The sequence below is a fragment of the Malus domestica genome, chromosome 09, assembly GCF_042453785.1.
Source record: "Malus domestica chromosome 09, GDT2T_hap1".
Classification (NCBI taxonomy): Eukaryota; Viridiplantae; Streptophyta; class Magnoliopsida; order Rosales; family Rosaceae; genus Malus; species Malus domestica.
The window spans coordinates 12,216,941-12,331,730 of NC_091669.1; the positions used below are offsets into that span (position 1 = coordinate 12,216,941).

Sequence of the window (114,790 nt, forward strand, 5' to 3'; positions counted from 1 at the left end):
AAATTAGGTTCTTATCCTTCCTTTTGTTACTCTATTGATTAAAATCCTATTCCTTTTCAATTTTTGATCAAGGTTCTTGGGTATTAATAACATCATTAATTATTTCAATAATAAAATATTTTTATTTCTAAATATATTCATTTAATGTTAAAAATGTTACAATTAGTATATTTATATTTATGACTAAATTTTTTATCATATATTTTTAGTTTTAGTTTGTACCCATTTTTAATTTTTACCAATTTTCTTTTCAGTTTTAATTTGTACCCATATATTAATTTCTTTTTCTGCCCATATTTTTTAAAGTTTTATTTGTATTTGTACCCATATTTTAAAAAAAATTTATTTGTACCTATTTTTTATTTTACCAAATGTACCCATTCATTTAATTTTTCTCAAAATTTTAATCTTAAAATGTACTCATTCTTAAATATACCAATTTGTTATACGTAAAATGTACCATTTTTTTTATATAAAATCTATTCAATTTTTTTCTAATCCATTTTTAAACTTATATGGGTACATTAATTTTTATTTGATTTTAAAATGTATCAATGTCAAGTTTAATTGAAGAAATTTACTAATGTTATTAAGCCTAATATCTTTTTTTTTTTTTTGTGATTTTGAAGAATGTACCCATGTTTTGATACAATAATTTTTTGGTTAATTTTGATGAATGTACTCATGTTAATACACACACACACACAATAGTATATTTATATTTTAATATTTTTAATCCCACAAATTATGGTTTTTTATTTAAAATATCATTTATATAAACAACTAAAAAATTTAGTTTTTAATTTTAAAAATATAGTAACGTACATAGAAATAAATTAGCACATTAATTTCAGGAACTTCAATAAAAAAATGAAAACCAACAAGATTTCAATCAAATAATATTTATAGATAGGGACCACATTCAAAGTCTCCCATAATAAAATGTCTACAAAGCTTTGCTTCCCCCTGTTGTCATAGTACTCAGCTCGTTGCTGTTTTGATTCCATTCAAGATCGACGCCTAAATTGGTACGATAGTTGTAACATAGGAAACCTACAAAAAACACAACTTATATGAATAACCGAGGACTAGCCTGCTTTTCATTTCCCATTACTCAAGGGAAATTGTTCTCATGTGGAATCATTTTTTTTTAAATTGTAACCTTTCACTTATAAACTCTACGCCTATTCACTCATGATTATCCTTGACAATTCATCTATTCTAGAGCAGTCTAGTAATTAGCCTATCACACACTACTCGAAGCCTTCGTAAACTCATTGTTGAGATCTATCGCAGTGGGGCATACAAAATTTGGACCATTTGTCAAATGCAGAATGTTAAATGTTTGAGTTGGATCTACTTTTTAATCTTCGTAATAATTAATAAACCCACAAGCATGTGTTATGTTCATTTTTTAATGTTAAATGCTGAGGATTTATAGATCGTGTTTCCCAAACCCAACCGATATTTTTCTCTAGGAGCACTCTGATCTAGCAAAGAAAATTTCAGATTCTCCTTAAATATAGTATACACGAAAGTAATAGAATAAAGTTATAACCATGTCCTTAAGGATCCTGATAAATGTACGATATGCGCTCAAACAGATAAAAATGGCTTACATGCAATTAAAAAGGAAATTACGAGGAGTCCCTTATTTTCTCTCTAAACTTTAGAACACCATAAATGATATTGAATGAATTCTTGAATGTAAACTCGTATTTCATTTTGGTCATTTTAACTTAGTTTATTTAAAAAAAAAATTAGTATCTGATCCCTAGTTACTATTGTTCATTGACTGAAATTTTATTAGTTTTCAGATTTTGATCCAAGTCTCTAGCATTAATGTAATAATGAATTTACATGTCAGTTACATAATTTTTTAAAATAAAAATTAATAATTGATTTAGAATTTTAATAATCAAACCTTTATTAAACTCCTAACTAATTTTAGAATAAGTTTGTACCCATTAGTTTTTTTTTTTTTAAGAAATGTTTTCTATTTTTTAATCTTATATTTACCATTTATGTAATTTTTTCAAAATTTTAATCTTAAAATGTACTCGTTCTTAAATATATCAATTTGTTATATATAAAATGTACCTTTTTTTATATAAAATCTATTCAATTTTTTTAATCCATTTTTAAACTTATATGGGTAGATTCTTTTTTCTTTGATTTGAGAATGTATCTATGTCAAGTTTAATCGAAGAAATTTACTAATGTTACCAAGCCTAATTTTTTTTTTTTGTGGTTTTGAAGAATGTACCCATGTTTTGGTACAATAATTTTTTGGTTAATTTTGATGAATGTACCCATGTTTATACACACACACACACACACAATAGTATAATTTTTAATCTAATATTTTTAATCCCACAAATTATGGGGTTTTTTTTTAAATTTAAAATCTCATTAATATAAACAACTATAAATTTCAATTTTAATTTAAAAAATATAGTAACATACATAGAAATAAATTATTGCATTAATTTCAGAGACTTTGATCAAAAATTAAAAACCAACAAAGGTTTTAGTAAAAAAATAGGAAAAATTAGTATCAGGTCCCTAGTTACTAATATTGACACACCCCGACCGAGATCGAGGCATGCTGGCTGTCACATGAGGGTGACGTAGCCATGTGCACAGTGCAGAAGCAATAATGATAATAGAGAATACGAATAAATGAAAACCAACTCATAATAGTACTAGTTAAGACAAGTGCTAGAATATGTGTGAATACACAATCAGAGCGTAAGTAGCCTAAGTTCAGTCTAGAAGACAAATACTAATTAAACGACACCCAAAGATGCCCTACATTTGTGATAGTCTGTCAGAACCTCTAATAAATCCTCGTGAGCCACCAACGAACAAGCTTATCCAAAACTTGGAGAGGCGCAAAACAGAAAGTGTGAATGGGCAAAAACAAAGCTTTTCAAAACCATTTCATTTATCAAATGCTCTAACCCCTCGCCGTAAAACATGTATAACTTTCCCATAAATAGAGTATATATATATATATATATATATATATATATATATATATATATCAATTCATGCTTCACATATCCATAATCATAAGTATGCCATGCCAAATATATAATAGAATAAGTAACTCTGTTGAAAATAAGTTCATGGGAAATAACATATTAGCCGAAACCATTGCAGGGGTCTGTACGGCTGAATTCATAGCGCATTAGTCAATCTAGCCGGAGTCACTGTAAGTGACCTATACAGCACTACACTGCACACGAGTTGGAACCATTGTAATGGTCTATACGATAGGATTGGGTGTAATATAATTATGCTCATTGCCACGTTCTCATTATAGCTGTGCGATAAAACGCTAGTCACCTACGAGTCGGAACCACCTATAGTGGTCTGTATGACAAGATTGTGCACCTAAATTGGATCCAATGTGAGTATATGGTGCGGGAGGTGACATCATAAATAGGCATGTGCCATATCTCTGGCTAAATCACAATCACCCGGGGTGCAGGTTTATGAGCTCTCAATCACGTCTCACATTATCAATATCTCATATAACAAAACATAACTCACCTGGTACTTACCTGAGCGTCCACAACACCAATTCATCTTATGCATCATATACTAATTCATATGCTGAATAGAAATTTATATGCATGGCATTTCAAAGCATACTTTCATTTAAACACATTTTCTGGGAAAATATCAAGTATATAAATATATACTAAAAACCAAAAGCCCACTCACTGGTATGTCAAAGGATCGTAGCCCCCGAGTCGCCCTTGACTATGCTCGTCCTCGGGATAAGTCTCCCCTATATACGAAACAACTATAAAAACGTTAATTTAAAGCACATAACCAATACTAGCTAATAACTTTTCATACATTGCTCAAATAGGGTGTTTAAATATACCAATGTGATCTACACAACCTCACGAACATCCCCATATTTTTAGAAAAATTTTCCGACGTCCCACACGCCGCCACACTCCAGCCAAGGCATGGCCAGACGCGCCCCCACGCGCGGCCAACCCTGACGGAATCCTTAACCGTCGTTAAGGAATATTCCGCTAAAAATTAGAATATTCCATTAAAACTAACCTGACGCCGTTAGGAATATTCCATCAACTCTGACGAAATATTCTTCTTTATTCTCCAGTGAACCTCGCCGGTCACCGTCGTCGCCGGAAAACTGGAAAATGTTTAAACCTTCATTTCTCTTCCATTTCTCAACCAAATTTCATGAAATCTTAACCAAAATGAAGCTGAGGACTAGAAGAACACAATCTTACCAATTTCAAGCTCCAAAAATCACGGGATCTCGCCAGAGAAAGCACGATAATTCCGATCAAATTTCAAACTCGCCAAACTCGACTTCCCAACGTCCAAAACACCTCATTTTTCTTCTCCGAGCTTCGTGAAGACGTTCTAAAGCTTCCTAGAGGCTTAAAATCTTATAAAAACTTTACATTCACGTGTGCATGAACAGTACCTCAAATATGGGTTCTCGGTTTCTCGAGAAAACGAGGGTTTCACGTCTAAAAAAAGGTATGGTTGTGATCCTTAGCTTGGCCAAGAACTCAAAGACACTAATTTTAGCCTCAATTCGTGAGTGATCAAGGGGTTTTAAAACTAGTCCGTACGTTGTACGGAAAATGGAAAGAAACCCGAGAGGAAGGAGAGAGAGAAAGAGTGTCAACATGAGAGAAAGAGAGAGTGTGTGTGTCCACGTGGGTCACCAACCAAAACCAACAAAATCTTACTTCTAATTGGGTCCAATTAATTAGGAATAGAACTAATTGGTCCTCAAGCTTAAGTCTAACTCACACTCCACAATAAAACTCAACATCTAAGGGTATATAAGTAATTTCACGCCATAGAAAAAATAAATATTTCGGGACGGGCTGTCACAAATATTCATTGACTGAAACCTTATTAGTTTTCAGATTTTGACCAAAGTTCCTAACATTAATGTAATAATGAATTTACATGTCAGTTACATAAATTTTTAAAATAAAAATTAATAATTGATTTAGAATTTTAATACTCACACCTTTATTAAACTCCTAACTAATTTTCAATTCAAAACATTTCCAAAATAAATAAATAAATTAGAATAAGTTTGTACCCATTAGCTTTTTTTTTAAAATGTTTTCAATTTTTTAATCTTATATGTACCCATTCATGTAATTTTTTTCAAATTTTTAATCTTAAAATGTACTCATTCTTAAATTTGTTATATGTTTTTTTATATATAAAATCTATTCAATTTGTTTCTAATCCATTTTTAAACTTACATGGGTACATTCTTTTTTTCTTTGATTTGAGAATGTATTCATCTCGAAGAAATTTACTAATGTTATTAAGCCTAATATCTTCTTTTTTTTTTTTTTTAATTTCGAAGAATGTACCCATGTTTTGGTACAATAATTTTTTGGTTAATTTTTTATGAATGTACCCATGTTTTTATATATATACACACACAATAGTATATTTATATTTTAATATTTTTAATCCCACAAATTATGATTTTTTATTTAAAATCTCATTAATATAAACAACTATAAATTTCAATTTTTAATTTAAAAAATATAGTAACATATAAAGAAATAAATTATCATATTAATTTCAGGGACTTCGATCAAAAATTGAAAATCAACAAAGTTTCAACCAAAGAATATTTATAGCTAGGGACCGCATCCAAAGTTTTCATTTTTTTAATTACATAAACCTCTAATGCATTATGTGTTTCAATTTAGTCATTCTATAACATTTTTGTCCATTTAACCATCTATTAGAACAGTAAAATGATCTGTTCATGTGACATTTACATGATGAAAACAAACGGAAAAGTACCTTTTTTTTTTACAACAAAAACTTCATTACGACTCAAAATTCATTAAAATGTCTTATTGTATGGTATCAATGAATGATGTACACCTCCAATTAAATTGTGGCAAAAGGGATTCCACACCTCCAATTAAAAATTGAAGCACTTAAACTTTAGGAAATGGGAAGGACCCATGAAAAGACAAAGTTGAATGCTTGGGTCCCCACCGATAAAGAGGTTCCAAGACATGATGTGTTCTTCCTTTTTGAGAGAGATATTGTAAATTTGTAGTGGGATTGAAATTATAATAGTCCCAGTTGACATATTATAATATTCTCAGTGTAATTTCGATTGCATTGACGGTAAACATAAATAACGACTCGTGATTAATTTATTGAAATGATAAACTCAATACTTCAACGACTCCAACTGCGTTTGCAATAATTTGCAATAATTTAACGGCTAAAACTGCGTTTGCATGCAATCAGAATTCACATCGAAAAAAAATCCCATGTTATTGATCAAACCATCAATTCTGCTTGAATATGTAGTATGTACAATTAATCTCAGACAAAAGTTAATTTTCATATAGCTCTTCGTTACGTGAAACTTGGAAGTAGTGATTCGTGGCTATACTTGATTGGAAAGAAACAAAGAGTCGGTGCTTGTCTATTTTAGCTGACCAATCATGGGATCTATATTTGGATAGATTTTTTAGTGTGCCGGAAATACGATCCAGTAAACAAGTGTCATAATAGTGGTTGGATACTTGAAAAAAAAAATTTCAATGACTTGTTCTATAACACTTGATGTAATGGGTCGTATTCCATCACACTGAAAATTTTCTCATATATGACCAAACTCATTTTTGGGTAGGGAAATGAAGCCTTATTTGTTAAAGAGATTTGGTTAAAGTAGAGAAACGAAGCCTAAACAATATGGGAAAACTTGAAGCCTCTACGACAACCAAAGATCCTAAAAGCCTAGGGTTGCAATTCATTTGTCAACTTTGTACCTAAAAGTTCAGAAAATATGGAAACAGAGACCGTGATTAGGACGAAGGATCGTTGATTAAAAAGGAATGCCTAATGCGTCCATGCAAATTAACCTCTAGTAATGAACAAGTATGCGATGAGCAGATGAACAAATCTTAATTTTTGAATGCCCTGGACGCAAAACACTCTTCTAAGTTTATACTTACGGACTTTTACAACGAGGGATTGAGTCGTGGAAGTCATGAAAATCTCATATTCGTCGCAAAAAATCAAAGAATATGGTATGCCATGACTTTTTGTGTTCTTAAAGTTCTTTGCTAATGACCATTTGGTTTAATAACATATGTCTATATTCGGTTGGAAGATATTTTCACTTTGAATCTCATAAACGAGAGTATGTTACGATTCCTATAGCATAAAAGAAAAGAAAGCTTTTTAGCTAAAATAGTTATTGAGACTGACATAACTCCTCACTTTGGTTCTTGAAATTTGAAATCGATGGTCCCTGAGTTCATCAATTGTTAATTATTTTGGTCATTCTGTGAAAAATCTCTGTTAAATAAGAATCAAAATGACAAAAATACAAATTGAGGAACTGTGTCTATCGATTTTAAATCTCAAAAACTAATGTAAAAAGTTATAACAATCTACCATTTTAGTTAAAAAAGCCGAAAAGATTACTTTTACGTGTTGCTCTCTAAATTCACTTGTGCAACTAGAACCCATGGTTTTAGAGGACAAACACTGCAGTGGCTGTAATCAAAAGTAAAAAATTCAATCTCCAAAACTTGTCTATTCTTAGTTACGTCCTCTCCTTTTCAACTAACCATGCTTACCTAATTAGAAGCTAAAAACTTTAAAAAAAATTACCCCAAATTGGGTTTAATTACAAACACTTCTTTAAGATCCCAACGACTTTAAAAAAACAAGACACCAGCCCACAATCACACAGATTCCCAAAAACACAGGAAAAAAAAGAGTACAAAACGCTTCCTAGCTTCCATGGCTTCCTCCTCCATCAAGGCCATCTCCTCCTCCGCCTTGACCGCCTCACCGAAGCTGTCTCAAGTCCCTCCACCACCATCCAAACCCTACCTCCTTTCCTTCCTCCACACCACCTTCAACCCCATATCCTTAAAACTCTCCCATTCCCATAATTTGCGTTCCCATTCTTTTCTCATAACCAACGTTCTAAAAACAGCTGAGTCATCATCCGACACATACGTTTCAAAGTCCTCCCAGCTTCCCAAGCAACCGTCTTCAGATTCAACTCCGACCATCCTGGTCTCCGAAAAACTCGGAGAAGCCGGTCTTCATGTCCTAGGTGGCTTTGGCAACTTGGAGTGCGCGTATGACCTCTCCCATGAGGAGCTTTGCGCCAAGATCTCGACATGCGACGCTTTGATCGTTCGGAGCGGAACGAAGGTGACCAGGCAGGTGTTTGAGGCCGCCAAAGGGAGGTTGAAGGTGGTGGGGAGAGCTGGTGTGGGGATAGACAATGTGGATCTGCAGGCGGCCACGGAATATGGATGCCTGGTCGTTAATGCGCCCACGGCAAACACCGTGGCCGCAGCAGAGCACGGGATTGCGCTGCTCACTGCCATGTCACGAAATGTTGCGCAAGCTGATGCTTCCATCAAAGCTGGTAATTAACACTTATTTAATTTGTTGTTTTATTAATATTTTTAGTTTTCTAAGAAAATTCTCACGACCCATGCACTTCCTAGTTTCGGATGAAATCAAATTTTAATATGTGCAATTATTTGCAAATTACATGTTTTAGGTAAGCATAGATTTTTCTTTTGGGATGTGAAATTTCAAACTTATGTTTAAGTTTACAGCTCGCTTAGTACTTATTTTTTTATATTTGTTAGGCCAACCATTTTGGTTTATTATTGAATTTGAGAAGTTATTTATGCACTTCAATATATCTCTCTCCATTCGTTACCTAATGTCAAAGGACAAATGAAAAGGATCTAAAAGGAGAGAACGGACATGTAAAAATCACTTGAGTTTTAAATTTTTAAGCAAAAATATCGATGTACTAAAAAAAATAAAAATTTAAGCAAAAGGGAAACTTTAAAATTTTTAGTTTTAACTTTCAATTAACATAATATAAATTAGTAGTATACTTTGGTTGTTGATAATAATTGGCTTTTTAGCCAAAACAGTCTCTATAAGAGTGGCATAACTCATCACTTTGGTTCTAACAATGAAAATTGATAGAAGCAGTTCCTAAGTTTATTCATTGTAAATTGTTTTGGTTATTTCGTCAAAATCCTTGTTAAGTGGAGGGGTTTGATAAAAATGCTCTCAAAAGATGGTTATGTGGTCTTCACATGACAATTTAACGATGAGTTAACAAATTTGTCACGAAATGACCAAAATGATTTGAAGTTGACAAATTCAGGGACCAGTTCTATAGATGTTCATTGTCAGGAATCAAAGTAAGGAGTTATGTTAATCTTAAGAACTATTTTAACTAAAAAGCCATAATAATTTGCCGTTGAGATTAAAGATTTAAGCTTTTTTTCCTATGCAATACAAAGCTATATTGAGAGGTAAGGACTCAAATTTGCTATTTTAGACGTAATGGCAAATGCTCTTACTTGTAATCCCGTTGCAGGATCAAAGACCTAAGCTAAAGATACACTCGATGGGTTTATTTTCTCTCTCGAGCAAAACAATTGTTATGGAATTATTGCGAAGTAAATAGTTTTTGTCTTGCTTGATGTCGCGACTCACAGTCGCACACAGTACGCCGGGGTCGGATTTCCGCTTTTGTACCTTCACAATTCATTGAATTTTAGTGGGTGTGCGTTGAATTTATATGGATCTGTCGCTTTCTGGGTAGAAAAATGATTGTCCAAGCAACAAGTGAACAAAAGCGTCTAGGGATCTATGTATTCAAAAACACATATTTTGATGCATGTTTTTGTTGAGCTCATTTTGTAATGTATTTCAACGATTTAACAATTTATTTTTATGTCTTATCTCAAAAATCATTTCTACCAAAAATACTCAATTCCGAAATCACATGATCGTTGATTAAATGTGACCTACAAATAAGTGTCAAAATGTGTGTCAAAAACGTGTGTCTCCATGTCCTAACCCTTTATGTACATATAATTTGAATGGATGCTGTTGAACCGACACATTCCACAGGTGGATGCACATGTGTGAGCATGTGAGCATGGCATGCAGGAACAATTTTATTCCCAAGTTGAACAGGAATCAAATTCTGTCAGATATATTTTATCTACTAATAGCTAGGAATTAAGGGTCCTCTTGATTATCAAAGACAAATATGATTGACTGAGGGTTTTCTAACCGGGAAATGATTTCCACACTCCACTCTTCTCCCAGTACACTCCACAATTTTTCCGACGATTAACTATTGAAAAGAGAAATACGAGTCAGAAACAAAGGAATGAATGTAGAAGTAAAAATGAATACTACCAAACTTTGAGTTTGATTGTTTCTGAAGTAAACATGTGTTGGTTCTACTAAGTGAATGAAAGGGCTGCAATTTCCATAATTTTCGAGATCAATAAATTCGAAATTTTGTTCATTACATCGACCGTAAAAAATTTTGGTTGACACGTTATTGTTTTAGTTTTGAGCCCTTGAAGAACATGTTGACACATTTTCTTTGTGTGTGTGTGTGTGTAAGGATGGACTGCATTTTCCTTTGAAGTTCTACTGCTAACCTGCACATAATGCTAACTTTGATGCCGGACTTTTGCAGGAAAGTGGCAACGAAACAAGTACATTGGCGTCTCTCTGGTTGGGAAAACATTGGCAGTTATGGGACTTGGAAAAGTTGGATCCGAAGTTGCTAGACGTGCGAAAGGCTTGGGAATGCATGTTATTTCGCATGATCCTTATGCACCGGCTGATAGAGCGCGCGCAATTGGTGTGGATTTGGTCTCTTTTGAGCAGGCAATTGGCACTGCAGATTTCATATCACTGCACATGCCTCTCACCCCTACTACATCAAAGGTGTTCAACGATAAAACATTCGCAATGATGAAGAAGGGAGTCCGAATCATTAATGTTGCCCGAGGCGGAGTCATTGATGAAGATGCACTAGTGAGAGCTCTTGACAGTGGAATTGTTGCTCAGGTATGATTCTCTAATTTATGTCAAAGCTGACGGTGTTGAAGATACAACTGTATATAGCATGTTTTTAAGGAAGAAAGTGATTTCCACACACCTATTTTTTTCTTCTGCGCTCTTCTGTTGGAGGGAGAAACATCATTTGTATATTCCATCACCCACATTTTCTCCATTTTTTTCTGCAGACTTTAGTATTGTTTTGATCTATGCTAACATACGGTTATGTTTGTTACATTGTTTCGTAACAGGCCGCACTTGATGTGTTTGAAGAGGAGCCTCCATCCAAAGATAGCAAGCTCGTGCAACATGAGAATGTAACAGTCACACCTCATCTAGGGGCTAGCACAAAGGAAGCTCAGGCACGTTTAATTTCTCCGACACTGATCAAAACTTTCGAAAGATATATCGTACATCCTTTAACTCATCAAATTCTGCACAAAACATAATATTTTCAGGAAGGTGTTGCCATTGAAATAGCAGAAGCTGTTGTTGGAGCATTGAAAGGTGAACTTTCTGCAACCGCTGTCAACGCTCCCATGGTCTCTCCTGAGGTATGTTGCTATATTAGTAGAAGAGGAATAGGCAAGATTCGTGGAAGATTAACTACGCTCACAAATTTTCATGTTCTCAGGTTCTGGCTGAGTTGTCTCCATATGTTGTGCTAGCCGAGAAGCTGGGAAAGTTGGCTGTACAATTAGTAGCAGGAGGAAGTGGGATTAAATCTGTGAGGGTGGTTTACAAATCAGCTCGCCACCCCGATGACTTGGATACCAGACTTCTCAGGGCCATGATCACTAAAGGCATCATCGAACCGATATCTGCCTCATTTATCAATCTAGTCAATGCAGATTTCATTGCGAAGGATAAAGGTCTGCGCATAAGCGAGGAAAGGGTAGCTGTCGACACATCCCCAGAGTGCCCTGTCGCTTCAATCCAAGTACACATTTCCAATGTGGAGTCCAAATTCGCAAGTTGTGTTTCCGAAAATGGAAACATAAGCATTGAGGGGAAAGTGAAATATGGAAAGCCCCATCTGACATTGTTAGGATCGTTTGGCGTGGACGTGAGCCTCGAGGGAAATCTCATTCTGTGCCGGCAGGTGGATCATCCAGGCATGATTGGGAAGGTGGGGAACATACTTGGGACTGAGAATGTGAATGTGAACTTTATGAGTGTGGGAAGAACTGTCCAGAAGAAGGCCATAATGGCGATTGGAGTGGATGAGGAACCGAAAGAGGAGTTACTCAATAAAATCGGGAAGGTACCTGATATCGAAGAGTTTGTGTTCCTTAAGCTATAGTAAAAACCTAATGAGAAGGCTTCTGGTGCAGAAAAAAAAAAATCAGTTGGTTTAAGTAGTGTTCTTCTTCTTCTTCAGCAGTAAACAAAGAGGCCGGCCAGCTCTGCATGTCCCTGGTTGGGCCATGAATTTAGTCTAGATAGTAATGTATTTCATGCCAACATGATAAGCCAGAAGCCGGTGGTATTAGGATTGATGTTTTAGTTAGTTTTGGTAGTTCTTTATCCGCATTCTGAAATTCTCATCGATGTTGTTGTTCGATTATTGTCAGTGCTGGTGTAGTAACAGAAGTACTTCTTCTGCTATTGTGTGGACTTATTTGTATGGTAATTCTGTTGAAGTTTTCCAATTTTCTTTTGGTAAATGCAGACATTAATGCTGTTTGGGATAAAATCTGAACTTTGGGCCAGAGAGAAAGTCGGCCCAAACCCAAGGCCCAGAGGAAAACTTAGGAGGTAGGAAAGAGGCTTTCGGCTGGGCACAAATTACAAAGGCCACATGCTTACCTGCTCAAAAACCACAGGGGGTAGGTTATTCAATCACTGCACAGCCCAATAAAGTACTTTATTGGTGGCATTCATGTAAAAAAGCTAGTGAGTCATCACCAAACCGCATTCGGGCAACCGCCATTGCTACAGGAACCCAAGCTGAATCCGTCTATAAAAGGAGGAAGAGAAGACAGAATTAAGGACACTCAAACAAACAAACAAAAGCCAAAACTCTGCTCAAGCCAGATTTGCCTTCAACAAAGCTGTAGTCAGCACAAGCCTTCATCCCGCTCGGGATAAACCTTCCCAAACCCCTGTAATAGCTCTGCTACCTTGTTCTTGGTGGTATCGATTCATTTTGTATCCTCTTCTCCCCATCAACCCCTTCTGAAAGCTTTCAGACCTTTGATAGAGCCACAAAGATAGATTTTGTAAGAAGTTCAGCCTTGGCCGATAAGGTTCAAACTTGCCCGACTATCTTTGCTCTGTCTTTGTCTTTTCTTTCTTTTAAAAGCACAATAACATGTTATATATTCTCAGTTATATACAAGTTATTTCTGGCAAAGTCACAATGAAAATGAGTCTTCAGCACTTGAATCCGATCTGAATCACGTCAGAGTTTAGATCAGATCTGAGGCTTAAGCCCGCGGGCATGTAATTTAAAGATCAGTTTAAAAGTCCTTGGCCTCAAGGCATAAAAAAGAACTCTATGTGGACTCAACCCATCCACGACGATCCTTGATAAGCGAGAAGTCCGAAGTTACTTGGGGCGCAAGTAATCAATCTATTTCTCCGTTTTGTTACTATTATATCTTGATTCGTAGAAAAGGCTTAAGCATAGAGTGAATTCTGATAGAAAGCCTCAAGGCCTACACCTAAGGCCCCACGAAGGCATCTATTTAGCTTCATTTTATGTTGCGGTATAGTTGGTCCGAGTATAAGGATTAACTCTGATGGGAAGCCTCAAGACCTATACCTAAGGCCCTACAAAGGCATTCATTTGGGTTCGTCCTACCTCTTGGATTCAGATAATCAAAGGTATAATAGTGATAAAACTCTGGCAATCATAAAAGGTCAAATATGATACATCCAAGCGCTGGTTTAGTTTGAGAGGAAGCCTCAAGGCCTACACCTAAGGCCTCACAAAGGCACCTGTTATATCTAACTCGGTTTCTCGGGCGTATACATATTCAATCAAAGCTTAAACACCCATTCAACATCTGCCATACTGAAGATGGCAGTGGCACGCCTGAGCACGATAAAGTTAATCTTGATTGTGAGCCTCAAGGCCTACACCTAAGGCTCCACAAAGGCACCCTTTCAAATTAACTCTGTCCTTCTCTTTCAGAACTGCCCGACGAGCCTTGCCCGAAGTGTGTCTTGCCCGACCAAGATCTGCCCGACGAAGGCTTGCCCGAGCAAGCCCGAGAAGAAAGCAGGAGTACGACAGATACCCTCAACCGACGCCATTCTCCCAGGGGAGCTGTGTGCTCGACCGCCAGGAGATTCCTGCGACGAACATAGTTTTGGCACGCCCGGTGGGATCAGAAAAAGCTACACTTCTAAGATCTTACATGTCCAAAAAGAGAAGCTATAAACTTGCCAAAAAAGAAGCCAAGAAGGATCTTTTCCAGATGACAGAGCAATCAGAAAATCCTTTATCCCCGTCTGGACAGGTGGTCTCAGATAGTTCGACTGCATCTGAGAAATCACAGGGGAAATGGATTAATGAAGAACTGCAAGCTACAATGATCCAAGTGTTGAAAAGCATGGAAAGAATTTCCTTGGAGACTAAGGGAGAAGTGAGCAGACTCTGCATGCTTACAGGAAATCTACAAATGAGGCTGGATTTGGAGTTCTCCACTCCAAAGGGTGCTCAAAGAAGTGGAATAAGTCCAGTTGTTATAAGAAGTGAGCCAATCATTCCTTTGTTTCCACTACTAGAAGAAGAAAAGGATAGGGGAAAGAAGAAGGTGATACCTGAAGGAAGTCAAGCAGTGATGGAGTCAGCTTTAGAAAAGGAGTTTCCCAGCTTCCCATTATTATCATTTAATGATACGAGGCAGAGCGAACAAGAAAGAATGAAGTTTGGACTGCCAGCCACGGCTGGAGAAACTAGCGGGAAAGAAACAACCACTACTACGTCAGATAAACCTCTACCTTATAGACCACCCCCGATGGTCAACAAAGGTGGAGGATCTAACTGGAGAAAATCTGAAACCAGGAGGGAAGCAAACGCGGGCAATGACCGGAGTCCGAAGGTTGAGTCCGCTATCCATGGCCAGAATGGTAATTTAGCTACCCAGCAACTAAGAGAAGAATTGGCCGAGTTAAGAAGAACGGTGATTCAAAACGCCCAGCCTCGAGTTCGTCCAGTATTCAGGGTTACCTACCAGAAGCCATATCCTGAATATATCGATGAGTTAAATCCATTCCCTCTTAATTTCAAGATGCCCGCATTCCCGACTTTCACAGGGGAAGATAGCAGTGTGTCCTCTAGGGATCATATTTTCAAATTTTCTAATCATTGCGTGGCGTATGAGGACAATCCAAACTACAAATTGAGGTTGTTTGGAAATTCACTAGCAGGATTGGCATCTCAATGGTATTCTCTATTACCCCCCAATTCCATTGCTAACTGGGGGCAAATGGAGATGGCTTTCCATGAACAGTTCTACAGGATAGAGCCAGAGCTCACCATTAATGATCTGGTAGAAGTGAAACAATATGATCATGAGTCCACCGAAGATTTTATGATGAGGTTCAGGAGGACAAGGATGAGATGTCAGTTCCCTGTCAACCAGGCACAGCTCATATCCATTGCTCAAAGGGCTTTAAAATTACCTTTGAGAAAAAGGTTCTATGATGCACAGTTTAATGAGCTACAAGAGTTGGTGATTGCTGCCACTAAGTATGAGAGGCTGTTACAGGAGGAACAGCAGGTAAAACATACTTCCAAAACTCCTCCGTTCTACAAAAATAAAGCTACTATTCACCATGTAGAGGTTGGGGAGGTTGGACCCGAATGCAAAGATGATCATGGGGAGAAGAGTATAGATGTGTGTGCTGCTGAGATGATCACACCCTTCAAGCCATTGACGATCAAAGGGTTAGTCCAACCAGTCAAGGACCAGAAAATCGTGATGAATGATGGTGGGTTCGTACCCATGAAACCCCCAAAGTATCAAAGTTATTCTTTCGATCTAACCAAGGCGCCAGAAATCTATGAAGAGCTTGTGCGAGCAAGAGTCATTTTGCCCGACAGCACCAAAAAGATGCCCAAGCCCGAGGAACTCAGGGGGAAGAAGTATTGCAAGTTACATTATACCTTCAACCACTCTATAGTCAATTGTGTCCAATTTAGGGACTGGGTACAAGATCTTATAGTGAAGGGGAAGTTACTACTCGATTCACCTCAGGCTAGTATGATGGTGGATACTAACCCTTTCCCCGAAGTTCCTATTAGCATGATCGACCTCGTTTTCAAAGAATCGGGGTTATCAACAGAATAAAATGCCATTGAAAGAACCCGGGGGCAGGGGCTAAGATTGCCAACCATAAAGATGGAGGAGGAGGAAAGCAGGTAGGCAGGGGGGCATAGAGTTGCCTGAGGCCTATTCAAATGAAGCAGAACAGGAGGAATGTTACATATCCATTCTAAACAAAAAAAGATTACAAAGTAATTCTATTCCAAAAACTTTACATCTTCACATAAGGTGATTATTCTAGAATGATATGTTCGCATGATGGTAAAAATCCTATTTGGTTCAGCCAAGACAGTATGGCTGTTTACAAGTTCAGACTTGGTTTGCTCTAACTCTGAAGTCGCTTTTTCCACCCCTTCGATCTGTTGCTCAAGGTTATCCAGAAGAGTTGTTTGCTCCGCCCTAAGGATCATCAGTTGTCTCTCCAACTTCTGAATTTCAGAAGAAACAACTTCAATCCGTTCTTTGGTCTGCATACTCTCTTCCATCAACCGACTAACTCGGGTAGAGGAGCTCGATTCTCTCTCTATGAAGCATTTTGCCCGGTTAGCCAGCCGGTCTGCTCTCTGATGTTGCTCCCTGAGGGCCCTCAAGTTTTCAAAGAAAGAAAGGAAAGAATCATACTGAGGCTTGGATAAGCGATCGTTTTTAAAGAACTCAGTAATGACTCTCTCAAGGTCACAGAGAGCCTTGAGGCTAAATGATGCAGTGAATTCTTTCTTTGCCCAGGTTTGAAAGATTTGTTGCTGTTCCGAAGACATAGATTTTGTTGAAGCCTGCTTTGAAGACTTCAACCGCGTCTCAAGTCGCCCGAGTGCTTCGAAGAGTTTGGGCAACTTGGCAGGATCAGAGGAGGAAGGAGAAGGGTCCGGCATAACAGTTTCTTCTGGTGATATAATGCCTATGGAACGGGCAATTTCTGTTTGTTCAATCAGTTCATCTCTAGACAGGGAGGTGTCAACATCTCCAGAGGAAGAAGGAGGTTGAAAGCACCTTGGGTTACGGGCCATTGGAGGAAGGGAAGTTTCTTTTGGGGAAGCCCGCTACAAAATTTCAGGATCAGGACAAGATAAACTATACACAAGTCAAAACAAATGAGGCTTTGGAAAGAAGAAAGTTACCTGACTTAACCCCGAGGTTTCACCAGAGAATGCACTAACTCCTTGTCGAAGTGAAGATTTTTCACCACCAGCGACAGATGGGAGAGTTGTGCCTGAACCTGTGCCTACATCCTGGTTGTATCCGAAGAAAGTAGTGATGATCAGCAAAAGGTCACCAGAAGAAGAAACAAGAAGAAAATATTCTAGCACCTGAGGTTGATCTTGAGGAGAAGGAGGTTCATTGACCAACTGGCGAGTAAGCGCTTGCGAAATAGTTGTGTTTGAAGCTACAGGGATCTCAGGAACTATGGGTTCTTTATCCAAGGCCACTGACGAGGAAAGGGGTTCATATCCCGAAGATGGCTGCAAAGAACATGGATAGGAGTTACTTGGGTAGCAATGTGCAAAGTTGAAGTGAAAAGAAAGAGTAACTCACCAAAGTATCATCCTCATCCACAAAATGCAATATGATTCCTGTGGAAGGATCAAATTGAGAAGAAGGGGTTGCATCTAGGGCAGGTTGCGGAGAAAGACTTTCTTTCCTTGTAGCCTAAGCCAAATTATTCGAAAGTCAGAAAGGTTTGAAAATAAGGAAGTATAAAGATAGAAGTCATACCTCTTTAAGTGTAGCAGCCCTTCGTGATTCCTTCTTAGAAGCAAGGGTTGACCTTTTAGAAGCTTGAGGTCCTGTTTAAGTGATAAAGGGATAATCAGATAAGGGAGAAAGGTAGCCATTTGATCCGGAAGAGGAGATACTCACTGGAAGATTGTTCTGTCTCTTTACTCGCTTCAAAAACAGGAGCAGATGGGACTGCTGGCTTAAGAGGAACGGTGACTCTTGCCTGCTTACTCTTTCGGGTAAGAATTGGTCGTGTGATTGCTGAAGGAAGTGCTGGATCAGAGATTGTGGTTTTAGTTGTGTCCACCCTCTTTCGTTTAGATGCTTTGGTCGTATCTTTGGCTATTCCTTTAATTGTTTCTTCAACTCCTGAATCCCCAAGAGATTCTGAGACGTCTGTCCCCTCCCCGACTTCTCGCCTTTCAGCTTCTGCTGCAGCACCATGAAGAACTGCGGCATCAGCAGAATCATTTTCTGATTCGACGGCTTCGGATTCAGTATCGACTAAAGCTGCAGAAACAAGTAAGAGTGAGGAAAATAAACAACAAGGAAAGCAAAATCGATTGGGAAGAAAGTCACATATTAGGAGTAATCGGTTTTTCTCTTGGATCATATCTTTCCAATTTGCAAGCTCGCCCGAGCTAGGATATGATTTAAGAGAAAGCTGGCTGAAAATACGATCGTGGTTCACTTTCAAATCTCCTCCGTATTTTCTAGTCCACCTTTCCTCCCACCAAGAGGAAAACAGCGAGGTACATTCGAAATTAAGAACAACGGAATGTCGGGCTGCTTGGTTCATCACGTCCAAACTACGGCGGGCAGCTCGAAATATTGCTTCAGAAGGAGTCTATAACCGAAATGAAGTGTCACAATGGATGGAGTCGAAGAATGGGACAGGTATGGATTGCCTAAATCCTAACTGCCTGCTGCAGAAGTTAGGATGATACACCTCCAAGCCTCGATCATACCGATTTCCCCGGACCCCCCAGGCCAAGTCTCTTGGCTGAATACAGCTGATAAACTTTTCCCTGCAGAAAGGAGCAGCATCCTCACCAGGGGCATCTTGGAAGGCTTGGTCAGAAAACCAAGGATATCTCCTCAAGACCGATGCACCCCATTCCAAGTCTGACCGAGTCCTGCAGACTCGAAAAAAGTAGAAGCATGCAAAGGTGGAATGATCTACAGGAGGAGCTTCAGCCAGGATTCGGGCAGGAGCCACACCCTCTGGAAACTCTAGATTGATAGCCCGAAATTCTGGAAAATACCATTGTAACCAAATCTGTATCATCCAGAAGGGGCCGTTCAAATTGGTCTCAAAGGGCTCATCCCGGGTCATGTCAAAAAAAAGGTGATAGAGATGGGAGAGAAGGAATGGACCCGTGGCAACGTCATCAAAATTGTGAAGAACCTCTACCAAGGGGATCCATTCTACCCGTACCCCCTTGGATTTGTTGGGGAAGACGTGCTTGTTAAGCCAATAAAGAAGAAAGTACATATGTTCCTGATCTTTGTCGGCTTGAGGAGAGCCTGCCCCGAAGTTCTTCTTGACAAAAGGGATGAATCCTTTAAAGGAGGTTCCATAACTTTTGAAAGTAACTGAGTTATAGCTGAGAGGAAGGAAGTAGGTGGAAGAACTTGAGCCCCCGGTGGTAGAGGATGGAATCCAATCTTGAGTAACATCTATCACCCTGCCCGATGGCCTCAAACCGAAGACTTGGGCCATATCAAGAATGGTGGGAGACATGGGACCCATACGGAAATCGAAGGTGTTTGTGCCCGTATTCCAAAAGAGGAGGGCAGAAGCAAGCAATTCGGGCTTAGGGGTAATTGAAATCTTCGAAAGCATAATCAGTTCGTAGATGCCATTACTCATCCATTTTTGCTTGAAGGAAGGTTCCAACTCGTCAATCCACTGGGCCCAGGTAAGATCATTCATCAAGGGAAAGCCTCGACGATGAAAAGACCACTTAGAAGAAGAAATGCCCGAGTCGGCCAAATAAGGATTTGGGGTAAACCAGTTTCCCCTAGGCATATTACTTTCTATTACTGAGGGAACCCGAGAAATCCAGGCAGGACCCAAAGATTGAACCCCATGCATCTCAAAGAAGAGTTCAGAATGCAGGCCTGCCCGCGGACGATGCAGCCCGTTGAGCAGACGGCGTAGAGTGGCAATTCCTTCACCAGACTCGTAGGATGGTAGGGTTTGGCCGGATCCTGAGGCCATTTGATGAGGGCCGTGGGGAAGAAGAACAAGGAAAACGGTAAAGATGCAACCTCGTCGGACAACGAGAAAGAAATGATGAAAGAATTGGGGAAGTTTTGTTGTATCAGAGAAGGTTTTCTTTTTTTTACGAAACACAGAGAACGGAGAAGTTCACTCACATGGGTTCTAAGAATTCTAAAGGTTTAAAACAGGGGTCTCTTTCAATTAATGTTGGCGCTTGGGATCCCAACCTTAACATCAATTGAAGGGGGCACTGTTTGGGATAAAATCTGAACTTTGGGCCAGAGAGAAAGTCGGCCCAAACCCAAGGCCTAGAGGAAAACTTAGGAGGTAGGAAATAGGCTTTCGGCTGGGCACAAATTACAAAGGCCACATGCTTACCTGCTCAAAAACCACAGGGGGTAGGTTATTCAATCACTGCACAGCCCAATAAAGTACTTTATTGGTGGCATTCATGTAAAAAAGCTAGTGAGTCATCACCAAACCGCATTCGGGCAACCGCCATTGCTACAGGAACCCAAGCTGAATCCGTCTATAAAAGGAGGAAGAGAAGACAGAATTAAGGACACTCAAACAAACAAACAAAAGCCAAAACTCTGCTCAAGCCAGATTTGCCTTCAACAAAGCTGTAGTCAGCACAAGCCTTCATCCCGCTCGGGATAAACCTTCCCAAACCCCTGTAATAGCTCTGCTACCTTGTTCTTGGTGGTATCGATTCATTTTGTATCCTCTTCTCCCCATCAACCCCTTCTGAAAGCTTTCAGACCTTTGATAGAGCCACAAAGATAGATTTTGTAAGAAGTTCAGCCTTGGCCGATAAGGTTCAAACTTGCCCGACTATCTTTGCTCTGTCTTTGTCTTTTCTTTCTTTTAAAAGCACAATAACATGTTATATATTCTCAGTTATATACAAGTTATTTCTGGCAAAGTCACAATGAAAATGAGTCTTCAGCACTTGAATCCGATCTGAATCACGTCAGAGTTTAGATCAGATCTGAGGCTTAAGCCCGCGGGCATGTAATTTAAAGATCAGTTTAAAAGTCCTTGGCCTCAAGGCATAAAAAAGAACTCTATGTGGACTCAACCCATCCACGACGATCCTTGATAAGCGAGAAGTCCGAAGTTACTTGGGGCGCAAGTAATCAATCTATTTCTCCGTTTTGTTACTATTATATCTTGATTCGTAGAAAAGGCTTAAGCATAGAGTGAATTCTGATAGAAAGCCTCAAGGCCTACACCTAAGGCCCCACGAAGGCATCTATTTAGCTTCATTTTATGTTGCGGTATAGTTGGTCCGAGTATAAGGATTAACTCTGATGGGAAGCCTCAAGACCTATACCTAAGGCCCTACAAAGGCATTCATTTGGGTTCGTCCTACCTCTTGGATTCAGATAATCAAAGGTATAATAGTGATAAAACTCTGGCAATCATAAAAGGTCAAATATGATACATCCAAGCGCTGGTTTAGTTTGAGAGGAAGCCTCAAGGCCTACACCTAAGGCCTCACAAAGGCACCTGTTATATCTAACTCGGTTTCTCGGGCGTATACATATTCAATCAAAGCTTAAACACCCATTCAACATCTGCCATACTGAAGATGGCAGTGGCACGCCTGAGCACGATAAAGTTAATCTTGATTGTGAGCCTCAAGGCCTACACCTAAGGCTCCACAAAGGCACCCTTTCAAATTAACTCTGTCCTTCTCTTTCAGAACTGCCCGACGAGCCTTGCCCGAAGTGTGTCTTGCCCGACCAAGATCTGCCCGACGAAGGCTTGCCCGAGCAAGCCCGAGAAGAAAGCAGGAGTACGACAGATACCCTCAACCGACGCCATTCTCCCAGGGGAGCTGTGTGCTCGACCGCCAGGAGATTCCTGCGACGAACAAATGCTAGAAGTTTTTCAGTAATAAGCACCAGTAGAATTCTTTTATGCTTGGTATTCATTGGGTAATGTCTTGGGAGGCAAGCAAGCTATATGCTGAATTAGGTTGGGTTTCCAAGCTTTGGTAGAGGCAAAATCTTGACGAATTGGTGTTACTACAATATATATTTATACCTTGCTAAATTTCCTTGTTGATATTATGTTTCAACTTTCAAATCTCACCACCTAAAAGTTGACAGGTCGATCGTGCATAACATGATGAACATGACGATTATCTTGCATTGAAGATTTACCTTGAAAAGATTTTCACAAGATTATGAGCAACTCGATTAAACTTTTCATTGGTTTTAGGCTTGATCAATTATGTCTTATTTATATTATAACTCCAGCAATCAGGAAGGAGCTGATGAGAAGTTTTTTAGTGCGGTACATTCAAAGTCTTTGACAAATCAATGTCATTTATATTATAATATGTATACATAAGGGGTGCATTCAATTTTTTAGAGATTTTAATTCCTTTTACAAATTCAAGGATATTCAATCAAGATTTTAAGTGATTCTTTTAGTTTATGTGTATTAAATTAGGATTTTAAAGGAATTTTCAATATTCTTGAGGCATTAAATTAGAAAATGATTTTAAAGGATTTTACAAAGTTAGAGAATTCGAGAAAATTCGAGAGATTTTGTAGTGTTTTTAACCATTCTCAATGTCACCTCTCCCTTTGAAAATTTAAGGGTATTTACTAAATGTTATAAACTTTCATAGTTTATGTGTGATTGTGTAAATCCTATATTAGATTTGATTCTAGTTATTCTTTCCTATATGGACTTGTATTCCTTGGGGATGAAGGATTTCTTCTCCTTCTTATTACTATAAATAAAGGCACTGTGTAGGGGGAATAACAACATCCTCTACATACATTCCTCTACACAATTCTACAAACACATCTCTCTTCTCTTTATCTTTGCCGCCAGCCCCCTTCCCCTTGTCAGATAAAATAGGCTACAACACGTTATCAACACGCTCATACCGATGCGCTTAGGAATCTGACGTTGAAGCTTTTTCTACATCAAACTAGTTCATCCATATCATCATGCAATCATGTTCTTCCAAAACAACAGTTTTTATCTCGATATTTTTGCAGCCCTGATATCATGAACATTCATCATAATGCATGACCTAACTTTACGTTTTTCAAATTTTAGATTCTACATAAATTGTATATGCATTATATTCATAATTGTAGAATTATGTGAATTTGATATTGCATCAAATAACTGCTCATGCATTAAATTATGTATTATATATGTTTGAAACCCATAGGCTTCTGGTTTGAAACCCAGAACACACTTGACGCCATCCATGGCGTCTCATTCCCTCGTAGATGGGCCTGCAGCCCAATCATGATCTTGGGTCCTTGTCCCGACGACTTGCAAATCGTCTTTCCCCCTTTCTCGATGATTTTTTGGCCGAGATTCGTTTTGAATCTCTTTGGTTTTTCTTCGAAATTCCGATTAATTTTCCTAGAGTTTTTAACACAAATGTTGAGAGTTTCCATTCTCCGTATACTTTTATAGGTAGTTGTCGAACCCATGGTTCTTTACCGTGATTTTTGCACCTAGACACGACCGCTTGAAGCGATGGCGCCGGTTGTCTTCGCCGACGAAGTTCACCCAGCGCATGCTGGGGTGTCTGGTTCAAACCCAAGCCTACATGGGCTTGGCCCGTTCTCGGTGAGCACTAGCCCGTTGGACTTTGGAGCTCTCCTTGGCCCAAAACATTGACCTTCATAAGCCACAGTGTTCTTCTATCTCGCACCGCAGATGATCATAGCCTGCATGGCTGTTATGGCTCCCATGTACTGCAATGTATAGGATTGCGTCCTCTCGGGTACATGTGTCCGCGAAGCATCAGATCAGAGCCCATTTGGGCCTCTATTTTTGGGCTTGCACCTACAGCTCATTTTCTGTGATGCTGAGCTCATCTGCTTGCTAGGCCCGTGCCAAACCCAGCCCAGTTCCTGGGCTTGGACCTCACGACACCATTTTTACTCAGCCAACTTGTGGGCTTTGGTCCAAGTTTTTGGGCCCGAGTTTAATTGCCTAATTATTTTAGGCCCAATGGTTTTTATAATTTTTTTCTCCCACACTTTAAATTTGGCCAGAGTCCAAATAAGTAATTCACTTATAATTATAAACCTGAAGTTCTATTTGCATATTTTCTTATTGCATATTTTTGTGTATATATTTGCGTTTGTCTGCAGGAACATATAAACTTGAAGTTCATAATTATTTCGAAACATGAAGTTTCTAAAAACATGCCTTATTTGAAAACCTGAAGTTTCCTTAAAAACATCACCCATGAAAACCCGAAGCTTTTTCATGTGAATTTTAACCAATACATGTCTATTAAAACCTGAATGTTCTACTCTTATGTGAATGGATTAATTTTTTTCTCCATTACACTAACCACATCTTGTCCATCTATTTTGTGATAGGAACATGTCAAATTTGAACAAACTCGACTTCACCGCTTTAGAGGTCTCTAGAATGAACTACCTTAAGTGGGTCGAAGATGTGAAGCTCCACCTCATTGCAAAGAATTTGCGTCTCGCCATTGAAGATGAGATGGACAACCCAGTTGGCGAAGCTGAGAAAGCCATTGCCATGATCTTCATCTGAAGACATATTCATGACGCAATGCAAACCGAGTACCTTGCTGATGAGGATCCACGAGCACTATAGGTCGTTTTGGCTGATCGCTTTGATCACCAAAATGACATTTTCTTGTCTTAAGCAAGACATGACTGGCAGCATTTGCGCTTCCAAAACTTTAAGTCTGTGAATGAATATAATTATGAAGTTTATCGAATCCGATCATTTCTCAAGTTTTGTAATGAAACTTTGACCGAAGAAGATCTCCTGAAGAATACCTATTTGACCTTCTCTGTTTTATTTATCGCTGAAAAACAGAATCAGCTGTTGATGAAAAATCATCAATCTCGACCTACTAAGGCGACTGTTGTGCCTGAAGCATACTATAGCATGAACCAACGCCCAAAACGCCAAAAGAGGCATGGTAGGGGCGGCCAAAAGTCACCTCGTTAAGGTCAACAGAGCCAAGGCCCATCTAAGGGAGGAAACAAAGCCTATAAGCCCCCTAACCTCGCTCACAAGGCCCCAAACTTCAAGAATAAAGGCAAAGCACCTGAAACCATGGATGCGGATATGTGTTATCGATGTGGTTCAAAGGACCATTGGTCCAGTCTTTGCCGTATTCCCCAGAAGGTTGTAGCTGAATATCAATCTCGTTATAAGAAGTTTGAATCAAATTTTGTGCAAGTGGATGACCGAAGAGTACCAAGATGGAAGTTTCTGACTTTCACGAGGTCATTACCCCTATGGAAGTTTAGAATCTTAAACATAAACTATTTTTCTAGTTGAAATTTAGACAATGGGGCCAAATTCCACCTATTAGCCGAATCACCCTTGTGTTTTTAGTTAATTTTGAACAATTTTCCTTTATGTTTGGATTATTTGTTGGTGATTTGTTTTTGGATATTAAGTTTTTAATTAATTACCATCCTTGAATACTTAAAATGATTTTGAATGAATATTTGTTTTTAGAACTTTTACGCATATGACCAATTCAAATTAATTTTTCATTCTAGGTATGACTAGTAGGGAAATTAGTTGTCTGGTAGATAGTGCAACCATGGACACTGTTTTATGTGGATGCATCTATTTCACTAACCTCATACCTAAGAATGCACCTCTGACAACATGATCGAAGAATACGGTAAGACACATATATTGTTGTCCAATAGTACAATTTTAACCATTGATGAGACACTTTATTCTCCGCGTTCCGAAAGAACGTTGTTGAGTTTTAAGGACATTAGAGATAATAATTACCACGCTGAAACCTATGTAGAAAACGGAATTGAATTTCTATGCATAACTTTTTACGAAAATGGCCAGAAGCGTATTCTAGAGAAGATGAAGCGTATCCCGAGTGGTTTGTTTACTACAACCATACGCTCCATAGAAAGTCACTATGTGGCTTGCCCTACCTCTGGGACCGTGCACGAAATTACACTTTGGCATGATTGTTTGGGACACCTTGGACGAATAGCAATGTGTTGTATCCTCATATCATCACATGGGTATCCACTAACTCGACGTTTAGGTTCAATTCAAGGAATTGCATGTCAAACATGTTCAATGGGAAAGCTTATTACTAAGTCTTCTTATGACAAGATTCGTTCGAATCCTCCTATTTTTCTATAAGAATTCAGGGGGACATTTGTGGACCTATTCACCCTCAATGCGGACCATTTAGATATTTTATGGTTTTGGTTGACGTTTCCACATATTGGTCACACGTGTGCTTGTTGTCCACAAGGAACGTTGTATTCTTCAAACTGTTGGCTCATGTTATCAAGCTTAGGGCTCACCATCTTGATTATCCGATAAAATCTATTTGATTGGATAATGCTGGAGAATTCACATATAAAACTTTTGATGACTATTGCATGTCGGTTGGGGTTGAAGTTGAACATCATGTACCCCATGTTCACACCTAGAAAGGCCTGGCAGAGACATTCATTAAGCGCTTACAAATGATTGCTCGATCGTTGGTCATAAGTACCAAGCTCCCAATCACTGCTTGGGGCCATGCAATATTGCACGCAGCCATGTTGGTATGCCTGAGGCCTATTGCTACCCAACCATATAGTGTCTTTCAGTTGGTTACCGGATATAAATCCAACATATCTCATCTGCGCATTTTTGGTTGTGCGATCTATATGCCTATTTCGCCGCCCTTACGTACAAAAATAGGGCCTCAACAAATGATGGGAATTTATGTCGAATATGATTCTCATTCGATCATTCGTTACTTAGAACCTTTGACAGACGATCTGTTTACCGCTTATTTCGCGGATTATCACTTCTATAAGACAGTCTTCCCATCGTTAGGGGAAGATAAGAACATCAACGTTCCTGAAGAATGACGCGATTTATCGTGGACGACTCCTACTTTGTCTCATTTAGATCCCCGCACCGCTCAATCTGAAACTGAAGTGCAATGCATATTAGATCTTCAGAGCATGCCAGATGCTTTCACCATTCTAGCGCGAGTGACAAGGTCACATATTATAGCTACGCATATGCCTGCAAAGATGAATGTACCAAATGTACAACGGACTTCCCTTATGGAGGCCCGGGATACCAACTTTGGTGATCCACGTACATTAGCGGCTAGCCAATCATCTGCCCCTACACAAAAGTGTGAAATACCACTTGGTTTAAAGGATTCACACCCTCGAAAAAGGAAACCCACGGCACATGCACCTAAAGAACCTATCGTGAATCCGACCGTCTCTTACTCATTCTATCTAACTCATGAAGAAATTCTAGATTACGGAAGCATCCTTGAAAAGACGAATCCACCTCTTAAGAATCGTGATATTTTGGTCTATTATGCTAGCTTAAATGATGATGTGTGGTGTAGAAATGAGATGATCGTTGATGATGCATTAACATATGCAGTAGCTACTAAGATCATGTTAAGCGATGACTTTGAACCTCGTTCCGTTGATGAATGTCGACGTAGAACCGATTAATCAAACTGGAAACAAGCAATCCAAGTCAAACTCGATTCGTTTACGAAATGTAAAGTGTTTAGACTTGTAGCTCATACTCTTTCACATGTGAAGCTCGTTGGCTACACGTGAGTTTTCGTTCGGAAGCTTAATGAGAAGAACGAAATTGTGCGTTACAAAGCTTGTCTTATTATGTAAGGCTTCTCACAACGCACGAAACTTATTCACCTGTTATGGATGTGACTACTATTCGCTACCTTATCAGTTTGGTTGTTTCCGAAAAATTGAGTATACAACTGATGGACGTAGTAACTGTGTATCTCTATGGGGATCTTGATACAGAAATTTATATGAAAGTTCCCGAAGAACTTACATTGACTGGATCAAATATTTCCAAATCCCGGAACACGCTTTCAATTCGGCTGAGGCGTTCACTCTACGATTTGAAGCAATCTGGAAGAATGTGGTATAATCGTCTGAGTGAATATTTGACTAGTCAGGGATATGTGAACAAGGAATAATGCCCTTGTGTGTTCATTAAGAAGTCACAGTCCGGTTTTGTGATAGTTCCAGTTTATGTCGATGACATGAACCTTATTAGAACTCATCAAGAGCTCGCGAGAACTGTTGCACACCTGAAGTTGGAATTTGAGATAAAAGATCTAGGAAAGACTCGATACTGTCTTGGTCTTAAGATAGAGCACTGTTCGGATAGAATCTTAGTACATTAAACGAACTACACCCAGAAGGTGGTGCGTTGCTTTAATAAGTATAAAGCGAAGCCTTCGAGTACTCCTATGGTCGTTCAATCGCTAGATACAAAACGAGATCCCTTCCGTCTGAAGGAGGATGGTGAAGAGATTTTGGAGTGGAAGTTCCTTATCTAAGTGTGATAAGAGCTTTATTGTACTTAGCTCAATGCACTAAACCCGACATTTCCTTTGTTGTTAATCTTTTGGCAAGATACAGTAATGCACCAACGCGCACACACTAGACTGGTGTTAAAGACATTTTCCGCTACCTTAAAGGTACCATGGATTTGAGCTTGTTCTATCCTTACGAATCCTTGAGTGATGCTGCACCCCCCGCTTCTCAAGTCGATTCTCGCTTTGTTGGTTATATCGACGTAGCATACTTATCTGATCCACACAAGGCGTGCTCTTAAACGGGTTATGTCTTTACCATTTAAGACACTGCAATCTCTTGGAAGTCAATTAAACAAACCTTCGTTGCCGCTTCGTCTAACCATGCTGAAATTCTCGCCTTACATAAAGCAACTCAGGAATGCTTTTGGTTAAGAGCAGTTGTGAGCCATATTTGAAGCTCACGTGATCTTTACCCCGTCGTTGATGTCTCGATGATGATCTATGAAGACAACGCAACATGCATCGAACAACTCAAGAAGGGTTACATCAAAGGAGACAACACCAAGCACAATGCGCTGAAGTTCTTCTTCTCACATCTACAACAAAAGCATTAGAAAATTGAAGTCATGCAAATCTGTTCACAAGACAATCTGGCCAACCTCTTCACCAAATCACTACTGAATGCGACGTTTTAGGAAGCTTGTTCATGGAATTTGTATGCGTAAACTTTCTGAGTTGTAACATTGCTAGTTCTCTTTAGAATCGTGTCAAACTTAGGAGGAATATCCTGAAGTATACTTGCTTGATCCTCTTTTTCCCTACGATTATGAGCATTTTTCCAACTGGGTTTTTGCTACCTAACTGGGTTTTAACGAGGCACCCACCTTGGGTTGATCATATCATTGATGACGTCCCATAGACGTTTTATTTAACTTTGCATTTCTCACGTGTTTTTCCTTAGACTATGCATTTCTCACACATTCATCTAGACAATTCTACAAACGCGTATGTCTTCTTTCTCTCTACCGCTGCCTCCCTTCTCCTTGTCAGATAAAATAGGCTACAACACTAAATTTTTTTTTATAAAATCTCTAAAACTCAAATAAAATATCTCAAATTCTATGAAAAATTATTAATTTATAAATCGGTGTCATAAATATCACAAAAACTTTCTCCGGTGGACGCCAGAAGAAGAAATAAAACAAACTCAAAAATACGGAAAATGTTATAAACCTCACGATCTTGCTTTATGCACGTGTCAACACACGATGGGTAAGTGAATCAGAGGGTCGGCACCCTATACAGTTGCAGTTTTCTACAACTCGATTCGGCAAATTCCCAATCGCTCGCAGCAAAATCCCATTCCAAACACTCAACTTTTACCTCCGACAAATCTCAACTCTCTCTCCCCTCCCTCCCTCCCTCTCTTTCTCTCTCTAGGGTTTTGCGTACAAATCGGATATGGCCGGCACTGGGATCCACCCGTACCACCAGCAATGGCAGCCCGCAGCCGCCGCTCCTCCGCCTCCCCCTCCGGCTGTTGGCTCTATAGCTCCTCCTCCTCCTCACCACCTCGTCGACAACCCCAACCGACCCCTTACCGATGAGGTTCGCACCATATTCATCACTGGTCTTCCTGAGGATGTGAAGGAGAGAGAGATACAGAACCTCCTGAGATGGTTGCCAGGATACGAGGCCTCGCAGGTCAACAACAAGGGCGAGAAGCCTATGAGTTTCGCGCTCTTTTCCACTGCTCATCAAGCCATTGCTGCCAAAGACGCCCTTCAGGTTAGCTTTGAATAATTTCTTACGTTGAATTTTAATTTTGATGTTTATGATGAAATTTTGAGTTTTTGTTGGATTTTGGGGTTTAGGGTATGATTTTCGATTCGGAGTCGAAGGCTGTGCTGCACACGGAGATGGCAAAGAAGAATCTTTTTGTTAAAAGAGGTTAGGATGGTGATCAATTTGTTACTTTTTGAGTTGAATTGGAGAGTTTTATTGTTTTCGGTATTTTGTTAGGGATCTAGTTCATAGAGTTTTATCTACATTGTGTAGTACTCAATGTATTTGGTTTAAAGTTCAATTTTGTTAGCGGAATAGGAGATAATTTCCTGTTTCCGGTAATGTGCAAGTATCGGTTCTGTTGCTTATGTTTATCACTACCGCATTATGTTGGTTCGAATCGTAATAACAATGGTTTTTGGTTAGCTTAGAGAGTTTGATTGAATATTTTGTGACTATCTAATTTGAGTTCAAAACTGTAGGAATTGTAGGCGATACAAGCCCTTATGATCAGAGTAAACGTTTGCGAACTGGTGGTGACTACTCACAGGCTGGCTATAGCAGTCCATCTCCTTTTCATCCTCCTCCTCCACCTGTTTGGGGGCCACACGGGTAATCAAACATTGCTCATCTAATTTCGAAAAAAATTGTTTCTGCTGCTCAATAGAGCATATGTTTTCCTTTCCAGATATTTCACATTTTCTCATGTGAATGTTGCTCGTGTGGCCCAGGTATATGGCTCCACCACCTCCTACGTATGATCCATATGGTGGTTATCCTGTTCCTCCAGTACAAATGCATCCTCCTCCTCCTGTACCAGCACCGAGTAGTTATGTACCTGTTCTGGTAATCCACTATGCTTTGTGTGCGTAAAATGTTGGGTAAAGAGTTTGTGTTTGCATGAACCTCACAAATTTCCTTTTTTTTATTCTTTGGATTGGGGTGTGTGTGTGGGGAGTTGAGATATTGATATTTATCAAGAGATATAGTTTGTCTAGCCATCACTTAGTCAAACAACCACTGTGCCCCTTCTTCTCTTGTTTATATAAATGAATGTATATTATATCGAAGAGGAAAAAAACTGAAGTGCAGCCTTAAAATGATATTTAAACTAACTAAGCAGATTAGCTATTCATTTTTACTTGTTTGACTCACAGTTCAAAGATTTATTTTCTTCCCTTTATCTAGCTTATTTTGTTTGTGTATTCCCCACTTTCTTTCTTCCTGTTTGCTGTACTTTTGTTGTTTCGCAGTGGCCAATTTTTTCATAACTGTTGGCTGTCCATGATGTAGGAATCCGATAAATATAATTTGTTCTTCTTTATAATGGTTCATGTTTCCTGCAGAACACTAAAGATAACCCACCGTGCAATACCTTATTTATTGGAAATCTGGGAGAGACAATTAATGAGGAAGAACTGAGGGGCCTTTTCAGCTCGTATGAATGTTTCATCCCTTACCTTAGGATGTGTTTCATTTCTTTGTTTCATAAGAAAGGTGTCAAGCTAAATATAAATTTTTGGTAATGCAGACAACCTGGATTTAAGCAAATGAAGATCTTAAGACAAGAAAGGCATACTGTTTGTTTCATTGAGTTTGAAGTAAGTAATATTTAGCAATTAAATGCTGTTCATTGACGCTTTCATATTGGGATAAATATTCTGATTGCCTGCCCTTTTCTGTATTTACTAAACAGATTTTCTGTATAACCCATGCAGGATGTGAACAGTGCCACCAATGTACACCATGCTTTGCAGGGTGCTGTTATCCCCAGTTCTGGTTCTGTAGGCATGAGAATACAATATCCTTTTTGAATTTTCTTATGGCTGATATTTTGTTTGTTGTTTATGCAAGTTAATATTAATTGGACTGCAAGTATAAATAAGCATAGGTCAAAATTCGTGCTCACATGTACCTGGTTGCTGGACTGTCTTACATGTATGACTGTGACTAGTTTCTACTTTCTCAAGTCACCTGTAACATTCATGTTTCCAAACTCTGTTTTCTAGGATGGATTTTTGTTTTGTGGGTTATACGATCCAATGCTGAGTCAGATCGATCAGGTTCTTGCTCTATTTTTTAATCTAGGTTTCCAGATGTATAGTTTGTTGGTGCTCTACATAATCACGAAACTTGTCTTAAATTAGTATATGGAGTTTAGCAAATCCTATTTAGTGACGTGCACAAGTCATCTGTTGATGTGCCTTTTCTGTGTGCGTCAGTGTGACTGATTAATGTTACATGAATAAAAGGTTTGAATACCCTTTTGTGGTTGGTATATCATAGTGATACCAGAGTTTAGATTACCAAATGGCATTTGCAGCAAGATTTTTATTTTACAGAATAATTTTAATTCCAATATTCCTTAAAATAACTTCTATATATATATTCTGAATTCTGATCCACCTCACCACAGATATATATGTTACTCGTGACTTGTCTATGTTCCTTTTGTGATTGGCAATATATGTTTTCTTCTTGACTTATAAATACATATTCAAAGAACCCATTTGGGAAAAGGAAGGATGGAAACCACCCTGGTGCTGTCCCTGCTGCCAATGGAGCTCCACCGGCTATGACATACCAGTAGCTTGAAGGGGATGTACTCTGTTCCTTATGCTAGAGACAATCACAACCACATGATAGGATGCATCTTGCAGCTGTTGCATGCATCTATTTCATAGTCACGTCATCAGCATTAGCATCTCCCCTCATGTGAATGAATGCGCTTAGTGGCATCTTGAACATACCATTTGGCCATGTTATAACGTACTTGTGACATGCATTTCAGCAGTATGTGTTAATGCCTGGATGTTAGGGGCTCAAATTGTTATCATCTTATAGCGTATTTGTGACATGCATATTTCAGCAGTATGTGTTAATGCAATATTAGGGGCAAAAATATTGTTATCATCTGTAGGGTGGTGGGTCGTGCATTTGTCTACAGATTAAATTGTTGTATGTCGAAATTAGGAATGACCATCCATATAGACATCTTGCTACCTTACATTATTTTTGAACTTAGGTTTGAGTGATTAACTTATCTCAACCAATCATCTGAAGGTGGTCCTCAGTTCTATTTGATGGCATAACTTCCATTCCGTTGTGAATACTTAGGAAAACACACCATTAGTTATCATGTTTTCCGTTTCCATCACGTTTTTCATTTCCATCCCCACGACATACTAATAACTTAGACTAGTCATAGATCATCGTTTAAGCGAGGAGCTAGACATGCAGTTTTACCATTCAAGATGTTCGAAGCATGACTTTTCAGAAAGATGTTGGGTATTATATACATGCTATGTGGTTTATATACAGGATATTCCAATACCAAATGACAATGCACTATTCATTTGAGGAGGTCAGGTGTCTTCAGCTGCTCGTTTGTTTCAGGTAATATTACTTCACTAGGCAACCATCAAGCAATTTTCTTGTACCTCTGGCCTCGAGATTAGTAGGTATCTTGATGTTCATCGGCGAGAGGAAACACATTTTTTCCATAACTAGTTTGAAGCAAATATGATGGAACTATGCGTTGGTCCTCGCGTGCCATTGATTACTTGTAAGTGAACTGAATTCATAGGTTGTGAAGACTTACTGGAAAGTGAAGAAAAATAGGAAGTGGGTAGTTTGCAGTTCTTGCTTCACTTTATGCAAGCCCTACTTGACCTTATTGGGTGCGGGTGCTCTTGATTTTGACCATACCCACTGATTTTCTATACGTGCTTTCGCAACTAGAATGGATTGACCCATAGCATGGACCGATATTCATAGCCGTCGGGTCGTTGGCTAAAAATCTAGAGACTAAAGATGTAACGGTTCATGGATCAATGGTCATGGTCCATGTTTCCGATATTTTTTCCTCCGACCACATTTGTCAAAGGGGATGTGGAATGTGAGAAAAGCTAAGGAGACTCACTGACTTTCTATGTACTTTCTGTCATTTTATATTTTTTATTTTATACAATAGGTACGATAATTAACGTTAAATTGTAAGATGATAGATAGTATATGATTAGGAATAAAACTAATTGAGAGGTGTTTTTTTTTTTTTTTCTTCACAATAGTTTACTATGTATTTATTTTATTCCCACCCACAATTTCATTGTCAAAACCCTGAATTTACCCGCACACCCAAGTATTAGGCTTAATTATATTTTTGATAAGTAAAATAATATGTTTATTTTGCAGAAAGTCAGAAGTCACAATTGGTGGTGGTTAAGTAAGTAGGGCCTCCCTCCCTTAAAATAGTTGGAGGAATCCTTTTCTTGTCCCCAGTATTGACGTGGCTGTGTGCAGTCAGCTCCACCTTTGGACGAGACTTCCGCAAATCCATGCCTTGTTTTCACATTGCGTAATGTCATTGTCCATTCTGAAGGATTTGCCTTTTTTATTGACAGTTTAACAAACCAAAAACAATAAATAATTGATGCTTTAGTGTAGTTGAGGAGTGGTTAAATATGGCATATACAATACATTAATAATCCATGGACAACTTATATAATACGAATGAGAGATTATATTCACACATCTTAAAATGCTTCTTCCACATCTTTTTAATTTTTTAATATTTTCTACACACAACTACCACTTGATAGAAAAATATTAAAAAATTAAAAAGATGTGAGAGAAGTAATATAGGGTGTGAATATAATCCTCCAATACGAATATATTGCAATCGTGGTATTTTATATTAATTATATAATTTTGTATGTGTATATTGACAATTAAATTAACGCGTGCGCATAAACAATTATCAGTCCATGTTTATCTTGTAACAAATGGGGTTGGGGATTGATATATATGGTTGGTATTATTTTTTTTTAAATTATTATTATTTAAGAGAAGGAAAGAGTTTAAAATTATTACATCCTATTGAGAAACCAAACGCTCCAAAATATTTAGAAATGTCAATTCTCATTTTCGACAATATATAATGTACTATAAGCCCCACTTTTTTATTAATAAAATCAGAACACAAATATTTTATAATTTTTTTCAATAATATATAGTAGGTAAGAAAAACGAATAGATAAAATATATTAATTATAAAAATTAAATATAACTGCTTAAACACGCGTAATATTGAATTAAAATAAATAAATAAAATCTATTAATTATAAAAATTAAATATAACCGCTAAAAGCCTAAAACACACATTATATTGGATTCATACGTTGTGGTCAAAATGTGAAATCACCCTGCAGGCATGTTTGTGTGAACACAAGCACCCACCCACCCTGATTTCATCACACAATTTCACTAGAAGGTATTTATCCTTATGCTTTGTTCACACACACAAAAAACAAATTTTAGTTTTTATTATTTTAGTTGTCAAATAACACACATAAAACACACAGGAAAATAGTCTTTATCGTTTCTTGGTTCTGTCAGGTTATAAAAGTATGACTAAGGTCCACACTGGTCTCCAACCAGAAGTACGCGTAAAAACACTCCATATTCTACTCAATTCTACGCTATTTAACAGCCTCAACCGCCATGCCAAAAACCCCAACACAATCCTCTCCTTTTCCACTCAGTTTCCAACTCAATTCAATCTAAATGCTGCCGGGTTTTACTGTGAGCTCAAATAAGCGTGCTTACCACTAAAGCTCAAATCTTTACCAAAATCCCAACATCGTCCTCTCTCTCTCTCTCTCTCTCTCTCTCTCTCTCTCTCTCTCTCAAAAATCTACATGCAGTAGCTAAAGCTCATATCTTTACCAAATATTTTTCTTTTTTCTTTTCATCTAATTAGACACCAAAGCATGCAGCTTTCTCTCTCAAATTTCTTCTTCTTATTGTTGTTCTTCTTTTCTGTGCCCATACCTCTTGTATCTAGCTTGAGCTCTGATGGGGTGGCACTGTTGTCCCTCCTCAAGCACTGGACTATAGTCCCAACCCCAATATCCTCCACCTGGAATGCCTCTGATTCCAATCCTTGCCAATGGGTTGGAATCCAGTGTGATAAATCCCACAATGTGGTTGCCTTAAACCTCACCGGGTTAGGAATTTCTGGCCAATTGGGTCCTGAAGTTGCCAGCTTTAGGTTTTTGCAGACTCTTTCTTTGGGTTCCAACAACTTTAGTGGCAAAATCCCAACCGGCTTGGCCAATTGTACTTTACTTGAGTACTTGGACTTGTCGGTAAATGGTTTTTCTGGTGAAATCCCTGAACCCTTGTTTTCGATTTCCGGCTTGGTCTATATTTATCTGTATGAGAATAGTTTGAATGGTTCCATCCCTGCAAATGTTGGGAATTTAAGTAAATTGGAGGAGTTGTATCTGGGTGATAACCAGTTGAGTGGAGTCCTGCCTAAGAGTCTGAACAATCTTGGGAACCTAGTGTATCTTGAAGTTAGTGGGAACCATCTCGAGGGTAGGATTGATTTGGGTTCTGGGGATTGCAAGAATTTGTTTTTCTTGGATTTGTCACGCAATCAGTTTAGTGGAGGTCTTCCATCAAGCCTGGGAAATTGTGGTAATTTAGCACAGTTTGCTGCTGTGAGTAGCAACTTAGTGGGGACTATCCCGTCGTCCTTCGGCCAACTAGAGAAGCTTGAACTTCTGTACCTTCCTGATAACCGTTTGTCTGGGAAAATACCTCCTGAACTTAGTAAGTGTACGTCCTTGACCGGACTACACTTGTATACGAACCAACTAGAGGGAGAAATTCCTAGTGAATTGGGGATGCTGACCAAATTGCAGGATCTTGAATTGTTCGAGAACAGGTTAACTGGTGAAATCCCAATTAGCATTTGGAAGATTCAGAGTCTTCAGCACATCCTTCTGTACAATAATAGCCTCACGGGGGAGCTGCCTGTAGAGATGACTGAGCTGAAGCAGCTGCAGAATATTTCGTTGTTTAACAACCTGTTTTCTGGAGTTATACCTCAAGGTCTGGGGATTAACAGCAGTCTAGTGCAGTTAGATTTTCTGAATAATAACTTCACTGGTACAATCCCTCCAAATCTTTGCCATGGAAAGCGATTAAGGGTGTTGACTATGGCTTCCAATCGACTTCAAGGCTCCATACCTTCTGATGTTGGAAATTGCTCCACTCTTTGGAGGTTGAAGCTTGAACAGAATAACCTCAGTGGAGCTCTCCCGGAATTTGCAGAAAATCCAAACTTCGATTACATGGACATCAGCAGCAATGAGATTAGTGGAGCTATTCCATCAAGCTTGGGAAACTGTGGCAACCTCACAACTATCAATTTGTCCGCAAACAAGTTAACTGGAGCTATACCGCCGGAGCTGGGGATCTTGCAGAGCTCCGTACATTGGTTCTTTTCCAGAACAATTTGGTTGGTTCTCTGCCTCCTCAACTATCTAAGTGTACCAAAATGGATAAGTTTGATGTGCGGTCCAACTTGTTGAATGGCTCCATTCCGTCAATTCTGAGAAGTTGGACAGGTTTATCAACACTGATTTTAAGCGACAACAGCTTCACTGGTGGCATCCCAACTTTCTTGTCAGACTTCGAAAAGCTTTCAGAGCTACAACTTGGTGGAAATCTTTTCGGAGGTGTGATTCCACCATCAATTGGAGCATTGCAGAGTATCTTTTATGCATTAAATCTTAGCAACAATGGATTGACAGGTCCGATTCCTCCGGAGCTAGGGAAGCTGATAAGGCTACAACAATTAGATCTTTCTCATAACAATTTGACAGGGACTTTAAAAGTGCTCGACGGTATGAGTTCACTAACTGAGGTTAATATTTCAGACAACAACTTCACAGGCCCCGTACCAGAGACGTTGATGAAGCTGTTGAACTCATCCCCATCGTCATTTTTGGGCAATCCCTACATATGTGTCAATAACCTTCCATCATGTGGCTCAACGTGCGCAGGAAACAGCAGTTTTAAGCCTTGCAACGGCCCACCAAGCAACCGGAAAGGCCTTAGTAAAGTGCAACTTGCATTTATAGCTCTAGGATCCTCGATATTTGTTGTTTTTGTGCTTTATGGGCTGATTTATCTGTTCCTCTGGCGCAAAAAGGCCAAGCACGATCTTGAGATCTCAGCTCAAGAGGGGCCATCTGCCTTGCTGAACAAGGTACTGGAGGCTACAGAAAACCTGAATGGTCACTATATCATTGGGAGAGGAGCCCATGGAACAGTCTATAAGGCCTCCTTGGCGACAGACAAAGATTATGCAGTCAAGAAGCTTCAATTTGCAGGGCACGAAGGAACGCGTTTGAGCATGGTTCGAGAAATTCAAACCCTTGGGTCAATTAGGCACCGGAATCTGGTTAGATTGGAAGACTTCTGGTTAAGAAAAGACCACGGTTTAATCTTGTATAGGTACATGCAAAATGGGAGCCTTCATGATGTTTTACATGAAATTGAACCCCCACCAACTCTTGAGTGGAGTGTTCGCTACAGGATAGCGCTTGGAACTGCATACGGGTTGGAATATCTCCATTATGATTGTGATCCCCCGATAGTGCATCGAGACATCAAACCTATGAACATCCTCTTGGACTCTGATATGGAGCCCCATATTGCTGATTTTGGCATTGCTAAACTTCTGGATCACCAATCTTCTGCACCAACGACATCCATTGCGGTTGTGGGTACAACCGGATATATTGCACCAGGTAATTATTCTAGTTTATTTTGTATTCAGAAATGTTTGTACATTTCATGCACTCAATGAACTGAGTTGTTATTTTTTCATGGCTTTCGACAGAAAATGCATTTAGAACGGCAAAGGGCGTGGAATCTGATGTGTACAGTTACGGGATTGTTTTACTTGAGCTGATAACTAGAAAGAAGGCATTGGATCCATCATTTATGGAGCAAACTGACATTGCAGGATGGGCCAAGTCAGTGTGGAGCAGCACGCAACAAATTGATCAGATCGTCGATTCAAGCCTTAAGGAGGAACTTCTGGATTCAACGACCATGGATCAAGTTATCGAGGTGCTTATGGTGGCTTTCAGATGTACTGAGAAAGATCCGAAAAGGAGGCCCACGATGAGAGCTGTTATCAAGCAATTGTTAGATGCAGATTCCCAAGTGAGAAGCACAAAAGGCTAGCCTTTGAATTTTTCCAAATCGGTTGCCTTGGTGCGATGGCAAGTGCCTTCGCCCATGAGCGGTAGGTCTCGGGTTCGAGACTTGGGAGCAGCCTCTCCATAAATGGGGGTAAGGCTAGCCGACATTCACCTCTCCCAGACCCTGCGTAAAGCGGGAGCCTTGTGCACTGGGTACGACCTTTTTTTTTTGGTTGCTGTGACCGGCGTACTTTTAGTGCTGTTTAATGCTACTGGATAGTGATGCATCTGTGAACATGTGCAATGTAGGTTCGATATGCAATTTTAAGGGAAATGACTTCAAGCATTCTAAATATATAACTAACATGTAGGTATTGGCACCTCGATGATAAGCTTCTTATGATGTTAACCATATGAATGACCGAGTCGAGTGAGGACGAGGAAGAGAACTTGAGTCGACTGAGTCGAAAAAGGAAGACACGAGTGATCAAAATCTTGGATTTTTCTTCAATACTACGTAGCACTGACTGCACGCGAGGAATTAACAGTTGAGATTGGAAATTGAAGATCTAAACTAAACAGTTAGATCTAATGTCTAAAATAGCAACGAAGTCGAAGATACAACCTTTCCAAGCTAATCCGGAAGTGTGGATGTCAAATTAGGCAGGTTTAAATGAGACCCGGATCTCGATACACTGACTTTTCCCAGAAAGCATGTACCGGCAAATGTTTAGTGTGATCGTCACACCGACACATGACAGATTATACTACTGGTGGGTCAAAATGAACGATATTTCACGAACGTAGAGTATTTTAAACATTTCTCTTTGCACAAGCTGCTAATTCTAAACGGAACGCAGTATACTGTACCATGCATTATATTTATACACATTGAAATGTCTTCTTTTATCAATGGAAGGAAATATTCACATGAATTCGGGGTAACGGCAATATCAATACGGATTATGCGACTCTGCCCGAACTTGTGAAAGAATTATACAAACTTGTATTCCGATCAAACAACTGCAATCAACAACTTTACAAACTCAAATCATTCAAAAAGAATTCCTAGCCTTGTGAGACGAAACGTCGTCCTCCAGAGAAAAAAATGAGGGAAAAGGATGATGGTGACCAAAATTATACTGGAGGGGTTCTAAAGGATACAAGGATAGTTTTCTATTTAATTTACAGAGAGATGAAACTTGGTGTGCCTCAGGAACTCCCATGAGATCTAACAGATGAGATTGATTGTGCTGAAACAGAGGCGGTCGGGCTATTAAGATCCCGATCCCCGTTCACGGCTTTTGGTTTCCCACTTAATCTTTCAATTGCATCTTGACAGACTTCATTGAACCAGTCATCTTCCGGAAGGACACTGAAACAAGATTACAACCCGGCATACAGTAAACCAACTGCTCAAACGCCATACGTCTTGTAATCACAACAAAATAAGAACTCGGAATACAGTAAATTACAAAGAATATAATAAATATAGAAAAAGATCGATCAAGATAATATCAAATCCCTTTAGATTGTTCTCGTATAAATGACAAAATTAAAAATAAATAAAACAAAACAGATAAAAGCGTCCAGCATAAAAAAGATGGAAGTGTCGTACTGGAAGGTTTTACCCAACTTTTTTACAACGGGTGATTTGTTTTTTTACCGGGTCCAGGATAATTTTTGCTTAAAAATAGAATAAGTTGCAATTACGACTCAATATATGTGCATTTATGTTATGCATCTACATGTATATGTGTGCGTATATTATTGATGATGATCAAAGCATACCTATTGGGATCCATGCCTGTTGCAGAAAATGCTGCCATGGCTTTAGATATGATCTCGTTAATAGCTCGATTCAAATTTCGAGATAGGTAACGACCTTGAGAAGCAAAGCATATGACAAACTTCATATCCAGATAGAACTGCACACAGATGAAAAAAGTTACATAAAATTGGGTGTTCAGTGAGGAGATCCCCAAAATTAAGACAGGAGAAGACAGCTATCATGAGTATGAGTCCTCTAATCTGCATTATTTCCTCACATAGCTTTAGATTTGATTTCTAATTTACATCAATATCATCACAGAGTTGCGGGTACCAAATGTTAGGTTGTCTAAATTATTAGTAACCTGGGAAGAAATATCAGGCAAAAAAAAAGGAAAAAACTGGGAATCAGCATATCATTCCAAAAGGCCAGGTTACAAAATACTTAGTATCCTCGTATATGAGGAAGTTCTTTTCATGTTCGATACATTGGGATTCAGTTAGCATGGAAAGAGAGTTTCATAGAAAAAATAGAGCGATCACAGTTGCAGGCCTTTTACTCTAACTCCCTCACTCAAAATATACCAATCCTATATTTTTTCCTTCCATCCTCGTTTCTTTGTTCTCTATATGTTAGATCTTCAATTATTTCCTTGTATGCTATAGTTCCTTCTCTTGTTACTAAAATAGGAACATCCCTTCACATGATAATGGCTATGTGCTTCTTATTGCTTGTACATATAAGTTTTGAGTTGTTATACCGGATTCAAGACAGATTATCAAAATAAACCACCACGGAGTAAATCAGATGGTGTGACCAGAAATTACATACTTGTTGTAAGCCAAGAGGACCTAAAGGTGGCCCATCCTCAATATCATCCCAAAAGCTCTGGTCTTCCGAGAGCCACAATATGACAGTTTCCGTTAGTCTCATTAGAAGCAATGTAGCAAATCTTTCCCTGCCTACAAACATTTCTGCTGCTATGTTGGCCATTCTGTTTAGTTTTACAAAAAGTTCCTGAATTGGGACAAAAATGACAAAAGAAACTTAGGAGTTAACAAAAGTCAATAATAAAAACATGTAAATAGTAAAAACAAAAAAACTCAGATCACATACACCACAAATAAGTTGAATATGCATACACAAAAAGGGGAATATCATATGCCCCCACCCACAAGAACTTTTTGGTCAATTCTCAAGTCCTTGCTTTTAAAATGATCAATGTCCCTTTCAAATTTTAGATTGTCTCTGTCATTAGTTCGGACCATCAATAACCAACAAAAAGTATAATTATGGATCATGTAAAGACAGCATTTCACACCTGATAATCTTCAGTTGACCATAACATTCAAGGTAGTTAGTCCAATTTCAAGGTATCATGCAAGGAGACATATCTACATGTGTTCAGAAATATTTTGACATAAGACATTTGTTTTATAGCCACTTTGGCATCCTCCAACAAGAAGTTAGACGACAGAAGTCAGAGGAGGAGGTCCTCAAAAATTTTCTTAACCCTTTCTTAAGCATAGAGGACATCAACAAGGGTATGAAACATGCAAAGCAAACTAGCAGAGGAATATTTTGAACTGAGTAGCACCAACTATGAATAGCATGACAGCTCAAAAGAAGGAAGAGAAAAGAGTTCAAACAGAAATGACACCAGAGAAAATCATTACTCAGCATACCTGGAATATTAAGGATGGGAACCAATCAACCTCGTCTGCATTCCCATCCATGTTTATGTACATGTCAGCAGTAAGATGGCTATCACCATCCTCTGTAAAAATGAGATCTAGAGCATGCTGACGACAGAAACTATCTTTTAATCTATCAACCGAGCTGGCAAGCCGCCTCTTCCACTCCCTTTGCTCAGGATGCCGGTTTTGCCTATCTGATGATCTTCTACGTAGATCATCCTTGTAAGCAACCTGATTCAGTGGAGACAGCTTCATGGCTGCACGTGGAAGTAGTTCTTCTGCTAAAAAGGATGCATTTGCCAGCAAAGCAATTTGTTGGGGTTCATTCTCGGCTATGCTAACAATTTTATTCCCAGAACCTTCAAAGTTTGCTTCTTCCTCCATTGAACCCGGTAATGCTTTTATGAGCATGCTCACATATGAATTAAATACTTGGAACAAACCCTCCAATGTCTGACCGCCCATCTGCATACTGAGCAATGGTCCTACATCCTCAAAGAAATCCTGCATGATCAGGTAATCGATGAGGCCACAATAAAATAAGGAATCACACACGCCCACACAGAAAGTTGATTAATTGATTATATGTGGGAGAAAAATGATTTACCTGGACCATGAAATTGAACCGATGTGCACTACTTGTAAGTTTATGTTGGAATGCTGTCATATTACCGAGGGATGTAGTTGAAGGCCTGCCAGGTTGCCGTGTAGCGGTTGGAGGATATGTAAGTACCCAGCCATCAGCAGCAGCTAAGGCCGCGGTGCTTTCCTCAATTCTTTTTAAATTAGCATCTAGTGCTTGTTCAACACTAGGCCTAAAGAGTTTCAAAAGCACAGGACAAAGTGCCAAACCACGAGCTTCCAACAAGGAACAATGGCCTAATGCTATTTGAACACACTCTGCGGCAGCTCTTAACCCCCCAGCAGCAGCTGATGAAGCTAATGCATGTCTTTTAATAAGAGAGGCAAAAGCCTCAGTTTGCTTTATTGCCCACATCACAAGCTCAGAAGTATAATTTGGTTCCTTGCCAAATATCGCCGAAGAATCACCAGCAGCTTGAGCAATAGCAGAGAACACCAACTGTGAGAGTGCAGCAGTATAAGCTCCTCCATATGAAGTGCTCGATGGACGAAGGCTTTGCATATTATACTGATATCTTTGGAAATGTGCATTGAGCAGCAAACTGTGTGCCCGAGGGCCATCCCCAAGCCTTTTCAGTGCTGAGATAGCTGCACGAAGTTCACCACCTCGGGTAGAAGGCTGGCAAGCAGCCTCAGCAAGCTGATCAGCTAACTTTTGCCTGCGTTCAACAATAGAAGTCTGCAGAGACACAAGCAAAGCTTGATCCAGCGTCTTCAGTTGTTTTGCTTCAGCGGCCACGCGTTCACCTTCATCCAGGGCATCTAAAGCTTCATCCACTCTCCTTTCGGCCAACAGAACATCCAAGAGATCGGGAAATTCTACTAACCATTTCTCCAGGTCAGTAGGATCTCTATATTCAGAAATTGATAAACCATTTTTACTAGAACCTTCAGGGACAGATTTAGAAAGGGAATCGATTTTTACTCCCTCAGCTAGACCATGAATCAAAGCAGCTTGAGTGGATAGCAGGTTTCTGATAGAAGATAGCTCCCCCTCCAAATCTGATATCTCTTTGGAGGTGCTGTGAGTAAGAAATGCAGTTTACATGAAATCAAAATTAATGTGTATCAAAAGGAATGAGTCAAATGACTCCATAACTGAAGAATTAACTGGCTAAACCTTCCAATAGAATTTGAAAACTACAATCAAGTAAACTAAATACCAAAAAGTTACCCCAACAAGTTCACCATACTAATAGGTAGACAAGAATAGAAATTTCTAATAACAAAGCCGAAACATAAAAAAATAAATGCTAGTTTAAGGAGATAAATAATCACTTTGACTGTGACTATAATGGAACTAAACTACCTCGATACCAAATATTATCAATCATATAATCTGAAGAAACAAGAACGGAAATTCTAGTACAAAAACAAAAATATCAAAAAATAAATACAAGTTTAAGGAGATATACAATCATTTGATTGTCACTATATCAGCACTAAAACTGCCATGAATACCAACTTTTAAACAATTGCATAAAGCAACAAGAAACAAACAAGTACAAAACCGAAAACGTTTTAACTCTTACTTAAAGAAAAAATTACAATCATAGTATGCTCTGCACCAAGTACAAGTAACATTTTGTATCTCAAGTTTAATTGGTTCTGAACTCTGAAAAGTTCAAAGTATAGACCAGGATAAGCTGGAACACTACGTAATAAACACAGCAGCGAAATCCAAACTACTAAGAGAAGAATGGCCATCCAACCACTCTAAACAAGTGAAATTTATATTGTGTGAACATGGTCTAAGAGAACCAAAGAGGTTTTCTTTTACTTTCTACCTAGAGCTGGAGGTGGTGGGAATATTTTACATAGTACATTTTAAAACTAAAGAATCTCACCAACCAAATCTTGCGTAAAATCAAGTGTATCAAGCTAGGCCACCCAAATACCCAACCATATACTAAGCATATCAACAAGCAAAGGCAGTGCTGTTATTGCGAAGCACCTCAGCAACATAAACCGGTAAAATTGCACATACATTATGAACTCATTAACTTGTCACTTTAACCATTTAACTAAAACTCACCGTATGAATGCCGAATAGTTAGCATAGACACTTCTATGCATTTCCTCGGCGGAAGCTCTCTTTAAGTCCAAAAGATACGAACATAATTGTCTTATTTCCTACAAGAAAATTCAAATACATACATTTAACATTGGCCCCTCATATGATTCCGCAATTTTGAAAAATCGAACTTTATAGCATATCCCAAAATTGTTTCAAGAAACCAAATTCTACAACTAAACAAAGATAGCATTCCATTCCATCAACAATTCAAGAATTCTGAAAGTTCGTTCTTTCACTTTCCCGTGGTTTCTCAGCAACCAAACAGCAGAAAATATACAACACTGAACACAAAAAACATGTATGCATATTACATACACATATATAGGGGTATGTATATGTACAGGAATAGAAAAAAGTGACCTTCTCGTTGAGGGAGCATCGTGACTGGACGTAGCCCTGGGTATCGAACTTGTCAGACTTGAAGACATTGAGGCCTTCCTGGAGCTTGACGCCGTTCTCTTTGACCGGCGTGCCTCTCGACCGGGCCGTCTTCGCCGAAGCCATCAATCGCGGGACAGATCAGATCAATGAACTGAACCAGCAGCTCCGAAATTAGGGCTGCGAGGAGCAAACGGGCGAACGATCCGGTGAGGACGAAAAGGTAATTTCCAAATTATCCGCCGGTGGAAATTAGGACGTGGAACGGTGGAAGTTGAGCTGCCGAGCCCAGCGAAGAGAGAGAAAGAGAGGAGAGAGAAAGGAGACGAGTGCTAAAGAAGCGTGTTTTGGTGGAAGAGATGGGAAACGGGAATGTGATGGAAGACGGTTTGGTTTGACTCTCTGATTTACTAGATTTTGACAGCGGTTAATTATAGAAGATAATGAGGTCTGGCTAGGATTTACGGCTCCTAATTTTGTGCAATTAAATCAAAAGCGTTAATCCGGCTACCGGCTAATGATAGTTATCTATGTAAGTAGAAAGTTTTTAAATTTGATTCTCGCCTATTGGGATATCGAATTACAACTAATTCATTGTTTGATCCAGCACATTGTTGCTGTATTGAAAAGGCAAAAAAGAGTTTAACATTGATTAAGTACACTATCAATGTGATTAACGTTTTACATATCAGTTAAGTTGTAATGTATACGATTTCTTGGACTAAAGAAATTACATCAAGCAATACGTTATTACTGTTTTATAGGGTATATGATTTATAAGGTATCGTATTTTTCTACGTTACATGTGGAATGACCAACTTCGGCTTTAATTTCTTAATTCTTTTTGGTCAAACATTTTAGTCTTTTTTTAATTCATTTAGGTTTGTTAATCCGCTGTTAAGTACAAGCGATATTATTGTTCTAATTTACAGAAGAGAAAAATCGTTTAAAGCCAAAACACAGTCGATTGAACTCGATCCTAATCACCATATAACCCACAATATACCAATTCTCCAGTGATATTTTTGTGTATTTTATTTTAATTTTTTTTTATCACTAGAGAATTGGTAGCTGGCTCAACCAACGATTCTTCTAATAACCACAACAGCCGCCAGCTTACTATTCTTATCACCTTTTGGACCAATTATCATACTTGAATCATTTTCATATTAAACTGTGACAATATTAATTTGATTATTTTTAAATTATTGACTTTATAATTGTATCGTATGTATTATTAGTCTGTATATGGCATGGCAAGAGAGATTAATTAATTCTAAGAGGCAGGGCCATCTCTGAGATTTTGAGGGTGCTGTGCGAAATTAATAAAAGGATCCCTATTTAAGATAGTTTTTTAAAAAATGTAGGATAATGTATTGACGCTAGAAAGTAATCACTTAAATCAAAATAAAGTTTAGCACTCACTAATTGTAAGTTTAAAAATGTCATTAATAATAAATAAAAAGAGCTACAAACATAATGTTCACTAAATAATCAAAAGCAGTTCAATCTTAAATAACCAAACAAGAAAAAAAAAACTTCAAAAACTCCAACTTTAAAGTTTCACTTGAATATATAACATTATTATATAATAAATTGAAAAAAAAAAACCCTTTTGTAAGGTATTATTATTGCCATTAAAAGTATCTCATTGTACTCCAAATTTTTATATTTAGAAAGGAAAAAAAATTAAAGCTTATAAAGAATGCACGATGAGATTTTAAAGTGCTAACAAAAATATTTTTTAAATATAGAACATTATTACATATAAATATTAGGTGATAAAAATTTTAGGAGCTCCTTCAAATTTGGGATCCTATGTGACTGCACCTTTCGCTCTCCCTTAACGCCCCCTGCTAAGAGGATAGGGATAGTTGAGGTGATGATTATGATGCTAATTAAGGTTTCACAACTTGTAGGAGCTGATCATCTAGGCCTTCCCTCTTTAGTCTCTTACCTTTAGACATAACGACTCCAATTAGTTAACGGTGGCAAGTGGTGTTCTTGGCTTTAGAACTAGGCTTGTTACACACTCAAGTTGGGTAGTCTGTGTTCCGTGATCTCGCTTTAAGCGAGGTCTTGCCATAGGCGAGTTTGAGTATATACGTTGGAATTTTGCAACGTCATTAGCATTCAGGAAACTGTCACATTTGTTGTAAATGTTGGCACATTCAGGTGATGTAAATATCGTATACAAAGTGATACATTAGGTTTTTCGAAAAAAACCAAGGGACAAGAACAGTATCTGTATTTCGAAACAATGGCGTAATGCGAGAAATGAAATTTAAATATTTGGTCACAAGCACTAAGGTCTAAAATATCGATATTATCCTGATATTTCCATCGAAATTTTCGTATTTTTGGATTATCGATATTTCCGATATCATCGATATTTTAAACATTGATAGAAACTCTATGTGGTACTAAGTCACTCATGTATCTTACCATGCAATGTATAAAGTGTAAAATATTGTACTGATTCATTATGTATAAATGATTATGGTGTGTTTAAACTTCTTTTATTAATTACTACATATTTTCTATACTCACAATATTTGCCAGTTCGCTATATAATCAACTTAAATCAGTTAAATCCATTATGCAATGCATTTCCTTCCAATTTTTGTGATAAACTAATAGATAATTTACTAAATAAACATCATGCAAAGTTTCAATGAAAATTTCCAAGTTTTTCTTACAATTTCCATGGTTTTTATTCAATTTTTATCGATATCGATAATATCCCAATATTTCCATCGAAATTTCCGTGTTTTTGAACTAACGATATTTCCGATATGATCGATATTTTAGACCTTGATAAGGACATTACACTACTCAATAATCAAGCACTTCATCAGTGTCAATTACATTATTATAACAGAAAGATCATGCAGAAACACAGATTAGACTCCATGTCTGAAAGTTTTGGGCATAAAAACCCCCGTTATAATCACATCGATCAAATGGACGAAGAAAACATCTGCGTAACACAAGCGCATGAGCAGTCCAACATCGCTCTCAACTCATGCTTCAGGTGTATCCGTACGAATAGCTGTTGGAAAGAACAAAAAACATACATAAGAATATATAAGAATACGGGCTTGGCAGAATAAGAATTCGATTAACAAAGTTCAAAAATAAAACTAGGGTGCAATCACATTCATGTCGTTCAAATCCTACACTCTCAAAGATAACGAAAATTTAAAACAAAATGAATATTAAGAACTCATAGTCATTCTGCAGAGTGCCTTGTATTTCCTTCATCGGTTAGCAGATCATGAAAAAATCAACACTCAGGAATAAAGACAACATTGAAAATAACAAGTTCAATTATCTATAATTTGAATTCAAAACCAGCCTTAAAATTGCATTATCTGGGATATTTTCTTCACTAGTTACCAGCTCCAAAAACGGCACCTCTTCGAATTAAGAAACAGTTTGGAGGACATTGAGAAAACACAGGACATCAACAAATAAAATCTAAATCCAAAATTTCCTATTTCAGCCCACCAACTGTTCACAGTGGACATTTGATAACATACAACCAAATCATAACCAGCACACCAACTTACAACGAACATGTACAACATCCACAACAGAAATCCTAGAATACAAGAAATTACAGCCGGCAAGACAAAGTGACTAGAGAAACAAGTAGTTTCTTGATTGTTATCAACGTCCCCCAAAACACAGAAATGAAGTTTAAAAAGCCTTGTTTCAATCACATTCCAAGAAATATAAATAAGAAGCCACACTGCCTGAAAGTGCCTTCAGATTTTACATGTTGTAAAAGAATGCCTGAAAGTGTTTCAGATTTTACATGTTGTAAAAGAATGCCTGAAAGTGTTTCAGATTTTACATGTTGTAAAAGAATTTACAAACGCATGCAACTATAGGAAACAATATTCTGTGAAAGAGTTCCTTCCAATCATGAGCTGTAGCCCAATGATAACCGTCCCTCTTCTGAGGGAGTTGTCATGGGTTTAACTACTTGGATGTAGGTAGCTGAACACCAAGAGGACTGGAGGAGTTCCTGAAGTACGACTAACTTAAAGCAACACAGTTAAGCGGACAATACCAAAGCATTGCAAGTTATTTTCCAACATATGCTGAGATCACAAACTAAAGTCACTTTTATTTCCTCTTGGACCAAAAGGTGAACTGCTCAAAGATGCATTTAGATATCACCACTCTACACAAGAATATATCATCTATAAACTAGAAATGAGAAAACAAAATGTGGCAACCAATAAGATAAATCTGTTAATTAATTTCATCACGTTCCCTGTTTTTATCCTACTCTTTTGCTTCACAAGTTATACAGGCCTCTTAGAGCATACGATTATCCCCCAGCGATTGCAGTCCCTGTGTTCCATTCTCCACACCCCCAAAAGAAAGCAACAACCATAAAAAAAAATAAAAAAATAAAAAAATCAGAAGCTACTAACAAATGATCCCAAATATCTTTAAAAATTGCAGAAATGGGAGAATTGCCTCCGCACCCATTTAGGCTAACCATAAGGTGCAAAGTTCAGAGACACATTCTCATTTCACAAACACAATATGATCACAACATGTTTTCTTTGACATGGGTGGTTCTATTTATAACAGCCCATATTAATCTAAATGTTAACACCTTTGACAATTTCAAAAAATCTTAAATTTGACGAAAACTCACGACTCCAACAACAACAACAACAACAAAGCCTTTTCCCACTAAGTGGGGTCGGCTATATGAATCCTAGAACGCCATTGCGCTCGGTTTTGTGTCATGTCCTCCGTTAGATCCAAGTACTCAAGTCTTTTCTTAGGGTCTCTTCCAAAGTTTTCCTAGGTCTTCCTCTACCCCTTCGGCCCTGAACCTCTGTCCCGTAGTCACATTTTTGAACCGAAACGTCAGTAGGCCTTCTTTGCACATGTCCAAACCACCGGAACCGATTTTCTCTCATCTTTCCTTCAATTTTGGCTACTCCTACTTTACCTCGGATAACCTCATTCCCAATCTTATCCTTTCTCGTGTGCCCATACATCCCACGAAGCATCCTCATCTCCGCTACACCCATTTTGTGTACGTTGATGCTTCACTGCCCAACATTCTGTGTCATACAACATCGCTGGCCTTATTGCCGTCCTATAAAATTTTCCCTTGAGTTTCAGTGACCTACGACGGTCACACAACACGCCGGATGCACTCTTACACTTCATCCATCCAGCTTGTATTCTATGGTTGAGATCTCCATCTAATTCTCCGTTCTCTTGCAAGATAGATCCTAGGTAGCGAAAACGGTCACTTTTTGTGATCTTCGCTAGATTGCTCCGGTCATTAGTGTGGATAAGTATATAAATGGATAGAGATAGGAAAGCAAACACAAGATGTACGTGGTTCACCCAGATTGGCTACGTCCACGGAATAGAGGAGTTCTCATTAATTGTGAAGGGTTTACACAAAAGCAAACACAAGATGTACGTGGTTCACCCAGATTGGCTACGTCCACGGAATAGAGGAGTTCTCATTAATAGTGAAGGGTTTACACAAGTACATAGGTTCAAGCTCTCCTTTAGTGAGTACAAGTGAATGATTTAGTACAAATGACATTAGGAAATATTGTGGGAGAATGATCTCGTAGCCACGAAACTTCTAAGTACCGGAGTGTGGTATCGTCTTGACTTGCCTTATCTGTCTCATAGGTAGATGTGGCATCTTCTCTGGAAGTACTCTTCCTCCATCCAGGGGTGGTATCTGTAACTGGTGGAGATGCACTATCAATTTCACTTGAAGCTTACTTGTAGTTTCATGCTTGGTCAAACGCGATACAAACCATGTAGTAGGAGTCCCCCAAGTCGCCGAGCTAGGGGATCTGCTGAAAGAGGTGACAGACAAGGTAAATAATCAGAGCTCCGGCTGATTGTTCACATTCTCCCTATCTTGCAGGCAGCATGAAGGATAAAGAGAAGAAAAATGAGGAGAGATGATATGGGATACTTTTGCTTTTGAAGAAGTAACTTTCCACAGGCTTATTCTTGAACTGGGCTGGAGGGTTTTCTGGTTTCCTCCAGAGTATAAGGCCGACTGAAGAATTTGAGGGTCAAAACAAGTCCATCAAATCTAGAGTACGTTCGACCCTGCTGATATGGGATACTTTTGCTTTTGACAAAGTAGTGGATGTATCGGCACGTGTGCTGTTACGCTTGTCTCCACATGCTTCCTTGTATCCTTCTCACTTGCCCTATTTGTTCCTCAGGCAGATGCGGTATCTTCCCTGGAAGCATAAGATGTTGAAGATGAGTACTCGAGAGCAATGCCAGGTAAGTAATCAGGTAAGGGGTTCCAGGCAGTCAGTTCCTGGCTGGAAGCTTGATTTCAAGTGCTGACTGATTGCTCTCTTTCTCCTTGTCTTGCAGGTAAGAACAAGGCCAAAGGAAAAGACAGGGAAAAAGCATGATATGGGATACTCTTGCTTTTAACCCTGATGATATGAGATATTCTTGCTCTAGTATAGGTTGTTTACAGAGGTATTATCGGGGGGAAAGAAAGCTGAATATTTCGAAAGGCTTCGTTGGGAGTGCCCTCTCAGATAAGAGAAAGGGTTGAGCATTTTTGCAGGTCTGCCTGTCCGTTAGGGATGGAGGTCGACATATATAGGAGTCTCCCTAACATCAAGTAATAATGCTATTCCTTTACCCTGCTTGGTTATAGCACGGTAGTGGGAGCTGCCAGCTTCACATGTTTTAACTCTGTCAAAGCACTTTGAAAAAGTGGTCTGTGGTATCTGGAAAGCTGATGTTGCGTGTGAAGATTACAGACAAGCTTTATCCAAGGAGATCCCGCTCTTGAAGTTGGGAAAGTGGTGCCTCTTCGATTTTCGAACAAGCAATCCTATCGGGGATCTGGCTCTTGAGATTCGGAGAACGATGCCTCTTCGATTTTTGAGAAAGCAATCCTGCTGGGGGTCTGGCTCTCGAGATTCGGAGAGCGGTGTCTCTTCGATTTTTGAGAAAGTAATCATGTTGGGAGTCTGGCTCTCGAGATTCGGAGGGCGGTGCCTCCTCGATTTTGGAGCAAGCAATCTTGTTGGGAGTGTTTTCTCGAATGTGAGTAAAGGTTGGACGTGTTTGCTAATCTACCTTGCCACGAAGCACAGAGGTTGACACACAGGGACTTTCCAATTATCCAGCAGTGGTACTGTTCCTTTACCCTCTCTTCGATTTTTGAGAAAGTAATCATGTAATCATGTTGGGAGTCTGGCTCTCGAGATTCGGAAGGCGGTGCCTCTTCGATTTTGGAGCAAGCAATCTTGTTGGGAGTGTTTTCTCGAATGTGAGTAAAGGTTGGGCATGTTTGCTAGTCTACCTTGCCACGAAGCACAAAGGTTGACACACAGGGACTTTCCAATTATCCAGCAGTGGTACTGTTCCTTTACCCTCTCTTCGATTTTTGAGAAAGTAATCATGTTGGGAGTCTGGCTCTCGAGATTCGGAGGGCGGTGGCTCTTCAATTTTGGAGCAAGCAATCTTGTTGGGAGTGTTTTCTCGAATGTGAGTACAGTTTGGGCATGTTTGCTAGTCTACCTTGCCACAAAGCACAGAGGTTGACACACCGGGACTTTCCAATTATCCAGCAGTGGTACTGTTCCTTTACCCTTGTGGGTAATAATATGGTAGCTAGACCTTCAAAATTTATGTGTTTAAACTTTGTTAGTGTTGTTTCTTTGCAATTCTTTTACCCTTCTTGGTCAGAGCGATGTAGTGGGAGCTGCAAGCTTCACGTATCTCAACTTTGTCAGAGAACTTTGGCAAAGTTATTTGTGGTACCCATGAGCTACTGTTGCGTGTGGGAAGTGGGTGATTGAACAGTACGATTCATGTGCTTTCTACTTCGTCAGAAATCTTCGACAGAATGCCCATAATTTCCGCAAAGCTGAGTGTGCGTGTGACAGGTGCTGACAAGGCTGGAAAAGTAGGTGCCTCTTCGATTTCTGAGAGCGGCCCTCGTGGTCTCTGATCATCCCAGCTTTTGAGAAAGCAAGCCTCTTCGATTTCTGAGATCGGCCTTCGTGGTCTTTGAGCAGCCCAGCTTTTGAGAAAGCAAACGCCTCTTCGATTTCTGAGATCGACCCTCGTGGTCTCTGAGCAGCCCAGTTTTTGAGAAAGCAAACGCCTCTTCGATTTCTGAGCAGGCGCCTCTTCGATTTCTGAAGCTTCGTCGAGTGCAGATTTTTATAGGGGCTGACATTAAGTTCCAAAGCACACTTGAATATCCACCAGTAGAAGCTCCATTCTTGCACTTCTAAGATCTTGATTTGTCCGACCTCTTCTCTCTTCAACACCTTTGAAAATGTCTGGCCCCTCCGACCGTCGTTTTGACTTGAACCTTGTTGAAGAGACAGCCCCGCCTTCTCCAGACAACATATGGCGCCCATCCTTCGTCTCCCCTACTGGTCCTCTTACCGTTGGGGATTCCGTGATGAAGAATGATATGACCGCTGCGGTAGTGGCCAGGAACCTTCTCACTCTCAAAGATAACAGACTACTTTCCAAACGGTCTGATGAGTTGGCCGTTAAGGATTCTCTGGCTCTCAGTGTTCAGTGTGCAGGTTCTGTGTCTAATATGGCCCAACGCCTATTTGCTCGAACCCGCCAAGTTGAATCATTGGCGGCTGAAGTGATGAGTCTCAAACAGGAGATTAGAGGGCTCAAGCATGAGAATAAACAGTTGCACCGGCTCGCACATGACTATGCTACAAACATGAAGAGGAAGCTTGACCAGATGAAGGAATCTGATGGTCAGGTTTTACTTGATCATCAGAGATTTGTGGGTTTGTTCCAAAGGCATTTATTGCCTTCGTCTTCTGGGGCTATACCGCGTAATGAAGCTCCAAATGATCAACCTCTGATGCCTCCTCCTTCTAGGGTTTTGTCCAGTACTGAGGCTCCGAATGATCCTCCTCCGGTGCCTTCTCTTTCTGGGGCTCTACCGACTGCTGAGACTTCTCCTAAGCAACCTTTGTGAAGGCTCCCTCTTGTTTGTTTATTTTGACTCAAGTATATGTACATATTTGTAACTTATCGGGGATATCAATAAATAAGCTTTCCTTCATTTCAACGTATTGTGTTAAATACACCAAAGCCTTCTTCGCTAAGTTCTTTGAATTTTCTTTTGTTGAAGCTTGTATGTTGAAGCTTTGTGAGTGGAGCATATAGGTTGAGGTAGTGTTCCCTTAATTTCCCGAGTGAGGAAAACTTCTTGGTTGGAGACTTGGAAAATCCAAGTCACTGAGTGGGATCGGCTATATGAATCTTAGAACGCCATTGTGTTCTATCCTGTGTCATGTCCTCCGTTAGATCCAAGTACTCTAAGTCTTTTCTTAGGGTCTCTTCCAAAGTTTTCCTAGGTCTTCCTCTGCCCCTTCGGCCCTGAACCTCTGTCCCATAGTCGCATCTTCTAATCGGAGCGTCAGTAGGCCTTCTTTGCACATGTCCAAACCACCGTAACCGATTTTCTCTCATCTTTCCTTCAATTTCGGCTACTCCTACTTTACCCCGGATATCCTCATTCCTAATCTTATCCTTTCTCGTGTGCCCACACATCCAACGAAGCATCCTCATCTCCGCTACACCCATTTTGTGTACGTGTTGATGCTTCACCGCCCAACATTCTGTGCCATACAGCATCGCCGGCCTTATTGCCGTCCTATAAAATTTTCCCTTGAGCTTCAGTGGCATACGGCGGTCACACAACACGCCGGATGCACTCTTCCACTTCATCCATCCAGCTTGTATTCTATGGTTGAGATCTCCATCTAATTCTCCGTTCTTTTGCAAGATAGATCCTAGGTAACGAAAACGGTCACTCTTTGGTATTTCTTGATCTCCGATCCTCACCCCTAACTCGTTTTGGCCTCCATTTGCACTGAACTTACACTCCATATATTCTGTCTTTGATCGGCTTAGGCGAAGACCTTTAGATTCCAACACTTCTCTCCAAAGGTTAAGCTTTGCATTTACCCCTTCCTGAGTTTCATCTATCAACACTATATCGTCTGCGAAAAGCATACACCAAGGAATATCACCTTGAATATGTCCTGTTAACTCATCCATTACCAACGCAAAAAGGTAAGGACTTAAAGATGAGCCTTGATGTAATCCTACAGTTATGGGAAAGCTTTCGGTTTGTCCTTCATGAGTTCTTACGGCAGTCTTTGCTCCTTCATACATATCCTGTATAGCTTGGATATATGCTACTCGTACTCCTTTCTTCTCTAAAATCCTCCAAAGAATGTCTCTTGGGACCCTATCATACGCTTTTTCCAAATCTATAAAGACCATGTGTAAATCCTTTTTCCCATCTCTATATCTTTCCATCAATCTTCGTAAGAGATAGATTGCCTCCATGGTTGAGCGCCCTGGCATGAACCCGAATTGATTGTCCGAAACCCGTGTCTCTTGCCTCAATCTATGCTCAATGACTCTCTCCCAGAGCTTCATTGTATGACTCATTAGCTTAATACCCCTATAGTTCATGCAATTTTGTACATCGCCCTTATTCTTGTAGATAGGCACCAAAGTGCTCATTCGCCACTCATTCGGCATCTTCTTCGTTTTCAAAATCTTATTGAAAAGGTTAGTGAGCCATGTTATACCTGTCTCTCCCAAAACTTTCCACACTTCGATTGGTATATCGTCTGGGCCTACTGCTTTTCTATGCTTCATCTTCTTCAAAGCTACACCCACTTCTTCCTTCCGGATTCTACGATAAAAAGAGTAGTTTCTACACTCTTCTGAGTTACTTAACTCCCCTAAAGAAGCACTCCTTTCATGTCCTTCATTGAAAAGATTATGAAAATAACTTTTCCATCTGTCTTTAACCGCGTTCTCTGTAGCAAGAACCTTTCCATCCTCATCCTTGATGCACCTCACTTGGTTTAGGTCCCTTGTCTTCTTGTCCCTTGCTCTAGCTAGTTTATAGATATCCAACTCTCCTTCTTTGGTATCTAGTCGCTTATACATATCGTCATAAGCCGCTAACTTAGCTTCTCTCACAGCTTTCTTCGCCTCTTGCTTCGCTTTTCTATACCTTTCACCATTTTCATCGGTCCTATCCTTGTATAAGGCTTTACAACATTCCTTCTTAGCCTTCACCTTTGCTTGTACATTTTAACCATCATTTGTCACACCGAAAGAAAAAAAAATTCCAAAATATCCATCATCTGAGCCACTCATTTCACATCAAACTAACTACACAACCCAACATTGTATTGAATTCAATCATCCCATCACGAGATTAAGTCTCATTTGACCAAAAAGACCAAAATTTCACTCATCTAAAATAATCCCCAAATCCTAAACGGCACACGATAATGCCCCACAAGTTATACAGGCATCTTGCTTGGGTTTTACTACAACTTAAGTTATACGGCCCTCTTGCAGCACAGGATAATGCCCCATCATGTGCAGTTCTAGCATTTCCCGACTAATATCATATACATTCTCTCCGTAACCAAAAGAAAACAATAGGAAGAAAGATCTGCAGCTACTGACAAATGTTCCCAAATGTCTTCAAAATACACACAGAGAATTGCCTCAGTACCCAGTTGCGCTAACCACAAGATGCAAAGTTCAAAGACACATTCTCGTTTCATAAACACAAACTAAGTGATCGCAATGTGCATTACTTGACGCCGGTGGTTTTAACTATAACAACCCAGATTTATCTAAAAGTTAACACCTTTGAAAATTTCAAGAAATCTTAAATTCGACGAAAACTCAATATTCCAAATAATCTTAATTCAATCAAACGCATTTTCCCCAGTTTCTGTCACACCCAAAAGAACAAAACTTTATAAAAAAATCCAACATCTGAGCCACTCATTTCACCTCAAACCAATTACACAACCCAACATTGCAAATTGAATTCTATCAACCCTTCACAAAATTAAATCTCATTTCACCAGAAAAACCCCAAATTATAATCGCACAGATTGAGATCAACGACTAACAACGATCAAAGATGCGATTTTTAACATCCTAATCAACAAAAAATCACGGAAATTAAAACCCAAGATCTGAAATCCGAAAGAGAAATGAACGGAAGAGCTTACTGGGCTTTTCGGGCTTGCCTTCAGCCCACTTGGAGACGGCGAAGTGGACCCTCTCGCGAGAAATGGCTTCGGTCTTGTAAGGCTCCTTGAGGCAATTCCGTACCAGATTCGCACAGATGTTGGAGTAGGTGATGTAGGTCATACCGGCTGCGCGCCAAAACGGTGCCGCTGCGTTCGATGACATTGTCTTTCTCTGGTTTTCGTTCGCTCTCTCTCTCTCTCTCTCTGCGTCAGTCAACGTGACCTAGACGAAGCGCCCCTTTAACTTGCAGTGGTAGTTCCCGCAAGGGCTTTGTCTATGGGCCAGATCGAGTTTTATTTTTCGTGAGGCCTTTAGAGAAGGCCCAATAATCTGTCAAAGGCCCAGTGATCTGTCAATTCTAGTAAGGGTGGTCGGGGTCGGATTTGGTTCGATTTAGTCCTCAAACTACTAGCATACAGTGGCGAAGCCACGTGGGAGCGAGGAGTGGCGGCCACCACTCCCCTTGCCGGGAAACACCACTGGACCCCAGGTCTTCGCCACTCCCCTCGCGCGCCTCGCCAGAAAATAATGGTTCACGGCGCCCTCTGTTTTTCTGGGTTTTCTGGGCAATCTGCAATGCAGATTGCGTTCTAATTTTTTTTAAAAAAAACCAGGCCAAAACGACGCCGTTTTGGACCTGGTAAAAAAAATTAAAAAAGCTAAATCAAAACGACGCCGTTTTGGACCTGGTAAAAAAAATTAAAAAAGCTAAATCAAAACGGCGCCGTTTTGATAGTTGAATTAAAAAAAAAATTATAATGGGGTGGGGGACCGCTTCCGTGTGTCGCCCCAATGAAACCCTAGTTTCTGTCTGTCCCCCCCACACACGACCCCATCCGCACCACACCCTTTACTTTTTCTATCCTTTTCTTCAGTCTTCTTCACCAATAATCAACACTTTCACAGAGAGCGGGGCCATCCATCTCAGCCAAGCTGCTCCCCAAACTCCAGCAGCCAAGCCAAAGCCACTAAGTCCTCTTTAATTTCTGTTCCACAAGCCAGTGAGCCACTCTCCTCTCCTCTGAGCTTGAGCCGGCTCCAATCACTATTTAAAGGTAAATTTTTTAATTCTTAAATGTATAATCCCTACCTTAATTATTTAATACAAATTTCATTTAATTAGTATAGAATTATATGGTAATGCATTAATATGGTTATTGGTTATTGATTATTGATGTGAATCATATTGTTATTTAATACAAGATTGGGGATTGGTATTTAATACAAATTATGAAATTATTTTTTAGGGTGAAATTATTTATGTGAATCAAATGATATGGTTATTGATTATTCATGTCATGGTTATTTAATACAAATTATGAAATTATTTTTAGGGTGAAATTATTGATACGAATTGGGAATTAGAAGAATTGTGTGTATGTATAATTGTACATATAGATAAATTGGCATGTCAAAAGTCATCTTTAACTAAACTTATTGGTAATAAGCCACATTTTGAATGAAATTATGAAATTATTTTTTAGGATGAAAATTAAAATTTGAATTCTTGAATCTTGATGGATGATTAGTTGAATTGCTTAGTTGTATTCATATGAATATGATTAGTTAAATTACTTAGTTGTATTCATATGAATATGATTAGTTGAATTGCTTAGTTGTATTCATAGAGTCTAAGAATTTTTATTTCTTTTCATTTTACAGTTACGTAATGGAACGATACTATAAGAAACAATGCTTAAATCATCCTTCAAACATTTTGGGTAGTCCTCCTCCTTCAAATATTCCGAGTAGTCCTCCTCCTCCTTCAAATATTCCAAGAAGTCCTCCTTCAAATATTCCAAGTAGGTCACAACAAAGTGAGGCCACTGAGTTAGATGAAATATTGGCTAATCTTCCTGCAGACCCTGCACATAGACGTCGAATGCTTGATTATCCACCTAATTATCGTGAAGCAATTCGTAGACACTATCTCCAAAATGATCCTTGTCAACCTAGAGACCACATCATGCCAAGAAAGGTTAGCGACAATCGATGTTTTATCATTGGTTGGTTTGATAAGTTTAAGTGGTTGGAGTATAGTATATCAAAAAATGCTGCATTTTGCCGTTATTGTTATCTTTTCAAATGTGATTTTGATCAAATGGGTAGCACTGGAAGTGATGTCTTCACTGAGATAGGGTTTACAAATTGGAAGAAAGGACCCAAAAATCTTCGAGTCCATGAGGGAGGTGTTGGAAGTCTTCATAATAAAGCTGTACAACAAGCTAGAGATTTGATGACACAAAAACAACACATTGAAACATTTGTGATTAAGCAAACCGATGAAGCTCGCATTAATTATCATACTTTATTGAGTGCCTCACTTGAGTGCACAAGATGGTTGTTGGGACAAGGTTTGCCTTTTCGTGGCCATGATGAGACTTATATTGGGAATTACAAATGTGTTATCACAAGCATTGCAAAAGAAAGATCAAGATATTGTGAATGCAATGGCATTAGTGGAAGTATGCAAGCAAAGACTACAATCCTTGAGAGATGATGACTTTGGGGACTTGCTTCATGATGTAGAAAAGTTTTGTGAGGAGCATGATATTATCGTTCCTAAAATGGAGGATTTGCATTTCGTACCTGGAAAATCAAGGCGTAAAGCTCCAAAAATCACAAACTTCCATTACTATCGTGTGGACCTCTATTTTCAAGTCCTTGATATGCAACTAAAGGAGTTGAATGATCGCTTCAATGAGGTAAACACCGAGTTACTTCTTTGTATGGCATGTTTGAGTTCGGTGAATAATTTTGCATCTTTTGACAAAGTAAAAATTGTTCGTTTAGCCCAACTTTATTCTCAAGATTTTGATCGGATGGACCTCATGAATCTTCCAATTCAACTTGACAATTACATTCATGATATGAAGATGCATAGTGAGTTTTCATCATTGAGAGGAATGAGTGATCTTGCACAGGAGTTAGTGAAGACCGGGAGGTGTGAAAGTTATATGTTAGTGTATAAACTTCTTACATTGGCTTTGGTGTTACCGGTTGCAACCGCTTCGGTGGAGAGAGCTTTTTCTGCTATGAAGATTGTGAAAACACCATTGCGTAACAAAATGGGAGATCAATGGTTGAGTGATAGCATGCTTGTTTACATTGAGAAATATGTATTTGCTTTTATTGATAATGAGCCTATTAGGCGACGTTTTCATGACATGAAACCTCGCCGGCAACAATTGTAATTTGTTTGTATTGATTAATTATGGAAGACATTACTATATACAAATATTTAGTTGTTGCCATTTTTCTTTAACCTTGCATTCTTTTAAGTTCGCCCCTCCCCCCGACAAATCCTGGCTTCGCCACTGCTAGCATAGATGAACCAAACCAATCAGTTTGGTGATCACTTTGGTTCGATTATTTCATTTCATGTAATCGATCAAAGTTTATATTATGAAATGGGATTTTGTAGACGGCGATTTACCGCAATAGTGAAAAGTAATTATGTTTATACACTATAGTGTGAATTCAATCCCCACCTATCTCTCTCCCTCCTAACAACCAACAATTCAACTTACTAACGCTATTGTTTGTCAAAAAGAAAAACAAAACAAAAAAAGCAATAAGTAGACTTCAAGCACTCATCGGGAACAAGATTACACAAGTTCATAAAATCGTTAAACCATGTGTTACATGAAGATCATGTGAGAACAAAATCCGCAAATCATATTGGGACAAATAGTACGATGCCAATGAGTCTAATCGCATCACCTAATCATCGACATGATCCTATAACACCAAGTGAAATAGATCTAGCAAATCAAATGACTCCACCCTTCACACGTAGATCCAAAAGAGATGTAGCACGCCAAAGAGAAATCAAACTAGAAAACTCTCCAAAAGAGAGAAATCAAAACTGAACTCCAAGAACCTTTATGAAAATTATTAAACTTAAACAAAATAAAAGGATAAAACCATGTCACCGCTCCACATCCTCCAGACATCCGAGAGCCATAACACTGCACCGACTAAACCCATAACATCGTACTAGCTAAACCTAATCCCAACGCAATCCGACATCTTCCCTGACTTCCAACTTCAACTCCATATCAAAAGTGATAACTCGATCTAAAATTTTATGTTTACTGTGTGCTTGGGCCAAAGTATGACAACTATCATGATGACAATTCTACACCAAAATAAAGCAAACAGAAAATAAGAGAAGGAAGAGATCCATAATGATTATCAAGAAGATTGCCTCCAACCTTAAAACCAAAGGCAGGAGCCAACAACAAAAATTGCTTTACACTAAAGATAGAGAAATCGTGAGAGAGAGATGTCAATAAATTGATGATTAAGTTTTGTTTTGTTTTGTTATTAAATGATTGATGTCAATGTAAGAGTTGACCATTCATAGATTTTCATTCATGTACCAAAACAAATAAAATAATTTAGGTGGTATGGTTCAGTTTACAATCCATTAGTCATAGACCAAGGTCTCTTGAGTTAAAATCTCACATCTAGAGGTTTATTGAGATCTACGTAGGGATAATATTAGTGTATGCCACTCTTTTATTTAGCATTATTGTCTAATGATATTTTCATCTACTTGTAAGAGGTTCACAAGCAATACCAATTTAATATAAGAATATTTGGTGAGTTGAACTTGATACCTAGTTATGGTTGTTCCACGTATTAAGTAAGAGGTATAATAAGGAAAAATCACACCTTAAGAGGTTTGGAATAAATTTTTTACACTACCAATAATTAGTTAATTCTAGATGAATTCTTTAAGATTATCTTCTAATTCTTTCCTTTTCGTTTTACATATTGCCTACATTTGGTGACCGAAGTGACATTGCGAAGATCACACCTTGATATTTTACGTTGTTCCAAAGTCAATATGATTTTGCGCATTAAAGATTGAATTCATAGCTGTAACAAAAAAAAAGAAAAAGGCTGTGATCATAATTTCTTTTGCAAAGTTTTATTCGTTAAAGATTTGGGTACAACTCAATTAAAAGATAAATGGGAATGAAACTAGGGTTTGCCGCATCTCTCTGTTTATTCATGGTGGCCATAGAGCAGGTTTACATGTTTGTAGAGGGATGCGGGGGGAAATTTACACTCATTATTTGGATCACAGTAACACATGTTTTTTCCATCTTTGTTCAGGTGGCAAAATCCACAATAGATTGCGCCAGTCATATGTTTCTTGCAGTAAGCGTCGCAAGGTGAAAATCTTTCACATGGCCCGATTTCATATGGGGGGATTTTTGCTAAGACGTAGCCTACAAGTTCAATACCAATGATTTATGTTATGACCAACGTTATCTGCACTACATGTACCGATTATATTGATCAGAAGATATCGTTGATAAAAGTAGTATTGATCGCAAGAAAATTCCTTTACGTACCTGAGCTCAAAAGAAAGAAGGTAATGCAAAATAGCACCGAAAAACGTCCCACAAAGCTGACGGAAGCCATATTATCGAACGGATTCGTTAATATTGTTTGTTTTCTCGGTCTTTTTGCTCTGTTAGCAGAATGTGATTGATGACTGAATCATGTAGTGAGAGCCTTGTATTTGTAGTACATTAGATTTTCAAGTTGCAAGACTACTTTTGGAAATGAAAATCTTGTTCTAATTTATGAAGGTAATAAATTAAAATTTGCATCTCCACTAAATCTTTGCATTAAATGTAGGATTATATAAAATCCTCTGTATACGTAATATATGGAGATTAATAAGAATTCCTCCTTATTAGTGTTGATTAGTAAATGGGATTTTAGATTTTAGGACTTAAATAAGATTCTTTTTAGATTTTAAGGTGAACTGTTTTCTAAATTTAATTAAAATTTTTATTTTCAAAACTTACCATATTTAAGAATTGTAATACATTTATTATTTATAAACTTACCATCCGAAGTTCTCTACCCATGCATAATGTTTTTTTTTTTTGTGCCCTAATCATATTAATAGATAAAAGGGTGATTTTGTATAAAATCAATACAAAGTTAAATATTAACAATATACTATCAATATTTATGTTAATTATAAATATATCAATCATGTATTGTAATACTTAAATGCATCTAAAATAAACAAAAATTACAAAATATGCCACTATAGCTAGCTAGCACCCACTTGAACTTATATTTTTATATTTTGATTAATTTTTCAACCAACAATATTGTGTACACAAACATGGGTTATCCATCCAAATTGAGATTTGATTTTATCTTTCTTCTTCTGGGTTGTGCTCCTATTTACCGCATTTTTGCGAATATTCACTCTTATGAGACAATTTTTCCCAAAGGAAGAAATGATCCGCTCTTATCTCATAAGTGAAGTATGTGAATATGTTGCATGCCTCAAGCATAACAAATATATGGGTTCCAAACTTTGAAATCCCGAGATGTGGAGATTATAGAGTTCAAGCACGATTTAAATGACTATCCATAGTAATTTATAATTCAATTCTCTAAGTAATTCATCTTTGTTTGTTTGTCATGACAATAGACTTCTCGAAGAGGCACTTGTACCCAAGCATTGAGAATACTTATAAATAAGCAGGCGCATGAAAATGAGAATTGTTGGATCACAAACTGATGATACTCAATTATTATGATTATGGGCTCGTTTGGAAATGTTTTTAAAATTACTGAAATCGCTTTTAGAGAAAATGATTTTGGATTCCAAAAGTACTTGAAGTGCTTTCTAGAATAAGCACCAGTTATGCGCTTCTTTCAAGAAGCATTTCAAGTATTTTTCTAGGATTCACTTGTGTTTTTACTAGGGATTGGTTACAAAAACATTTTCACTAAAAACGCTTTCAGTCATTTTAAAAACATTTCCAAACAAGCCCTATAGTAGCCATTTATATCATCAAGGGCTATTCAACCAAGTTTTGCTATTAATGTCGACAAAGTAAAAAGTTCACCAAATTGAAAAGATACAAATTCCATTTTTAAGAGTAATTGAAAAACTTGGAATAGGGGCCTATAGTTTATACCCCAAATGTCATTTTTTGGTGTTTATAATGAGTGAATAAACTCACTAATACGGCATGATGCTTCATAGTAGAGACATGAGTATATTTGTCATCATATATGTAACCACATTTATATAAATACAATGTTTCTTTAGACAGAAACTTGTGGCATGTGGAGACTGCATACTAACCACTTGAGAATTTATTGTTGAAGAAATTTCTTAAAGAATGAAAATGCCGTGAAATCTTTATCAAAGATTTCAAAGAAATATCCTAAAGCTCAAAGTATGTACTCAGTAGTTGGTACCAATACATTGTACTCTATATAAGTTTGGTATAAATTGCATCAATGAGTACTTTTGTTAGTTCAAACTAAATTTACATTGATGCAATATACTGTTAAAGAATTCACATAATTGTATAGTAATATTGAAAGCCTTATGAGGCTATTTTTATACATGGCTTATATTCGCCATGAGACTTAGTGAAGTGTTTATTTTTTCTTCAGCTTGTATATTTTGAAGTATATTTTTTCTTTTAGGATTTCTCTAACCTTTACAGGTATACAAAAAACTCATGCGCTTCTTAGGATCAAGTTCTACCTAAGTTCAATTTCTTGAAAACAAAAGTCACATTACTTCAAACTTGACAAAGATGGCCAGTCGAATGAGGGCTTACTATCATTAGGGATAGGCACTTATCCAGCGAAGCTATTCATTAGGGGGAGTCTCAACTATATGCTGCAACAAAAATATATAAGCGATGTGCTCATTTCTCTTCGACTATAATTTTATCCCATTGAGTTTTTCCTAGCAAGGTTTTAGTGAGGTAGCATTATCGGCGTCCAACACCTTACTAGGGTTGGGTTCGGTTGGCTAAACGTGCCAAATTTCTTTTGCCACATGCCAGCTACATATACACAATTACCGAAAATCAGTAACCTTTAGCCAACCTATCTTTTTGCGATTGCAAAAAATCGGTTCAGCCAAAATTATTGGCTGGTTCGATTGGTAGATGGCACAACTGATGGTTTTCAAATAATCTACAAAAACAATAGCTCATGACCATGCACCAACCCATGATCAACAAAGTAAAGAGAAAAAGAAGTTGCTGCTACAATTTTTCAATTGATGATAAGCCAACATAATCATGACTTAACAAATTAAAATGAAAATCAAATCAAAACTTAATAAGCCAAGAACAATGTCAACAAACATAATTCAAATAGTTATAAGTTCACAAACTCAAAAGTCTAACTAATATAATTGTCTAAATTCAATTGTAGCAACTAATGCATAAACAAAAAACTTAAAATTCAAAAATATGGTTCTAGTTATAAGATTCCCTTATTATAATTCCAAAACAAATAACTTGTTTTGATAATGCAACATCATTGAAGTAGCAGCAACCAATGCATGTGAAATCTTCCATGAATCAATTCTTCGAAGCACTTGGAATTGATGTTCCTGCTTGAGATGTAGAACCAGCAACTATTTCAATTCAAATGTTACATAAAAATGCATCTACACTATTATTAAGAAAACCCTCATTGTCAACTTTTTTCCTATGTTGCCCTCACTTTTGATACACACTATTGACAAAATGAGGGCAAAATAATAATTTTGTACCTTTTGACAAAATGACAATCATATCCCTATTTTTCCTATTATACCCTCTTTTTTGAGATAATGACAATCATATTTTTTCAATTTTACCCTCACTTTTAATACACAATATTTACATAAGGAGAACAAAACAGTAATTATGTAATATTAAAAAAAATGCACTGATTAAGAGAAATTGTTCACACACACACAAAGTGTGTACTCTCTGCTAGTGATTAGAATAAGAAGTAATATTGAATAATAAATTAAAAATATCAATAAACATTAGATTGAAGTACTATAATTAGAATTAGAAAACAAATTAGCAATACTTACATGTTTCCAGTTAGCATGTAAAAAACACATAAAATATCTAAATAGAAAAAAAAAATTATATATATATATATATATATTTGTAGGTATGGCATACCGACGGTATACAAAATCCAATACCAAAGCCATACCATTAATTGTCGGTTCGGTATAATGTCAACCGATTATGAAAAAATGCCAAAACTATACCATACCATTATGAACCGACTGGTATGATTCGGTCAGTAAATCGATTTATGGCAAAAAAATTCACCCCTACACCTTACCAATATTTCTTAAAAGGTGCTTGATTCGTGTCCAATATGTTGTAAAAATTATTCAGGTGATTGTCTCGTAAATCTTGATCGTTCTCCATATGGTACTTATCACATTTGTTGTCAAAGTTCTTGTGTGGTTCAACGAAATGTTGATTTGCCAACAGCAGTGCACCAACTCAAAGGAATGATGACTCCAGTTTTAAATTACAAATTTGCCCACATGAATTGCATTGTCTTTACAGGTGAGTTCAAAATATAGCTTGATTTATTCATCAAAACGAAAAAATTAAAAAAAGATTTTTAAGTCAAAATGGTCCCTGAAATTGACAAAATTCTTCACTTTGATCTCTAAGATTTGAAATCGATAGAAGTGAGCCCTGAGTTTGTCCACCATCAGTCGTTTTGGTCATTTCGTGATCTCTATTAAATAAGGATAAAATGACAAAAGTACCCTCAATTTTTGTCAAATCATTTTGGCCTATTATTCATTAATTTGAGGGTATTTTTGTCATTTTGGTCCTTATTTAAATTAATTTTTTACGGTATGACCAAAATGATTGATGGTGGATAAACCACTTCTATTAATTCAAAATCTTAGGAACCACAGTGGGGAGTTATGTCAACCTTAGAAATTATTTTGACTATAAACCTTAAAAAACATATAAAAAGAGAAAAATTATAATACAAGTTAATGTCTCCAAAGTCATACAAGAAAGGTCAATAAAGAAGATAATTAATTTTAAGAAAGGTCAATAAAGAAGATAATTAGTTTTAAGAAAGGTCAATAAAGAAGATAATACCATTTGCATTACTGCATTTATTGAAGGATAATTTTCTCTCAATTGAGTAAAATGTAAAACTACAATAATCTAGGGCTGACAACTTTTTCCGAAAATTCCAAACCAAACAAAAAAAATTCTGATCTCATACCAAAAATTCTCAAACCAATAATACCGAAATTTTCTGGACTCCATATTGAATTGATCCAGAACTTTTGTACAAAAATCAGGATTACATATTCAATGGTTCAGGAATTCCAAACCGAAAAAAAAAAATATATATATATATAAATATTTATTTATTTTGGTTGCATGCATGTTTAATTTAAGTAGTTTGATAGTAGACTATATTAGAAATAGAAGCATGAAATTAAGTAGTTTGAAACTTTGGAACGTCAATTTAACTTGGTATGAATGAATTGTTATTTCAATTAGTATGAGATAAAAAGCTTAAATTTTAATAAATATGAAATTAAGCAACAAAATTTTCAGGCCAAAAGCCCAAATTTTTGCCCTCAGTCCAAAAATCTCTAATTTTAGCCTAAAAACCCAAAATCCAATCCCGAAATATCGAAAATATTTCGGCTACTTCGAAAATTGGGAATACTGAAATTTTGGTTCGAAATTGATCTTCAAATTCCCATCCCAAAATTTTCAGTTTAGGCTTCGGGATCCCATACCAAACCACCCCTACAATAATCAACTAGCTGTTAGTTCATTGGAGATTGTCTCCACTCGGTTGGAGAGGTTCGACTCATATAAATATGAGCATGGTACATATACTTATGATGATGAGTATGATAAACCAATATTACTGGCGCAATTAAAAAAAAAATCTTTATAAACATTTCATCGTTTGTTAATTAACAATAATCAAAATGAAAAATTGAGATTATAGTAGCAACCTAAAGAACATCAATACAATTTAGAAATGGGAAGAAACTAGTACTGGTTATACAACTTAACCATTGCATTTTCTTTCTCTAGTTGCATGAGAAGAGAGACAAAGAACAAAAAGTATGCACTCAATCATAGCCGTCCAATACAAACTAAAACTTAAGACGAAAATGCAATGAAGTCTTCCTAATTTAAAGTATATTAATATAATTTTTTTTAATAAACTAGTGAAATCAAAAAATATTATTATCCAATATACTAATCATCTCCACTACAGTATGATTTGAGACACAACATATTAGATTATAGAGAGTAAAATAAATTTTTGGTTTTTTCCTTTTTTTCCTTTTTTTCACGATGAGGAAGATCTTAAGATATATATAAATTAAGAGTATAAAAACATAATTCAAAATGCGACTCAGCGTTATTAGTTTTGCTGAAAAACCGACTCTAATTTTAAACATATAACTTGCTTAGAAAAAATCTTAATCTCCTACTACTTCTAGACATAATCAATGTTGTCGAGCAAACTTCATGATTGTGATTTATGAACATGATGGACAATCTTTTTATTGCTTTACATGAAAAAGAAGACCTAAAAGGATTTTTCTTGTATTTTTTTAAGACCACCGACACAATGTGTGCGTGTATGTGTGAGAGTGTGTGTGAGTGTGCGGGGTTTGCCAACAGATTGAGGTTAATTGTAAGAGTTGGGATCTGCATTGTCTGTGGCCATTCCATTTTCTTGTCCTTTTCTTATAAAATGGATTATATTCTGATTAAAGTTATAATAATTTTAATCACATGTTCATCTTCCTCATTATCTGCAACCTTAATACAAATTCCATACACCAATACCAACAAAGTGCTCTCTTTCTTTAACAAGAAGATGGCTGTCATGGATTTTCTAGTGTATTTTGAAGTATTATATGTTTTTTAACGCTTTAACTGTTAAATTTGTATTTTCAAATATAATAATTGAGATCTAACAATTAAAAATTCAGAGTACACAACACTCCAGAACACTACATTCTTAAATTTATAAGGAGTAAGAAATTTAGTGCAATATTTTTTCTTTTCAAAAATCGATATTCTAATATACTCAAGCACATCAAAGGAAACTCAATAAGAGCTGAATACATTGTTATGGTCAATTATCTTAACACGTAGTTAGCGAGGGATTTAATTATGTCTCATTATAATCTTCATCATCACTTTATTGTATTTATTTTCTGATTTTAGAAACTATTTAATTCCAGTCCAGCAATGCGTAATATGTGGAAAGGCGACATTAGGTCTCGGTTTTGTTTCTATAGTAGTGGATTAATCAAGCGACTGTTGATGCCCCCACATGAATTAAACGTTTAACAAAATTCTTAAAACAAAAACAAAAGAAAACATTTCCCCACAAAAGTAATTTCCCATTTCTGGTAGCTTGCGGAGCTTTATCATATGTTGGTCAGTGTTCAATGAGAAACCATTCACACACACTCTCTGTCTGTCTCTCTCTCTCTCCCTCTCTCTCTCTCTCTGCCTTTCTGCATTGCTGCATTTGGTTTGAACTGGTTTTTGTCAAGTTGTTGCAGTTTGTGATCGATTCTTTTGTACCAGTCCTCAAATGGGTTTGTGAGTTTTCTCACTTTTGGTTTCTGGGTTTCAATATTTTGTGCCAAATTTTCAGTCTTTAGTGCTGGTTCTGCTTTATGTGCTCAGTTCTGAAATGGGTTTTTGAGATTTTCAATGTTGGGATCTGGTTGCTGTGGTTTTACTGTTCATAGTTGGATTTCTGTTTTTTTACTACTTCAGAAGTAAAAGTTTGAAGCTTGAGAGCAAAAAATGGCTCCAAGCCTAAATTTTTCAAGGTGGTGGGGAAAGGAGAGGACAAGTAAGGGAAATCCAGTGGTGGTAACAATGGAGAACCCTAATTACTCAGTGCTGGAGATAAACGGTCCAGATGAAGTTTTCAGGCCAGTTGATAAGGACAGAGGGAAGAATGCTAGGCAATTTACATGGGCTTTGCTTCTAAAAGCCCACAAAGCTGTTGGCTTTGTTTCTTGGATTGGAAACATTGTTTGGTCATTGCTTGGTTCAATTAAAAAAAGATTGATTTTTGGGACTGTGGAGACTGAGAAATCTGGAAAAGGGAGGATTTTGTATAGGGTTATTATGGTGTTCTTAATGATGGCTTTGGCTTTTCTGGCTTTTGAATTGATGGCTCACTTCAAGGGTTGGCATTTGCATATCCCACAGAGTTTGGAGATTAGAGGATGGCTTCACTCGATTTACTTTTCGTGGTTGGAGTTCCGGGCCGGCTACATTGCTCCTGCAATTCAGGGTTTGACTAACTTCTGTGTGGCTCTCTTCTTAATCCAGTCCGCCGACCGGATGCTGCTGTGTTTAGGTTGCTTCTGGATCAAGTTTAAGAAGATTAAGCCAAAGTTTGAAGTTCCATTGAAGTCAGACGATTTGGAAGCTCCAGGATGCAATTATCCGAAAGTTCTTGTTCAAATTCCTATGTGTAATGAGAGAGAGGTAACAATCCAATTCTTTTTCGGGTTATTGTTTGATAAAATTACTAATTTGGAAAGATTACTAAAAATGTGTATAACTGTAGAAATTGATGTTTTACTGTTTTACTAGTTTTCATAGATCATTCATTCTGTTGGTGACAATGAATGTAACAAAAAATGTATTATTAGGTATATGAACAATCTATTTCAGCAGTCTGCCAACTCGATTGGCCGAAAGAACGCTTGTTGATTCAAGTTCTGGACGACTCTGATGATGAGAGCATACAATGGTTAATTAAGGGGGAGGTAGCCAAGTGGAACCAAAGGGGTGTCAATATCATCTATCGCCATCGTTTGGTCAGAACCGGTTACAAAGCTGGAAATCTCAAGTCTGCAATGAATTGTGATTATGTAAAGGACTATGAGTTTGTTGCAATCTTTGATGCCGATTTCCAGCCAAACCCTGACTACCTCAAGCTCACAGTTCCCCATTTTAAGGTGGTTAGATCTCATTTAGCTCTTTCTCTATGGTTTCTAGCTATTTCTGCTTTAGGTGACTGATTTTTGTGTGTAATTCTAACTTATGTGGTAGGACAATCCTGAGCTCGGGTTAGTTCAGGCTAGGTGGTCTTTTGTCAACACAGATGAGAACTTGTTGACACGCCTCCAGAACATTAATTTGTGCTTCCACTTTGAGGTTGAACAGCAGGTTAATGGGGTTTTCCTCAATTTCTTTGGTTTCAATGGTACTGCTGGAGTTTGGAGAATCAAAGCACTTGAAGAATCTGGAGGCTGGCTTGAGCGTACAACAGTAGAAGATATGGATATAGCAGTTCGTGCCCATCTTTGTGGTTGGAAATTCATATTCCTCAATGATGTCAAGGTAACCTTACCTGATCCTATGTTTAGTTTCCGACTATTTGGATTCTTCGTTATCTATTTTCTACCTTATCAGAAGCCATTTTCCATGTTGCGAATAATATAGTCAAATGATTTCTCAAGTTTAAGAAACTGATTTTTCAGGTACTTTGTGAGCTTCCAGAATCTTATGAAGCTTACAAAAAGCAACAACATCGTTGGCATTCTGGTCCCATGCATCTTTTCCGTTTGTGCCTTCCAGCAATTATTAGTTCTAAGGTAATGTTGCAATTTGATTCTTCTCTTTGATCATTGTATTGCCCTGAATCAGACCGTTCTGAGAATAACACTACTAAATGCCATATTGCAGATGAAGTTCTGGAAGAAAGCAAACTTGATACTACTATTCTTTCTTCTTAGGAAGTTAATTCTCCCATTTTATTCTTTCACATTGTTCTGCATAATTCTTCCTCTGACAATGTTTGTCCCCGAAGCCGAGCTATCCATGTGGGTTATCTGCTATGTGCCTGTATTTATGTCATTCATGAACATTCTTCCTTCCCTTAGATCTTTCCCCTTCATTGTCCCTTACCTCCTGTTCGAAAACACAATGTCCGTGACCAAATTCAACGCTATGGTTTCCGGTTTGTTCAAGTTGGGGAGCTCGTACGAATGGGTTGTCACCAAGAAGGCAGGTCGGTCATCGGAGCCGGACCTGCTAGAATTAGAGGAGAGGGAAACAAAGGCCATGATTCATCCACAACTCTACCGAGGAACATCAGATAGTGGCCTCTCGGAGCTCAACAAATTAAAAGAGCATCAAGAAGCTGCTCCGAAACCTCCTCCTGTGAAGAAACTGAACAAGATATACAAGAAAGAGCTAGCTCTGGCTTTCTTACTGCTTACTGCTGCACTTAGGAGCCTCCTATCAGCACAAGGGGTACACTTTTACTTCCTTCTATTCCAAGGTGTGTCATTTTTACTGGTGGGTCTTGACCTAATTGGTGAGCAGATGAGCTAGAGATTTGAGGTAAAAAAAATCATGGTAAAAGTTAAAAATAAAGGGTGAATAAGAGAATGCTTGGTGTCCAAGACTGGAACAGGTGGATGCAAAATAGCTCATTCTCATTAAAATTGCCCATATAGATTCTTTTCTAGCTATTTTTTTGTCCTTTTGAATTTTTTTTCTTGGTTTATTTGTGACATACGAAAATTATCGGTGAGTTCTATTTCCATATAAGAATGTAGGTTTTTTACAGTTTTATCCTTTGTATTGCTGCTTCTGTGTGGAGTGTTCTTGGAGGAGCCAGATAGGTTTGTTAATTGTTTGAACTTTCAGATTTTACACATGTATAACTCTCTGTATATTGCATTAGTTGAATTGATACTGCACTCTCTCTCTCTCTCTCTCTCTCTCTCTCTCTCTCTCTCTCAATTTTTTCCCCAAAAAACGATATTTTAAACTACTGTAACTTAAGAGGAAGGAAAATCGAACTCTGGTGCAACCATACTCTATTGTATCTGTCCATTTGTAAAAGGAGTTTGTCTCTTGGGAAAAAAAGGGCGAGCAAAAAATAGTGTCGGCAGGCAACGGGGGTGGCCTTTAAGTATGCCCTGTTTATGGACATTGAACCCCACAGATCTGTCTTAACTATCTTGCCACTCGTAATAATAAAGGGTTTGTGGTTGCGGATGTGTGCCAATCCTTGTTGCGATAAAGGGACGAATGATGGTGGTAGTAGATGCACAAAGAAAAAGAAGCCCTACCTCATGGAAGCCGTGTGGACCTCTCATCGCCCACTTCCAATGCATTCATTTTCTTGTGATTTATATTTGAACACTTTTGAAGCGAAATATTACTATGCTTTGGTGTATGCTATATATCTGGATTTTTTGCCGATAAATTTTAGCTGTTGGATTTTTAATTACAGATCTAATGATAAATAATTCTAGTATAAAAGATACAACGGAGCATGGTAGAAAATTTTCGTCTTGAATTCAACTTTTGCATTTGTTTGCCCAAGTTTGACCGATGTTTTGTTTTGCTAAAATGATCAAAATACCCCTCCCATCATAAATAGATTATGGGGTTACAACTGCCCAAGGATTTTGTGTTACATGATGATGAGAGGCAAAGGGATCCTAAAGTAAAGCATCAAAAGATCCCCAAATAAATGCATGTATAAGTAGGTTGATGGGGTGTCATGCTTATCTTTTGATTCTTTTCTATGCTGTGTGGAAGATTATAAGGAAATGGAGGGCTCTAATTCTATTGCTTAATTAAAGAAAGAGTTGGAAAATGAATTTGCAAGAAGAGTCAATTTTTTGTCACATTAGAGAGAATCGAATTCAGAACCTTTAACTTTCCTTGCCACTTGAGAATTAGGGTAACCCGAAGGCTTCAAACTTTCCTCTATTCATCCCATGAACCTTGAACTTTCCTCGACTCTTAAGAATTGGGGTAACCCTAAGACTTAAAACTTCCCTCTATTCATGTTGAAACAAACGTTTTGTTTCCTTTATGTCAAAAGATAGCTTTGGATTTCCTTGCCTTCCTCCATTGACATTCTTTTTTCTTCTTTTGAATACAACAACATGTGAACCTACTTTTTCCTTTCATCCTCACAAATCATAAACTTTACTACCTATTACTGAAGTAAAAATGTCATTTTTTTAAGAGTAAATTTTAGCAATGGTCCCTCAACTAAAAATCCATTACCATTGGTCCCTCAACTTATCAAAATGTGTAACTATAGTCCTTTTCATCAAGTTCGTCAAAATTTTGTCAAAATAAGTTATGTTGGAAAAACCATTTATATAATTAGGGTCCCTCAACTCATCAAGTGTGTAATTATGGTCCTTTTCGTCAACTAAGTCAAAATTTTTGTCAAAACGAGTTATGTTTGAATGATCATTGTGTCAATTGGGTTAAAGTTAAGGGATTATTTCTCCAATTGAATTAAAGTTGAGGGACCAATGGTAATGAATTTTTAGTTGAGGGACCATAGCTGCACGTTTTGATGAGTTGAGGGACCAATGGTAATGAATTTTTAATTGAGGGATCATTGCTCCAATTGAGTTAAAGTTAAGGGATCATAGCTACAATCTACTCTTTTTTTAATCCGTGTGCTATGATTGTTCAAGATTGAAAGTGTCAAAAGCAAAAAGACGGGAAAATACTAGCACTAGTCGCATATGCGTCCAGATTGATCTTAGCCGTCCATTGTAGCATGCACTCCCCATTACGAGGAGGACTTGGTCATCTTCCCTTCCAATTTATAGTGTGGAGACAAAGCTGGGGGACCTGTAAAACAAGCTAAATAACAAAATGAGGATTTTGATTCGATTCATTCTCTGTAAGTTGCAGAATAATGGGTCCGTTTTACTCTTGTCAATAATACAATGAAGACAATTATGAAGTTTCCACAAAAGGTGACAAACTGATGATTTTATTACTATTTAGTTTTTACTCTTTTTTAACTGAAAATAAAAAACGGAAATTCATTTTTTCCGAGGTTTAAAAAAAGGAAGTAATTTTCACACATCATTTTAATCTTTTACACACCCATGTTTAATCATGATTTTTGCATTTAATTTATTCAATCTGATAACTATAAATAAGGAGGGATGTGTGAGAAGCTAAAAAATGCATGTGAATGTGACTTAGTAGTACGGTATGATATTCTACTTCATTTGTAAGTGAGAGGCTTAGGTCTGATTCTTGCCAAAGTCGAATTTGAACCATATTACTGCTAGCCCATTGTGAGGCTTAACTCACGCCCCCACCCCTTCGTGTAGATAATATCATTTGTTCAAAAAAAAAAAAGTGAAAATCACATCCTTTTCGAAATTTGGCTTTCAAATTTTCCTTTCTTGAAAACTGAAAATAATTCCAAAATAATAAAAACTGAAACAGTTAGCAAATGAGTTTAAATAAATAATTTTATGTGAACAAATTAAATAAATAAATAATTTTATGTGAACAAATTAAATAAATAAATAATAGAGAAATACAGAATCAAACACATGGAGCCATTAAAGAAGAGTGTCTTGTAGCATCGATGAATATATGAAGGATAAAACCACATGAGGCCTACTGGTTTTGGAAGATTCTGGCCTACTACCACGCCCCATGTTTCTTGCTGATTTACTCCATATGTGCATGTCGATCGAGAGAAGTTGACAGCCCATTCGGCCATATGCATACTTATCACAACACACCAACACACATGATTCCAATACAAATTATTGCAATACATGTTTTGTTTTTTGTGAAAGAAAAAACGAATTATATGGTTTTCATATACAAGCGATATTAAATAAGAGATTTTCGAACTTGGGAGTTTAGGTTAAAGAGTGAATGTTCTTACTAGTCGAGTTACAAATCCTTTACAAAAACAAATATATAGGTGAGGTAAAAGAATTTTCATGCAACATAGCGCATGAAAAGACGAGAGAAACTTACCTGTAATTCAATAGAGCAAGTTTAATTATATGTTGAGTTGCAAGTAAATTAAGTTTTTCTCGTAGTTTGGTGCAAATCAGTGTAACATATGAGTTTCGATGTACACTGAGTTACAGGTTAGTACCGCTCGTCCTTCCGTTTAGTGTGCATTTTTCACATGCCTTATTGCTCTCATGTGATTATTGATTTGATTATTTGATTATCAACATAACCACATGCTTCTTAGCTAAGTGCTACAAGGAATTTACAACTCGAGGCATCATCCTTTGTTAAATGAAAGTCCATTATTGTAGCTCTTATGTTCTTTAAAACCTTCTTTGCAATTAGATCATACGACATCGATCATTCCTCTAAGTTGGTGTTGTATTCATTTTAGTAGAAAGTTTTCATGTGCTGCATGTCCTCTACCAGTCTACCTAATGTACAAATATACGTACAATCACGGGATTTTCTAGTATGCTCCGAAGCATTCTATACACTGGTGCTTTTGGTTGTTAGATATTTGGTCAAAGACCAGTGACCAAGATCTAACAGCCAACAATCCCGGTGTACATGATATGCCGCAACGTTGTAAAATTTTCATATAATCACACCTATTTCCAGCCAGCATCAACCATTTTTAACTTTGAAAGTAACATTTGTCTTAATTCAATCCTTGAATCATTTTATGTTGGAGCAACAGAAGGGTGTCGTATACCTGAATTCATCGAAACTCTACTTGTAAATTCAAATCAATGTGAATCACTTACTGTTGGCTTTGACTAACAGGAACTGATCTTTATATTGATCCCTACCCGCTGTCCTTTCTGTGCTTGTTTTCTCAACGCCTTACAACATGAGCTACCGAGGTATAATTGATTACAGCGTAACCTTTCTCCTTTCTCTTAACTTCACGAGAACAGTTACTGATTTTCTCTATGGGCAGAATAATCTTTCACCATCAAAATATCGGAGCATAACTTTTGTGGCACCTGTTGTAGTTTCCTTCCTTCCTGCCATGCTTGCCCAACTGAAACGCCTGGCCCCAGATGGCGAACATACACAACCACCTGATCGTTGAAAGGATATGGATGTTTGACTGAAACAGCAAAATGAAAACATTGCGAAATTACATACAGTTATATATAGTTTGTTACTGTTATTAATGGATGTCATACAGATATTACAAACCCAAAACAAACTTCTCATATGGAAAATAAGCTTGAGCTTGGGTGATTAAGGGTCCTACTCCTAGGCTTGAGCAAGCAGGCAATTTAATGGCAAACAGCCGGTACCATACCTAATCCCCTTAATGGAAAAAACAGCTCACTGGCAGTTGCTATGACAAGGCAGTTTCGGTGCTTGCGAAAAGTAGGTAGAGCTGATACAAGAACTGGAAGTGGGAATGTGATGGGAACCGAAATCATAAATATTGTACCTTGTAATATATTCAACGTATCGGTAAGAATGGTTAGTCTATTCGAAAAAGATAAGGTTAGAATGGTCAGGTATATACAATATGTGTGTTATGTATGCACCACGTGTATAATTGTACATGTATAGGGCTCCTCCGTCTTACGGCCTCTCTGTCTAACTTACTAGATCAAAACATCTCTTCACATTTGTTTTTCTCTCGTATTTCTTAGCTTTTCCATGGGGGAAAAATGGGAGCAATTACCATGAAACAATTAAATTCCGAACAAACTGTTCTAATAATACCGCACTGCATTGGATATAAGGAAAATATATACCTGGTCTTGGAAAACCTTCTGGGTATTCTTGGAGGTCAAACAGTCCATCCCCAAATTCATACGCTAGATCACAAGGTTGTTCAGTTGGCATTACTTCCTTAAGCTGTCTCACCACGAAGTACAATGGACTAAAGGAATTTGCAAGTCCGGTTAAAAATGATCCACCTGATTCATTACGATAATTGTACAGAGTTGTATAAAAAACACCTTAATAAGTAGTAACAAATCAACATTTAGTTTTGGAATTGCAAACCATGCAATGACAGAGTAGACATAACGTAAACCATACATAAGAAACACATGTTGGGGCCCTATAAGAAACATCAAGAATCGTGTTTAACACCACTGCCTTACACAATTTACCAAACTTTAACCTATCAGAGCAATCCACTCCCTCTGCGATGCCTCCTAATCAAATCTATAATGTTTCTGTTACATCAGCCCATCTGTTGTTGGACCATTCTCTAATGTCAGCCTTAATAGTTGAACTGTAAACGGGCCAACCCCCATGACTATTAAGAAGCAAGGGACTGTCCCCAACATAAACTTCAATTTAATGCTAACTTTCAATTCGATAGATGTATAATAAATTCAATAATAAAATCATGGAGGGTAAAGAAATTACCAATAAATCGTCCATAAATGTTCCCGTCTGTGCTAGAAAATATTGCCTGAGATTTGCAGACCATCCAATTTTGCAGTCCCAACAATTCATGCATATACAAAGAGATAGAAGAAAGCAAAAATCAATAGGATTAGAGGAATTACCTTCTGGAAAGAGTTTATCCAAGAAATGGGCATTGGTCCTATTAAAGAGATCAGCGTCAAACTCTTTACAAGGTAACATAATGAACAGGTTAAAATACGCAATCGGAAGTTTGAGAAATGCCAAATAATCATTCAAATGTGATCAGAAATCGGCTATTTGCTCATCTTAATGAGCAGGTGGATTTTTAATGTCATACAATTAGAAGATTTCATGTTTTTAACATCTTTAGTTTGATAAAGAGTAAACTAATAAACTACTCCATCGAACGAATTACAGTGATTTTTGAAAAGCACTAATGGGGACATTAGGCCATCTCCAACCGAAAGGTCCAGAGGGTCAGAGGACCGAAAATAGCCCGAAAACCGTCTCCAACCGAGGGTTAGGCCAGAGGGCTGTGGAATCTGAGAGGGCCCACGGAATCAAAGAGGGCTGGAGGGCTGGCCAGAAAACCGCTTAATCCTATCGGTTATAACCGACAGGAATTTTTAAAAAGAATTTTGAATCCAACGGCTAGCTGGCGTTAGTTACCGTTGGATTTAAATATTTTTTTTAAGGTTTTTTGGGCCCTTTTTTTTTAATTCTCAAAAATTCTATTTTTTTTCCTATCAATACCTAAACCATTCATTCACCATTCCTCACAACATTTTTAAATTTAAGTTAATGTTGTTTTCAATAGTTTTTAAATTTAATTTGTCATTTTTAAATTTTAGTTGTAGTTTTTAAATATAAGTTGTAGTTTTTAAATTTAAGTTGTTATAGTTTTTAAATAATAAATTATGTTTGGCCCTCTGGCCCTCGGTTGGAGACGGAGGCAAATATGACCCTGTACTGTTCATTAAAATATTAATATCTTGGAGGGCCAGAGGGCTAAAACGAGCCCTCTGGCCAGCCATCGGTTGGAGATGGCCTTAGAACTTCCAGTATAAAAGGGCTTGATTTACATGACCTACCTCCACTTGTTCGGCAATTATAATATTCAAGAGATGTTACACCATCATCATTAGACAACAATGTAGATGCACTTCTCTTGGCTAAGTTGGGATCGCTGTATCGTGTGCCAGCTATCTCCCAAGCTCTTGATACAAGCCTGCATTACAAGTGCCCAAACATCAGTGACTCTAAAATCTAAATTCCACCTTATTAAAATCATAGAGAGAAATGCTATGCAAAATATCCAAGAATCAAGTGCTTTGATTCTAATTTTCTACATAACTTAGTAGGCTACTATAGTAAGCTGATATTGGATGAATATCATTACCTTGGTTCTACCAAGCGCAGAAGTCGATAACGCCTTTCTGGAGGAATATCATCAATTTTTTTCCTAACAACACCAGACAAACATTTTTGAACAGTAATAATAGATTAAGAAATCCAAATGGAAATAATATCTACTATCTACCAATTAGAATTAGGGACAAATGATGTTCACTAACCACTCAACCAGTTACTAGTCAAATTCAAAATTGATAAACCAACTTAAACACGACCCTTTTAAAAGAATTTATACATATCAAATAAATCTGCCGCTAGGCTAGTGGCACTGAAGCCATGAAGAATTTCTTATCTTTCTCATCCGATGAATGAAATTAACTTACAACTGAGCTTATATAATGAGCTGAAAAACTTTGGCTAATCAAAACAGAATCTAACTAATCAAAACTGTACCGATAGTAGTTTTAACAATCCCAACTTATTTGACTAATGGTGACTCTATTGACTTGCTGGCTAGGATCCAAGTGATGACTAGTATTCTTTGACTCTGGGGCTTTCTCTTCAGGTTCTATGTTTTAAACTTTCACAGACATAGGGTCAACAGCCTTCAAACTGAATCCACTTGCACGATTTTCGCACCAAATAAAAAATCTATGCATAACAAGCCTACACACAGCTCAACCATAACTCTAGTAAATGTACATAATGTCCGACTAACATGATAGAAAATGTAACAAAATGGACTTTCTTATTACTCACAATCTGCAAAAACTTTAAAGACAGTTAATGTTACCTATAGTTATAAAGTATAATTATTACTGCTAAATAAACGTTCTTATCTGAGGATTCATGCAGTTAAAGGGAAATAGATGTTATTTCTTATCCTAGTCAAATGAACCACAGCCTATTCTGTAGACTCAAAGAAAGTAAAAACTTCAGTCAAACTAACCTAATCTTACTTAGTTCCTCATTTAAATTGTTTTCATTTTACAAGATAGTAGTATATCACATATGCAGGATAGTACTATATCGCATATGCAGACAAGGGAAATATGTGCAAGTTTTAATGGCACGCTGTTAATCGTTTAACTGTATGATGAAGTCAAATTGATCAATGGCGTTCATGATCATCATGCGTTGATCTTATGCAAGCAAAGGTGACACTCCCTATACATGTGTGTTATATATACAACACTAGTACTTTTTCTCGGCAATTTCACAACCAAGGGGAGTAACTTGAAATTACTAAAATTAGCACTGACATTACATACAAAAAAATAATAAGTCAATCAAGTGAATGAGAAAATAACTCACACAAAGTTTCGGAACGAAAGGGTCATAACAATTCGATACTAACCAAAGATATGCAGCAGGATTGTAGGAAGCCGAGTCCAAAGGAATCAACTCCTTAGGAGGATCAAGAAACGTGACAACATCTTGCTCGTCCAAGTAAGCTTTTTTCCCACTTGGAAGATATTCATATGGCTTCTCATCCCACGAAGATACGTACCCTCTCCCGCCTCCATTGACAGCACAAATCACACCACAATGCAAAGACCTATTTTCGTATAATCGAAAACCTACACACCCAATTAAACACGATAATCACTTATCCATACATGTACATACAATTCTAGCACAACTAAAACCAACAAGGCAAAACCAAAAGAGCATAACCTGCAGCTACAACACACAAATCACATGGCTGGTTGGTTGCCGAGAAAACAAAAGAATATTGAAAATTTGAGCTTCATTTTTTGCAGTTACTTCGGACGCACTGGAACCGAAAGACTGAAATTTTAGCTAAATCGAACAAGGAGCTGATTGTTAGCATTTCATTGAAGTTCTGGGTTATCTACTCACTGGGCAAACGTATCTCCGCAACGAAACAGGAGGAAAAAAGCTTTCAATTTTTTTAATTTTTTTTGGGAAATTGAGTTGTGGAGTTTGGATGGGAGTGAAGAAAGAACTCACCTTTGACGGAATTATATCGAAGAAGCGGAGACCGTTGGCGAGGGAAGTTGATTTGGCGGGAAATGGGTGATGCGAAGGGACGAACGGGACTGTTGAAGGTTGCTGCCGCCATTTGCTTCTCATTGAAGTGGAAAAGTTGTTGGAAAACTAAATAAAAGAAAAGGTTTTACCTTGTTTCATTTTTTACTTATCTTTCATAAGGGTAAATTACGGTCTAACCCCCTAAACTGTCACCGCATATAAAATTAACTCTCTAAATTATTTTTTTGATAAATTAACTCCTTGAAGTATTTAAAATTAGTCAATTAACCTTTTTCCGTTAGATTGCGGAATCAGTTCAATCAAATTCAAGGGCAAATTAGTCATGTCATCATCAATTGTTATTTGTCAGTTATAGCCACTAATAAAATTTTGACACATGAACACAAAATAATTCAAAAACACATAGCATAATGAGAAAAAAATACAAAAAAAACTAAACGTTTACATAACATAGCATCTTACATTGTCATTGTTTATACCATATTTAGGGCTTCCGTATTTAGATCTCGTACAAATACTCAGGGGACTTAAATGTAATTATATGATAAAGAAAGGGGCAAATATGTAATAAGTGATGAGCCCTTATTCTATAAAATGACCAATCACCCTCACAATTGGAAGAGGCCAATTCATAGGCCCTCTCACCCCCTCTCAAAGCCTCACTCTCATTACAGAGGCTCTTACATTCTCTCCTTCACTTCTCAGATAAATACATAATCAGTGTGGACGTAGCCCAAACCTTGGGGTGAACCACGATACATCTTGTGTTATTTACATTTCTTGTAGATTCACGGTCGGATTTACGTTGTTCCAAGACCTCCGGTTTTGTGCATCAACATTTGGCGCCGTCTGTGGGAATCGACACGAAAGATTATGTTGGTTCTTTTTCATTTTTTCACCTCCGCCATGGATCTGCAAAACCCACACAGACACACAGACACAGAGTTCTCCCTGCTTTCTCTGCAACACTGAGAATACCACCTCATGCAAATAAAAAAACCATCAACACTTCAGCAGTTGCAACAAGTCTAACAGAGACCGACATTGATAGAGAGAGAGAGAATCAGATATGGTGGAAGTAGCGTACGACTGTCTGGCGAACCCTCTCGGAGCGGTTCAATCCACTTTCGAGAAGGCGAGGGATCCGTTCCGGCCTCTTTCAGCGGCAAGGACTGGGGCGCTGTCGATCTCTTCCGCAGCTTTCTATACGACGACGGCGACCTCTCTCAGGTGCCACTTCTGAGTCCCAGCGCATGGAAGCAGCTGCCCCAAAGTCTCCTCCGCCGGAGTCTGCCATCTCCGTCAAGATCGTCATCTCCACACCTCTTTCTCTCACATATTTTCTGCAGCCAAACACTCTTTCCACCCAAACACTACAAACAGTCTTCACCGGCGACGACATTTCCGACGCCGTCTCTGGTGGTCGGGAATAGGAAGAGCGAGAGATGCGGGGCGTCTGTTTCTGACTCGGCGTCAATGGTGATGGCCGGCGTCGAGTTTGTCGAGCCTGCCAGAAAAACCTGGGGATCGCAGGAGAATGGGGCGTGTACGAGTGAATGCGGGTGGAGTAATAATGGGATGGTAGTTGACTCCTTGTAGATGTCTGGGTATGATTATTAATAGCCCATTAGAGGGTAATTAGTTTTATTGGAACAATTGCAGCCCCAAAACAATGGGTCTGCCAACCGAATGAGAGGTCTCCAAAAAAAACTTTGAGTTTCCTGCCCCAAAACTTCTACGTTGTATCTTATTCTGCCCCAAAACAATGGGTCCGCCAAGACGAAGCTAAGCTCGCTGCCTAGGAAGCTACCCTCAGTGTCCCAATCTCCCAGCTTGCCAATGATAACTTCACACGCAGAAGAACATGCAAGAAAATGAGTGGGAAACAAAAGCAAAAAGAAAAAAAGCAGAAAACATGGCTACCCACTAATGCACAGCAGCCCAAGCTCCAAGTTGATTAAGGGAATCAACTTGGCACGATGACAACACAAAAGATGCCCACCAACTTTCATCATGCATGTTCCCACTCTTCACAAACGACACCATGATGTTAAAGTGAAAAGAAAAGGCAAAAGAGAAAGCAAAAGCAGAAAGCAAAAGTAAGAAATAAATACTCCACCAGAATGATGTGATTTACTTTTTTGACAGATGTATGATGTAATTTATTTTTCTTATCTCTCGGAGACATCTGTATAAACCCTATCAGAGGGTAATAATACAAAAAAAAAAAAAAAAAAAACCGTCAAAGCCCAAAGTAAATGGGCTGGCATGTTGTGGAGGGCGAAGACCCATAAGCCCAAAATAGCACCAACCAGGTGATCAAAAGTACGCCCAGTACTCCAAAATTATTCGGCAAACTGCCGCTATTACCACCAACCAGGTGATCAAAAGTACGCCCAGTACTCCAAAATTATTCAGCAACATGCCGCTATTACCACCAACCAGGTGATGAAATGTATAACCCATACTCTAAATATCATTTGGCAACTAGTCATTCATTCCACCAACTAGGTGATGAAATATACAACCGGTACTTTCCTTCATGCCACCAACCAGGTGATCAAAAGTACGCCCAGTACTCCAAATTATACATGAGCATTACTCATGTCATTCATACATAAACATTCATGAGCATCACTCATGACAATCATACATAAACATTCATGACCATTATTCATGTCAACATTCATGAGCATCACTCATGTTAACATTCATGAGCATCACTCATGACAACATCAATGAACATCACTCATGTTAATCAACATAAACATTCATGAGCATCACTTATGTCAATCAGCTTCAAAAGCCTCATTTACAGAGCTCTAGCTTCAAAAGCTTCATTTACAGAGCTCTAACTTTAAAAGCTTCATTTACAAAAGCTCCAGCTTCAAAAACTTCATTTACAGAGCTTCACCTACAAAGCTTCACTTGCAAAGCTTCAATGCAAGGTATACAAATACCACCTCCGAACAACCGCCACTTCGGCCCATACATGGATTCAATATGAAGTCTCCAGCCAACAGACTCTATTGACCGAAGACTTAGGGACTACACTATACACCATATATTGGGCCTCAACTGAGCCTCATGAAAAATACTTGGGGGACTTAGCCCATTATTTATGTACTGAGGAGTGAGCCCTTATTCTATAAAAGGGACTTCCTCACTTTCATTAGAAAGCACCAATTATTCATGTACTGAGGAGCGAGCCCTTATTTATAAAAGGGATTCCCTCACCTCCATTAGAGAGCATCGCCGCCAGCTGAGCAACCGCCTCGCCGCGAGCATCACTCCTAACCATTATTCATGTACTGAGGAGCGAGCCCTTATTTTATAAAATGGACTCCATCACCTTCATTAGAGAGCATCGTAGCCAGTTGAGCAACAGCCTCGCCGCGAGCATCAACTCTAGCCCATCATTTATGTATTGAGGAGCGAACCCTTATTTTATAAAAGGGACCCCCTCACCTTCAAGCGCCACAAGCCGAGCCAACCAAGGTAACATAAGCCACAAACCGAGCAGCCTCGCAACATGTGCTCTTCTAGTTGAGCATCATTTCAAATTAAGCACCGCCTCATATCGAGCATCAGTTCAAGACAACATTTAGTTACTTCGGCCCACACATGGACTGAATTTCAAGTCTCCAACCAAAAGATTCTCTTGACTGAAGACTTGGGGGACTACTGTTTATACCATATTTAGGGCATCTGTATTTAGATCTCGTACAAATACTCAGTGGACTTAAATGTAATTATGTGATAAAGGAAGGGGCAAATATGTAATAAATATAGAACCCTTATTCTATAAAAGGACCCCTCACCCTTACAATTGGAAGAGGCCAATTCCTAGGCCCTCTCACCCCCCTCAAAGCCTCACTCTCATTACAGAGGCTCTCACATTCTCTCCCTCACTTCTCAGAGAAATACATAATCGGTGTGGACGTAGCCCAAACCTTGGGGTGAACCACGATACATCTTGTGTTATTTATATTTCTTGCAGATTCACGGTCTGATTTATGTTGTTCCAAGACCTTCGATTTTGTGCATCAACAGTCATTACACATTATTTTTCTTTCATATGTCATAAATTCAATAGTGGTTATAGTTCACAAGTAAGGATTGATGAAGTAAAGACTAGTTTACCTTTGAATTTGACGAAATAATGGATGGAATTTACCGACAAGGGGCCAATTGGCTGATTTCAAATTGTTTAGGGGGTTGTTAATTTACCAAAAAAATAGCCATGAGTCAATTTCAACTGGAGTAATACTTCAAGAGGTCAAATAACAGTTTACCCCTTTCAAAATGCCCCATAATTATATCTTAAATATCATTTCAGCCCTGCTTTTGAAACAGAACCGTGTTACTATGCTTTGAAACAAAGCCACTTTACTCCTTTTTTAATTAGAGGTTATTTGATATGTTGTCAATTTGTTATCTACAGTATTGTTAGTTTACGATACTGTGGATTAGAAGTTAAAAGGTTATTATGAAGTTAACGAAATAAAGTAATGTGGGACACTAAACGTTTGCTACATAACCATAGAGTGAAAAAAAAAACATGCTAATCTGAATAACTTATGATGTATTTAATATAATTTCACACACCAAATAGTGGTGAACAAATTTCAAAAACTAATACTTAATTTGTGCTTCACCACTAATCAATCACCTGTTTTATTACAAACACGTACAATTAAATAGTACTTTCGTAATCTTGTGTTACTTTTTAAAAAACCTAAAAAGCACAAAATGTAGTTATCATCACTATCACAAGAGGTGAACAAGCAAAGCAGAAACAGCTTTAGGCCCTATTGTGTAAATTACACTTGATTTTGCCCTCATTTTCTCACATTTTTATGATCCTTTTTCCCAATTTATCATCATCATTATCATCACCTCTTCCAACCCCAACTGTCTGTACAAACTGTCACTTTCCTTTTCTTCAAAGTCTGCAGCCCTCTCCATCCATTGACTGCCAAAACATTTCCACACCATTTCACTCCACTCCTCTCAAATCAAAAACCCAATTGAATCAACAAACCCTAAACCCCAAATTTACTCTCCAATGCTTCTCCAAACTCAATCTCTCACAACCCATTTGTCCCTTCCACTCCCTCCCTCAAAACCCACCCCCAAATTCCCATCTTTCACCCCCATAAAACAGAACCCATTTCGCAGAACTAGGTTCAGAGCCCTAAGATGCTCGCTTTCGGCGGTTTCGGAGCCGACCCAGTTGGAAACGAAGACTCACAAGCCGGTTCCAGCTGAGGTTTCCAGGACAATAATGGAGTTGGTGTCTGTGGGCACGCTTTCTACTCTGACTCAAGAGGGTTGGCCTTTGGGGATTGGCGTTCGGTTCGCGGTCGACCCGGAAGGGACTCCGGTGTTGTGCTTGAATGCCTCTAATCGGCAGTTTTCTATTGACAGGAGGTCTAGCTTCCATGTCCAGGTGCTTTAAAAGGGTCTACTTTTTTTAATTTGGATGATTGATTATGAAGTTTAAGGTGATTCTTGAGGTTTTCAAGGTGGTGGTGTTGTTTTATTTGGTGCACAGTTGGAGCAAAGCGGGCTGCGGACACCTCAGTGCACGATTTTAGGCAGCATTGACAAACCAGAAAATAGGGCAATGTTAAAGGTAAATCGTTTTTGCTCATCTGGAACAAGCTTCACTATGAAGTGGTTTGTTACCGATGGCTTTACCATATGTGTGTTAGAATGCGGCGTGTTGCTTGAGTTGTAAGGAAGCATCTTGAAAACATAATTGTTGCTGATTTATGCGGACTAAAGATAGAATTCACTAAGAAGAATGCAGAATTAGAAGAGTAACACAGTTAATGTTTCGTGTTTGTCAGACCTGCATAGTCTTCAACTAACTGTAACTAGTCCATTTCTGATTCCATTGTTTGCGGTAGGATAAAATACTGGATCGTTATGGCAGACTGCCACAGCTTTTGTCAAGTATATATTGGAGCTATCACTTCAATGTTTGGCTTGCGTAACATTTGTGATTGAATAATTGTATCATGGTTTTGGGGTGCAATTTAGGGTTTACAATGTTATATGCTTGACATTTGGATTGGGTTGGGTTAATGTTGGGCTGTGATCTTAGAGCATCTCCAATGGAGACCCTAAATGGAGTCCCTACAATTGTATAGTCCCTAAATATAGGGACAAATGACTTCTAATGGGCCGGAATTGAAGTCCTCAAAATATCGCAATACATAGGGACTTGTCAGATACCTTAAAAGAATTCTCAAATATGGGGACTACCTATAGGGACTCAAATGGTGTACTCCATATTAATTTTGAGTTGGAATGGTGCTTCTCTTTATGTTTTTTTCCTTGTTTTTTGAACCCACCCAAGTGGGGCAACTTCTCATTTCCCTTTTTTTTTTCTTTTTTTTTAATTCTTAAAAAATCAATGGTAGAGATAGTTTTTTATTTTATTTTTATCAATGGTTACAATATTTCAATGAAATGAATAATAATTTTTTAATATTTTAGTCCCTATATTTAGGGATTATACTATAAGGAATTTCCATTGTAGACAATATTCTTTTAGGGACTCGAATATTCCTCTAAAGCTCATAAATGAGTCCTCAAAGGTTGTGGTGGGAGTCCCTTCCCATTGGAGACGCTCTTAGAACTTGGATTTGAATCCAGTTTTTGTACAGACATGAGTTCCAGCATATGTGGCTGGATTTATTTGCTGGACTCAGTTCTCCAACAGAAGCATACACTGACCCATGTAGGTGTTACGTGTAGTGGCCTTTTGATTTGATTCATTCTTAAAAGAAAAAAGGAGAACCTTGTGATCCATTTGAAGCTCATAAAAAGCATTAGCGTATGATCTGTTTTAGTTTCTGCTAGTATCTATTTATGAGGTGGGATGTTATATCGTTTTAATCAGTATTTCATCTGGATTTCAATGCCGTTTCTTTCAGTACCTTCATTCAGTATGGAAAAAGAGGTTTGGAGAAGAAGTTGATGAAGATCTTATATATGTTGTTTCTGTGGAACGGGTACTTCAGTTGGAGGACTTTAAAGAGGTATTATGGTATTTTATTTGCCCGTGTGCTGGGCTTAGTAGTCATAAGCAATAGTTATTTTCTATACTGGTAGTCTGGTAAGACTGGTGTGGGCTAATGCTTCCAAGTTTTGCCTGTAGCCCTTAAGTTGGCACATATTTGAGATGGAGGAGTTATTCAAAAGCAGATCTGTTTTTTAACTTTTCTGATACCCTCACAGGTTGGTATGTGGGTTACATCTTCAGATTATAAAAATGCACAACCTGATCCTCTTAGGGATTTTGCGGTAAAGCTAGTGAATGAGATAAACACCAACAACATTGAAGATATTAATCGTTTTTGCAACATCTATGCTGATTTGAACTTCCAGGTTTGTGCCAACCCACTTTTTGTGATTGATAGTTGTGTTGTCTATTGCATATTGAAACCTTGCTAAGTTGGTACCAGAAACACTGAATTACATACAAAATTCTTATGTTAAGCTTGAGAGCGGCAATGATAGTTGCAAGGGAAAAACTACAGTTGACCAATAAATGTCTTTGTTAACCAAAAATGAAACTTAGAAACTAAGCAACCAATGACTGAGATTTCAAGTCGGGAGCTCATGCTATTTGATGAAATAAATCATCCTACACTAAATGGCATTCCCAACTAAACTGTCATGTTACTTTTCAATCACGCGAACCATAATTTGGATGCTTGTATGTTCAACTGTATGGACCCGTCTGCAAAGTTATAGCACCTTTCATTTTTATTTACAGGATTACGATAAACCAAATAATCATTCTACTAGAATCTTAAATGCATTTTACCCTGAATTATTGAATCCTGTATTAACATTCCTTGAGGACTTTATACATCACTTTATCAGTGAATCTGCTTTATATTGTGTTTTTCTGTTGCAATCTGGTCATGGTAGCTTCCTTGTGCAGGTTTCTGAAGCAAAACTGGTTTGGGTTGATCGGTTAGGCTTTGACCTGCGTCTTTGGTCTCCTCAGGAAGGTATATTTGAGATTCGCATTCCCTTCTCCAGGGAGGTGACGGATGAGAAGGGTGCAAAGTCAATGTTTAACTGCATGTCTCAATTAGCTTGGGAGGTGGAAAAGAATTTCCATGCCCCAGATTTCGAAAGGGTGAAGCAAGTTAAGAAGATAGCCTAAGAGTAAACTTTGTAAGTGCCGTTTTTATAAAATGTACGGATGTGCTACTTTAGATGCAAAAATGGGAAACTTGGTTGAGCTTCGTTATCTTCGTAGGTTACGACAGCCATTCCCTTAATTGAGCTCGTTGATTATGTACACGGGTTCCATATGCCCTTTTTACTAACTTCCACAGACGTCAAGATTCAAAATTTTGAGATCGTATTTGAGTTCGATTCTTCTTCTTCTTCTTATTGCAAGGGTGATCCTGTCATACTCTAAATGTCTTGAAATTTTGAAAGAGCCCCAAATTTTATTTCTGATATTTTGTTTGAGGATTGTAATTCTCAAAAGCTGGAGTTGACGTTGCAGCAAACCAACCTTTTTCCTTGGAGTTTGTAATGTGGTTGGAAGGAATTTTGACACAGTTGACAGATTGGAACGCTGCTAACAAAAGAAAGTAAAGGATCAAAATGCAAAGAAAAAACCACAGACCGAAGTGAAAGTACAGTTTAGTAAACTGCAGGGACTAGTATTGCAATTTAGCCAAAAGAAAATGTCGCGGCAAAACGTAAAAGAAAAACGAAGCGAAAATAAAAGGAACCTCCTTTCATGGCGTGTTTACGTGTCCATAATCGGAATCAAAAGTCGGAGTGTGATTCTGATTACGGATTATTTTTATATTTACTAAAATTTGGAGTAATCAAAATGAGTGGGGCCTGCACGAAAAATGGAATTGGATTCCTGTTTTTGGGAGAATTGTATTCCTGAGGTGGGAGGTGTCATTTGAATTCCGGGAGACAAGCGGAATCCGGAATACAACTTTTCTACCTATTATAACCCCAACTAATTCCTAAAACTCCAATCTGCCAGTGAAACCAACAAGCCCAGACCTCTCGGCCTACCTCCCTTTCACCTCCCTCTGCATTTACACCACAATCAACCAATCCGAACCATCTTCAGATATCGTAAAGCTGGTTCGTCTATGGTTGTGGCGTCGTGGTCGTGTGGGGATGGAGGAGCAGGATAGAGACGGAGCCGCAGGAAATGATAATGAAGGATGCACAGAAAATAAAATGTAGGAGAGGGAGGGAGAGGGTGGTGGCAATGGCGGCTGGGGAGGACTGACGACGGATACTGGGAGAAGAGTAAAAGACGTGAAGGTTTGAAAAGGTCAAAAAATTGGGCTGCTTGGGAAGTTATGGGGGGTGGGTATAAAAATTTGGTTTAAAAAGGGTTAACAATTTAGTTTATAAAGATCCGACAAAAAATTCATGCTGTTATGAAAATTAAATTTTATTAATTATCATATAAAATCACTCAATCAGACCAAGGGCATTTTAGTAATTAAATGATTTCGATTCCTTTTCAGAAATGTATTAGTAAACAATTTATATGGAACTGACATTATTCTTACTTCGTTTCCCGACAGTTTAGTAAACACCTTTCATAGGAATATGTTTCTAATTCCTCATAAATCCAATTCCTCATCAGTTCAATTCCTCGTCAATTCAATTTCACCCGTTTTAATTACGGATTAGTAAACGTGCCATCAGTGTCTATCTCGTCATAATAAACATATCATAAACCCTAGACCCTCTTTCTATCATTGATTGCTGGCAATTGTTGTTTGGTGCGCGGTGCTCATCTTTCCCAATTTTCAAATTTCTTCATCTTCTTCTCTGAATTCGCTGCCCTAGCAAGAAATCCAGATATCTGAAATGGGTTACGCGCAGCTGGTTATTGGCCCTGCCGGCAGCGGCAAGGTAAATTTCACTACCCAAAATTTACTCTAACACTCACTCACTTGCAGCACAATCACATGGGAAATCAGTAAAAGTTAATATTTTTTGACGTTTTTGTGTACCCATTACAAGTTTTGATTAGTTTGTTTGATTGCCGGTCGATTTTTTGCTCTAATTTGCACCAACTGTTTGAATGTGGGATTCCGCATAAGCTCATGGGAATTATTATGTTTGTAATTGATGAAATTGAGGTTACGCCATAAAATCAATTGGCTATATGGGGAGTAGCTAAGTCCATATAAGCACATAGCAAATCTTGTCCCTCACCGATGTGGGACAACTCTCAACACGCCCTGCACGTGTGACGGATTTTCAAGCTACACATGGACAACAACTGGATGACGTGGAGCGCGTGTGACCATTTAGCTTCACACGAGGACAATCCGCTATGATACCATGATGAAATTGAGGTTCCACCATAAAACCAATTGGTCATATGAGGAGTAGCCCAAGACCATATAAACACATAGCAAACCTTGTCTCTAACCGATGTGGGACATCACTCAGTCATTTTTATGGTACTATCAACTATGTACCCTTCTCTAGTTTTGATGACTTTGTCTTACTTTTCGGAACTTTTCGGCTTATTGATGTAATTTGCTGCAATATTGTTTGTATGTGGGGATGCATCATAATCATATGGGCAATTACTATGATTAACATTTCTCGATGTTTCGGCATGCCAATTACTAGTTTTGATGAGTTTGTTTACTTCTTGTAACCTGTCAACTTATTGCTCTAATTTTCCCCGACAGTGTTTGAATGAGGAGTGCATTATAATCACATCAGGATTGCTATGATTGCATTTTTTTTCAACTTTTTTTTTATATATCCATTACTAGTTTTGATAAGTTCGTTTACTTCTTGGAACCAGTCGACTTATTGCTCTAGTTTGCACGAACACTGTACGGCTATTGGGAGGAGTATCAATATTGTTAATTTGGATCCTGCTGCGGAAAATTTTGATTACCCTGTGGCCATGGGTAAGTAGTCATTTCATTTGTTTGTTTGGTTTGATGAACCGCACTTAACTTGTATTCTGTTCTTTTCCCTCCTGCAGATATTAGGGAGCTTGTTTCCTTGGAGGATGTTATGGAGGAACTTGGTTTGGGTCCCAATGGTGGACTTTTATACTGCATGGAGTATCCTTTTTCCAAATTGTTCTCGAATTTTCTTATGTTCTTTTATTTCTTTTACTTAAAATGATTGCCATTCTTTGGAAGGGCACAGACATGGAATCTTTGCGTGTGATAACAGCAGTGAATCATATTGTACCACTTCTGGTGTACTCCTCTCTCTAGATCTTGTAATTTCTTTGGTGAATGTCCTTAATCTTGATTTCTGGACACCTGGAAGAAAATCTGGATGAATGGCTCACAGAGGAATTGGACAATTACACGGATGATGACTACTTAATTTTTGACTGCCCAGGTATCCATACTAATCCGCATGTTTTGTTGTCATTATATTTTGTCATGCATTGTGGTTGAGATCTATTGATGGAAAAGTGGACTAAATTAAGGTTAACTTTTTCATGAATGATATTATTGTTACATTACGAGGAAAAAACTATAGTAATAGCTCGGTGACATGTTTCTGGAGTTGACAGTAAGTCTCATAGTAGTAAAAGCAAAATTATGTCTAGGCTCCTAGTTCTCTGTTCGTGGGTGTTTGGAGGAATTTCTGTGAAACATAATAATCTTAGGCATCCACTTGTGTTATAGGCCAGATAGAACTTTTCTCGCATGTGCCTGTGCTTCGGAACTTTGTGGAGCATCTGCAGCGTAAAAATTTCAAAGTCTGTGTTGTCTACTTGCTTGATTCTCAGGTCTGTGACAAGTTTTTGTAGTTCTATCATGTAATCTTTTCTCAACAAATATTTTCTTCCTTCCTTTGAATTACTGTTTATAACCCCAAATAACTATATTTATTCTTCTATTGAAACAGTTCATTACGGATGTGACTAAGTTTATTAGTGGGTGCATGGCATCTCTTTCTGCCATGATTCAACTTGAATTACCACATGTTAATATCCTCTCCAAAATGGACCTTGCACCGAGAAAAAAGGATATTGAAGAGTGAATTACTCTATCCTCTACTACTTCTATTAACCCATCTTTATTGATCTGTTTAGCTTATTAAAAAGCTCAATTTTGTTTTGTATCTTTAATGTTCCAGCTTCTTGTATCCGGAGCCTCAAGTTTTATTATCAGAGTTGAATCAACGCATGGCTCCTCAGTTTGCAAAGCTAAATAAATCTTTGATTGAACTGGTGAGTTATTATAGTGCGCATGTTTCTTATATAATTGTATCCATTTGAGTTTGTGAATTGGAGATAGCTGTTTAGTGAAGCATACTTTCTTCTGGGTGAGATTTTCCTTTATGGTTGTTCTATATGGTTTGATTTGGTCCCTTGGTTGTATTATCTGTATCAGTTATCCTGTCAGTTGAGAAGCCATGTAACCTTCACTTGACTTCGGTTGTGGATTATATAGTAGAGGTTATATATAGTTTAGGGTTGTACCATGTCCTGTACCCGACTAACATCAAGTTTTGTGGTGATGGTTACGACTTGTGGTACTTATAGGCGTTGTTTTGTTAAACAAAGTAGTCATAATCTTATTGGCCACGATGAATTAGTGCATTAAGGAGTGACTATCTTGTTGGTTGGTTTGTCAGGTCGATGATTATAGCATGGTGAGTTTTCTGCCACTAGACTTGAGGAAGTCAAGCAGGTGCACACTCTCTATATGCACATTTTTCTGTATCTATCTATCCATCTATGCACGTTTTCCTCTACGGTCTTTTCATGCATGTATTTACTGTTGGATTGATATCATCTACGATAATGTTGGGGTTTCTTTTTGCACACATCTTTTTGACAGCATGAGCTACGTCCTGGCTCAGATCGATACCTGCATTCAGTTCGGAGAAGATGCCGATGTGAAGGTTAAGGAATTTGATCAGGAAGAAGATGACTGAGCTTATTAAACTTTTGGTGTATTTAACACAATACGTTGAAATGAAGGAAAGCTTATTTATTGATATCCCCGATAAGTTACAAATATGTACATATACTTGAGTCAAAATAAACAAACAAGAGGGAGCCTTCACAAAGGTTGCTTAGGAGAAGTCTCAGCAGTCGGTAGAGCCCCAGAAAGAGAAGGCACCGGAGGGGGATCATTCGGAGCCTCAGTACTGGACAGAACCCTAGAAGGAGGAGGCATCAGAGGTTGATCATTTGGAGCTTCATTACGCGGTACAGCCCTAGAAGACGAAGGCAATAAATGCCTTTGGAACAAACCCACAAATCTCTGATGATCAAGTAAAACCTGACCATCAGATTCCTTCATCTGGTCAAGCTTCCTCTTCATGTTTGTAGCATAGTCATGTGCGAGCCGGTGCAACTGTTTATTCTCATGCTTGAGCCCTCTAATCTCCTGTTTGAGACTCATCACTTCAGCCGCCAATGATTCAACTTGGCGGGTTCGAGCAAATAGGCGTTGGGCCATATTAGACACAGAACCTGCACACTGAACACTAAGAGCCAAAGAATCCTTAACAGCCAACTCATCAGACCGTTTGGAAAGTAGTCTGTTATCTTTGGGAGTGCGAAGGTTCCTGGCCACTACCGCAGCGGTCATATCATTCTTCATCACGGAATCCCCAACGGTAAGAGGACCAGTAGGGGAGACGAATGATGGGCGCCATATGTTGTCTGGAGAAGGCGGGGCTGCCTCTTCAAGGTTTAAGTCAAAACGACGGTCGGAGGGGCCAGACATTTTCAAAGGTGTTGAAGAGAGAAGAGGTCGGACAAATCAAGATCTTAGAAGTGCAAGAATGGAGCTTCTACTGGTGGATATTCAAGTGTGCTTTGGAACTTAATATCAGCCCCTATAAAAATCTGCACTCGATGAAGCTTCAGAAATCGAAGAGGCGCCTGCTCAGAAATCGAAGAGGCGCTTGCTTAGAAATCGAAGAGGCGTTTACTTTCTCAAAAGCTGGGCTGCTCAGAGACCACGAGGGTCGATCTCAGAAATCGAAGAGTCGTGTGCTTTCTCAAAAGCTGGGCTGCTCAAAGACCACGAAGACCGATCTCAGAAATCGAAGAGGCTTGCTTTCTCAAAAGCTGGGCTGCTCAGAGACCACGAGGGCCGATCTCAGAAATCGAAGAGGCACCTACTTTTCCAGCCCTGTCAGCACCTGTCACACGCACACTCAGCTTTGCGGAAATTATGGGCATTCTGTCGAAGATTTCTGGCGAAGTAGAAAGCACATGAATCGTACTGTTCAATCACCCACTTCCCACACGCAACAGTAGCTCATGGGTACCACATATAAATCTGCCAAAGTTCTCTGACAAAGTTGAGACACGTGAAGCTTGCAGCTCCCACTACATCACTCTGACCAAGAAGGGTAAAAGATTAGCAAAGAAACAACACTAACAAAGTTTAGACACATAAATGTTGAAGGTCTAGCTACCATATTATTACCCACAAGGGTAAAGGAACAGTACCACTGCTCCTCTGTGCTTCGTGGCAAGGTAGACTAGCAAACATGCCCAACCTTTACTCACATTCGAGAAAACACTCCCAACAAGATTGCTTGCTCCAAAATCGAAGAGGCATCGCCCTCCGAATCTCGAGAGCCAGACTCCCAACATGATTACTTTCTCAAAAATCGAAGAGAGGGTAAAGGAACAGTACCACGGCTGGATAATTGGAAAGTCCCTGTGTGTCAACCTCTATGCTTCGTGGCAAGGTAGACTAGCAAACATGCCCAACCTTTACTCACATTCGAGAAAACACTCCCAACAAGATTGCTTGCTCCAAAATCGAAGAGGCACCGCCCTCCGAATCTCGAGAGCCAGACTCCTAACATGATTACTTTCTCAAAAATCGAAGAGAGGGTAAAGGAACAGTACCACTGCTGGATAATTGGAAAGTCCCTGTGTGTCAACCTCTATGCTTCGTGGCAAGGTAGACTAGCAAACATGCCCAACCTTTACTCACATTCGAGAAAACACTCCCAACAAGATTGCTTGCTCCAAAATCGAAGAGGCACCGCCCTCCGAATCTCGAGAGCCAGACTCCCAACATGATTACTTTCTCAAAAATCGAAGACACCGCTCTCCGAATCTCGAGAGCCAGACCCCCAGTAGGATTGCTTTCTCAAAAATCGAAGAGGCATCGTTCTCCGAATCTCGAGAGCCAGATCCCCGACAGGATTGCTTGTTCGAAAACCGAAGAGGCACCACTTTCCCAACTTCAAGAGCTGAATCTCCTTGGATAAAGTTTGTCTGTAATCTTCACACGCAACATCAGCTTTCCAGATACCACAGACCACTTTTTCAAAGTGCTCTGACAGAGTTAAAACTTGTGAAGCTGGCAGCTCCCACTACCGTGCTATGACCAAGCAGGGTAAAGGAATAGCATTATTACTTGATGTTAGGGAGACTCCTATATATGTCGACCTCCATCCCGAACGGACATGCAGACCTGCAAAAATGCTCAACCCTTCCTCTTATCTGAGAGGGCACTCCCAACGAAGCCTTTCGAAATATTCAGCTTTCTTTCCCCCCGATAATACCTCTGTAAACAAGCTATACTAGAGCAAGAATATCTCATATCATCAGAGTTAAAAGCAAGAGTATCCCATATCATGCTTTTTCCCTGTCTTTTCCTTTGGCCTTGTTCTTACCTGCAAGACAAGGAGAAAGAGAGCAATCAGTCAACACTTGGAATCAAGCTTCCAGCCAGGAACTGACTGCTTGGAACCCCTTACCTGATTACTTACCTGGCATTGCTCTTGAGTACTCATCTTCAACATCTTATGCTTCCAGGGAAGATCCCGCATCTGCCTGAGGAACAAATAGGGCAAGTGAGAAGGATACAAGGAAACATGTGGAGACAAGCGTAACAGCACACGTGCCGATACATCCATTACTCTGTCAAAAGCAAAAGTATCCCATATCAGCAGGGTCGAACGTACTCTAGATTTGATGGACTTGTTTTGACCCTCAAATTCTTCAGTCGGCCTTATCTCTGGAGGAAACCAGAAAACCCTCCAGCCCAGTTCAAGAATAAGCCTGTGGAAAGTTACTTCTTCAAAAGCAAAAGTATCCCATATCATCTCTTCTCATTTTTCTTCTCTTTATCCTTCATGCTGCCTGCAAGATAGGGAGAATGTGAACAATTAGCCGGAGCTCTGATTGCTTACCTTGTCTGTCACCTCTTTCAGCAGATCCCCTAGCTCGGCGACTTGGGGGACTCCTACTACATGGTTTGTATAGCGCTTGACCAAGCCTGAAACTACAAGTAAGCTTCAAGTGACATTGATACATTACCTTGTGCATCTCCACCAGTTACAGATACCACCCCTGGATGGAGGAAGAGTACTTCCAGAGAAGATGCCACATCTACCTATGAGACAGATAAGGAAAGTCAAGACGATACCACACTCTAGTACTTAGAAGTTTCGTGGTTACGAAATCATTCTCCCACAATATTTCCTAATGTCATTTGTACTAAATCATTCACTTGTACTCACTAAAGGAGAGCTTGAACCTATGTACTTGTGTAAACCCTTCACAATTAATGAGAACTCCTCTATTCCGTGGACGTAGCCAATCTGGGTGAACCACGTACATCTTGTGATTGCTTTCCTATCTCTATCCATTTATATACTTATCCACACTAATGACCGGAGCAATCTAGCGAAGATCACAAAAAGTGACCGTTTTCGCTACCTAGGATCTATCTTGCAAGAGAACGGAGAATTAGATGGAGATCTCAACCATAGAATACAAGCTGGATGGATGAAGTGTAAGAGTGCATCCGGCGTGTTGTGTGACCGTCGTAGGCCACTGAAGCTCAAGGGAAAATTTTATAGGACGGCAATAAGGCCAGCGATGTTGTATGGCATAGAATGTTGGGCGGTGAAGCATCAACACATACACAAAATGGGTGTAGCGGAGATGAGGATGCTTCATGGGATGTATGAGTACACGAGAAAGGATAAGATTGGGAATGAGGATATCCGAGGTAAAGTAGGAGTAGCCAAAATTGAAGGAAATGTGAGAGAAAATCGGTTCCGGTGGTTTGGACATGTGCAAAGAAGGCCTACTGACGCTCCGGTTCGAAAATGTGACTACGGGACAGAGGTTCAGGGCCGAAGGGGTAGAGGAAGACCTAGGAAAACTTTGGAAGAGACCCTAAGAAAAGACTTGAGTACTTGGATCTAACGGAGGACATGACACAAAACCGAGCGCAATGGCGTTCTAGGATTCATATAGCCGACCCCACTTAGTGGGAAAAGGCTTTGTTGTTGTTGTTGTTGTATCGTGAAACTACCGTTGCAGCCCCTGATGCAGCTGTTTTGAATTGTCAGGAGTGAAAAAGGTGACTCAGGGTAGTATTGTCAATATACAAAACCAAATTATTAATGTGAATTATCAGTCGGTATTTCAGAGAATTTTATCTTATATGCTAATCATTTCAACAATTGAGTTTAACGTGATTTTGAGTGTCTATTGTTAGATTGACAATATACTGAAAAACTAATCAATTCAACAATTGAGTTTAAAAGGCGAACATTTTGGTCAGATTGTCAGTATTAGAATTTTATTTCCTTTTGGTTGGCAATGAGGCATTTGATCAATTCATCCAATTTCGTATCCGACGATCCACCTTTCTCCACGGCACGACGTGCCATGGTCCCCTGTACTCCTGCCCTTTCCACAGTCCTCCCTTTCTCACCTTCCATCAACTCCTTCACTCCATCACAAATCACGTAGCGATCTACGGTCGTGATCTTCTCTGGTTTAACCATCGGCTCTGCCTTCAGTCCCGTTGCAACATGCTTGGCATTCAGTGGTTGCTCTGCTCTGCTCCCATTGGCCAAACCAGTAGTGGGACTCCCGCTGACAAGCTCTCCATCACTGAGTTCCTCCCAATCACGTACAACCAACCCTCTCCCTTCTACCCTTCTCTCCCACCCTTCATCTGGTCTCCCACGTATTTGATCGAACGCCCCATATAAACCGACACCCGCCCATCTCCAACCCGTAAGCGATCTCGTCCATCTGATCATCCGAGAATCGCGTTTGTGTACCAAATGACACATAGGTCACCACACCAGATCCATCCTGCTTATGGCCAAATGTTAGACACGTGGTCAACTCATTCGATGCCACACGACACGCGGAATGTCATTTAGAAGACACGTGAGCAACCTATCCATCCCACACGGCAGGTGGAACACGTGTCCAACGTCCAACTGAGTAAAAAGTCTGAGATTACACAAAAGTTGGCGGGACCCACCGTCAACCATCAAAGCAGTTCCACCCCTAATACAAATGTGATAGCACCCAAAGCATTTATCTACTCAGTGAACAATGATAGACCCCAATGAAAAGTAATAGGCCAAATGCATCTCCACCCCTAAAAAAATGTGATGACACAAAGTCTAAAAATGCATTGGCACAAACGATCTCCACCCTTACAAAATGCGCTGGCACCCAGCCCATTTTTAAATTTTTAAATTTTTTTTATAAAAGAATAAAGAAATAAATAAATAAAATAGTTTTAATTTCGGATAGGATTTTTAACCAATCTCGTCACGCCACGTGTCATTATCCGAACATACTATTTTGTGAATAGATTTCCGCTAAGATTGCAACCAATCCCGACGTGCCACGTGTCATTATCTGTTTACAATAATTTAGCCAAGATTACTATAAGATTTTCAATCAATCTTATTACGTCACGTGTCATTATCCGAACGTACTATTTTGTGGATAGATTTCCGATAAGATTTTCAACCAATCCCAACGCACCACGTGTCACTTCCGGTTTGCAATAATTTAGCCAAGATTTTGATAAAATTTTCAATCAATCTGTAAGTGCCACGTGGCATTGTCCAGAACCTCATCCTTTCTTTTTTTTGTCCATATAAACCCTACATCTCTACATCCATCCTCACATCAAACTCAATCCTTCTTTTTTAGCTCAGAATCCTTCTTCATCGTTTTCAAATCTTGAGTTTTTTTTTTACAATGTCTTCTTCAAGGAGAGTGTATAAACAATTTGAGAAGCAACAGAAAAGATTGTTGACACAACAGGAAGAATTGGTCAATCTCGAGGAAGGTGGAGGTGGAGATAAGGCTTTCGCAATGAGGAGGATGAGGATGATGACCATAAGGCAGAGGGCCTCATATTCCCGCCATGTCATGGAAGTTGTGGGTCAGATAGCCAAATCGAGACATGCCGCAAACTTCGATAGAAAAAGGGAAAGACAAGGTAAAGATCTCTTTGAAGATTATTTTATTCTCAACAACATATTCCCTGATCATGTTGTCAACGTTTGTCAAAACAGTGCCACATCCATAGAGTGAAAAAGAAAAACACTTCACAAAATGTCAAAAGGGGTGTAGGAAGGATGTGGAGCGTTGTTTTGGTATCCTACAAGCTCTTTGGAGAATATCTTTAATTCATATCTTACTAAATTTAAACACCTAATTTTTTACCTGTTTACATTCAACCAAGATGGAGTTAAACTTAAAGCTCTATATAATCGTATGTTTCCAGAAAACTATACTGAAGGATAATTTTAACAGCACATTGCAGAACTATCAAACTTCTTTAGCCCTTGCTGTCAAATAAACTGAAGGGATGAAAACTTCGCTGAAAGTAGCTCTGATTATCGTGCTCTTCATCTTCCTTGCAGGATTTTGCTGTAAATATTCAATCCAAATTGTTTTTTTTTTCATTTACAATAAAATGGATCGAAGCTTGAGCATGCCAAACCCTAGTAGCGACAGAGACAGAAAAATCGTAATCGGCAAGAGTTCTGTAACTCCCTCCCTCGTGAGAGTCTTTCTTTCCTTCCATGTGACAGTTTTTCTTCGTCTCTAATTATTCATGAACAGTGACAGGTTTCCTTGATGCATTGGCAATGCTAACCCAACTGGTCGCAATCCCTCGGTATTTTGCATAAAGGATCAAGCTGGAATTTTTCTTCGAGTTGTTGTACACCTACAGAACATTTACTTGATTATTAACTAGAAAATATATATGCATGTGGAAAATGTAAGAAGAAGATGGAGAAAAATTGTAGATAATTAAATATATGCACGGAGGGAATATATGTTTTTTTTTTTCTTCAGAAACAAAGCCGTGAGAACAGTAATCACTATTAACTACATTGCAAAGATAAAAGATTGGTACAGAGGAAGAGGACAGAGAGAAGCAAGAGAGATTTTAGAGAAAGAGTTTAGAGAGAAATAGGTTTTTGTATTGACTTACTGAAATGAAGGTTACACATACTATTTATAAAGAAATCCTAACTACTTTAACCAAATACTAACTACCTAACTATATTACTAACTGTATTACATTTGTACCCTTAATACTCCCCCTCAATCTCAACTGGGGTATCCCAGTGTGAGATTGCAGCAGATTCGCAAATAGCAAACACCGAAATATGGATAAATGGTTCAGTTTCTTCTCAACTGCAGTCTCCCACTATGGTGCCACAACTGACAGTTCAAAGTTCTTCTTAACTGGTCTGGCCCTAACTTTTGCAGACTTCCAAAACAACAGATGTAAGACAGCATCATTATGTTTACATATGTCATTAATAAGTCTCTGATCTTCACGTAGTATTCCGTCATACACAACTTCTTGTTCTTCTAGATCAACAAACTCTTTACCTTTAACAAACACAACACAGCAAACTCTACAATCATGCAAGCTTCAAGCTTTCAGCAATGGAGAACAAATGAATACCACTGGCATTGCATTAAGGTCAATGCCACTCTTGTACTCCTGATCTTGATTAGTTCCACTGATCGTCTTATTGCTTTCATCAAAGTGCACATGAGAACTACTTTTCCTTGCTCTCTGGTTCTCCGGTTTCTCCTTCAATTCTCGAGTTGGATGATCTCTCTTGTTCGCGCACCTCAGATTCGTTTTAAGCTAGCAAAGAACAACCCCCTGCAAACCAAGCCTTTCAACATCTACAAATCTAATCATCTAATCTTTACAAAAAACATGGCTTCGTGCCCACAAACTTCAATCAACTAATCTATACAAAAAACATGGCTTCGTGCCGCAAACTTCAATCAACTAATCTATACAGAAAACATGGCTTCGTGCCGCAAACAAACAGTAATGGCTTTGTGCCCAAAGAAACAAACTTGAAATGGCTTCGTGCCTCAAAGAAATCAATCGACTACTTCACAAAATCAAAGAAACATACACTTTTGCAGGGAATTGGCAGCTTCACCAGATCATCAAAGTAGTGGAACAGAGAACAGAACATGGATCAAATAACACCAGAGAAGCACAGAGAGCTAATATGCAAACAACACCAAGAAGAAACCATAATCCAAAATCTACAAATCCAAGAATGTAGCATATATCACCTCAAATCAGGAATACTAGATCCAGAAAAACCTTATCGGAATATATTGTGCACAACCCAAGCGTATGAGATATATGAACAATATCACTTGATACGAATCAAATCTTTGAACGCAACTCACGAACAATCCGTCGAACACCTTTGTAGCCCAACCCTGATTAACATCTCTCAGATCCAAAGCTACGGGCCAAGAACACCGTGAATCGAAATCGGTCCGTCAAGAAACAGATTCGAGTACCACACTTTTTCTCTCAGACTTTTCTTCGAACACCTTGTGAACATGACTTAAGGTACTTACTTGCCGACTTTCTTAGCAAGATTATCGTAGAAGACGAGTGGTTTCTCGGTGTTGGAGACCTAAATTCTGAGGAACACTCCAAGATTGTCGAGCAGTGTGAGGCCGATGCCAGGATCGAGTTGCTCACTGCTGATGATCGGGCGGCTGTGCTTCTCGTCGTCGCCGTCGAGATGAAGAAGGTATTCTGAAGGTGAAGGAAGAGGAGAGGAAAAATCCAGAGACCCAAAAGTAAAAAAAAAAAAACTATGAATACGGAAGCATAAACGATCAAATACACGAAAACGAAAGAAAGTAATGAAGAAAGATAGAAAAAAGAATCGACCACCAAGATCCATGGCGTGAGCCTTGGTGGCTCTGATACCATATTAACTACATTGCAAAGATAAAAGATTGGTACAGAGGAAGAGGACAGAGAGAAGCAAGAGAGATTTTAGAGAAAGAGTTTAGAGAGAAATAGGTTTTTGTATTGACTTACTGAAATGAAGGTTACACATACTATTTATAAAGAAATCCTAACTACTTTAACCAAATACTAACTACCTAACTATATTACTAACTGTATTACATTTGTACCCTTAATAATCACAAGCCAAAGAAAGCTGGTGAGTGAACCCATCAGCAACAAAGCCATCAAAGGCAATAGAGTCGTTGAAGAAATTCCATTGGAGGCGGTGGTGTGAAGCCCCGAGCCGCAACAAAACGCACTTCCCTATGAAAGGTGGTGGTGTGAACACCTACATCGGAGCTCTGCATGCGTACTTCCCGAGAGAATCATGTGGGTAAAATAAGGTACCGAAAGTTATGTCCGGATACATTTGTACCGATACTTCTATACCTATGAGTAAAATAAAGTACCTAAACTTATGTACTGAAACTTTTGTACCGAAACTTATGTATCAATACTTCCGTACCTATGAATAAAATAAGGTACCAAAAGTTATGTATAAATTATTATTTTTTGTTGTTGAATTTTGTAATAATAAGAATTTTTTTTTTATTAAATTTTTATCTATTAATATGATTGGAGCACAAAAAAAAATACATTTATTATGGATGGGTAAAGAATTTCGAACGGTAACAAAAATAACAAATGTGTTATAATTACTTATATGGTAAGTTTTAAAAATAAGAACTTATATTAGATTTTGAAAACCATTCAGGTTAAAATCTAAAAACAATCTTATTGAAGCCCTAAAATTTATAATCCCCTAGTAAAAATGTTATTTATCATGTATTATCATATTTTTTTTATTGTATGTAAATTTCTCCATACTTCTATATATGCATATTACATACATATGTATGTTTAGATACTATAATTACTTATCGATACATTTGTAACAACACATTTGTATCGATACAATCGTACCGAAAGTTATGTAATACATTTGTACCGAAACTTACGTACCGGTACTTCTATACCTATGAGTAAAATAAAGTACCTAAAGTTATGTACTTCTATACCTATGAATAAAATAAGGTACCAAAACTTATGTACGTATTAATCTTTCTCATGTTCCTTGCCTATGGATGTGAACGTAAGTTTTGGCAAAAATGAAGGCAGTAACTTGTTAAGGAACAGATTTACCTACTTGCTAGTTGGAGTACTGGAGGTGCAATTGTATTGGATTTTATGTAAATAATGTTAGAGTATGAGTATGATTCTTTCATGTCTTGTGATAATCAATATTATCATAAAGAAGTCTTAGTCATGTCGGCTAGAGTAAATCCTGTTGTGATTGGGATATTGAGAACTCTTGTATTTGCACAAGTATAGAATTCATTCTGGTATGAGGAATGGTATTCCTTATTGGATTGTAATATAAGCACAAGCCACTGTTCTCACAAATAACACTCTCACTTTTGAACCAATAACCTATTCTTGGGAGAGCATTGAGTTTTGCAGAGAAGAGAAGGTTTGGTGCGATTGTAAAGATGGCTTCTACATCGACGAATATGTCTGCAGGTCAGTTTACTGTCTTTATGATTTATTCTTTGTTGTTCATATGTTAATCAATACTGTAATTTAATTGCACGATCATTTGGTTCATGGGATGAGACTTATATTGTTCTAGTTGTCTCAAATTCGATGTTACAAATAAACCTCAAAGGTTATAAAATTTTCACTTTCTGTTGTTGAATCTGTCTATCTGCCTCTGCCCACTTCTGCTGATAATACTCATATACTGTCAATCTTGCCATCGATGTACACTTCACAGTCGCGGATTGAATCTTCAATTTCATCAAGAACGTAATTTGAGGAGGAAAAGAAAGCATGATGAATATATCGATTGAAAAATCGGATTGGAGTGTTGATTGCAGTACACTCCAATGCGAATGTTATGGGATCAATGATCGTAAAGGAAGAAAAGAGGGAGAAGTACAGAGAAAAGGGGAAAGGAGATGAACTAAAACATTTATATTTTCATTCATAATCCTCCAAAAGAGTAAAAGAGACTAAATACATAGAGCCTGAGCAATCTACAACCCGAAATATGTGAATGGGATAACCATACTAAATGGAATAGGCCCAATAGAATGAGGAACTTTAACAACTTCATTCCGCCCCGAAAATAGGCTTGTACTCGAGAAGTACCTGATGATTCCAATCTTTTTTTTCTGCTGCCCAGTTTGTGTAGAAAACCAGAATGATACCAGACTTAGTTGACTCGCTCAATTCACTCCAAAGCTCAAGTGGCAAGGTAGCCAATGATTCCATAGCCCAAATTTAACATCTCTAACACTAAATGAATATATTTAGAAATAAAAAATATTTTATTATCGAAATAATTAAGGACGTTTATTAATACCTAATGACCTTGATAAAAAATTGAAAATGAATAAGATTTTAATCAATAGAGTGGCAAAAAGAGGGATATGAACCTAATTTCTTTATTCTAAATGTGCAAGGCTTTTGTCTTTTGAGAGGATGGTCGATAGAAAAATTTGGGAATGTGAAGAAGAAAGTTCAGGATGCATGGACGAGTCTTGAAAATCTGCACTTGCAGCCAGCCACTGAGGAGGTCTAGACAGGTTGTTGCCGACGAAATGGATGAGACAGGAAGAAATTTATTGGCAGCAGCGTTCGAGGGTAAATTGGTCGAGATATGGGGACCAAAACACTACGTTTTTTTCACAAACATGCCAACTTCAGGAAGAAAATGAATACTTTCAAGTGTTATAAATAGGCAAAAGTAGAGAAATAATTTTTGCTAAGAGCGAGGACGAAGTGGTGTAAAATATCACACTGACAAAAGTATTGCAGATATTAGAAAATGAGGGATACTAAGAGTATTATATTTCTTCATTTTCTCTTCTTGATGTTATTCACACTTTGAACAACCGAAGTGCTCTATTTATAGAGCACCTCAACAAAAACTTACAAAATTTACTATTAGCATGTGAAACTTTACTATACACATGTGGGTAAACATACCCACTTTTTAACAAAAGTCCCCCTTGGATGCCCACATATCAACATCAGTTGCCTAATTAAAACCTTGTTTGGAAAAATCCAGTGAGAAAGAAACCATGGTGAAGGAAAAAGAGTACAACTTTACCTGGATGGTGTTGAGCATGCTTATGTTGCCTCGTTAAAACCTTAATAGGAAAAACCCAGCGGGAAAAATCATAATCGAAGGAAAAAGAGTACAACATGCATGTATCATGGATGCTCCCCCTGAATTGTATCTCCCCCTGATTCCGCATTCTTCAAATTTGTAAGCCGACGTAATCCGATTCCCTGCACTAACTTCTGGAATGTGCACTTTGGTAAAGATTTGGTGAACAAGTCTGCTAAATTTTCATTGGAACAGATTTGTCTGACTTCAATAACTTTACCATTTTGAAGCTCATGTGCACTGAAAAATCTTGGAGATATGTGTTTAGTCTTATCACCTTTGATGAATCCTTCCTTCATCTAGGCGACACAGGCTGCATTATCTTCATGGATGACAGTTGGAGTGTCTGTCTTTGAAGGTAGACCACATGAATTCCAAATGTGATGGATCATTGATCTTAACTAAGATCATTCACGACTTGCTTCATGTAAAGCAATTATTTCCGAGTGATTGGAAGATGTAGCAACTAGCGTTTGCTTCGTTGATTGCCATGAAATTGCAGTATCTCCATAAGTGAACACATATCCATTTTGTGAGTCGGCTTTATGCGGATCGGAGAGAAAACTAACATCTGCTTATCCAACAAGGATCTGTTCATTTATGGGCTTGTCTAAGTAGAAGAGACCCATATCTGTTGTCCCATGAAGGTATCGTAGAACATTTTTTACTCCCTTCCAATGACGAATTGTTGGAGCAGAGCTGTACCTAGCTAACAAGTTAACTGAAAAAGCTATATCTGGTCTCGTACATTGTACTAAATACAATAAAGCACCTATTGCGCTCAAATATGGTACTTCTGGACCAAGGACCAGTTCATCATCGTCTTTTAGACGGAATGGATCTTTCTTAATGTCCAAAGAATGAATTACCATCGGGGTGCTAAGTGGATAAGCCTAGTCCATGCCAAATCGCTTCAGTATTTTTTCAATGTAAGCTGATTGATGGACCAAAATTCAATTAGCAAAATGCTCAATCTGCAGGCTGAGACAATATTTGGTTTTTCCAAGGTCTTTCATTTCAAATTCGTTTTTCAGATAGTCAATAGTTTTGTTGAGCTCTTCAGGGGTTCCAACTAGGTTCATATCATTGACGTATACTGCCACTATTGCAAATCCAGTATTTGATTTCTTAATGAACACACAAGGGCAGATGACATTGTTGGCATATCATACTTTAATCAAATAATCACTGAGACGATTATACCATACTCGCCCAGATTGTTTCATCCCATATAGTGATCGCCTTAATTTGATTGAGAACATACCTCGTGGTTTGTTAGTTGCTTTAGGCAACTTAAGTCATTCTGGGATTTTCATATATATGTATGTATCTAATTCTCCATATAAATACGCGGTGGTGACATCCATAAGTCGCATGTCAAGTTTTTCTTAAATCACCAAACTTATTAAGTAACGAAACGTAATTGTGTCCATTACAGGAGAATATGTCTCTTCATAATCAATTCCAAGTCTTTGTGAAAAACCTTGTGCAACGAGTTGTACTTTATATCTTGCAATCTCGTTTTTCTCGTTGCGTTTCCTTGTGAATACCTATTTGTAACCTACGGGGTTCACACCAGGCGGAGTTTGGACTACTGGTCCAAAAACACTTCGTCTTTCCACGGAATTTAATTATGCCTGGATTGCATCTTTCCACTTAGGCCAATCTTGTCTCTGTCTGCATTCATCAATATAGCGGGGCTCAATATCATCACTTAATATAATTTCAGTGGCTATTGCTAACGCAAACATGTCGTCAATCACTACAAGAAAACAGGGCTTATGTGACGACATATATTCGTCACAGAAAATAAAAATGCGTCACATTTGATAATATGTGACGCTTTTACAGCGTCACTGCAAGCGTCACCTATGACGCGTCACGGAAAGTATAAGTGACGAATGTTAAAAGCGCCACATATTTTTAGTATATGTGACACTGCTTTCGTCACTTAATACTGGTTCAAATTTATGAAAATAGGAAATTGTGACGGATAAGGCGTCACAAAAGAATAAATTATGTGACCTATATAATTCGTCACTTATGAAATAGATAAGTGACGCTGAAAGCGTCACATTTTTCTTCCATTTGTGGCATAGCCTGGGTCACTTATGTCAAAATAAAATATCTATTTTGGAAATATACGTGACAAACCAATACAATTCCCTATTTATAATCTGATATTACAATTCCTTGTTTATAAAAAAGAATAAATTATGTGACCTGTATAATTTGTCACGTATGAAATAGATAAGTGACGCTAAAAGCGTCACATTTTTCTTCCATTTATGGCACAACCTGGGTCACTTATGTCAAAATAAAATATCTATTTAGGAAATATATGTGACAAACCAATACATATTCCCTGTTTATAATATGATATTACAATTCATTGTTTATAAAAAAGAATAAATTATGTGACCTAGATAATTCGTCACTTATGAAATAGATAAGTGACGCTGAAAGCGTCACATTTTTCTTCCATTTGTGACGTAGCCTGGGTCATTTATGTCAAAATAAAATACCTATTTTGGAAATATATGTGATAGACCAATACATATTCCCTGTTTATAATGTGAAATTACAATTCCCTGTTTATAAAATAGAATTACAATTCATGTCAAATATAAGGTAATGCTTCGGTTAATTGCATTTTCATTAATAAACTACTTAGGCACATACATCAAGTACATTTCATATACTCACATAAAAATCCCAAAAAAATCTAAATTTTAGTGTCCCATCTCAGCTCAATGGCAATTCATCATGAAGGGCACCAACTCCTCTATACATGTTGGGATGCTAACAAAAGAGAAATCTAAGACACTGAGGAGCTAACCAAAAAAGTTCTACCATGTGCATGACTAAAGCTAGATAACAGTAAGTTCATCATGAAGGGTACCAACTCCTCTATACATGTTGGGATGCTAACAAAAGAGAAATCTAACACACTGAGGAGCTAACCAAAAAGTTTTACCATGTGCATGACTAAAACTAGATAACAATAAAAGACTTTGTAATATAAATCAGTCTTCATCCGTACCAAGGTCTTCCATTTCAGCATATGCACCATCGACATCTGAAAGATCATCATCAGTACCTATAGAATTGTTGATGCCTTGACACTTCTTTGCTAAAAGAGCTTTCACTTGTAATATGAGAATATCATTCTTCTTTTTCAACTCTTTATTCTCCTTTTCCAAGTTGATGAAACTAGTTGATAGAAGATTTATTTGATCTTTCATCTCTGTTAACTCAGAACTTGAAGGCATTGAAGAAACATAATCAGATGTATCCATACGAGGAAAAATACCTACACCATTAACAGATTTTCCCTTCCTCCCAAGGTTCTCAGCCATGATGCCAAACTCATCATCCAATGGAACTTGTAGAGAATCTGGTGGAGTATCATCTGGTGCTTCTTGGATCAATTTCTCCATAACTTCATCCTTCTTTTTTTTCATCTTATCCTTACATAACAAATAGCACCAATAATACTAAAACAGTGAATTCAATATTCATCAATTGCTAAATAAGTAATATATAAACAATAGTAATATGTAAAGAATTCAACTTCTTTTGGTGCTTTTGCTTTCTAGGGGAAAAGATGGAGCGTTAATTGCTCAATGGATGAAAAGAAACCAAATGGTAAACATAGTTCAAGTGAAAATTTGTCATACCTTATAACTCTTAGAGTAGTAATATCACTTATAATTAACAATAATAATGTTAGTTTATGTTATATTTACTTGTCACCTTGTAACATCATTTTTATAGCAATGAACACCATACACAAATGTGAATTCAATATTGATCAATTGCTAAATACCACATTCATACACAAAAGTGACTTACATATTTCTCTTGAGCAATATCATTTATCCATTGGCCGTTCTTGTTTTTGTGGAGAGCCCCCCAATTGTCAATCATAGAAAATGGTTCTCCTTTCTACTCCTCATATTCAAAACAAAATATATCCAAACATGAGCATATCAAAATTACACACTAAATTTTATATGTAATTTAATTTCATTACCTTGTGAGCATTCCTAGCATGTTGGATGAATGGCCTTGCCCCCTTGTGATGATACTTTTGTTTCTTTCGATTATCAGCATTTTTCTTGGAAACATCCTACATTTGAATGCCATTATGAGGATTACTTGTAGCAACATTATACATAAGAGGAAAATGAAACACCTTGAATCCATGAGTGGTTCTAAAGTATTTATCATCACATCACACTTTGGGTCAGGTTCACGAATATATGGCATGATTTGCAATGTGTAAATTGTAATATAAAAATTTGATCTCAAACTGACATGGAGTTGAAAAGTCATTGAAATTACTAAAAAGGTTCATAATAGTCCTAGGTCACTTTCTAAGTACGTTAAAAGAATTTAATTACCACAATGTGAATTTGAGGTAGTGGATTTCTTTTGTTTTTATTATTTTCTTTACATTTCTAAGAAGATCATGTGTTGATCTCTTTTAATATAGTAAGAAATCATATTGTAGACTATGATTTGTAGGAATTTTTTTTTAAAAAAAATAAAGAAAATGTTCTACAGAAACATACCAAAAAGCATAAATAAGAAACATGGCAAAGTGTTGCAGCAAGATAACATAAATAAGAAAATGTTCTACAGAAACATACCAAAAAGACTTCACTGGTGTAAATATTATCACACAACCAGTGCCAATGACTCACTGGTCTCTCATTCCATAATGACTTCTCAGGCAGCTTAGCTCGTCCTCTCGCCGGTGTTTCACATGATAAGTAGTGCTCATGCAACCGAAACCTAAACTGGGAGTACAACTTCCCCATCTTCTTATTCACATAAGCAAGAATCTTCGAATTGCACAAGTCTACCTCAAACAGTATCTAAAATCAAAATAAAATATAAATAGATGAGTGGTTGAAATTATTATAACTAAGTTGAAGTAAAGTCAAACTCACTAGCAATGACTCCCGCAATTTTTCCTTAGCCATAGCTGGAACCTTCATCCATCTCTTGTAGCACACCGGTGCATCACTTCGAACAAGAATCCCTATTTCAGACGTAAAAAAAGCTGACACACTTGCATCAATTGGTACTTGCTGCTTCAAATCAAAGATGACTGGCATCTTCTTCCCGTTATTGGCCTCTAAAATATCATGGAGGCGTTTCCCAGATGACTTTCCACGTGTCTTTTTTTTTGCAGAAAAATCAAACTCTGTTTCTGGAAACGAAAAACAAATATTTATAAAGTGTTGTCATGATAAGACATAAGAATCATTGTACAGTTGTATATATCATGTACAACTGTACAATCAAATATACTCATCTTGACTGTTTTTGGCATATATAATTCATCTTGATAAATAAAAGTGGCCTTAATGCATTATGTATGCCTTACAACATCTGACATATTCCTTTCTTTGATACAGGTTACAATCTGTAAGGAGAAAGCATCTGGTCACGTATATGCAATGAAGAAGCTTAAGAAATCAATGATGCTTCAGAGAGGCCAAGTATACATTCTCTCATACCTTTCTTCCCTGGGCTTAATACAATTGGTGTTTTTTTTTTGTTTAGGTGGAACATGAGAAAGTTGAGAGGAATCTACTTGCTGAGGTTGACAGTAATTGCATTGTCAAGCTCTATTGTTCATTCTAGAATGAAGAGTACTTGTATCTAATTATGGAATATCTTCCTGGTGGGGATATGATGACCTTATTGATGCACAAGGACACATTGACAAAAAATGAAGCTTGTTGAGATAGATCAAAATCACAAGTAAATCAAGTATGGGTTGTATTAGTGATGCTGCACAAGTGATGCTGCACAAGTGATGCTACACAGGTGATGCTGCACAATAAAAAAACAAGTGATGCTGCACAATAAAAATAGGTGATGCTGCACAATAAAAAACAGGAACAACAAGTTGTAATTATCACTATAGCTAAGTTATGGGTTAAAGTGATGGCTACAACCTTCCAACTTGTCATCTCACTTCTTGTTCAACCATACTTCTCTTTTTTTGTCAATGTCTCTCCCTAAAATCTGGGATCTCCTTACGTGTAATTATTATTAGTTTAGCCCTTGTTGTGTCCGGTTTTGTAGGGCAGAAACCATGTGGTAGTAGTGGCTGTTGTCCACTATTTTTGTAATATGTCCTTCGGCTCTTTATAAGAGCTTTGCTCTTTCTCTTGTAAAGATCATGATCAATATACAAACCTTGAAATTCAATAAAGCTAGATTTTATAGTGGGGAAACCGTCCTAGCTATTTCATTCATAAACATAATTACATCCATAGGTACATTGATGTTAGTTTGATTATCTGATTGTATACTTGTACATGATATATACATATGTAGATGCCCTATTATCTAATTCTTATGTCTTATCATGATGAATGATTGTACAGTTGTATATGATATATAGATGCCCTGTTATCTAATTCAAAGGAACATTACTTTGACCATATTTACAACATTATTACTATAATAAATATTTATAAAGTGTTGTCATTTAGAATTTTAATACCTGGGTTATTGTTTGCTAGTTCTTCAGGTGATTGTAATGGTGATGAGGGTCGTGGTGGTGGTGGTGGTACAGGTGCATCATTTGGAGGAGGTGGTGTACGATCCCTCACCATTTTCACCCTCTTTCCTCGCTGCATTGGTGCTGATAATGCAAATAGTCGAACAAAAAATACATTACTTTGGCAAGATTTGTGACAACTTTACTAAGATAAATATTTATAAAGAGTTGTCATTTAGTTTTTTTATACCTAGGTTATTGTTTACTAATTCTTCAGGTGATGGTGGTCGGGGTGGTGGAGCTAGTGGTACAGGTGCATCATTTGGAGGAGGTGGTGTGCGATCCCTCACCATTTTCACCCTTTTTCCTCGCGGTATTGGAGCTAATAATGCAAATTGTCAAACAAAAAATACATTACTTTGGCAAGATTTGTGACAACTTTACTAAGATAAATATTTATAAAGAGTTGTCATTTAGTATTTTTATACCCGGGTTATTGTTTGCTAGTTCTTCAAGTGATTGTGATGGTGATAGGGGTCGTGGTGGTGGTGGTGGAGCTGGTGGTACAGGTGCATCATTTGGAGGAGGTGGTGTGCG

At 38.1% G+C, this 114,790-nt stretch overlaps 10 protein-coding genes and 2 long non-coding RNA genes across 17 annotated transcripts; 6 read left to right on the forward strand and 6 right to left on the reverse strand.

The window, feature by feature from the left end:
• Positions 1–7,718: 7,718 nt before the first annotated feature.
• Positions 7,719–12,593, forward strand: LOC103443230 (D-3-phosphoglycerate dehydrogenase 3, chloroplastic-like). Of its 2 annotated transcripts, none has more exons than XM_008382040.4 (5): positions 7,719–8,455; positions 10,559–10,935; positions 11,178–11,288; positions 11,385–11,480; positions 11,561–12,593. In XM_008382040.4, the coding sequence occupies exons 1-5, from the start codon at positions 7,813–7,815 to the stop codon at positions 12,227–12,229; spliced, it is 1,896 nt and encodes a 631-aa protein (XP_008380262.3). In that variant the 5' UTR covers positions 7,719–7,812; the 3' UTR covers positions 12,230–12,593. The 2 variants fall into 2 exon arrangements, with proteins under 2 accessions (XP_008380262.3, XP_070661103.1); XM_070805002.1 differs by having other exon boundaries at positions 7,720–8,455; positions 11,178–11,292; positions 11,389–11,480.
• Positions 12,594–29,684: 17,091 nt separating this feature from the next.
• Positions 29,685–34,728, forward strand: LOC103443231 (uncharacterized). Its single transcript, XM_070827386.1, has 9 exons — positions 29,685–30,286; positions 30,373–30,448; positions 30,766–30,895; positions 31,015–31,129; positions 31,630–31,721; positions 31,815–31,884; positions 32,002–32,084; positions 32,777–33,679; positions 34,478–34,728. Exons 1-8 carry the CDS (start codon positions 29,960–29,962, stop codon positions 32,871–32,873), a joined length of 990 nt encoding a protein of 329 aa, XP_070683487.1. The 5' UTR covers positions 29,685–29,959; the 3' UTR covers positions 32,874–33,679; positions 34,478–34,728.
• Positions 34,729–35,802: 1,074 nt separating this feature from the next.
• Positions 35,803–39,634, forward strand: LOC103443232 (receptor-like protein kinase). Its single transcript, XM_070827385.1, is given in 4 exon segments — positions 35,803–37,555; positions 37,558–38,889; positions 38,982–39,357; positions 39,526–39,634. Coding segments are annotated over 3 exon segments (3,183 nt in total). The 5' UTR covers positions 35,803–36,054; the 3' UTR covers positions 39,332–39,357; positions 39,526–39,634.
• A 634-nt stretch (positions 39,635–40,268) lies between these two features.
• LOC103443233 (exocyst complex component EXO84B-like) lies at positions 40,269–46,260 on the reverse strand. Its single transcript, XM_008382043.4, has 7 exons — positions 45,836–46,260; positions 45,434–45,531; positions 43,364–44,420; positions 42,745–43,260; positions 41,891–42,076; positions 41,080–41,216; positions 40,269–40,663 (listed from the first exon to the last, which is right to left on the reverse strand). Exons 1-7 carry the CDS (start codon positions 45,977–45,979, stop codon positions 40,501–40,503), a joined length of 2,301 nt encoding a protein of 766 aa, XP_008380265.3. The 5' UTR covers positions 45,980–46,260; the 3' UTR covers positions 40,269–40,500.
• Positions 46,261–48,658: 2,398 nt separating this feature from the next.
• Positions 48,659–58,200, reverse strand: LOC103443236 (ATP synthase subunit epsilon, mitochondrial). The gene is made up of 2 exons (XM_029108191.2): positions 57,952–58,200; positions 48,659–48,905 (listed from the first exon to the last, which is right to left on the reverse strand). Exons 1-2 carry the CDS (start codon positions 58,133–58,135, stop codon positions 48,877–48,879), a joined length of 213 nt encoding a protein of 70 aa, XP_028964024.1. The 5' UTR covers positions 58,136–58,200; the 3' UTR covers positions 48,659–48,876.
• A 4,687-nt stretch (positions 58,201–62,887) lies between these two features.
• LOC139188008 (uncharacterized) lies at positions 62,888–63,470 on the reverse strand. Its single transcript, XR_011571074.1, has 2 exons — positions 63,343–63,470; positions 62,888–63,216 (listed from the first exon to the last, which is right to left on the reverse strand). It is a non-coding gene; the product is annotated as an uncharacterized lncRNA (long non-coding RNA).
• A 6,367-nt stretch (positions 63,471–69,837) lies between these two features.
• Positions 69,838–73,550, forward strand: LOC103443237 (probable xyloglucan glycosyltransferase 5). The gene is made up of 5 exons (XM_008382046.4): positions 69,838–71,322; positions 71,490–71,798; positions 71,893–72,183; positions 72,324–72,437; positions 72,529–73,550. The coding sequence occupies exons 1-5, from the start codon at positions 70,627–70,629 to the stop codon at positions 73,177–73,179; spliced, it is 2,061 nt and encodes a 686-aa protein (XP_008380268.1). The 5' UTR covers positions 69,838–70,626; the 3' UTR covers positions 73,180–73,550.
• Positions 73,551–77,331: 3,781 nt separating this feature from the next.
• LOC103443234 (uncharacterized) lies at positions 77,332–82,465 on the reverse strand. Of its 2 annotated transcripts, none has more exons than XM_008382045.4 (8): positions 82,309–82,465; positions 81,692–81,914; positions 80,381–80,443; positions 80,073–80,209; positions 79,122–79,159; positions 78,979–79,024; positions 78,354–78,518; positions 77,332–77,701 (listed from the first exon to the last, which is right to left on the reverse strand). In XM_008382045.4, exons 1-8 carry the CDS (start codon positions 82,418–82,420, stop codon positions 77,526–77,528), a joined length of 960 nt encoding a protein of 319 aa, XP_008380267.1. In that variant the 5' UTR covers positions 82,421–82,465; the 3' UTR covers positions 77,332–77,525. The 2 variants fall into 2 exon arrangements, with proteins under 2 accessions (XP_008380267.1, XP_070660981.1); XM_070804880.1 differs by lacking the exon at positions 77,332–77,701 and adding an exon at positions 77,799–78,040.
• Positions 82,466–82,738: 273 nt separating this feature from the next.
• On the reverse strand, positions 82,739–84,275 carry LOC139188207 (uncharacterized). Its single transcript, XR_011571496.1, has 2 exons — positions 83,438–84,275; positions 82,739–83,318 (listed from the first exon to the last, which is right to left on the reverse strand). It is a non-coding gene; the product is annotated as an uncharacterized lncRNA (long non-coding RNA).
• Positions 84,276–87,110: 2,835 nt separating this feature from the next.
• LOC103443240 (glutamyl-tRNA reductase-binding protein, chloroplastic) lies at positions 87,111–90,756 on the forward strand. Its single transcript, XM_008382052.4, has 5 exons — positions 87,111–87,802; positions 87,908–87,988; positions 89,298–89,402; positions 89,602–89,751; positions 90,314–90,756. Exons 1-5 carry the CDS (start codon positions 87,419–87,421, stop codon positions 90,539–90,541), a joined length of 948 nt encoding a protein of 315 aa, XP_008380274.3. The 5' UTR covers positions 87,111–87,418; the 3' UTR covers positions 90,542–90,756.
• Positions 90,757–92,060: 1,304 nt separating this feature from the next.
• On the forward strand, positions 92,061–95,372 carry LOC103443239 (uncharacterized). Of its 4 annotated transcripts, XM_008382050.4 has the most exons (10): positions 92,146–92,286; positions 92,517–92,843; positions 93,200–93,308; positions 93,386–93,467; positions 93,682–93,756; positions 94,050–94,153; positions 94,273–94,403; positions 94,504–94,597; positions 95,005–95,060; positions 95,211–95,372. In XM_008382050.4, the coding sequence occupies exons 2-10, from the start codon at positions 92,815–92,817 to the stop codon at positions 95,305–95,307; spliced, it is 777 nt and encodes a 258-aa protein (XP_008380272.3). In that variant the 5' UTR covers positions 92,146–92,286; positions 92,517–92,814; the 3' UTR covers positions 95,308–95,372. The 4 variants fall into 4 exon arrangements, with proteins under 4 accessions (XP_008380271.3, XP_028964026.2, XP_008380272.3 ...); XM_008382049.4 differs by lacking the exon at positions 92,517–92,843 and having other exon boundaries at positions 92,061–92,286; positions 93,671–93,756; XM_029108193.2 differs by lacking the exon at positions 92,517–92,843 and having other exon boundaries at positions 92,061–92,286; positions 93,671–93,756; positions 95,005–95,022.
• A 4,567-nt stretch (positions 95,373–99,939) lies between these two features.
• LOC103443317 (UDP-glycosyltransferase 90A2-like) lies at positions 99,940–100,416 on the reverse strand. Its single transcript, XM_008382132.1, has one exon. It carries the CDS (start codon positions 100,414–100,416, stop codon positions 99,940–99,942), a length of 477 nt encoding a protein of 158 aa, XP_008380354.1.
• Positions 100,417–114,790: the final 14,374 nt, after the last annotated feature.

What these genes read in the sequence shown, in the direction of transcription:
- LOC103443231 (XM_070827386.1), top strand. Translation starts at nt 29,960, where the DNA reads ATGGCCGGCACTGGGATCCACCCGTACCACCAGCAATGGCAGCCCGCA. An exon ending in CTGCCAAAGACGCCCTTCAG is followed by an intron (nt 30,287 to 30,372) that starts GTTAGCTTTGAA and finishes TTTGGGGTTTAG; the next exon opens with GGTATGATTTTCGATTCGGA. An exon ending in TCTGTAGGCATGAGAATACA is followed by an intron (nt 32,085 to 32,776) that starts ATATCCTTTTTG and finishes ACTTATAAATAC; the next exon opens with ATATTCAAAGAACCCATTTG.
- LOC103443237 (XM_008382046.4), top strand. Translation starts at nt 70,627, where the DNA reads ATGGCTCCAAGCCTAAATTTTTCAAGGTGGTGGGGAAAGGAGAGGACA. An exon ending in TCACAGTTCCCCATTTTAAG is followed by an intron (nt 71,799 to 71,892) that starts GTGGTTAGATCT and finishes CTTATGTGGTAG; the next exon opens with GACAATCCTGAGCTCGGGTT. An exon ending in CAGCAATTATTAGTTCTAAG is followed by an intron (nt 72,438 to 72,528) that starts GTAATGTTGCAA and finishes GCCATATTGCAG; the next exon opens with ATGAAGTTCTGGAAGAAAGC.
- LOC103443236 (XM_029108191.2), bottom strand. Translation starts at nt 58,135, where the DNA reads ATGTCATCGAACGCAGCGGCACCGTTTTGGCGCGCAGCCGGTATGACC. An exon ending in AGGCAAGCCCGAAAAGCCCA is followed by an intron (nt 48,906 to 57,951) that starts GTAAGCTCTTCC and finishes TCTTTCCAACAG; the next exon opens with CTATTCGTACGGATACACCT.
- LOC103443234 (XM_008382045.4), bottom strand. Translation starts at nt 82,420, where the DNA reads ATGGCGGCAGCAACCTTCAACAGTCCCGTTCGTCCCTTCGCATCACCC. An exon ending in CTGCGCTTGGTAGAACCAAG is followed by an intron (nt 80,210 to 80,380) that starts GTAATGATATTC and finishes CTTGTAATGCAG; the next exon opens with GCTTGTATCAAGAGCTTGGG. An exon ending in TAATTGCCGAACAAGTGGAG is followed by an intron (nt 79,160 to 80,072) that starts GTAGGTCATGTA and finishes TCTCTTTAATAG; the next exon opens with GACCAATGCCCATTTCTTGG.
- LOC103443230 (XM_008382040.4), top strand. Translation starts at nt 7,813, where the DNA reads ATGGCTTCCTCCTCCATCAAGGCCATCTCCTCCTCCGCCTTGACCGCC. An exon ending in TGATGCTTCCATCAAAGCTG is followed by an intron (nt 8,456 to 10,558) that starts GTAATTAACACT and finishes GGACTTTTGCAG; the next exon opens with GAAAGTGGCAACGAAACAAG. An exon ending in CTCCCATGGTCTCTCCTGAG is followed by an intron (nt 11,481 to 11,560) that starts GTATGTTGCTAT and finishes TCATGTTCTCAG; the next exon opens with GTTCTGGCTGAGTTGTCTCC.
- LOC103443233 (XM_008382043.4), bottom strand. Translation starts at nt 45,979, where the DNA reads ATGGCTTCGGCGAAGACGGCCCGGTCGAGAGGCACGCCGGTCAAAGAG. An exon ending in GGTTCAATTTCATGGTCCAG is followed by an intron (nt 43,261 to 43,363) that starts GTAAATCATTTT and finishes CTGATCATGCAG; the next exon opens with GATTTCTTTGAGGATGTAGG. An exon ending in GTCCTCTTGGCTTACAACAA is followed by an intron (nt 41,217 to 41,890) that starts GTATGTAATTTC and finishes ATCTGTGTGCAG; the next exon opens with TTCTATCTGGATATGAAGTT.
- LOC103443317 (XM_008382132.1), bottom strand. Translation starts at nt 100,416, where the DNA reads ATGATCAGATGGACGAGATCGCTTACGGGTTGGAGATGGGCGGGTGTC.
- LOC103443239 (XM_008382049.4), top strand. Translation starts at nt 92,242, where the DNA reads ATGGGTTACGCGCAGCTGGTTATTGGCCCTGCCGGCAGCGGCAAG. An exon ending in CTTAATTTTTGACTGCCCAG is followed by an intron (nt 93,757 to 94,049) that starts GTATCCATACTA and finishes CTTGTGTTATAG; the next exon opens with GCCAGATAGAACTTTTCTCG. An exon ending in AGAAAAAAGGATATTGAAGA is followed by an intron (nt 94,404 to 94,503) that starts GTGAATTACTCT and finishes TTAATGTTCCAG; the next exon opens with CTTCTTGTATCCGGAGCCTC.
- LOC103443240 (XM_008382052.4), top strand. Translation starts at nt 87,419, where the DNA reads ATGCTTCTCCAAACTCAATCTCTCACAACCCATTTGTCCCTTCCACTC. An exon ending in GGTCTAGCTTCCATGTCCAG is followed by an intron (nt 87,803 to 87,907) that starts GTGCTTTAAAAG and finishes TTTGGTGCACAG; the next exon opens with TTGGAGCAAAGCGGGCTGCG. An exon ending in AAAATAGGGCAATGTTAAAG is followed by an intron (nt 87,989 to 89,297) that starts GTAAATCGTTTT and finishes CGTTTCTTTCAG; the next exon opens with TACCTTCATTCAGTATGGAA.